A 124564-nucleotide genomic window follows, 5' to 3' on the forward strand; every position below is an offset into this window, starting at 1 on the left:
TTTAATGCAGGTCAGGACAGGTCTACATGACTGAAGGCTCAGACTGTGTGTGCAAACAGAATAGACCCATAAAATTGGATTGAGCATTGTTTGACATATAATATTAATTCAGCAGTGTAGTTCTCTGCTGGGGCATGACTGACATTTATGAACATCGCTCTGGGGCATTTTATCACTCTAGGAAGTGATATAAAAAATATTGCCGCTCACTCTCCGCCCTCCCAGTCTGATTGTGACACCAATCATACACCTCTGCAGGAAGAGTTTAGACCTCTGAGAACTGCTGCAGGGCAAGAAATGTGACAATGATGTACTGTATGTCTTAATCCCTACAAAATAATGAGAAACAAGTCTGTGTAAAATTGAATGCAAGCCAATATAACCGCCCCGCCTTAAATCCTGCCTTTACAAAGATAATAATGTTCAGTTTTGATTGACCGTAGTCCGCCATGTTGATCCCCTTTTTACGTTTTTCTTCTCCATCTGCAGAAGAGGTTGATGACAGTGGTGAGTGTGAACCAAAACTGTGAAGTTGCGGTCCAGGTCGAAAGCAAAACAGTGAGCCAAAGTAGCTAAACTGCTCCACAGAGGAGAGAAAAGCTGCAGAGTCGGTCATTTCAGGTTCACAATTGTCACTCCAGGCTACACCTTCTCTCTTACACATACTAATTTTTATCTACAGAGGAGATAAAAAACCTTGATCTATTGGTGTTGGTAAGATTGTTCAGTTGCATCAGTAAACTATAGGTGTGCACTGAGTAGAGTGCAGATCTCTGCCATGTGTTCCTGGGGCATGTGAGTTGGGAACACCAAGCGTGCAGCATGTATGCATGAGAGTATAGTGCAGTCAGACTATATGGAGACACTGAAACTCACACACATCTTTGGAGGCTTCCACACTCCATGCTCGGCAACTTCTTGCCCCGCTATTAGTTATAACCTTATTTTTGTGGGTAGTTTGGGAGAAACGCTGTCTTTATTTAACCATATGTTCATTATTGAGGTTTGTAGTTTGTTGTTGAACTACACTACAATATATTGAGAGGTGTTTCTAATGTTCAACAACCACTAACTATGCTCCTAACATAGCTCCTTAGGGGTAGACTATGTGTATTAGAATGCATTAGATTGTATATGAAAAAAGAAAGACCATTTTAATCAACCAGGCTACACTAGATGTCTCTTTTCTTCTTGCATTTGTTGGTATTTAACAGCAAATACTTTAACAGCAACAAAACAAAAGTGTACATTTAAATTTGGCTAAATAAGGAATATACTTTTCAAATGTTCAAGTCAGCCATTCTTTTTTCTCCGATCCCTGGCCTTTATTTGGCTGAATTTATTTACTTGTATTAAAAAAAGATTTAAATCCCAAAAGTTGTGATTTCCTGGACTCACTGAGGCCGTTTCAAGTTGTTTACGAACACATTTGGTTTTTTGTGCTTGAAGAGACCCATGGTAATGGTAATGCCTTTGATTTGGTCCCCTCTGGGGACAGTAGCGTATCTGATTCAGAGTGGCGAGGGTATGTTAGAGGGTTCCAGTCCCTGTTTAGAGTCAGACATCCTGTCTGTTCAACCCTCTCCCTGCCAAACTCATTAAGAAACTCCCTTCTAATATTAGGACCTCCTCATCTCAAAATAAATTCCTCTCTCCTCTGGAGCTGTGCCCTTTGTTATTTGATCTCAATAAAACATTCAGTACAATATTCAATATACTTTTGAACTTTCAAAAGTGAATGTTTGTGTTTGTTGTGTCCATTCAGAACAGCTATAAACATGTTTGCCATCTGACGTGGTTGCAGTTGTAGAATCCAGCTCATCAATCTAGCATGACCTGACTATTAGAACTGTGAATACATTTTCACTTCCCAATATCAGAATAGATCCCTAAGGGGGCCTCGAAGCAATGAACCCACAGAGAACATCCGCCTCTGCAGTTCCCCTCAGCACTGCAGAGCGTTTCAGTCTCTTTCTGCTTGTTGTTTGGTTCACTCTCACTGCTCTTATTAGATACAGCAGGCAGCTGTTTTCAACAAAAAAAGCTCTGAAAACACACAGTACACTACCTGCTCAGCACCAAACAGCAGACAGACCAAGTTAGCGATTAGCTGGTGCACATAGTGGAGCATTTAGGAGCTTAAGAGACAGATATTTCCCTCGAGAGTTGGTGGAGAGCAAAACGGAGATAAAAGGAGAGTGAATATTGGGCTTATATTCATCAGATTACACAAGTCCAAATGGATGATGTGCTAATTTGTTAACTTAAAAGTCCTGTGTGTAGCCTTTAGGAACATCTATTAATGTAAGAAATGTAATATAATATCCATAGGTATGTATTCATTAGTGTATAATTACCTGAAAGTAAGAATTGCTGTTTACAATGAGCCTTTTTTATCTACAGAGGGAGCGGATCCTCTTCCCGTAGTCCGCCATGTTGAACACTATTTCATGTTTGTCTTCTCCATCTGCAAAAGAGGTTGATGACAGTGGTGAGAGTGAACCAAAACAGTGAAGTTGCGGTCGAGCCGAAACCAAAACAGTGAGCTGTAGAAGCTTGACTGCTCCACAGAGTCGGTGATTTCTGGTTCACAATTGCCACTACAGACGACACACGTACTGATTTAAATTGTGAATCACTTACAGTCAACATACAGTCATAAATGTGCTCAAGAATGATGAGGCTGATGTGTTGAGTAATATGTGAGATTGGAGACAGACACACACACGCCTGGCAGAGATCAAAATCTTGGGTTTAATCAGACATTTAATCATTTAGCTCTTGCATCAAAGACATATTTGACTCTGAAACTCACATAGATCTTTGGAGCCTCCCACGCTCTCTCTTTGCTCTGCAACTTACAATATTACAATATTAGTTATAACCTGCTTTCTGTGGGTAGCTTGGGAGAAATTTCTCAACTTTTCCAGATTGTTTGTCTGTCTCTGGTAAGTCTTGTGAGAATAGTTTGAGCTAAAGAGTTACATAAATGAATAACTGTGACCCTGGATGGAGCTGAACTGCAAAATCAAGAGCATAAAATCTTGACAGACACCCTTTGTTGTTACACACTGAAACATACTTGTTGCTTGCTTCTGGATAATTTGAATGTAGGCCAGTATAAAGCCAATATAACCAGTTAACTGTTTCTGACGTCATACAGTAATCTGTGTAAAAAGGTTAAATATTCTTTCTTTACAGCTTTGTCTTAAGACGGACTGCCTGTACGCCACAGGAAATGTTATTAGCGAGGAAATCAGTGCAACGCTAAATGAAACCTTCCATGTAACATCTGATTACCATAGTTCTGAATGACTTTGGTTTAAAGCCTAAATCAGTCAATATATTTTCACTGTGCCGTTTCTCGGATAATGCAAGGCCGTGCTGTGTTTGTATCCATGCTTTGCCAAATATCTACGGATTGAAAGCGTAACAAAAAGGAACATGTGCTCTGGAGGCTAAGCTTACTTCGTTTGATTACCTGATCCTTGATTGAACCCTAAAATGGGTAATGTGAGTGGGAGGCTTTTCGGTACAGCTCCTCTGGGAACATTGGACCATGTTCTCGTCAACAAGTAGCAGCATGAGTCATCCATTAAAGACAAGTGCTTCCTGCGATCTGAGGGAGAGTCTAAAATAGACTGTGTCATTACAGATGTTAGCTTCATTCAAGGCTTTTAATGCAAGCTTTTAAAATTAATGCTTCAGTGCCAGCTCAGATGGTAAAACCCTAGCACCACCTAAACATACATATCTGCCATCTATTAGTTTTCTTTTTCTAAAAGAACAATGGTTATAATGTCCCTGCATGCAGTTTGTGTATATTGAGGATGTCTCAGTGTCCAGATATAATCAAGCTTAGAATGAAGGGGCTGAAATTCATTTTAAGAGAAGGCAAATAAACCTCTGGCCTCTGCTCCTGCAGTCCATCTGTCCCATATAAAATCACCACATTTTCTGCTCTCCAATAATAGCTCAGTTGCATTAAATATTTAGATATGCTTCCAGCAAATTTGGGTTGTACAGCGCTCTAAAGCGTGACCTTGAAATTGTTTTGTTCCTGGTGTTACATGCTAATTTACCATAATGCTTAGTCATCAGTTCACCATCCAATTGTCCTCTTGAAGGATAGCAAAAGTAACTTCTTGTTTAGTGGGTGGAAACAGAAACAGTATCATGTAATCTATTTATTTTTATTAGTTGGTTTATTTAGTGCTTTGTTAAAACATGAGCTGAGTGTGCGTTGGAGTTAGCCAGAAGCTATTTTTCATCTGTAGTCCCTGGACAGATGTTACAAAGTCACCCTAAAAACAGACAAAGTTATTAAGATCATTTATAAGCACGCAGAATTATATTAAAAAGAAATGAGACCATTAAAGCTAATAGAAACATCATTCTGGACACCCTTATACTATATTAGGTACTAATGCAAAAGCACATACAAAACAATAAACTGGGGGGAGGATTCATGTTAGCAGTAATATAGATTAAATAAGACAACATTGTTGTATTTTTAGACACTAACTTAAAACATGCAAAGCAGCACAGACATAAAAAGCATGCACAGTACACATCACGAGAGAACAATCTGCATTCATTTCACTTTTTGTTGAGGATATCTAACATGTATTATTGCAGCTTTCAGAGGCATGGTGTGCTGCCCTGGTTTGTCTCATTTTGCTTTGCAGGACTTGAGCATGCACCTCGTGGTCTAGCATTGCTTTTTCAGGTTGTGTCCGGTTGAATTATTGAGCTATTGACCCCCACCAACCACCAGACGCTTCCTTGGAGGACGGCTGCAATATGTGGCACCAGCGGTTAGTTTCCTTACTTCTTGAATAAGGTTCTCTCCTATTGAATGAATGGATGAATCATGGGGCTCCGTGTGAATTACCATTTGTCCGGCTCTTGCTTGTGACCAGCTTTGCCTTTGGTGGTTTATAAGCACGGTGGCTGCAGTGTGTTTCCAGGACTGCACTACACATTTGAACACATATTCCTCACAAAGATCTTTGTACCTTTGTCTGTCACACTGAGCCACATGTAATGAGAGAGTGAACACGTCTCCACCAAGCTGATTATTGCACAAGCCTATAATCTGTGAACATCTGCAGCTTGACTAGTCTGTCGCCACTGGTCCCCTCAGCGTGAAAAGTCTGCCATTAGCAGATTTGTCTACTCTCGCTTTAGAGAATTACCTCAATTTGGACTCAAACATGGTCTTGCTCAATTTCAGAACACAGACGCAGTCAAACAGAAAGCCGTATTGATCTGAACTCAGAGTAACCTGTGCTAGTGTGTCTTGGATGCAAGAATAATGCTTAGCGTACAAGAACTTAAATTATACACATTGTCAATGTCCACTGCATCATTGCACAAATATATATTGCACTTTTTACTCCACTGTAATTTATCTGACAGCTGTATCAGAATCAGAATCAGAATCAGAAATACTTTAATAATCCCCAGGGGGGAAATTACTTTACAGAATAAACTTTTAAATAAAAAACATTAGATGACTTTATCAACCCCCTCCAGGATTTCACAGCCTAACATGTCCTTCATAGGAGCTTCTCTAAAAAAAACAAAAGGAAGTTGCTGGACAAAGTGAAAACTGCAGAAATAGTTGTGTTTTGTTTTGGTTTAATTCATTAAAAATCAACTTGTTCAAATGAGAACAAAATCACTAGTGGTCTGGTGACATAAGGCCCAACATTTTGTGCCGGGGGAATGCTATGATTGGTCAAATTTGGGGAAAAGTTAGACAAAATTGCCAGGTTGTTTAGAATTTTACGGGGATTGGTTGAATTTGGGACTGGTTTATAAAACATGATGTGTTATAGTATATAAAGTAATTATTATTCGCTGCACCTCAACCTAAATGCTGCTTAGACACTAATGTAAGTCCAACACAGTCCCAGTCCAATAATACAGTATTTAATAATGCACTGCACAGGGACCAGTTTTCTGTATAATGAGTGCTTTTACATTGCAGCTAATACTTTTATTTAACTAAAATCTTGAAAGCTGGAATTTGACTTCTAATAAAATATTTTTACATTGTGCTATAGCAACTTTTATTTAAGCAAATGATCTGAATATTTCTTCCGCCACCACCAAAACATGTTGCAAAAAGTGACTGAGGCAAAAAAAAGAGGACTATTTGTTTGAGTTTTAATCAATATATAATCCGACACGACCAAACCTCCACCAGGTTGGATTGAATGTGTGATTATGCAATTACACCACAATATATAATACAAACACCTGCTTAAACACAAATGTGACGGTAAACCATGTAAAGGTGTTTAATTTGCAGTATTTTTCTACAGGTTTCCATTCAACAGTGGCTCATTGTTGTCTTGATTCTACATCCCGTGTTTGCAGCTGTAAGCTACGTGTTCCTGTAACTGTTACGACTGTGCCAAGCTGGCAGACCAAGTGAGGCAAATCCAGTCTATCCCAATTATACAGTGGAGCGCTTTACTGCACTTACTGAAGTAAGTGCATTACCCACTAATCAGTGCCTGGCGGTACTTGTTAGTGCATGACCTTCCCTCATATTCATGCCAAGGTAAGTGCTTCGTGCAAATTAGCTCTAATTTCCTCATCGCAGTGAATTCTCTTATTCATATGCAAAGTAGTGTTTACCGTTCTGGTTTCTCTCTCCAGCAAGCAGCATTAGCATAAATGCTGCTGTAAAGCAAACATGTATGAATAAGTTTAAGTTTCTCAGTGAAACACAATGTAAGTGTCCTTGAGTGGCAACCTCCGTGGCTGGCAAACATGGAAAGTAACAAAAACTGCAGTTCCTCTAACGGCCACTTGAGGCAGGCTCTCCATAAGGCCTCATATTAAAATGCCCAACTTTACAGCAGAAATACAGCCTGGTACAAAACACGGTTTCTGTCTCTAGAGCTACATTTCCCATTCGTGACGACTGTACAGGAGGGGAATTTTTATACAGCTCACCCATTAAAATTATATTAAGGCTTAAAGTTATAACACAGTTATAGCTATGCTACCAGCAAGAAAACCTGACATACTGAAACAACCAGCAGCCACCTTCATGTTGGTACAAAGTTCTGTCTGCAACAATAAAGGAATAGTTCGTCATTTTGGGAAATACTTGTTCGCTTTGTTCCCCAGAATTAGATAGAAGACTGACACCACTCTCATATGTGTATGAGACAATTAGCTTAGCTTAGCGTAGAGACTGTAAACAGTACGAAACACCTAGCTCTGTCCAAAGATAAAAAAATCTGCCTTTCTGTAAGGACCAATAAAGATCACCAGTTCACACATTGTATCTCATCTGTTCAATAAAAAAATCTGAAGTGTAAAATAAGACGGATAAAATGTAACTTAATCAGATTAAGAGTTGCTGGTAAAAATCCTTTTTAACCTTTAGACATAGCCACGCTTGCTGTTCCCCCATTTTCCAGCCTTTTTTCTAAACTACGCTGTTTATCTGCTGGCTGTAGATACGATTGTCCTTTTATCTAAATCTCTTATTTTTACTCTTAAGGTACATCTTAAATTTACATGCACATATTTCTGTTGTGTCCTCTATAAAGTATCTCTGTCACAGAACAATTGAACTAAGATTATAACACATTTTAGTCTGGTTACATAGAGTGTAGTACTCTGCAGTAAACATAATGTATATCAGGTCACCCCTGTGCTTGTTATCCTTGATGTTTCTTATAATTGTAGAAAATAAAATCAGAAATCACTGTGGTTTAAGTGTGTTTTTTGCTACAAATCATTACCCATACTGACAAACTAGTTCCCATCCTTTTGCATACAGTATAGCAGCACTAACCTCACCAGAAACCTACAGCTTTAAATGCTCCTTGTCCAGCAGACCCCTCTAATAATTTATTGTGCCTGCTTCATGGCATCAGTTGTGTTCTCATTTTTCCGCTCACAGTCTAAAGACATCCAGGGAAACTTTTTAAACAGCAAAAAAAGTTGTCTTAATGTGGATCATATAGCAATCCAGTAACCTTTAGGCAACCCCTGAACAGTTTCATGAAGGATTTTGGAAACCACCCAGGGCAAAATGTCTTTTTTGATTCTAGTTATGTGGGACAACCTCAATCCTGCACTTATGTTAATCCATCCGCTGCAGTACCATGCAGTTGGTGCCTGTGACACAGGACTGAACCAGAGCAGATTTGCAGTGATCTACAAACCCGGATGGCATACACAGACTCTGAGCCAGGGCCTCTTACGCAAGTTCAGCCAGCTGTGGCTGTTTTGGGCTGTGCATGCAGGGAATGTGTTTACATAACGCTCATTTGGGCTTTTTTCAGGTCTTAAAGAAAGTTGAAAGCATGCAGTTTAGGATTATTTATATTTATTAACTTTTTTTTCACTATAACTCTGTTTTTGAGGCACGAAGAACTTTTGAAATCTCACTGTACTTATAACACACAGGCTTTATCCTTCGCTAAATTAAGAGTGTACCCACTTCTCCAGGCACCGCTGCACCACTGACCTTAACCATGTGTTTACTATTGTAACCATGATCACGAAGGTCCCTGTTGTATCGTTTTCATGGACAAACAGCTTATTTTGTGGACTTTGTGCGGCAATGCATTCTGGTTCTTGTAGGATTTTCCCCTTTAGAGTGATAGGGAATACTGCACCCATACCGGGTCTGAGCTCATGTAGTCGTACTTCCTACTCCGACGCCGCTCCCAATACAACTTTACAGCAAGAGTGACGTGACCTCTGGTTAGTGGAGCAGGTAGGCGCAGGAGAAGTCAGCAGTTTGGAAATATTTTAAGCAACTTTTACAACATTAGCAACATTTAATTTGTTAGAGTCATAAAGTGAGGAACATCTGAAGAAATTAAAACAAGTTTTTTAAAGTCATTGTTAGAACTGTAAGGGAATTATTCAGTACTCATATCAGTGCTCGGTATCGGCAAGTATGTGGTCTGAAAAAAAGGTATAGATGCATTCCTAATCACAGGGCACAAATTAAATTGATAATCAATCAAATAAATACAACTTTCTACTACATAGAGGGCCATGTTTAAAGAAATGGCCACTCTTAAAGCAATGAAATTACATTTATTGTGTAAGCAGAATTGTAATGTTCTCAAGTGACATACAAGTATCTCAAAATTGTAATGTACATTATCTAAAGTAAAGTCTAACCTACAATAGACAGCACAGGTCCACCAACCTCTCCGGTATGGTACATAATATACAGTATGTCCTACTACTCGTCTCTCAGAGTTTCAGGTACTGCTTTCATTTGACTGTAATGCGTCTCTCCCAGCATGAGCCAGAATGGTGGCTCAGACTCCAGTCCCGTTTTCCTGAGGGCAGAGAATCAGCGCCTGATCTGTGCTAAGCCCTGGAGCTTAAATCCCTCTCAGACGCTCATTAGTGGCCCGGTGTGGGACCACACCAGGGTTATGTCACTCTCCTGAGCCCAGAACCCAGCCCTGGTGTCTGACAGAGGGATCTTCTCCTCCTCCCCCATCCTCTTCATCCTCTTTCATTTCTTCTTTAACCACTGTCTCTCAGCCTCTGACACCTTTTGACCTCTCACACTGCTCATCCCCTCCATGTGTCCCTATAAATATGACAGCAAAAGGACAGAACTGAGAGAGAAGAGGGACAATCATTTAGCTGTATATTGAGTGGCCTTCTTTACTCACAATGAGAAGCAATTTTATGTTCACCTTGTACATTGCTCCCACATAAATACAGCTCCTGAAAGCCTATTCAACATGAAAATATACATTTATATTAGCCTGTATCTCATTTGTCATTCATTCTGACTTAAAAGATCTTTCTAGCATACAGTTCTGGATACATGCTGAGAAAAGTACACTTTTATTGCAAATATATGACTGCATTATGGCATTTTAAGCACCTCTTAATGCTTATTATTATTGCAAATGCAACAAAGAGCCCCCTCAAGCCACATTGAGGTCATTTAAAGTTTGGAGATGCTTGGCCCCGAAAAAACTTGGGAAAACAAAAAGGGTTCTGTGGTCAGCTGAGCTAGGAATATGACTTGGCGGCCAATTGTGAAATTTGTATTTTGCTATACATATCATCCATTAGTTATACTTGCTTATCCTTGAGGGTCACAGGGGGGCTGAAGCAATCCCAGCTGACACTGGCCCGAGAGGCGGGGGTTGCCAGTAAATCACAGGGCTGACACAAAGAGGCGGACAAGCATTCATGCACACACTCCCACCTATGGGCAATTTAGTGTCGCCAATCAACCTAACCTGCATGTCCTTGGACACATAAACTTCCCACAGGGAGGCCCCTCCAGGTTGGAACCCAGAGGTGACCATATTTCCATATTTCTCTCTGCAATTTCAACTCATTGTAGTGATTTGTTACCCAACGGCATGTTTAAAATGATTGCCTCTCTTCTTGCCATTTCAAATGATGTCCTGACACTGAATTATGTAAAAGGCAAAGTTCACACCTTATGATGAATGACTAACAGAAATAAGGCAGCAAGTGATGATTGACAGAGTTCGGGTATAACTGTTGGTTATCTGAGAGCCATATGTTCGCCAAGTCTTATGTTTTTTGCTTTACTGATTGCTTATAAAGGCTGACCAAAGAAAACTACAGTGTATGTGAGTCCCATTTGAAAGTGAAATATGGTGTTCCCGGGGGAAGGATATGAATCATTTTGTCAAGTTTCATGAGAGTTCATTCTTGACCAAGAGAATAGTAGTTTGGCAAAATAACCTTAAAGCTGCAATAATAAATACTACAGTTAACAATGGATTCATGTGTAAGGGGGAAGGTGTCGCTTGGTGTGGTGAACCCACAGAAATCACAAACTCTGCACTTCCTCTCACCTCAATGGAGCATCATTGTTTTGGTTTCAGCTGCCATCGACTTGCTTTGCAGCCTGCAGCAGACATCTTGCAAAAGGGGGCCCGCAGCCATAAGCTAATGCTATTGGCATGGAAAAGTTTGACTTACCCGAATCTTCCCTTGAACATGCATTGTGGGTAATGTAGGCGGCAAGTTTTAACGAGGAAAATGAATGCGAGGAATAAAAAAGATGATACCTCTGCTGCATTGATTTTGATCTTTTTAAAAACTGTCCATCATGAGTCTGGTAACGTTTTAGGAGTGCAATGCTAAATAAATGGAGATTTTTTTAAGACTTTTAAGAGTTTTGGGAATGACCAACAGTAACAATAAAAAAGTAAAGTTAGCTTAATGTGTTTGAATGGATTTCACAGAGCTCTGACACTGTGGCGTTAAACGCTTCCAAAAGCAACAGGGCGGGTCATTTGGATTTGTCTCTTCCTTATTTCCTGCAGCACCTTGAGGCCACACTTGAGCCCGAGCTAACAGCGTCGTCATCTGTCTCTTTATAGACTAAACTGAAGTCATGATATAATAATAACTAAACTAGTGACACGAGTACATTCACGACGCATATACACTTACAATGTGCAATCAATGCAAAGGAGCGTTTGATGACCCAGCATCATTCAGTTTCTTTGTACACCCGCCATTTAGCAGCCTTGCACAAAAACCACAATATCATCCAGTCATACATCATCCTTTCATTTCACTGTAACTATACAGGCCTTCAAGGTTTTAATCAGCGTGCTCTCTGTATTTTGCCACACATGGAGTCTGCTCAGTTGTGCTCTGAGGAAGCTTTTCAGAATCTATTTCAAACTGAGCATTTCATCACCGCCGCATGAGTTTCGGTTATAATTGAGTGTTTATTTATTTTATTGTTGCAACACAAGCATTTCCATGAATTTCTGAAAATAATATTCTTTTATTGGTATTCCAGGCTTGTTCACAATCTCAATATTGTGTACTTTAGCAATCACTCGTCCACAGTAAACCAGCTGCCACCCGCCCGCCCACACAAACTTTTCCTTGTGTCTACATTGCATCATTTGTAGGACTTTATCAACACAACAAAATATGTACAATGGTGAATGTGTCACATGATGTACAGGTTGGGTACAGGGCATTCAAGTTTAAACTGTTGCGTAATCATCGAGGATGTTTTCACTGCTGTTCCATTTCTACTACGATTAGGATCAAAAACAGTTGGAATACTTTAATTCTATCTCCAGGGTTACATGTCTTACTGCAGCTTCATTGAGCAAAAGTGGAAAACTGTCTTGCAGGAAAGGAAAAGTAACCACAGGAAGAGAAGAAAACCAGGAGAAATGTGGCATTTTCTGACACAGAATCAGTCGTTTCTTTAAATATTTCTAGCACGAGAGAGAAGCTTCTCCTCGTTTCTCCGTGTGTGCGTGATGGGCCAGTGGCTGAGGACTAAAACTCGGCCAGAAGCCATTACTTGCAACACGAGATATGAGAGCTGGGCTGGAGTTTTTGGCTTCCCCCCAAGTCACAGAATGTACTTGAACAAATTCCAGCAGCAAAAGTTAATACAGGCCAGAGTGGATTTATCTATCTGTGTCTCAGATTGCCTGTGTCTGCAGGAACAAGCAGTCTTCCCACAACTGTTTTCAACGCCTCTACTTCTTTATTTATAAGACTCACTTTTCTCTTTGTGTCGTCTTAATGACCACACACTCGTTAAAAGCACATATATTAGGAAAATGTTATGTTTTAAGAGATTTTACCACAGCTACAGTGCATACTTTAAACACATTGTATGTTCATTTGTTTGAGAATGTTATTTATGTTTTATTTTTAGCCACCATGACTCTATGGTTGGCAATGCTGGTCAGTCGGTTGGTCGGTCCAGCACTTTGGTCCAGAATGAAATGCAATATCTTAAAAACTATTTGGTGGATTGCCATGCCATTTTGTACACATATTCATGGTTCCCAGAGGAAGAAGCCTGCTGACTTTGTTGATCTCCTGACTTTTCCTCTGGCACCGCCACGCAGTTGGCATCTTTACTTTACGTGAATTCTTGGATGGATTGCCATGAAATTTGGCACAGACAGTCATGTTGCCCAGAGGATGAATCCTAATTACTTTTGTGATCCCCTCTTTTTCCTATTGTGCCACCAGCATTTCAAACTTGTAACTTATCCAGTAAACGATGATGAACTTGGCGATCCTTTAACTTTTTCTATTATCCCACCTTTACTTTAAAGGTCCAGTGTGTAACATTTAAGAGGATCTATTGGCAGAAATGAAATATGATACTGATAGGTGTGTTATTTCTTAAGTTTTCACAGCCCCATAGTTTCTTTTACATTTCGGGAAGTAGTACGAGTAGTATTCAGTTCCCCGCTAGACGCCACTAAATCCTACACACATCTGTGGTTTAAAGGGAAATAGCTTCACAATTGTCTGTACCAAAATCTACAAATTGCCATTAAGATTGGTTCAGACATTAATTGTTTTCAGAGGATGAATCCTGGCTGCTTTTAGTGATTCTCTGACCTCTCATCTAGCGCCACCATCAGGTCAAAATCTCTTATTAGCTGCTGTGCTTAATAAGTACAGCCTCACAGCACCCCTAGTGTGGCTGTGTAGTTGTCTCTACAGTGCACATGTGTATTTGTGTGTACACATATGCACTCCCCCCCTTTTAACTACACACCCTATATCGATAACAATACACACAGTTGGTCACGTCATTAGTATTGATCAGGCTTTCTAAAATGGATTACAAACCAGGCAGCCTCCCCTCTCTGGAAGCAGCCAGATGGACAAAGAAGATACATTTTATTATCCTGACAATCCAGCAAACAGAATACTATTTGTTTTATTATTAAGTGGAATTACAAGGGAATGATTGAAGAAGGACACTTTGCACGTGCCATGTTTTATATACCAAAGACAGCCTGTCAGAGGAAGGCAGAGAGGGGCCGGTTGGTATTTTGATATACAATACATATATCGGGAACAGGATTAACATATTGTACATTGCAGCGTTGAAGACAGAGGCCTACAGCTGCGATGAAACATGAGAGGCATTTCTTTTTGCGGGGAGGAAATTGCTCCCTGCTGGAAAACAACTCAAAGTTGAAGCTCACAGCCAATTAATGATAATAAATGAGTAACCACAATGTTCTTTCTTTGCCTGCGTTGGTTTCCTGCTGCTGTAACAACCCCCCCTCTCTCCACACAGTTAACCCCATTCCCAAACCCTAAGAGGATTTTTTTCCCCCCATTCAGTCCACTATTCAGCAGTTTTGCTTCGTAATCAGTCTGCAGGGATGCTGATCCATCTGTATCATTAATAATGTAATCACATGTGAAATGACAGTTACTGAGCATGAACAGGGACTTATCCTCGGTGGGAGGATAAAGGCCTACTGTGGATTTCTCTGAGGATCATCTGATCAAACTAAGAGATTTGTTTCAACATAAAGCACCTGTATCATCATTCATACATGTATTATGACATGAAGTCTACCCATGCTGCGTGTTACAGTTTGCAGTCAGTAATCTGTATAAAAGTGACACTAAATATGCAGCTTTATCAGATTCATTTTAATCTCGAGAGGACTTCCGTACACTACACCACATTAGTCCTCTGTATATGTACTGAAAAGACGTTGCACAACAGAAAACCCGCACTGATCAGTTACTGCCGGAGCAAACAGATGGAAGGACACTGCCCCCTGTTGGTACTACACTGCACACCATGGTCTCTTTGTGCATCACTGTATGTAAACTGACATTTGGAAGACAAGAGGATGGCTCTTTTTTGTACTTCACTTCCACAGGTGCAAAATCAATTTGATATAACTTTAAGATACGTTGTCTGCTAGGAATCTCAGACTGGCTCAGACTTCAGTGGAATATCAAACCTTACACCTAAAGACTATAGCAGAGGCTTTCAAAGTGGGAGGCGGGCCACCCCAGGGGGGCTCCAAGCAGATTTAAGGGAGACTCAGTGATTGGAAGTGGGAAAAATATATTAGTTATTACATTAGTTATCAGAAAAGATTAAAGAGATAGTTGAGTGATACAGTTTTAGGAGTAGTTCTTCCTATTTTCCCAGAGTCGGACACTAATAAATGCCAGAGGACAGACTGGTTTTAGTTATGTCAAAAAGAAATATTAGGCTATCTTGGCTCCATTGTTGAGTGTCTACTGGGTCAAATAACATAATTATGAACTGAATGCGGGTGAAAGGGCATCTTTTTCCAAACTTTGTCTGAGGGGATGCCCACAGTCTCAGACTTGGAAAAACCCTTGTGATACTGAAGCTTGGGGACAATGGGACTGTTATTAATTCAATCATTTTTAGGGTTCCTGGGAATCAACATCACTGAGAACCTGTCATGGTCATCTCCAACTGTATTACTCTTAAGAAAGCAGAATTCCCGTTCCATGTTCTTGTTAACTTTTACAGAGGAGCCACTGAAAGCATCCTGACTGGGGATGTGCATGGCCCAGGACAGGACTCTGTACCACAGCCACAGCTGGTTCAACCTGCTGCCATCTGGAAAGAGGTACAGCAGCTTCTGCTACCATAAAGCTTCTTCCCTCAGGCTGTGAGACTTCTTAATTCATCCTCAGCACTCCATTATGTAAAACAGGTTTTTATTTTTTATCATTATCTATATATGATATACATTATATATATATATATATATATATATATATATATATATATATATATACACACACATTTATATATAAGAGTATGCAACCCTGCGTTATGAATGACAAATAACCTTGTATCCTTGTAAGTCTTTGGGTGATGCTTTATTTTACAGGTATGTAATGTAAGTAAGTAGTAATTTCCCTGGAAGTTTCCTGAGAAGAATATAAGCAAAAGAGGAATGACAAAACTGCTCCATTTGCCAGGTTGGATTCCCCTTGAAATCAATGAAATAAGGTGATTTTTGTCGACAAGGTTCGTTTCCTTTTAGGGAATTTATGAAAATGTGTTATTGAGAAATTATGGACTTATGGAAAATAATTTATATTCTCAGCAATTTAATGACAACACTGTCAATCTATACAGACCACACTGTGTATCAAAAGAGGAATGAAAGGGTTCATTTATAATTCCATTTTATTTTCAGTATTACGCAACATTAGAAGTATAAATATCTGTTTTAATATACAACATCTATGACATCCATAGAGCTTTCCTTGGGCAAAATACAAAACTGAAAACACTTTTATTGCACATATTCTAAAAGACAAACCATTTTTTAAGCAAGTTCATCTAAGACTAGTTTTGCACAGAGGAAGAAAAAAAACAAAAACTGAAAAGACAAGCAGACAAAGAAGAACCTGACATGAAAAGACATTGATTACTGCACAGACAAATGTTCTTATTAAACATCCTGGTGGCAAGGGAGCAAAGTCTCACACTACTATAAACAACATCTGTGACACAGAACAGATTTGGCAAATCAACAATATACAAAATATACATCCATGATGCTTTGTAAACAAACATTGAATGTGCTTTGAGGATTTAAATGTCAGTCGTCACACGAAAGAAAAAAAAAAAAACATGTTCAATTGTTCGAATAAAATTCAGTGATTCATTTAAATCTGAAGTCAGGGCATGTGGGGGAATTCAGAAACCATCTTCAGTTCTAATTCTACTCTTCTTCTCACTGTTTGAACTGAATATTGGCAAACATTAAGGTGCATTTGTTCTCTCGCAATACATTAGCGATACATTTACAATATCTAATGCGAGTAAACATCAGATTCTTTTAACATTAAAATCTCTGCAATCAATCTCATGTGTTTCAGTTTCATTCTCAGATACAGTATGCCGTTTAGATAAACTATATTCTGTGTCATGTTAAATGAAGTCTTTTCTTTTATGACTCGTCAACATAGAGTATATGTAGTAGACAGGATTTTCACATAGCCAGCACAACGGAGCGAATACTGCATTACATACTTAGTGTCCTAGGCTACTTTCTGTTTGTCCTTTAGGGTTTGCAATTTAAAGGCATCTACAGTATATAAACACGTTTGTGTGTGTGTGTGTGTGTGTGTGTGTGTGTGTGAGTGTGAGAGTGTGTGAGTAAATTGCAGAAAGTGAATGCTGATATATGACAGCCTATATGTATAGTACCAAGTATTTGCACATTAACATCAAATGTATGTTGTGGACGCGAACTATGCTATGCAAATAATCAGGATTCCACATAGAAAATCTGCAGCTTTGAGTCAGCTGTTGCTCGTTATGAAGAGTCCTTTAAGATCCAAACACTCACACGTGACTTGAACGACACTGAGACCGAAGCCTGACATCGAAATCCTTCGAAACCCTGACAGTAACGCATGTCTGTGGAGTTGCATGTGATTCACTGTCCGCGTCCTGCTCATGCGATTGACCTCGTGACCCTCTGCACAGACACGGACGTAGCCGGGAGAGGATGCCCAAAAGCCTTCAGAAATCTACCGCAGTAATTACTGGCTGAACAGAACTGCTGGTTCGTCTCATTAATCAAACACAGTATTTCATAATTTACACAATCATCACTCTTCAAACCGTAGTCAGCCAGCGAACACATCATCGACAATAAAGACATTCTTGGGAGACGCTGACAGCCCCTCACAGTTTTGTTATATAATGCTACATTTTTAGAAATAGCCCAGTTACCCCCTCATGCCTTTTCTTTTCTTCAAGTTAATTTTGTGAAAACATGTGAAAGGTCACGAAGAAGAGGACGCCTTTTTCGACGGGATACATCACGGTAGCTTACTTCAGACCACAGAGTTATCGAGCAGAACGTGATACTCTAATATTGAGCATACAAACAAACAAAATCTATACATATAATACAAACGACAATCATGTAAGCCCATGTATCCCAGTTTTACAGTGTTATCATTTTTACACCCTATTGCATAAAAATCAAAAATATATGTACAGATGTCAGAGGAATGTGAACAAACACCACACCTTGCTAAGAACAGCAAGTTTTATTTCCCATAATCCTAAAGCCCCTTCCCTTAATCTATGATTTCTAGAACCGTGAGATGATTCCATTTTTTTTTTTTTGTTGCTGTTGTAAAGTTTTAATTGAAACGCACAGGACACAGTGCGTTCCTTCTGTGTACCACTGCACAAAACCCAACATAAAAAAAGAATCTGATTATAGTGAAGAGAAACAATCGTGATACAGCCGTTCAAACTGCTGAGCAACGAATCGTGTGGTCTACTGCATTAAAAGACATCAGGTCCTCCGAGTCTATAAGTAAGAGTGCAATTCAAAATCTTTTATGGCACTGACTCTACAGTACATTACAACCTTTGTAAGGCTACTTACCCTATTGATCCCCCCCCCGACATACTGATTGCACAAAAGCGATACACAGAAACTTCCACACATTCACTTTAAAAGAAAAAACACTAACTTCAGAAAATACCAGAAATGATCAGCAAATGATTGCCTACATTCAGACCTAGAAACATGTACGTGTTGTCATATGTCAACTTATTTACCACACACACAAACAAACAAACACACACACATACGCACACACCTCTCTATCAGCATGTAACAGCTTGCCCGGTCCTCAAACAAAAACAAAAAAAAGAAGGCATGATGATGTTTGCACAAACCTTTTCTAACATTTTATTACATTTGGATTCTCTGAAGCGATGATGTCGGCTGTTATTTTTTTACTTTTTGTTACCAGAACTGCGTGGTGACTCCTTCTGCTGCTTGCTCCTGCCAGTGTCTTTGTCTGAACTGTCTTTCGGCGCAGAAGGAGCAGCTCTGGATGCGTCTCTTTTCGTGTTCTTCTGTGCAGACGTGACCTCTTGAACAGTTTCTTTTTTCTTCCTCTCAGCCGGCTCCTTCTTGCTGGAGGACAGCAGTTTGTCAGGGGTGGTGTTTCTGGTATCGGGGCCCTTGTGACTGTCCGGTTTGAGCGTTTCAGACTTGGGGCTTTCCTTGGATACCTTGACTAGAGTCTCTTGGGGTGCACAGCTGGAGGTTCTGCCACCACCGCTTGAATGAGTTTCCTTTTTCGCAGCGGGTTTCGGCAGCACCGGGGCTTGATCGGGCTGTGAGGGAACATCTGACGGCAGCTGATGTTGAGGTGCAGTAAGAGGTGAAGCAGTGTGTTTTGGTTTGGAGTCATGGTGGTTTTTAATGACTGGGGCTTGGTTTTTGGGAGAGGGGTCTTTATGTTTGGCATCAGGACTTTGTTTAGTAACTGGTGCTGGAGCTACAGAAGTCTTCAGGGTTGACGATGAAGAGACGGTTTTAGGAGGGAGAGATTTGGTGCTTTCTTTCACTATGTGAGCTGAGGTTGCTACAGAGCTTTTGGGCTGGGTCTCTCTTTGCTTCACATCAGCGAGAGTGGGAGAGTGCGTCAGCTGCACCGGCTCCTCCCGCTTTACGTCGGCGGATGGCAATGAGGCGTCTTTCCGTTTGGAGTCATGGGTTACTTGAATGTTTGAAGTTGAGAGCGTAGATTCTTTAGACAGATCTCTCTGTTTTGAATTTGGACTGGCCTTAAGTACTGGGACAGGAAGAGATGTACTGTGAGATTTCACTTCAAGTGTTTTTGTCTCCTTCTCTGTCTTCACAGCGGTGTGTGCTACAGGTTGTGGGTCAGGCCTCGACTTGCTTTTGGGACTCAGAACATTGTCATTTGCAGTTGCTGAAGCTGAACCTTTCTGTTTTGCTGAAGGAACCACAGCGTTTTCTTTCACACTGATAACAGGGTCTTCTTTTTTAGAGGTGCGATATTCTGAATCAGGTGGTTTGTGTTGTGCTTTTTCAGCTGGATTGTTTTTTGATAGCTGCTCTGAATCTTTCACATTCTTAATCTTTGGTGATATGGGATCCTCTTTTTTTTGCAGCGATATGCTACTACTCTCTATTGCACCAACAGACACAGTTTTATCCTTTTTATTTACACTCAGTGGGACTTCTGTAACGTTATTTAACAAGGTGACAGGTTTTAGTGTAGACACTTCTCTCTTCTGCTCCACTTTTGCAGCTGTGACACATGTGTTAACTTCCTTCTTAGAGCCTGAGCTGCCTGCATCAGCAAGCACTTTCACAGCTGATCGGTTAGATTGTAAACTGTCCTTATTAACAGATCTTTCTGAGCAGTCCTGACCAGCGGATTTTAAACTGCAGGTTTTATATTCATGTGCAGAAGCAGATGCTGATGTTTTGATAGAAACCTGCGGTTCCGTATTTGAAGAACAGATGTTCGCCGGCTGCTGTTTTGAAAGCACATTCTCTGGAGCGCGTACAGATGCAGAGTTGTTCTGTACCTTAGAAACAGAGGTCATGTTTGAGTTCTGTGCAGTAGCTGTGTTTTTCTCACAGCTCTGACGCTGACCTGTATCCAAACCACAGTTTATATTCTGCCTCAGTGACACGGGTAATGGCCCACTGGCAGCTGGAGCCGGAGTCTCCACAGTTTTTATGTCTACCTCCAGCTTTGCTGCAGTCAAAGAGACTACTGTCTTGGAGCTGTCAGCATTTTGTGATGTAGCGTGTGGTGTGACTTCCTGCTGCTCCACTTCATCCTCCTGATCTTCGTTGCTGACTTCCCGTATGGAGGGTGTTTTTCCACAGGAGGAGAAGTGGGAGCTGTGTCGAGGGGCTCTATGTTCATGAGCCAGTGAAGGACTGGCTTTCATGCCAGTCCTGCTTTCTTGCTTAACAGCAAAGGTTGAGGCCTCCACTTTGCTGGTTTGAGCCTTTAATGATTCACCATGTCTATCCTGCGTTTTCTCACCACTAGTGCTGATTTTCACCTCTGTGGCAGCATTATTTGATTGGTCTTTGGAGGCAACTATGCTGTTTAGAGAAGAAATAGCTTCAGGGCTCGCGGAACAAGTCAGGGGGCTCTTCATCTTGTCTGTGGTTTTCAGTTGGGGGATGGTTATCTGTCTCTCAGTAGGGGTCTGGAGCCAAATTGGAGGACTCACAGAGACAGTGTCGCTTGTGTTCTCTGCCATCTTAGATAAACAGGTTTCTGTTTTGGAGACTCTGGGCCCTGAGAGCAGACCAATATCCAGAGTTCCCTCCAGAGGTCTGAGAGAGGAGACATGACGTCCTTCCAGTTTATATTCAGATGACGTCTTTCGAAGTGAAGACTCTGCAGAAGAGATGAGCTGCAGTTTTTCCACAGCGCTCCCTTCTCTGCCGGAGAAAAGCTTGGGGGCCAGACCTTCGGGGCTGGAGTGAACACTTCCCAGTCCTGCCTTCATGTGGTCATGAGACATGGCCGTGTCCAGCTGGAGGCTCTTAGACCTGGTGGAGCCAAAGTGCAGGTTCTCGTGGATGCCGGAAGAGCACCGACACATGCAGTCTTCTCGTTCTTCAAATGACAGCCGCTTCCTGGTGAACTCAATGTTGGGAGCTTTGAAGTCCAATCTGTCTGGCTTCATGTTATCTTTACCCTGTCTGGAGTGCTGCCACTCTGGGTGACTAGAGCAGAGAGTTGATCTGAGTCCCCCCTCACTTTCCCCGCTGCCACCAGGCGTTTCAGCGATGCCCTCAGAGACACGTGTGGTGAGTTTCTTATACAGCACATCTTTAAGGGTTGTGCTGGCAGCTTTGGCCTCCAGAGGGCCAGAGTCTGGGCTGCTTTTGTTTTGGCTTCTGGCCAGAAAACTGTCATCCCTGTCATCAGCACACAGGGAGGATGAATCAGGTTCACGCAGGGCATCTTGCTTCTGTAGAGACTCCCTCCTCTCTGACCAGTCCTGTCTCTTCACAACCATCTTGGACTTCAGCTTTTCCTTGTCGAGCTCCTCAACAGACTCCTGCCGGCCCATCTTGCGACCGACGGGTCGCTTTAAGCAGCCCTGTTCAACAGGCCGTACACGGGTGATTGACGGGGGCTCGCAGGCCATTTCTTCCACACTCTGCAAGACGGTGTAATCCCCAGTCCTCAGTTCCTCATCCTGCACCTCCTCTTGGGTCACTTCCAGGCTGTGTTTTCTGGGACACAGGTGCTTCTTATCTCCTGTGTAAGAGGGGGAAAGCTTCTCCTCAGACTGGACACGTTTCAGGAGGGGTGAGCGAGGTGGCTCAGCACTTTTGGGGCGCACAATATGACGTACAATTGTTGGTGGGGAATGTATCTTGGCTGGGAAGGCTTGTGTCGTCTTGGAAATGGCAACAGAGTGGCCACTAAGAAGGGGAGAGGGTGAGCGCTGGGGAGATGTTGGCTGGGGGGTAGGTGAAGGTGTGCGAGCCAAAGGAGAAAGGGGAATGCTACCGGCAGACTTGCGCCTCCCTTGACGAAGCCTTTGACCTGGCAGCTTGGGGCCGAGGCCGTGGAGAGTGCTGGGACGGATGTGGCCTGAGCCTGCGGGGGAGTTTGGAGCACTGGAGCTGGGGGAGCTACTCTGGGAGGAGTTGCCACCTGGAAGTTAAAAGGACAGAGAAAAATATTTAAAATATAGTACATGAAATGAAAATAAACAGTAAAATGTCTGACCAACAATTGAGCTATCATCAAAATGAGTTAAAATCTCCACCTGACTGGGTGAAATCTGGTGTGGGGCGGAAGGCGGCGGTAGGGGAACGAGGGGAGAGACTGTGGGTAGGGGAGCCAGGGAGACTCTCACCAGATGACAGGGAGTGGTTCAGAGAGGAGAAACTGCGGCTTGTATGCAGGAGAGGAGAGGGCTGCATGGCAAAACGCCTGAAAAGGGAGCGTCGCCTGGAAAAAAGCAAAGTGAGACAAAGAAAAAAGAAATCAGTCCAGACTCCACTGAAATACTCCGTTTTTAGAAGCATTTATAAAAACAATCACCGCTACAGACAATAATTACTAAAAAAGATAGTAGATAGTACAACTGTGTAATATAAATTACCTTTAATTATTCAAAACTACAAAGGCAGGAACTGAAAATGTGGGTCTTTACCACAGTTAACATGTTCCTTATATTTTGTTTTTGTATGTATTTTTTACTCTATCACTTACACAAAAAAAGCAAACAGAAAAGTAAAAAAAATCTTTAAAAAGAAAAATAGAAGGTAAGCACATAAAGAGTGGATTTAGATTAATTCATGGGCCTAAGACTAATAAGAAGGTTGCATTTTGCATTTCTGTATTATCACATTATTTTGCAAATTTCCACAATAAATGTTTTTAGATGCAAAGTAACCCATTGATCCTGCAGACTAATCACTCCCATATGTTCAAATATTCCCCGTGTGTTAGCTATCTGCCCCCTAGAGGCCGATAGGAAACATAGTATAATGTCTACACGCTTGAAATCAGATGATTCACTCACCTCTTTTTCTGCAGCTTTACTGAACTGTGCACAGTAGTCAGTTTAACACAAATTACACAAATAATCAGCATTTCAAACAGAACAATGCTCACAGTTGTTTTCTGCTTTGTGTCAGTTCTTACAGTCATAAGTAAGAGCACAGGAACTCTTACCTCTGGCTCCATACTGTCCAGACTGACTGAACTGCTCCACAGTTGTGCCATTTTCGCACTTTTATCACTTTCTTATCATTTTCCACAATATATGGTGTGCAGCAAACAAACACATACATATATTTAGGACATTGAGGATTAAATCCACACCCTCTCATACAATTTTAAACATGGAAAAGAAGAAAAAAATCCTTTACTGAGTGAATGAAATAAAACGTTTAGAAGACGGTTTGTACCTTTCTGGTGTCCTCTCCTTCTTGGGCTTTTTGGCACATCTGACCATCTTGCTCCTGTAGCTGTTCCTCCTCGCTGGACCAGTTTTTATTGAAGTATTTTCAAAGGGGGTTGTGGAGATGGCCACTTTGCTACCACTCTGAAAAGGAAGGACAAAACTTTTAGAGGACATCTTTTATCCAGAATAATGTTTCTCCTACATTCCTACTTAATTTGCACTCAGGAGTAGATCAGTGTTAAGATTCTGTGTGGTATACTAGCCTAATATGTTTTGCTTCAGTTTAATATATTTTTGATATACTTTTGTGTATGCATTTTTTGCACAACCTAACTGGAGCACATCTGGACATTGTTAACAGAGTTACTGATCGGGCAGTCAGGCTTACAGTATCTGAAATGGAAACATCGACTCAGCAGGTTTACCTCACAAGAATTTGATTAGCTGTTTTTTTTGTTGATAATTGGTCCTCAAGTTAATTTATGTTTGGTAATTCAATTAATCTTTAATATATTACAAAATTACATTTTCCAAACACCATGAAGAATATCATTATGAACCTGAGCTGTTGTACATTTTGAAAAGAAAAATCATTAAAAACTGAAGCGCTGCAGTTTAAAGATAAACGCACACTCTCATTTACCTTGAGCAGGAGCTCCACCACTTCAGTGTGGACCAGACCGTGAACTGCTTCTCCATTCACATGAGTGATGAGGTCTCCAGCTTTGAGTCCTGCTTTATGTGCAGGTCCACCTTCTTCTACGTTCTGATTACCAGACAGAAAAGACGTTTATTATTATCATCATCATCTATTTTTTTCTTTTCAGCCTGTTAGAAGTTTTAAGAGTGCTTTCACACCTGTCAGTTGAATTATTTGGTAACAAACTAAGAGCTGTAAACATTAAGTCGTATGGACTGACGGGTGACTAATTGATTGTACAGTTTTGGCACCTGTCATCCTACATTAAGCAAATGCACCAGAAAAAAAAAGAACACAAAAGAGGCGTTTTCTGTCATACTATTACAGGAACAGTCACTGTGCGGTTGTTGCATTTCACTCACTTTTAATTCGGGAACTTCTAAAATGAACAGAGTAGGACACAAGCTCAACACACCTCTGTTTTAACTCCTTTTCACTTTCTGAATGATTACAATCCCCCAAACTCTCATGTAATTGCATACAAAACAACGTTGTACAAACATAAGCTGTACATGGATGAATTAAGCTTTTGCATCACCTATCACCTATCTACGATTGTAAAACCCTGTGGTTGGTCTGCCCCTTGAGAGACCCTCCCATTTAATTTGGTCTCTGTTTGGTAGTCTAGTCCACTGGTTTCCAACCTGGGAGTTTCCAACAATTTCTCCTTTGATTTTTCTCAGCATTTCATTCATTTCTGTGAGAAATCTAAGCACATTTTTTATTAAATTATTATTCAAAATGTAAATGGTGAAGACCCGATCACAAGCTATATTTACAGAGCCTTCAACTCTCTGCTAAACAGCCTCGGTGGCTTCATTATCAGTTGTTCTGTTATTGTTAAGCATTAAATATGACACCAAATATCCATAAATTATGTCTCTTAGTCAGGGGTTGTATGTTTACTCAATGATAGAAAAGAAGTCCCTTAAGGAAAAAGGTTGACTGACAGCTTTCACACCGTCCCAAATGAACCCAACTAAAAGAGCAAATGAACCAGTTTGTTTGAACGACACCAAACAGATTAAGTGTGAAAGCACCCTTACAGTTTATTGATTACACTTGAGTCCTTACCCAGACCATGTGGTAGACAGTGTAGATGTCACCATCACAAGCGTACACCCGGATTGCCCTCAGCGTGAAGCCAAACTTCTTCCCTGAGCTGTGGATGATGACAGGCTGCCGCGGGTTGGCGTTGCAGAGGGAGGAGTCTCTGCTTGGAGAGGAGTCTCTTGAGGAAGGGTCTGAGGAGAGGGAGTAGGGAGACAGGGGGCTGGCCAGTGGAGACACCCCGAAGATATCTGGAAAAATAAGAGATAATCACCACCTGAGCAGACTCTTATTTAATCAATCAGACTCTGACTGGCCCTGGAGTGAGTAGTGAGGTGCTGCTATAAAGCTCATGAGCCTGGTTCATTCTGCTCCTGCTGTGGGTGAAACTAATGGGATTTTCTCTCCCAGCAGTGAAGACCTCTTGCTCCTGCCCTGCCTGCTTACTTTCCTTGTTAGCGCCTTGTACTCGGCTACTTGCCCGCAGCCACTCTGTAAAATGGAACTCACAGCAGGTGTCATGCTGGGCCAATTTCGCACAGATCCATAGTGTGCTTTCATCTCTTTCACATTATTTGCCCAAAGTCTGTTGCTCTTCTTGGGATTCTTGACACGTTATTGCTCTGGCATGCTTCAACCTTCAACAAAGTGCTTGAGATTGCATTTTTCAGTCAGCGTTTGCATTTCTTTCTGCATGTGTTCTTCGACTTACCCCCAGGGATCATAAGGGACAGGGCGCCAGTTGAGACCGACTTTGGGACTTTTGCCACAGCTCCGGTCTTCTCCATGGCACTCTCAGGCCGCAGAGAGTTGGTCTGAGGGCCCTGGTCTGCGGATGTGTGACTGGTACTGTCAGGGCTCTCCAACCCCTCACCTCTGGGTGTCAATTGGTCCAGATGTTCTGAGAAACTTCCTAATCATTACAAAAGATGGAGCATAGATTTAGGCACACAACTATACTTTTCATGTCGCAGTGGTTGCGGCTGTGGAAGCATCCTGATGTATAAATGACTTTCACTTATTAAATGTATCACTTACAGATATACTTTTTACATTCCTAATACAAAAATTTTATATTTTGAGAAATATGATTGTTTGCTTTCTTGCCAAGAGTTAGATGAGACAAATGGTTATGTAGAAAAAAACGGTGCTTCAGGGATGATATTTTAATAAAATGTAAAGCTTTACAGGCATTGTTTGCTTTGACTGTGGGCAGCATTGTTTTAAGGGTTAGTCTTGGCGTCCATTGACTTATGAATGTGGAGCTTACCAAAGAGGCAGAAGTTTGATGGAATCATCATCATCACCATCAGACTACAGCTTAATATTTACCATGGGGATATAATCTTCTCATCTAACTCTCAGCAAGAAAGTGAATAAGCCTCAAACTTTAAATAGTGGTTAGTGGGCTTGTAGCCTGACTAAAAAATATTCAAAATACAACAGTAACAGACTGAGCTAAAAACAAGAAAGAACACTCCAAAAAATTATTTCCAAACATCATCAAGACAGATTAAAGTAAAATTAAACTACTGCCAGCTGCCAGAGTGTTTTGTTGGTGTAGGATGGATACTGTAGTTTCATTGTTTCAGGGAGCTTACAACTGATTGATTTCTGAAAATGAAAACCAAGCACTTGTATTATACATTTGTTTACTATGCAGTTCCTATTTCGTACCAGAGAGCGTGGCTCCACTGTGGGTGCTGCCTGGAGTGGTAGCGTCAGGCTCATCCTGCGGGAGCTCTCCGATTGAGAAGGAGGTCTTGCTGGGGTCACCGAGGCCTGAGGTCTCGTCTCCTTCACTCTCTGCTGAGATGGCAAACTTTGGTAACAAGTTGGGGCGAGGGCCCTGATTCACACTGTCTGTGTCTATCGAGTGGGACAGCGATGGCCTGGTTGAAGGAGAGAACAGATTCTCATGAAATGTACAGATTCATTCAATTTTGGTGGTGACTATTACCATTTAATGCTACTTCATTCATTTGACTAATTTTGTAGAGAAATATTGCACTTTTAACTCCACTATATTTGACAGCTATAGTTACTACTTTTAAACTGTATTATATATACTATATACCTTTATACCTGTTTAAGATCAAACCAAACAAACTAATGTTTTGGCTTGTGACCCCTGAACAAAAAATATGTGTGTAGTTGGGGCCCTTTATCACATTTCAGATGTCTATTAGTCGTTAGTAGATTCAGTAAAAGTAAAACTAAACTTCTCCTGAGATGGTATGGCCCCCAGAATTAAAATTATTTATTACTCTACAAAAAAACAAACATAGGAGAAAGGGTCTAAAGTCTGTGTAGCAGAACTTAGTTTTTGGAGAGGCCCGACTACATACCTAACTTTATGACCAGCTATAACATTAAAAGGCAATCTAATAATGTCACAATCAGGTGACAAAACCTCTGTAAGTAGATTTGAATGCAGCACTGTATTATCTCTACATTAAGATTATTGGTACTTTGACTCAAGTAAATTATCTAAACCACCACTGAATTTGTAGTATAAAAAAAGATTACATTTCTTTTGCAGTTTCTGTCTGTAAATAAAAAGGTCTTTTCATCTTGTGTTTAATACTCTAATGTTCTGAACTGTATATTTGATCTACTGCTACATACTGTATTATTTTTATGAGCACAGGTTTAATGAACTCAAGTTGTAATTCCGATTCAAGGATGGAGGCAAACATACATTTCAGCAAAGTCTGGCGTCCAGCTGAGAGAGTCAACAGTCAGTGGGCTCTCACTCTTCTTCCCCTCCGTCTCTCCCTTCTCCTCCAGGTGCCCACGGGACAAATCCAGGCTGCTGTAAACCTGACAACCACACAGAAACAATGATTCACTTCAGTGCATGCAGGCTATAAATGCAAAGTTATGTTTCATATGCAGATGTTTCAAAACAAACACTCTCAGGCTCAGAATAAGCTACAAAGATTGATCAATACATGTAAAGTATTCTATAGCAAGGCACAAGTCATTGTGACCTCAAAAGGTACACACCCGGGTTTTTAACATCTACAATTAAGAGACAGAGCAGAAACACTGCAGTCTAAGCTAATGCAGACTTCATCAAGTCTTACAAGGATGGAGTTTAGGTGCAGCTGAGGAAAAGGTTCAGTGTCAGCTCAACACTTGCTCTGAGACGCCCTGCTGCTTTCTGAGACGCTGTATTGCTTTGTTTTTGATGTGAGAAGGGAGCATACTGCAATGCAGCACAACAATGACTCCCAGCTTGTATGACTGTATTGTGTGTATTGTGTTCCACATCTGATTTGCAAGCGGAAAATATATGCAAAGCCGAAATCTACGTTTAATACTGTAGGGGTAAAGGGAGAGCAGTGAAGGGATGTACATTTCCATATATAAATACCAACTGCTCATGTTTTCTTTCCCATGAGAAAAGGAGCAGGACAGATGAGGGCATCAACTCATTTACATTACTAACATGTCTGGCAGTAATGATGATGCATGTGTTAGTGTTAGTTCTAAATTTACTGGGGGAGGTTAAGGACACACCTTAGAGAATCTGTGAGAACAGGACGAGAACTGCCGCAGCTCCACATTGAAGTCTTCATCATTCGTATCCTCTTCCTCTGTCTCCAGGTGATGGTATCTCTCAGAGCGGGCTGGGGATGATGAGAGGTTTAGATTTCAGTTGTTTTTTTTTTTTTTTTATTGGTTAATGTAACATTCATATTTACTTATGTTATGGCCAACTGTTTTAATTATTTTATTTCTGAGAAATCATGTTTTGGTAGACGAGCCATGATACCATAATACCCATGAGCCTCGGCTGCTGCTGCTATGGAGACCAATCAGAGGAAATATTTTTGTCTATACAAAACAAGGCATTGCTGAATTCATCCAAAATTGACCCAGTGAATTAATTTAACCTTGGTATTCAGTTTTTTGAACACAGACATTTTTAGCTTTCTCCCACCCAAGGCTCCCGCACTTTCTTAAACATCAAATTCAAGGACCTTTCAAGGACTTTCCAGGTCCAATATCCTCAAATTCAAAGACCCAACCAAGCATAGTTTGAGACAAGGATCAACATTAATTACTGTTACAGTACTGAGAACTTTCATAATGAGAACTAGCAGGCTTTACAGAAGCTCATACACAGTTAAATAGAGAGAGAGAGGCTGGAATGTATGAACACTTATTATGTGAAATGTTCTATGAGGAGTTTTTGGTTATGAAACAGTCTCAGTTTAATACTGGTGCCTCTATATGACCTACATAAACAAACAACACCATCAGTGAGAAGCGAGAAACAAGGTGACAGAAACAGTACTCCCTTTGTCCACAGGGGGCGCCAGAATCAAAACAAAATCAAAGTTCCTTGCAGCTGCTTTAAGTAAAAAACAAGAACAAAAAAAACAAAAATTCTTCCACAAAACATATATATTCATGCACTTTCAATGACCCGTGTCTATTTATGTCAATTTTCAAAAACATTCAAGGCCTTGATTTTATTCCCTCAAACTTTCAAAGATTTCAAAGACCTGTGGGAACCATGACACCTTTAGTGGAACAGGTAACAGAATTTCAAAGTTCTGTGATTGGACTTTTATTGCCAAACTGCACCTTGGGAGTCTTAGTTAAAGTCTATGTTGAAGTTTTTATGTGCACACACACTTGTACCTTTAACTTTTTAATAAAAGAACCAGATATTTTCTAACACAGTTTTTATATATTATATTTTGCACTGATGATTCAAACTGGGAGAGTTTTGTGCTGATCCAGGCTGTAAAAATCCCCCATGTGACACAAATTAATAAAACTTTTGCTTCCAGAACCAGGTGCCTCTAAAATATCTCCTCCTGCTTTGCAACTGTAGATACTGAAGAAAACTTCTAAACATGATAATAATGCGGCGAGATTGTAAGTTATCAGGAGTGCGTCTTTTCTATGATTTCCAAGCAGGTCTATGGACACGTGTACATTGTTAAAAACCCTGACTGAAAGAATCTGGAGTGTTGCCCCTTTTGGTTTCCTGTTTTTTACTGCGTTACATAACTCAATAACTCACTGTCAAAGTAACTGGTGTCATCTTCGGACTCCAGCTGAGGAATAAACTCAGCCTTTTGCCTCAGCAGGCTGTTCCAGTCCAGGTTGTGGAAAAACTGATGCTGCTTCACTTCAGCAGCTCCACCTGCAGATGGAATAAACATAAATGAAGAACTAGTTTGAATAAAATTTCAGGACAAATGTGAAAACTGCTTGTGAAGAAAACACCGGACGGTGACGACGAACGTCTCAATTAGACACAGGAGGTAAAGAAACGCTTACGCTAGGTTTCCCTTTTCCCTTTTGGCTGCCGGCCAAACCGATATCATGACCATAAATTATGCAGTACAATTTCCTGCCTGTGACCTTTCGTGGAGTAGCAGGAGCCTTTGTGAATGGCAGCCTGGCGAGGGGAGATCTAGATGAACAAGGAGGTCCAGCTGTCCCCGGACTGAACCAGCAACATGCACCTCCCTCTGATTAAAAAGGTCTTTTGTCCCAGGTCATGGTCTACTTTCACAGTCCACACTGCCTGATCATGCATGGAACTAGATTCATGGACTAGCAAGGAAATAATTGCAATTGATCAAAGTGAAAAGGTGAGGAGGCCACAGGATGAACGGCTCTGCTGTTGGATGACCTCAATTTCTTCCCCGGTGACTTGGAATAATGAGCGGTGCTGAGGTGGCATTAGCAGTCACATGAGAATTTATGGGGGGCCTGCTGTGTTTGTGTAGTCCTAACCGAGTTACAGGCTGCGCCACAGTGTCTTTGCTCTTTGTGTCTGTACCTGTGCCCATCCTTTCCAGAGGATTCTGTCTGAGCAGCAAGGTGATGAGCTCCTGAGAGTCAGGAGGTGGGGCATCCTCTCCCTCAGGCCAGTTGATCTCATCTGGAAACACACAATACATCAGTTTTTAATCAAAAATACTCAACAGACAACCATGAAGCTCTATTACTAGAATATTAGTAAGTTCTGGTTTTGGAGTTGGAAAACATTAGGCTTTGCAAGCATGAAAGATTACAAAAACAGGATTACCTGAACTACTCTCTCAGAGAGAAATGTACTGTGTAACACACTCAACACAATGTATGTATATAATATGTAACCTGAGATTTACTTTTCACTTGTTTTTAGTCGTCGTTCACTATTCAGAAAAAGATACGTGACCATAGGAAGTGAATTTTTGCACTGTTGTTGGATGTTGGATTTTTTACTGTTTTGTTTTTAAACCTATTGTTTTTTTCTTTTATCTGAAGCTTAATGCTGCTGCCTTGTAATAGAGATCTCAATGGGAATATTCCTGATAAAATCTAAAGCCTAAATCTAAAATAAAGGTCAAATCAAATAAAAAGATTTGTTTTTAAACAACGTAATCATAACAAGGAGTAAAAAACAAACCAGAACCATGAGATTAACATGAGAAGTTGCTTTAATGCCCTGATAGTTCAGAGTGCAAAATGATTATATTTGCTGTTTTCATTTAGTGATCTGATCAGAGGCACAGATTTTAATAAGGTGGTGGAAAGTTTCGCACAGAAACTGATGAGGAAGAATCAGTTTTAAGGTAAGATAGCTCACAATGTTACTATGTGTTAGCAGCTGTTGAATAAATACTGCAAATGTTTGTCAGGCTCTGTAAACAAGTCTGGTGGTTTGACGTGAGTGTCGTTTCAGTATGTGACTTTGTGACTGCTGATAGAGATGCAGACTGATGGCTTCAGAAGGGAAAAAAAGGCATCATCTACGCTAAAGACGAAAATCACACAGTCGTGCTGAGTCTCTTTCATGATCCTGTCTGGCTCATACTTAATATTTTAATGACAAACAGCAGGATTTTCAGACTCAAAAACATGTTTTTCTTCTTGCTCCTACAGTTGGAGGTTTGAGCTTCACTGTGCAGAATGATGTCTGTGCAGAGTTTGACATTAGAAGGATGTTTTCACATTTATCTGCTGAAGGTGGAAAGTTTCTCTGTGCTCATTGAAAATCTGACCTTCAGACCTCCAGATGATTATATTAATAACTTGTGCGGCAGGTAAATTTCATATATCCTTACTTTTTTCTTTTAAATACTAACGGCGTCTGCATTTTTAACCCATGCTGTCTCGGTTTGCATTACCACTGCTACTAGTATGGGCTGATTTTTGTGTCAGTAGAAACTGAATCATTTAGAACTGAATCTGAATTGCTCAACTTGAATAACTGCATTGAAAAAAATGAATTTGAATTGCATAATTTGAATTTGTATTGTTTAACTTGAATAACTATTGAAAAACTGAATAGCATAATCTGAATTTGAAATTATTAGTTTGAAACTGAATTCCAATAAACTTGAAACTGAATATAACATTATGAATCTGAATTCACTTGCAACTGAAACTGTATTTGAGCATCACTAAAAATTCTACTTTTTATGTACTTTCACGTTCAGTTCTCTCAATTCAAATTCAGTTCTCTAAATTCAATTTCAATCCACAAGATTCACTTTTAAGGGTCAAGGTCGTTCAGTAAGAGCAATCGAGTGCAGATGCACAGAGCTCCTTTTTGGCCAAGCAGCACGATTGTTTTTGACCATTTCCTGGACCTGTAGCAGAGATGTAACGTTAGACACCAGTGGGGGGGGCAGCAACGCACTGAACAGTGCCGAGTTAGTCGGAGAAAAAAGAAGTCGTCACATTAGCTTGTAGGGATTGATTGATGTGAAGACCCATACCATGTGCCGTGAACTGAAGGGAATGCATTTTCGACAGGATTAACGGAAGCCCACTCAGGCTAAAGTGTTACTATAAAGCCTAGATAGCTTGGTTAACTAGGTGCATCCGTAATTCATGTTAAACTGTGATTTTAATTAGGACGCTATTTTTGGCTAGCGTAAAACATGCTTAAAACAAAATGTACTAACCGGAAAAAATTAACGGCCGACTCCTAATACGTTTTTTCTATGTCGGGGCTCAAATTTACAGTGCAGTAGATAGAGTCACTCTAGCTTGATTGACAGGTCGCCACAGACTTGTCAATCACAAGGTAGCCCCGCCCTAAAGCATACCCTGCTTTATCGTCTATACAGTTTCAGTTGCAAGTGAATTCAGATTCATAATATTATATTCAGTTTCAAGTTTATTGGAATTCAGTTTCAAACTAATAAATTCAAATTATGCTATTCAGATTCAGTTTTTTAATGCAATTATTCAAGTTGAGCAATTCAGATTCAGTTCTAAATGATTCAAATTCAATTTCTACTGACACAATAATCAGCCCATATACTAGCTGCTTTTTCTCACTAGATTTCCATTTGTCACATTAGCTAACTAGAGCTGACAACAAAATTTGTTGTGCAGTAAAAATGCAGGAGTCACATAGAAATGTACTTCTAAACAATAATTTTGCTGGTTTTCAGCACGGTGTTGTTTTCTAAATGGTACCGTGACATTGTGGCAATGACTTTTCAACCTTTGTGCACATCTTTGAAACCTGAACAATGAAATTATTTTTACAAGCATGTCAGAATCTTTTCCATCCTATAATTGAATTGGAGATTTCGACCTGCACTAGGGACTACTTTCACCTCACTGTGACCCACTAAGGCCGATATTTGCAATTAATCTCTGGAGCTCTTGTTTTATAATAGCTTCACCAAAGTCAGACAAAACAAAGTTGGTTTTAAGACGTAAGCATAATGTTAAACAAGACAATTTACATGTGCTCTAGCTTTTCAGTAAAAAACCCTCATGGATAAGCAATGAAAAGGGGAGCAAAGCCTGTCTGTGCCATGCTGATTGTCTGCTCTGTGCACAGTTTGTCCCCCATTTTAATCAAATTTGGGAGGGGGGATATGAATATGTATGTGCGGCCCGAGGCCACGGTGGCATGCATTCAGTGTGTTCAGGCCCCTTTAATTAACAGTCACTCTCAGAGGCTTGGTACAGTTTGATTGAGAGCATACCAAATCAGCCATGGCATGCCATTCATTTTCACGCCACAGACAGAGGCCAGCAATTCCAAATAACACAATTCATCTAAGCCACTACGCTGACAAGATAAAAGCTCTTGTTTTAGATTAGGATTTTCACCGTGCTGGTGTCACCATGAGATTACAAGAGAACAAAGTCACATCATCATAATATTAAAACTTCACCTGTGGTCTAAAGTCAAGCAGAACCCACTAACTGCCATCTGTTTGGCTACTGGCCCACAGGGAAATCTCTCAATAAATTGAGAAATATGCATACCAACTAATTCCATGTGGTCACTATTTAAATGTTTAATTCATATTTGAATGAGGTTTGGGAATTTCTCCTGATGTGCTCGACAGAATCTACACGGCAGATGCTGCGAGACTTTGCTTAAATTACCTCTAGTCGCAGAAAACGTGTTTAGTAAAATTGAAAAAAAAAGTTAATAGCTTTTGTAATTAACATATTTGCAAAAAACAAGATTTGCATGCTATGTGCTGTAATAAATATACAACATGTACTGGTTGAGAAAAATAAAAAACTGAATTTACAAACTTAAATTACAAAGGAAATCTGTTAACGTCCAAAGCTAGCTCCCCTCACGGTTAGATAAAATTCATGCAGCTGCGTTCATGATACAATGTTTTAAACAAAATGTGATTAAAGACAAACTATAAGGTAAAAAGATTCCTTTATTTCTCAGACAAAAATCAGCGTAATAATTTATTTTTCTAATTATTTTTTATTTCTGAGTTTGGATACAAACAAAAGCACATTTCCTTTACTTTGTAAAAGTTATAGACGTTTTGATACAATAATTAATATCCCCATTCATCGCACCGATTTGAATCTTCACATATTTGTAAGTGTCTTGCGATATGTCTTTACATTCATAGTTGTAATTTAAGCAATTTAGAAACAATTGGAGGGAATATTTATTGTAATGTAATAAGTCAAAATGTGTATATTTATATTATATTTGTAATATTTGGGAGTAGATGACTGTGATTGTTGCTTCTTAGTAACTGTGCTTCTTCGTACTCTTGTATCTTATCTGGGTGCATTCAAGCAAGCGGTGGGTGGAGCCACACAGTTTTTTGACCTCTCTTTTTCTCGTGAACAATTCTTGCTTGAATTAAATTCAACAATTAGATTGAGGAAATGGACAACTGTTCTTTAATTGTTCTCTCCTCTCATTTATTCTTGCGTCAAAGTAAACACTTTACAAGGGGTCCTGTGGATTTTTTTAATGTGGATTAGGAGGGGGGGAATCGTTAAGAGTGTCAAGCTAAGGCTTCATTCATTGGAAACTTTACATTTTTACATCATCTGAGAAGAAAGGGAGGTGTCACTGACCACTGATGACCTGACCGAACAGCTCCTCTGGTGTGTCTCCAAAAAAAGGCACACAGCCGACAAGGAACTCGTACAGGATGATGCCCATAGCCCACCAGTCCACCGGCTTCCCATAGCCTTGTCTCAGGATCACCTCCGGTGCAATGTACTCTGGGGTTCCACACACCTGAACAAAACAAAATCAAATAAATATTCCAAACATGAGGTGGTTTGTGGAAAATGTATTATTAAAACTGTCCATAATGATAGTTGCATAGGATTTACCTGCTTATCAGAGAACTCCCTGGCATCTTTCTCTATATGGCCCTCGTACAGGTTAGTGGTCATGTTCATCAGCCCGACTTTCGACAACCCAAAATCTGTCAGCTTAATGTGTCCCATTGACGTAACCAGCAGACTGTGAGGAAGAGGGATGTGGAAAGGAAAGGAGGACAGGAGGAAGAGAACGGAAAAAATTACAATAAATTGTGAAAATGAAAAATAAAACCCTCATTTTTGTAACAGTCAGCAAATCCTTTAGGCAGTTAAACTTCCAGACAGTAAGTACTTATACTTCAAGCATCAGCAGTAGCAATTGTTCTATTATGAAATACTGACAGTGGTGGAGGAAGTATTAGATTCTTAACTTCATTAGCGGTTGGGCATTACTATCAGCCTATGTTGGCCTATCACAGACATAGCAGTACTGCATTGGTATCAGTGTATATGTTATGAAAGCTGTTTTTTCCAGAATATAATCCAGAAAAAAAACCACTTATAATATATTGTAATATATTGGTGTCACTTCGACATTTATCTAGCAGAGTGAGCTGTGATTTTCAATACTGTGGCAAACAGCACAGAAAAAGAGAGAAGCAGCCGCTCTCATGTCAGTAAGAATTGGTTGACAATGTATATGTTTAATTGTTTAACATATAACATAACATATATTAACTCAAATATACTTTAATAAAGTTATTTGTGTAAGAAGGCAACCTTCTGAGTGCCATTGTATAGTAATAATCCAAACAGAAAAGGTCTATTTTAATTCCAGCTCAAAAATTCACTGCATCGTCCTTCATATTGGAGAATTTGTTCGCTCTAAAATCGCTGTCTGTCTCAAAAATCCCATAATGGTCAAACTCTAAATAATAGTAATACCACAATGTAAAAAGTACTCTATTACAAGGAAAACTCAACTCAAAGACTCAAATTTAAACTTAAGTAGCAGTAAATACTGAGAAATCAAATGTAAAATAACTAATAATGCAAAATGTCTTATTTTTCTGTACGTTATATTATTGTATTATGATCATTGATATATTAACATCCAGCAACGTCTGAGGGAAATATCTAGCAGCTAAATGCTTCATTATGTTCACCAGCTAGTCTCTAACTGTCTGCTGTTTGGTGCAGAGCAGGTACTGTACTGTCAGTTTTTAGAGCTTTTTTCGCTGAAAACAGCTGCCTGCTGTGCCTGAAGATGACTCTATGTGAGAGGTGAGAGTGAACAAAAACAGTCATTTTGCACACCAGGAAACCAAAACAATGAGGTAAAAATGCTCCATATAGCTGTAGGGAACTGCAGAGTCGGTGATAACTCCCAGTGGGTTCATCTATGTGAGCTACCATTGTTAAAAATACTGATCACAGCTGCTTTAAAATGTTTGAGGTCTCACTTGTCTGGTTTGAGGTCCCTGTGGACGATGCCATAGTTGTGGAGATACTCCAGAGCGAGTACTGTCTCTGCAAAGTACATCCTGGCCATATCCACAGGCAGAGGACCCATGTTCTTCAAAAGGGTGGCACAGTCTCCACCTGTAAAGGTCAATGGAGTAACAGAGTTACAGATGTGCTTGAGAGAACACACAGGAGTTATTGTTCACAGTGTACTGCTTTCAGCTGCAGCACTACGCACTAAAACCCCCAGCTGCTGACCTTCAACGTATTCCATGACCATGCACAGGTGCCGCCGCGTCTCAAAGGAGCAGTACATGGACACCACAAAAGGGTTCTCAGCGAAGGTGAGGATGTCTCTTTCCACAAAGGCCTGCTGTATCTGATTCCTCAAAATCAGGTTCTGCTTGTTGATCTTTTTCATGGCAAAACGCTGCTTCGTTTCCTTGTGCCGAACAAGATAAACAGCTCTGTGGAATAAACAGTTGACCATTAAGATGGAGAAAGAAGAGATTAAAACAGCTCCACTTGGAAGAACAAGTTGTCAAATTTGGGGTTAATCAGATCTGTGTTACTGTCAGTTGTTATTAACGTCTAATGCGGGGGTCTTCAACCTTTTTAAGAATGAGGGCTACCTAAAGGGAGGAAATTGTCAGAAGTGCTACCCTGTATACTTGACGAACATCCTTGTTCAATTGAATTGGAAGTTATGCAAATCGGCAGAATATGGATGTAATAAAGGTAGTCTGAATATACTTTTTTAATTCATAAAAACATATCAGTAATGTATTTAAATGTTTTGACACAATGAAACCTCGTAGGCTCCTTGTGAGCAACCAGGTGCACCACGTTAGAGACCCCTGCTCTTGTGGAAACTGAGGAAAAAAGGCTCCTTGTTGGGGGCTTTAACAAACCATCTAACATTAGAGATTAGATAAGCTGGTATATAATAAGATGCCCTTACCCATAGGCACCATTGCTGATGAGTTTTGTCATCTCAAAGTCCAATTCACAGGGTTTACGCCGGGACCGCAAGGCTGTGCTGAGGCTCTGAGACTGAGGGCAAGAAGAGAGACAAATACTAAAACAAATCAAAAAGATAAAATCTCTACTCCGCTGGCAGCACACCTGACGTAAAGATGGAGTAGATCAATACAATAATCAATTTCTCAGTGCTTACAGAGTCATCTGTTTCTGGGGTTTCTGCAATCCCGCTGTCACAGCTGGTCAGCTGAGCTATTTCTAGAGAAAACAGACAAAATAAAGAAAAAATAAGCAGTTTAATATAAAATAAATGTTGTTAACGTGTTATTAAGTTCATGTGAAGCCTGTGAACATGTTCTGCAGTGCAGTTTTTGAAACAAAGGTAACCTAATTGCTGACAAATCAGGACATATAAACAAAACAAAAACAGCAGACTTTTGCCTTTATTCACCTATTAGACTGGAGGTGCTGACTCCAAGATAATCTGAATTGAAAATAAATGGGGTGGAAATCAGATGTGGCAACACAAACACATGTCTAACACCCATTTTGAAAATCACTACTCCAGAACAAGTGCTCATTATAAACCACCTTGCATCTTTAACGTTTTTCTGTGTGTGAGTGTTTATGTGCAACCATGCCAAAGTCCATGTGTGTAATTTCACAGGGGTGTGTTTGTCTTGTCCCTAGAGAGCCTGTAAACACATTTCCACTGCTATTTAACATCTGTCCTTCCTTGTAGGTTTGCTTCAGGCACACAAGGCACTGGGTAAACGAAACACAGGAGACACTCGGGGGAAATGAATGGAGAGATTGGCTGATGAGCCAGCCTGCGTGGATCTCTGTAAGGTCTTTGGGGAGGCCATTCTTTTCTAATTAGTCATAATGAATGTTGTTTGTTACTGAATCCGGAGAGACAGAGGGTCATTAGAAAGACAGTCTGTTCAGTACAGGACATTAGTCAAGAGTATCTTTGTCTTTTAGTTCCCTCCACAGCTTAATTCTTTCACTCATTTACAGCCATGTATTCAATTTGGTCATATTTACCACATCACAGCCATATTATCGAAGAAGCAGGAACTGTAATACTCACTGGAATTATATAAGAAACTAGGTAATGACGCATTAATAGTGGAATAACTTAACTTTCCCCCATATTTTATAATTCATTTCAATCTGCTACTGTATGTCATTTGGATGTCTTGCTGGAGAGTGCTAGTAGTGCTGTTTTATGTGTTTTATGATGACCATAAATGGTGTCCTTCCTGTACCTTCCAGAGGATCTCTTGTGAGTCCCAGCTGGCTGATGATGTAACGAGGGATGTCCGTTTTGATGCCCTGGCCCTCTTTAGCGTGTCCTTCAGCAGCCTCCAAAAGGTGATAAAATTCCTCTGGGTCAAACTCCTGGAGACAGAGCGGGTGAAACAGATTAGTGTATGACGGTATGAGCTGTGTTTAAGAAGACGATGCACTTTTTAAATGGAGGAAAACAATAAATCAGTGTTTTTTTGTAGTAGGATTTGTTGTTTTTGTGGTTTGTCTCACAATATCTCTTTGTGCAGTTCTACACTTTGATGAATGGTGAGTTCATGAGAATTGCACGATGTCTATATATGGGATCAAGGGCCAGCTCTACTCAAGGTAGAGACATATACATTCTCAGTGCAGAACTCCTAAGTTGATTTGGCAAAGTTGTTAACCTATTTACTCATCCAGGAGTTACAGAACATTATCATTCATTTGGAGACCATATTTCTGGTCACCTAATGGATATAAGTCCAATAATCACGCTCGTTTAGCTCTAGCTTTGGTCTCTACCATCATGGGGGAAATATCTGGTTATCTAGATGCTAAATGTTCCACTTTGTGCACCAGCTAATCGTTAACTGTGCCTGTCCTATTCTACTGAGTACAAGAAGATGGGAATTATATTACAAAATCAAATAAAAATAAAAAATTTGTGGCCTACTAATAATCGCAAAGATATACAAACAGTGATATGAAACGTACCAGACATTCCAGCAGTCGAGCAGGACGAGCTATGATGATGAGTATCTTCTTCACTAGCTCTCTGATGAAGTTCACCTCCTCGCTCTCTGATCTCTCTGTGGACTACACAGCAGCCAAAAAGAACAGACATAAGATCTCAGTTTTTCACATTAACATGGAGGGGTCAAAGTCAGGTATAGTAAAAAGACTGTGATCTTTGAAAAACCCATAATAACAACACTTATTGTTCTGAAGGTATTTTCAGAATCCTTTAAGACTCGTGACCATCTGGATAAAAAAAACATTCCCTGTTGCACAATAAAACAAGATTTTAATTTATTTTTCTGGTTTCCAGAGTTGCACCACTTTTTTCCTAATCCAAACAAAGACGGTAGCAGAAATTACATAATGCTCTTGCTTAATTTGAATGTGAACCAAAATTAAATTATATTGTACAGTGTAAAACATTTTTAAAATCAATATTATGTTATAATGTGTACATATTGTACATTGTGCTATAATGTACAATAAGTTTACTGTAATTACAAGATATTTTTCATATAATAACAAGATAGTTATTATAACATACACACCTATGTAGTTCATGAAACTTTTCACATTCTAACCAGATAAATAGTGGAACACGTGTAATAACAGGAAAATATTTCGTATTTTGCTCATGTAATCAAAAAACGACTTTCTGGCTACTTGGATAAGGAGATACAGTTGCAACTTCAGAGACCTTTTTTATCAATAATATCGACAGAGATTCTTTCATCCAGATGCTCGGGGCAGCTGTGGCTCAGGTGGTAGAGCGGGTTGTCTAGTAATCGGAGGGTCGTTAATACGATTCCTGCCCCCCAGTATCAATATGCAGGGGGGCAGTAGACTGAACCCCAAATTGCTGATGTGAGTGTGTGTGTGTGTGTTTGAGCTTAGTGTCATTGTATGAATGTGTTGTAAAGTGGTCGAAAAACCAGAAAAGCGCTGTATAAATACAAGACCATTTACCATTTACTTAGAATTCTTTAAGAATTCTGGAAATACCGTCAGAGCAGTGGTGAGAGTTTTAAACGACCTTCTGAGTTTTACTTTTTCAAATATGGCCACATAGTTAGTTTTCAGTAAATCAGATACTTCGCTCTACTCCAATGTAATTTAACTCGTGAGGAGCACAAACTGGGGTTCTTGCTGTAAATATCTAAAACGGCACATCATTAACAGAACATTTTCACGCGGAGATTTATTAGTGTATCTGAAGACGTCCTCACCTCCTGAACGAGCCTCTCCAGCTTGTCAGTGAGCTCGCAGAAGTAGCTGGAGGTGATGAGTCCTAGCCGGCTCTTCTCCAGACAGTCACGGGCCAGTTCAATTATCTGGTGGTGGGCAAAGCCGAGCACACCATCTGCCAAAGGGAGGACGCTCTCTGGAGAGTTGCTGCGGATGATGTCCTGGATCCTTTCCTCCATCTGAGCTGTGGCCTGCAGAAAGAAGAGAAGGTGTCTGTTTGGTGATGCATAAGATAATTAATGGCCAGACACGGCTGTAGAACACTTATTATGCACCCTTACCTTAGGAAACCGCTCCTTGTAGACGTGATTCATCATAATAATCTCATGGTCGTAACATGATGGAGATCTTCCAGGGCTGTAAAAAATAAATTGGACTCAGATCAGCGCATTAGTGGTATGCAGTGCCACTTGAAGATAATGTTTAATTGCAGAGGTAAACCAGTACCTGAGACTGCGTGAGCGTGGTCGCATGGCCGTCGCTCTGCGGCATTCATCCCCAGAGATGCTCTCAGTGCAGAAGTGCTTGGAGAGGAAATGCAGTTCATCAGGCGTAGGCTGGAAGGGCAGCTGGTGCAGCTTCTCCTGTGATGAACAGGATGACTGGAAATGAAACACATATATATTCAACATGAAAAGAAAAAAAAAGAGACAGCATTTTTTTTGTGGATAAAAAAAAACAAACAAAAAAAAAAAACCAGACAATCCTATGTTTAGGTTTTCTAAAGTACCTTCCACATTTTGAGGGACCGTGACTGGTACTTTCCTCATATATGTACCTAACTCAGAGATATATAGCTACAGCCAGGAGATGGTTAGCTTAGCTTAGCTTAGCATAAAGACTTGAAGCCGGGAGAGCCAGCTAGCCTACTTTAATAGATGTTAATTAGTCAGTTTTAGAGGTGCTGGTAGGCTGACTTTGTTACCTTTGGACACAGCCAGGTTAGCTGTTTCCACCTCTTTCCGGTCTTTATGCTAAGCTAAGTTAATCAGAGGCTGACAGGAGCTTCATTTTTACTGTACATACCTGAGAGTGGTATCAATCTTCTCATCTACCCCTTAGCAAAAAGCAAATAAGTGTATTTCCCAAATAACCATGAGTACTGTGGACTAGTAACACATGAGGCAGGGTTACAGCTCTGACAAATTACACAGAAGAATAAATCATTTCAAAAAACTTCTGATAATAGACTAATATTTGCAATGCTTTCATAGTTTATTATAAACTCAAACTGCTGCACTGAGTAACTCAACTATGGGCCTGACCTGTAACTGACTTGACTCATGACTGATGTTTCAGAGCAACAAGGACATGCTTCCTGCGATAGATGGTGTGAATAGCAGGAAATGTACTAGATGACCAAATACCACACAACACACAAACACAACATCAATACAGGCAACGTCTAATCCCATTGACACAGTAATTCCTGTAAATGTTAAGTGTGTTTGCTTCCTATAAAGAATTTTGCTGATACTTCTGAATACAATGATTTTCTGTCAGAGTGAAAGTGATAAAGATGTAAACAGAGGAACTAGACACAAAGTTGTGTCAAAGAACAAATCTTTTGCCTCTCACAATAAGTCAGACACATGAGTAAACAGAGCCACCATGACAAATACTGAATCCCACATTTAAGCCTTTTAAACTTCCATCACTCATTTGTTTTTCACGGTGACTTAAACCTTTTTTTGACCAACTTTCCGTCATCTCGTAGCATTTTGAATTTTTGAGTTTAATTAGATCTGAAAGGTTAATTGTTTTTAAATCGAGATCCCAATTTTAAGAGCTGTAATTGTAATTATGAATTACATAATTTCTTAATAACCTGTAGCAACTGAAAGTTTAAGCTGGTAGCCTTTGATGTCTGCAGTTATAGTGACAACTGTTTGATGATAAATACTCTACTGCTCTGTTGTTGCCTGGTTAGTATATAGTATATAAAACCAAACTTATATCTGTGAGCTAAACTGGTCAAATATTGTAGAGGGAAGTTTATTTATATGTTGACTTTTCTCTGACTGGTTTGAAAAAGAACCCTGGCAGGACGTCAAGAACAAGCATTATTTTATCCATATATTACATATATATATATATATATATATATATATATATATATATATATATATGTATGTGAACGTAGATGAGTTTGGTGTTATTTCTTCCTCAAATTGTTTAACCCTACTTTTAACTAGTCATGTTGATATCTTCTGCAAATGATAAGGTTGACCTGTTACAATCCGTGACGCCAGCTGTGTCAGACTGGGTGAATGCATGATGCTTACAGAGACAGTGGAGCTGGGAGTGTTGGTTCCATATCCAGAGGAGGGAAGGGAGGCCAACGACCAGCGGCGACCATCAGTCCTGTCACACAGCAGCAAACACAAACAAAAACGTCACACTTCCAAAGTCCGACACTGAACCCCATAAAGGAACAATGGCTTTAAGTACACATTTCCACTTCTTTACAATGCTAGTCAGTTGAAAGGATTTGTTTTTGTTGAAAGACAAATTCTTCCCTTTGACCAATTCTTCAAAATTGTCTTTAGAAACATGAAGTATGCTTAATTCCCATGTTTGTATTTAAAACATGTAAATTAACTGGATGAATGGTGACCTTTCTCTGGTATTGTTCAAAATGATTATATTAGTTACATTACACAGGAAAACAGTAGGAACAACAACAAAGCAACTCAACGTAGAACTGAAACTAGATGCCACAAGGATGTAAAAGACAAGACAAACTAATGAAAGGGGAGTTTGAACTATAAAATGTACTTGGGACAAATGTGGGGTTACGAAAAGTCAATGACAAATGGAAACCTAACATGAAATTACCTGTCTGCTCTGTGGCAATGACTGTGGATTATAATAAAAATACACAATTACATGATATCGTGTTGAGAAATGGTATAAAATAAATACAGTAAAAAGCATAAATTTACTCTACAAGAAAATATCAATGTCTACTGTTGAAAGGCTACAACTCGGAGCTCAGAGTACTCTCATTTTTTGCATCTGACAGAGTCTCCCTCTGGTCTTTACTGGCTGATTTGTTCAGCTGCAAATCAAGTAAATGTCTGTGGTTGTGTATACCTTCGTGCAAAGGAGAAATGAGCAGAGGCACTGGGAGAGAAATTTCTAGGACTGTCTTGTGGGCTTGTTCCTGCAAGAAAAACACAAAGAAACAGAAATAAAGCTAATTGAAAAGGAAAACAACCTGCAAGCAAACAAAATTCAATAAGACTCAATTCCCACTTTCAATTTGCAGCCAAAATAAAGCCTGACAAAGTGCAATCAACCACGGATGACTGCATTATCACAGCCCAGAGTCAACATCCCAAAGACGTTTTAAATGGTGATGTGGCTATATAAACAAAACATACTGATAATCATACTGATAACAATTAGGGATGCAACGATACCACTTTTTTCAAACCGATACGATACCGATACTTGGATCTGAGTACTTGCCGATACCGAGTACCGATGCTGATACTTCTACCACAAAAAAATGGACTAAATTAGGTTTTGACCACAAAATGAATGTTGAGTAACCTAACAAAAACAGAATAGGCTATAACCTATAACTTTCCTTAAATGGAAAGTTATAGGTTCATTCTACCTTCAAAGATAAAAATCAGAGGAAACGTTTATTCCAGATCAGCAAATCTTAGTTCGAGTCAAATAATTAGTGGTTACAGAAAGTTGCAACTAACAATTATTTTTTTAAATGTATTATTTATTTATTTTGCAGATTAATGGAAAATGTTTATTTGCCCAACCAGCACCCTCACACCCAAATATATTCACATAAAACAAAGAAAAGTAGCAAACCTCACAATTCAGAGGCATATTTGGCATATTTATAGGATTAATGCATCTCATCTAGATTTAAGACTGTCTCGTGAAGACCTCAAAGCTGCGATATTAACCATCAGTGCACTGAAACAGTTACTGTTTGATATCTCACAGCAATCCACACTACGGTGCAATGGCTTTATCAAAGCTAGAAACAACGTCAGCAACCAGGCAAACTAAATACACCCACAGCTCATTCCAAAGTATCATCTTCATCAACATTCACAGAATGGACATTATTGTGGAAATCTTCCAGACAGCCTATTTAATGTCAAATGTCATCTCTATCCTCCTATCTCTTAACCTACACCTTCCACTTGCCAGTAATAGTAAAACAGTATGCGTTGAGTGTCAGACGCCTGCCTGATGGCAGTGTGTGGCGTAGTTTAATACTCTTTCCCCACTGATCTTACATGGTTAAACGTCTGAGGGCAAATGTGATAGCTTTAAGCCTCAACAAGCCTGACAGCCACATGACTTATCAAAACTGCCTTGATGTTGCTTTAAAAACTAAAGTACCAGAGAGACAAGGCAGGTCTTTTATGTAGATTTTGTAGATTTTTCGTTGAGCTGCTCACATCACCCGAAGAGCTCACTGCACACTTTACAAGTCAGAATATAACATCAGACAGACAGACCTCCATGAGACTTCACATGTAGGAACACACACATGCATACTGTGCAAGTAAGACTGTTAATATAACAACAAGAATAAGGTCAGGAAATTGTGGTGACTAGTTATCAAAGTATAAATCAGTTGAATGTTTACAGGGAGGGGCCACAGCATAGAGGAAAAAAAGGTGGGGTTTAAGCCTAGATTTGAAAATCCAAGCAGAGCTCGCTTGACAAATTTGGGTAAGAAGTTTATTTCTAAGAAAGAGAACTTGGAATCAAAAGATGAAATAAATCTAGGAACTGTTAAATAATCATCATCAAGAGACCATAAAGGACATTATGGAGGATACAGAGTAAAAAGTAATAAGAGCCAATCCATTTAAAACCTTGTCAGAAAGAGGTGTTGCACTGGTCAATGTCAAGACATCAGGACTAGTGATATATGATAAAATGTCTTCGATCTTTTAAGGCCAAATGAAGAGGTTGTGGGTGCTGGTAGTAGGGGTGCTGAATGGGCTGCAGCAACCCTCTAAAATCTGGCATAATTAAACCAATTGTTCATAAAAATGTGTAAACTTATAAAGACTTTGTCCTTTTTTACTGTGATTTACATGTATACAGTGGTATTTGTGGCAGAAAAGAGGATTTATATAAATTGTTGTTAAAAACTATTAAACAAGTTAAACATTATCTTGGACATTCAAAATAATGCAAAACCATAAACTCTGGTTGTTATGAAAGTACGTACACAGATTCTGGTGTCTGAACTGGATAGAAATGGGTGTATCTTGACTATATACAAGGGTTGCAAATAACAATTATTTTCATTATCGATGAATCTGTTGATCTCTATCCCATAATTAATTAGCTTTTCGGTCCATAAAATGTCAGATTATCTATAAAACGCACCCTATGCCAATGAGTAAAAGCAAACACGAAATAGCAGAAAATAATGTTTTCTAGACTAATAACGGCACTTTATGGTTTGAAGAGGATCACTTGCACATAAAGAGAGAAGTATCTACACAATTTTATGTCCTCCAATAAACATACAGGACTCCCTCTCTACCTACATCAGTAATGTCTACATACTGTATTACTGCTAATTATAGAAGCTTTGGGCCACTGAACACACACATTATACTGTCTGAAAGGCACCAATTAGCTGTTCCACACTCGTAATGTAAAAACAAACCTATGGTCCAGCATTAATCAGACATAATTACATCCCTCACTAAAGGAGGGACCAAACAGTTAATTAACCAGAATCTACGATGCCACCACCTCCTGTGATGACGAAGACAGCCCTTTTCCATAGTGGGGAACAATGATAGAGTGTACTGAATCTTGTTAGTGACGAATGTCACCTATTTAATTGCACAGGAATCTTAATCACAGCCAATTAGAGATGATAACCTCTTCCTTTGGGAGTTAAGACTGCACCTAACTACTGATAGTCCATAACATTGTCTGAGAAAGAACAACATGACGTATGCTTCAAGCTAATGTTTCCAAAATGATTCATAATGTGCTTCCAATGACATACAGAGCTGTGACCAGGATTCAGAAGAAAAACACCACATTTATGTAGAAATTACTGTACGTCACCAGTTATATGACTGCTGTAAAGGGAACTGAAAGGATGTTTTTCTTACCTTTGGTACCAATATTACGACTAAGCCACTGTCTTAGGTCATCCAACAGCCGAATACATTCATTAGCAAGAACACTGTGGCTTTCTGAGTCCATCTTAAACACTGTATTAAAATGCAGACCAAACACCGAGTTATGGCTTTTGCTGACCAATGCCAGGAAATAAAACGCCCTGTGGTAAATGAGGCCTCCCCTCCCTCTGCTCCTGTGCATTTCCTCTCCGCAGGCCACCACTTCCTCACCCAGCACAATCACTGCCCTTCAACACTGTACAGTTCAATTCTCACCAAACACCACAGAACTGACCTGACAGAGATTACTACTGTAAGGATAATAAAAATTTTATGACTACTTTTTAGTGCCTTGCTTTCTCTCATCGCTTTCTGTGCCAGACAAGCCTCTGCATCCTACTCGATGCTGTTAAGGTCAGTCAACAATATTCAACGTGTACATTAACTGTACTTTGATCATTTCTATATCATATGAGGATGCCAGATATGTCCTGACGTTTGGTTTAAAGCCATGGACAGGGAAACAGAGGAGGATTATACATCTACTTAAGCATTTTCCTGTGCTGTTTTCCAAACTTTTTTTGCATTACACAATGGACTGCTTTCCTGTGAGAGAACACTGTGACTTAATGGCTCCACCTTTGTGCACCAATGGGTATATTTCTAACACAGGGGTGAGGAAACACTGTGTGCATTCACATTGATGGACCTGTAATGAATATACACTTACCTGTGAGAGATGAGAGAGGGGAGTGAGGTCGGGGTAAACCTGAAGACTGACCGCTTCCTATCAGGCTTTTTCTGTTGCTGGTTCTGCAGCTGTGAAATCACAGCAAAGTCAAATATTAGTGAGGACACAGCACAGATAAATCACACATTTTCTTATTGACAACAGGTAAAATCTCAACACATGTGCCAATATAATTATTTGACCTTTAGAATATGTTACAATTAGTCAATTGTATTTTGAGTTGCACTTTGTCAGTTTTGTCTTTCTTGTATTTTCTTTTGTTTAATTGTTTCTTGTCAAGTTTTGTAAAAGGAAGAAAAGGAACTCAATAGGCTCAAAAGTTATTTACTGCCGACACCTACAGAAACCTTTTCTGTAAGTGAACTAATGGGAACCAGCAATGTGTCGAATATCTGTGGAAGCAAAAAAGGCTGTAATAATTAGAATTTTATAAGCAACTTTAACCACAACTGAACACTTAATGTTGAAACTTAAATACCACTGATTTTTATAGCACTGAAATATTTTACTTTGAAAATCCTCAATCTGAATTTATATGGTTTGAATCCCCCCTAAAAGAAAAGTTGATAAATTGAAAAACTTACTACAAGGAGGTTTTAACTGGTTATGAAACACTCTCAATTTAGCACTGATGCTGCTATATGACCTACATAAACAAGAAAATTGGGCATTTCTATGTAGTTATTCCTAAAGCCTGACACTGGGTAGGATTTCCATGAATCAGACGAAACGAGGTGATGGAAACACTATCGCTTTTGTCTTCAGGGACCGCCAGAATCAACATAAAATTCAAGTTCCTTTTAGGGGCTTTAATATGCTTTTAAACCATTCCAGAGCCCCCTCTAGCACCACCACATCTTTACATATATAACTGCAGTTATTACACGTATTTCTGACCCAACACTCTCTATTACATTGCCAAAACATGGTCTCAATAATAATAATAGTCACAATATACTTGAGGGTATGTTTACAGTTCTGGAGACAGTAAATATTGGTGTATACAGCACCATACAAACAAGAGACAGAAGATCTTGGTTCAGTAAGCAAAAAGCAGGTCCTGTGTACAGCATTCAGAATGCTTTTAGGTCTGTTGATCATGTTAATACAGGACTGTGACTCATTAGGAGCCACTGTGATCAACAACATGTGACTCAGAAAAGTAGCCCAGTTTTTAACCTTGAGGGGAAAAAAATGAACTAATTTTAATGTAAAAGCTGCTTCAGTGTTCAATGTACCGATTAGCCTTGGATTTATACTTTTAAATTAGAGGCTGTCAGTGGAAACACATAATGCCTGAAGAACATGAATTCACTTCAAGGTCAGAGACTCAATGACATCCTGTTACATAACCTCCTCAGAGGACTGAACCATTTCCAACAGAATTTTAAAGATGTTATTCAATAATAATTTAAATCCTGTGCATAATACACACAGCACAAAACAGATTTATTCTCCAGTTTCTCTCACTGTTTGAATATTGAAGCTTGTTTGGGCTGTACTCCTGGATTTTATTGCAGTTTTTAGTACCATACAATAGTGTCTTTTATTGCCAAGCTTAAATGTTTTTCACCTTTAGCTCTTGCTTTGATGAAGAGTTATCTCTCTGGCAGAACACAGCAACTATTTCTCAATGGCAGTTTTTCTGACTTTGTTCTGTGCTTCACCAACATCACTAGAGCTGAGAGATCACCTACATGTTGAGCAGCATACCAGCACTAAACGAGTGAAAATTAACAAATGAGTCACCAAAGCTAAATGTATTGTATTTGGTAGTATTCTTGCCATGAAGACCACATTACATGATTGATCACATTGTTTTCATAATGGGATGGGGCCTTGTTGCATTTTCTGTTATGACTGATGCTGTTCTGATTAGTTATTGTGTGTAAGATGCACAAAGATTATATAATGGCCAACTGTGGAGGCTAAATTAAAATGAATTTGTAAAATGAAGTAAAGTGTGATGTGGAATAATATACCCTACATCTTTTGTGATAAACTAGTATATAATGTATATGGCTATAATACATGTCAAGTGAACCATGATTGATGAGAACTGTTCTTTATACAGCTTCTTCTGCCACCAACATCAGGCAGATAAAAAGCAGATTTTCTATCAAAGAGTCACTGATGAATCTCACAGAAATGTTACATTAGCTATAGCTGTTTTTGGATGTTTTTATTTTATTTTTGTGGCAATTTATTTAAAAAAAGTTGCCTTTTTTTTTCATTGTAAGCTTATATTGTCTGTCTTCTCATATGTATTCATGTCATGTCATTTCACTTGCATGTTTTCTGATCTTTATATTTAGTTTAGCCTTTTCTGGTTGAATTGATACTGTTACGACCTCAGATGTAACAGCCATGGGTAAGAGGAGCAACAAATAATAATTAACCCAGGGTTAAAGAAAGACTTTTTGCTTGCCTTTTATTGTGAATGTTTTTTGTGTGGATCCCAGGAAGACTAGCAACCACTTTGTCTATGCCAATGGGGATCCAAATAAAGAATAAAGAAGCTATAAAGGCAAAAGATCTTTTATGAAAAGCAAAAACAGTGCTGCGTGACTACAGGGTAGAGTCCTATACAGTATATAGTGATTGAGATACAGAACAACTATTCATTTAGGAGAGACAAAGTGAATGCATTGATCGCACCGAACGATCAAATGCACATGAGCTTCTGCTCTACATGCGGCCTTCATCTCTTTGTCAACACTGCTGAAGAGCAGCTCGTACAGGTGCCACTGCAGAATCCTCACAGCTTCAATGTCACATCAGCAATAGTAGAGTGATATACAAGGGGTCTATGGATGACCTCTGTGCCTATGTTGGTGTTGATTACCTACAGGTAATTTCCCACAGATTTTGATGCATCGATTTAACAATGACACTAGAAATATCAGTGGACAGAGGAAGAAGCCAAGCTACCACGTAATGGCTGAGCAATCAGCTACATGCTAACGTCTAATGAGAAGATAAATAGATGAACAAGTGTGCAGAAGCTAAAAATGAACCATGATTATAAATATGAGGATGTTTGATGATGCTTAAAGTTGCAAAGAAAATGTCTGTGTATTTGGATATTGAAGAAGGCAATGATCTTCAAGCATCAAGGTGAGTAATTTATGAATATAAAGTTCTATGTGATGTAACCTATGAAAGAGAAAGATGATTTGACCTGCAAGATATTAGTCTCCCAGCTATGATAAATGTGCATTTACTTTGAATCAATACTCATGTATTATCTAATGTTGCTCACTGAAGCAAAAACCTCCAACAGTGAAAAACCTTTTGAGCAAATTAGTTGATTTCTCTCAGTTTGAGCGAAGAGCCTTTGAATCAAACCTTCATGAATCATGTTGCCTTAATCTGAATGAATTTGGAGTTTAAATATACAGAAACTAACTCAATTAAAATATATAGCAAGGCAAACTTAATGCAGAATCAATATTATGTTATCATCATCATCATCATCGTGGCTTTTCAATTAACTGAGAAGGTTTTCTAAATTGTATTATCTTTATTAGTTTTGGCACAGAAACATTTCAGTAGTTACTAAGAAAATTCTCTCACTCTGCCCTCAGCTGCCTCAGGGTCTCTATGCAGGTTGTTGTCCAGTATCTTCCTCTGTAAAACAACAACAAACTGTAGGCTCTAATCTCATCTCTCTCTCTCTCTCTCTCTCTCTCTCTCTCTCATCTAAGATTTCTGGGACTGTCACACCCCCCTTAACCACCTCCCATATTAGTCATGGAGCACTCTGCTTTAACAAGACATAATTTAGTGTCTAACTTCATGCAAACCATTCTCTCTCTATTTCTATGGCACAGATCTGATTCCATGTTGTTGAAGCTGTGCTAATAATATTTTCCAGTTGTTCCTTTAATACCACTGACATTGCTAAACTTGTCATCTTTTTGTCTGCTGAGCAGGATTTGAAGCGCTGCAGTGTCGTTTTTTGAATTTTTTGTGAATGAAAGTTGCCCCCAAACGGCGCAGAACAGGTTTTAGGGACATGGATTATGCTAATGATGAAATCTCACTCATTAACAGGTGACATTCATCCGGCTGAAATGAGTCATTTACCAGAAGTTTGTCCAGTTAAGACTGGTAAATCCAACTCTACTACAAGCAGCTTGTAATTCTGCAGTCATGTTACTGCCCCCTTGTTGTGCCAAAATCTAAATTCCTCTCCCTAAATCGGAGGGGAAACCCTATTTTGACTAAAATCCCATTCATCCTCATTTACTCAAGTGGTTTCTAGGGCTAACCCCGGCAATCAAAAGTGTGGACACATGCCATGAATCATTTATCGTGAACGGGAGGGAGTGAATAATATCTGGTACACAGGTGCTCAGTCAAAGAGGATCAGATTTAACGAGATCTATTTATACCCTCTCACTTTGGATTAAGCCAAGAGAATGCCACACTGCTGCCCAATCAACCCTCTTGTAGCTTCACCCCCTCACGACCCTTCCTACTGTTTGTACCATTAGAACCTATTTGAGGGTTGAGTGCCACTCATGGAGACATTATAATGACTGCTTCTGGATTACTTTCCAAAAAAAAAAACCTCCACAGGTTACAATGACATCTTGACCATCTTCATCACGTTTGATGCTAAGCTGAGTTTTGGTAGAAGCACCTCTGTGGCCAGAAAGGCTGAGTGAGGGGGGAAAAAAAACGTGTCGGTATAGTGAAGCTTTAAAGGAGGGATAAAGAAGCCCTGGGAGAAGATGATAGGGAGAAAGTAGGCCAGTGTTGTATGCTGTATTGCAGATGTGTGAGATTTCCTGGAACTGATCCATATGAGATTTACCAGACTCGGTTATATGCAAAATCCTCAACCACATCGAACCATTGTCGTATTACACATAAAATCTCCACAAGCGCAGCTAAAGATCTCTTTTTCAATGGCTAAAAATACTCTGCAAAAAGGTGTTTATCAAAGTTAGAAATACTTCACATATCATGGTTAAAATATTTAACAGTGCTAATTTTACTTTTACCATTTATTTCATATTTTAAATTGACCTACATTATGCTTTATCATTACAAAGTAATCTGAATCTGTCAAAATTTATTTCTTAGATTTCAGCTTGCTTGCTTATTTTAGGTACCGGAAGAGGCAAAAATAGACAAAAGCCTTTGATTTACACTCCAGATAAATCTGAAATCTCTGATCCTGACCCACGTCAACAAAAAGTCATGATTAATATTTTTTACTGCCGGGAGTTTTGCTCTCTTGTCAGAGCTGTCAGGTGAGCTGACAAAGCGCAATGCCACATAAATTGCGGCTCCTCGCTGACAAACCCAAACTCAAAGTCAGACATATGACACACACTGCTCTATTAATAGTATTTAAAAACTTGCTGCTTAGGTAAAGGCAACGCAGCTCCTTTTTCTAGCCACTGAAGACACATTTTCTATATCTGAAGACAGTACAGTATTACACAGATTTACAGAGACTCAGCTTTGACAAATCTCTTTTGTCCAAAGTTGGCAGGAGATTATATTTTTCCGTCTTGCAGTTCCTAAAATGTTCACAAATTAGTTTACTACATCTCTATTTTGACTCCTTGCAAACAGATGTGTCAGCAGCCTTATTGCTGAATTTACAGTGTCTTGTTAAGGGTAACAGTTGGTGCCATGATCATGAGCTTACATCAAAATATTTGGATAATAACTAAAAGCAGGACTGTGAAAAAGACAATTTCATTTAAGGAATCAATGGTCATTCATAATGTTGCTTTCCATCTGTTTTCAATAATTGCATTAAGCTTTTATCAGACCAACTTTACAGTCAATCATCAAGCAACACACAGCATAAAGACATGGCTGTGATATCTGAAGTTTGTTTCAAGTTTTAATATCCACTAAATCTGACAGTGGTTTTTCAAATGAAAAAATATGCACGGATGCAAAATGTCCCAAAACAGCCAGTATTTCATGTTAAGCTGTTTTGCACAATAAAATGGGTCAGGACAGGGATTAAAAATGAATATCAGTTATATGGGCTTCACCAAACCATATACAAATACCGGGATTAGCTATAAACCAGTGTCTACACACTCCGAATCACATAAACCAATGACACAATTTTAATTTGCTGATGTTAGGAGTGTTTAAAAAGTCAAATGAAATATTTAGTATAATATGAAACATCAAAGCAGTATTTCGTCAAAAAGAACAATTTCCTGGAGGTGGACAGCAACGACAACAATCAGTCACAAATAATAATAATAAAAACAATCAGTATTTCCATTTTCCAACTGTTAATTAACAGGGATCGGAGTTAAGAAAGGAACATAAGACTGCCTCAACAACAACCATTCAATTAGCATTTGACTCACAAAGCAAATAATACACAATAGGCAAGAAGGGAACACCCAGCTTTGTATTCAGGTTGGCCTCATAAAACAGCTCGGCTGACCTACTGTAAATACAAAGAAAAACATCTCTCCTTCCAATAGGTCCATAAACTATACATGTACACATATACATCCAGTTACCCTTTTGGTAGGAAAACAAGCTTTTAGCTCAGGACAGACTCATTTATGAATCCGACTGCAATCTGTAGCCTGTCTGTAAAGCGGCATATCATACTGCAGAAAAGAAAATACTGCAATACTTGACACTGTCTTAAAGGTTACCTTTTGGACCGGCGCAAGCGGGCTCCACTGAAGAAATGAGGCATGTTAAAGTTGGACAGTACTGTCCACAGACTAGAGTCTGACATTGTGTCCAAGTCATGCCAGAGATGGAGATGTAAAGGTGGCTTTTGAAGCCCTGGTGATGAGAAGCGACGGCTTTCAGGGTTCAAGAGGATGCGACCCCCAGAGCAGTCCTGACAAGTACTCCTACAACAGCTCTCCTTAGGTCCAAACTTCCTCTGCGCAGGCACATCTGCAGCCAGCTGCGGCATAAACACACTGGCAGAGAGGACACGTTGTCCTCCTCTGTCCTCAAATAAAAAAGTAATCCAGGGAGGATCCTGAGAGGCACACAGTGTGTGATCCAGGTCAGGTGTTGACAGCCTCCACTGTTGCAGGGATACGACACCTAATACCAGCTGACTTTTTGTTTTAGCGTCTCACTGTGACTGAGTACTGTATCCCAAACACTCACCCTGCTCCCTTCGCTCAACATGCTTCATATCATGTAACAGGCATCTACCACTTCACATCCTGTGAAGGGGGGGGTTGTGAGACAGGGGGGTGCTGCATCGGTCGCAGATGCTGCTGTGCACTCGCAGCTCTCACAAACTGGCACCCCTCCAAAAGTTTGGTGGGTCAGTGTATTAAGCAGGACATATTTGAAATGGAAATTCTGTGCTATTGCATGGATTTCTTCTGCTACTGCACAGACTCTTCCCTCAGCTGTTTCCTGCATAAACAGACCTACCCCATTCATTTGTTGAGAGCCTCACCTTAACTTTGTCACCTTTGATCTTTGCAGATAAGCAGTCGAACACAATGACTACTGAAAAACATGCAGATCCAAAGTTTACAAATATCCAAATATTGATTAACAAATTATTATATACTTTTTAACTTTAATTGCAATATAACAGATCTTTTAGCGAAAGAAAGGAAAACTAAGCTGGAAGAGCTGTGAACACACACGTACATAAAAACTGGTGTTTCGTCAGTTCAATGATGAATTTGATTTTCGAGTCCTGCATGTATGTGTGAGGGTTTAGGGTTAAGCTGATCTTAACAGCCTTCAGGGAGCGACATATTCAGACAAATGCTCTGGAGTAGCTGAACAAAATAATATACTGAACCATATGAACCGTTACGAGCCTCTCACAAAGAATCCAACCATAGGACCAAGCTATTGATTACTTCAATCCAATGACTATTCTATACAGGAAAGAGCAAAGTTCAGACCTACAAACAGACACTTGGCTGCCATTATAGAACTCAAGCTGCAATAAGAGCGCTTCTGTTAGTGTGTGTGCATCGTCTGAGGTTGCTGTAATCACATGATTGATGGGGTAAAGTATATGTTTCACTTTCACAATCCAGGTTTAAAACATTCATCAGGTTTTGGACTGTTTGTGCAACGAAACAACCTCTTCTGTGATGGACATTTTATGCACCAAAACCAGACTATTCACTCAATAATTGAGAAAATGATTATCAAATTAACTGATAATAATCGTTAGTTGCAGCCCTACTCTGAATACATGAATATACCCTTGTATTATGCAGCTAGGTTGCCTTCTTGGCATGTCTGGAATAACAAATACTAAAACATTCTAATTGTTTGGTGTTCACCTTCTTGTATATTAAGTTATAATGAACTACAATACAACGATTAGTTGATTAATCGTTAAGCTGTCAACAATTAAATTCAACAACAACTACTAGTAAAAATAGTAGTTTTTATTTAAAACCAAACATCTTTCGCAGAGCTTTAAGCCTCAGTAATTTCATGACACTCACTTCTAAGAACAATTACATAAGATGCCTGCATTACATCCTCAGAAGCACCTAGGCGAGGCCATGTTTTTATGTATTCGCAGGGATCAAGTCAAACAGACGACATGACTCCCTAGCAGCACATCTGTAGTCAGATTGTGTTATAGTACTGGAAACACAGAACAGGAGAGCAAAAACAAGTGGTTCAAAGACTGGCTGAGAGTTTCTCTCAGGAAGTGCACAGTCAGACCTGAGGACCATCAGGATGCTGCAGATTAGTCCAATCACTTGCCAAGTGCATTGCCTGGAAGGTATTCAAAAGCTCAGGAGGACCGACAGAGAGCGACAAAGGAGGAATATGACTGGCACATCACCACAGGTTCTACTTACATGTGCCTCTTCTGTAATAAAGTGTTATCAGAAGCCATTTTTGTCAGTATAAAGTGTGTGTGTGTATGCATTCCCTCGGAGTGCCTCAGCCTGTCTCCCTACAGGCCAGCGTGACAGCCTTCACTCTAATTATGGCTCTGCTCTGTTTCTGCGCTCCAGATAGGAAACGATGGTTCAGATGGTTCAAAGTCAAACTTGCATAGAGCAGCATGAATAGGGAGGTCAACGGGAACACTGACATCACAAGCAGAACATTTGGGTTACTGTCCATTTACTGACTTATAGCTTGGGTCTGGTTGCTGGCTGGAAAATAAATGACATCTATTTTGCTTGAGTAAGATATGAAGATACAGTATATAACGCATGTATATAACATTTCTATGTGCAAAGATGTATTGGCAGTCTCGAGAACTGTTAGTGCTTTCATGTAATCAGAAACCCCCTGCTATGACACAGAGGACAAAATGTAAGTCTTCGCAGCAAAGCAATTAGCACAAGCACCAATGTGTTATCATTCATAAATCCTTGGAAAGGTCAGCATATTTTATGAAATCACTGTCTACCCTGATGAGTGATATGATATAAACAAGCCAAAAATTATCACTTCTACTGGTGTTACATTTAGCAGGTTTTCCAGGACATTTCCTTGCTTTATGGGCAGTTGACCAATAAAAAGCTACCCTGCGGCGCTGTCTTGTAAACAAACAAAGATTCTGTTTATATTGACTGTTTCATATCCTGTGTATGGTGAAGGTCTGACAAACATGATGAATGCACAATCTTCCTCATAAAACATACGCAACAAACATGCTTTAATTGTGAAAAGTTTACATCCATTTAAACTAGCTTCTTCTTCCTTGAATTAGTTGCCAATTTCCAAGTTTCCTGGTTCATTGTTGCCAGGGCATGCATGATGTAAACAAAGCCACTCATGACAACATTGCTCCATAGCAATCCCAGACTAGTTCCTCAAATAACATGAACCATCAAATGCAAGCAGCTACATGTTTAACAGTTCAGCTATACGGGCGGAATTTCTCATACTGAAGTTGCAGCATATCCCTCAAAGAAATTACAAATAAATAAACTGGCCATTTTAAAATTAACGTTAGCCCTATTTTAAAAACACCATCCTGCTCATTTGAATAATGACAGTCTGTCAACACGAAAAACATTGGTTCCCAAAAAAAGTTGAACTTGGCTTAACCATCCAAAAAGCTTTTGTGTTTCTCACCAAAGATAAGTGATGTAAAATCCTGTGTCTAAGTGTTATAAATGCTGTGCAGAGTCAATGGGCTGTTGGTTACTCCCTTGATTTGGGGCTCCTACTATAGCTACATCTGAAAATTAGTGAGCCACCTATTTACTGAATTCACAAGAAAAATAATACACATGTAATCTATAAATAATGACCTAATGTACAAGCATTACACAAAAAACCTGAAAACAATAGAATGCAATCACTGCAAATACTGACCACAGAGTTGAATCACAGCAGAAAGACAGCCTCAGCAGTTTCATGCTCACTTGTGCACATCAAGGTTTGTATGAGCACCTGTTTTAACACCTGCTTTGGTAAAATCTATGTCCCTGGGATGTTAAAATACTGCAATGTCACACTAACTATGCCACCAACTTCTTTATCCAACATCAATCAGTCACGAACACCCTTTCCCTCATATGTAGATTAGGTTGGTGCAAGTGTGGCTGTCTAATGGCCCGGTAGATGCAGCTGGTCCTACACTGCAGTATATTAATGGTGTTGGATAATGTCCTCTAGAAATACAAGTTAGAGGTCACTGTATCAGTCTTTGAACATATGAACTGGGCCTCATCTTGGGTCATGATACAAAGCACTGCAACACCAACTCAGTGTATTGGTACATGATGGAATAAAAACTGAAATTATCAATAAAGAAATAAAACAAACGTTCTTGTATGGAGCTGACTCACTTAAATGCCTGCGCCTCTTGACTCTCTGTGAAAGCTGAGCAGAACAAGAGGAGACCAGAGGTGACGTGGGTGGGTGTTTCGTGCTATTCATTGATACAGAAAATGCTTCAAAACAGAGTTTTGAATGAGCTGGAACAAAAATTCCAAGTTTCATTCCAGCTTTTGGCAAAATCTGCGTCACAAGCAGCCTGAATGGAGCCAGCAGAACCTGACAGAAACCATAGACAGACACTGTCTATTTTTATCAGTAAAACATATAGACATTTCTTGTGCAGTGAATCTTTCCATTTCCATTCTGTTTTTTCCTTTAAGGCTTAAACAATTGAGTCCCACTTGGACTGTGTTTAAAATAAGCTGCTGTGGAAGGATAAGGTCCTTAAAACTTGAGTTAACCATGAAGTTGGATACATAGCAGAACACAACATTTTAATATGAGGACAATAAGCAGTCCACCGTAAACAGTGAAGATATCCACCTTTAAATATAACCATTGCCACTTCCTTTAATCTTACAGATTATATTTGTGCATAACCAGAATCTGTCACAAGGTAGAGACGAAACAGACAAGACTTTTTGTCAGGTTCTTGGCCACCTTTTTATCCATTTGTTCAACCAACCAGTAATTACATAATCGACACAGAGCAACAACAAGATGGCTCCAACCTGAACGACCCATTTGAAAGTGAAACCTCAAATGAGGCTCGTCCATGATGAAAAGACAGACTCGGAGCTTCTCGAGGGGTGAAATGTGGAGTTCGAGGAGAGGACACGTTATCTCAAACATCACTGATGCACATTAACCCGCAAGAAATAATCTCTTCAGTGACACGAGAATAAAAGTCTTGATGTTCTTAATAAATCCGAAACTCTTCTAGCACACACAGACTTTTAAATACTATTCATAAACTAGTTGAGATATAAGCAATATAAGCTTGGATGGGAAACCATTACTGAGAAAACTAGCTTTTACTGTTTGGAACACTCTTCATTTCTAAATGAATCAATCCAGACGGGATTCAGACAGATTGAGTCCATTCTTCACTTTGATGTATTGCAAATGCCTCAAATCCTACTTAGCACATGAAAGAGGAGCATAAACCTCAGAACAGAGAGGGGTAAGATGGGGGAAGGGGTGACACTATCAACATTATATAAGCACTATGTCCTCCTCATGCAATGTCATTTCAATGGCAGATGATTTTAGGAGGGCAGACTGTGTACCCACTCCCAGCCGTGTGATGCATGAATACAAGACTGACTCAAACATGTCTTAACAGGCTTTTCAAAACAAAATAGCCACGGATGAAGAGCTCTCGCTTACCTCCAAAAATGAAAAGCGTGCAGCGGGCTGCACGGACTGCAGGGACTAGTGGGAGTAGGGCTCAAGCTTCGGGGAGTGAGGCTGTAAGTTAAATGGACTGTAGTGAATAGTTGTCTTTTATCACACACATGACAGAACCCCCCCCATATAACCCCCCCTCCCCCTGACAGCTCTGACATGTGCCCAGATGCAGACAGCAGCATCATGAAGAGTAATGACCCCTGTTAGATGGACCAAAATTGTGTTTAAATAGCAGGTTCCCAAGGAATTTGTCTGGTTCTGTATTGAGGACATTGTTTCAATTCAGATCAAAGTCAAAGAAGCAAACAAAGACTTTTGAAAGCTACAGATCAATAAGGGACAGTTATAGATAAACCTAATTTCACAGTCTTTACTGAATTCTTGTGATATAGGTTAGAAATAAAGTCTCCTGTTATTCAAATGATGCAGAAAGACTTTCACTTTAACTATGTGATGTCATGGATTGAGCTCCATTTAAACTGAGCAGTGGCACTGCAGAGCATTAGGTCATATAGAGGTGAGTAACTTTCACTGCAGTGGCAGTCCAAAGTACAGTTTTTAAAGGAGAAGTCTGGTGTTTTTTTTTTTTTCAAATATTTCTTTTTATTTTGCCATAAAAAGACCAAACCAACAACGAATTGATCCGACTAACAAGTACGGTATGCATAGCCTGATAGATCTTGTCCCTCTGTTCAATAGAAACATTAACTGAACCACACTGTTACACTGAGAGACTTGTTTCTTCAGCAAGATGAACATGAGCACTGTAGTTTATTTTCTGCTGCAGTAAATACTCACAAGCACACCAAATGTGTATTAATCCACTGATTAAAACAGTACCCAACCCGTTAGAACATTTGCTAATAACTGCAGTGGCCAGCTGCAAAGTGAAAGTATGTACTGTATTCATAACCCATTTTTAAAGATTTACATCCTCAGAAGGAACCAATGGGCTTGGGGTTGAGAGCAACAGACTCGGCTCGGGAAGTCAGAAAGTACTGAGAGATGAACAATGTTGGTTTTGGTAAATTTATGGCATTTGTTGACAGAAAAATATAGAATATCTCCAGACTTACAGGAGGAGTATATAAACTATAATCAGTTGCTACAGTTCCCTCAAGAATGGTGATTTTGATAATAGAGCAGTCGTCATTAGCCATGAAAATAGGGTACATGTGAAATATACCTCTAGATCTATAGTTTGTAAATGAACATCAACACAATGATGAATTAATTATTTTGTTTTTTTGGAGTGTTTTTCATTGTGTCTCAAAAAATCTGCATAGAAACAAAGCAAATTTAGCATACCTCATCATTCCAATTATGCACTGTAAATTGAGAACCATAACAAATACCTTGTTGACCTAAATAAAAAAAATTAGTAAGTCACAGAAATGACTGTGGCTTTGATAAGAGGGGAAACCTGCCATGTAAACACACAGCCGTCAGTGATTCACTGCTTCTGCCGTATTGATCGCATCCAACAATCATAGGTGTGTTATGAGTATACGTGTGTTTCCTGCGTATGCACTGTGTGAGTGTATGTGTGGTACGCCAGCAAATAAAGCATGTTGTGCTGTTGCGGCACTCCTTTGCGTGACACGTTATCTGTCTGTCTATCACACACACACACACACACGTGCATGAAAACACAAATGCGTGAGCACACACAGACACACAAGCACAAGAAAGACCGCTGTTGCCTAGATGTGAAGGATTTGACATTAGACTTCCTGCTGCAGATGCTGCTGCTAATGCTAACGCTGCACAGAGCTTAAAGCAACAGTGAAAGACAGCAACAAATATGACACAGAGACGGATGAAGCTACAAACTGCTGAGGAGCTGGATAACGGAGGAAAATACTCACTCTAGTGTCAGCCCTGGAATTCTCAGCCTCTCCCGCTGGGCTTTCATGGCTGAACTGTGCTCGTTTGCTCTATTGTGGTCATGATATGCATTCACACTGCCTGCCTCCCGCCCCCCCCTGCACTGACAAAGAGCCAAACCCAGCCACCACAGTGCGATGAGACGGATTGGTTTTCTCTCCCCCCACAAAAAGGGAGGGGGTAAAAAAGGGGGGCTTCGGTTCTTGTTTTGGTCTTTCCACGTTCCACCTTGAAGCTGTCAAATGAGATCCTCAGTCGCCTGCGGAGGGCATGGAGGCAGGACAATACCCCTTCTTCCCTCCCCTAATACACGCCCCCTGCTCCTTCACAAACGCATGCACATTTGTGTGTCCCCCCCAGCTCCTCCCCCCACCACCACAATTCCCCCACCAGCTGGTGACTTGCTACATAGCAAAAATGAAAGCAATAAATTAAATCTACATTTTGCCTGCTCCTCTAACTAACATGCAGTCACCTTGACAGATGCTAACACAAGGCACACACTATACGATGCAATGTCACCACAACCACGCGGATGATGTCATCTTTGAAAGAAAAACATAATGCACCACCACCTGCCAATCCACATCAGTCAGTGTACGGCAAGACAGAGTGCACTCACACCTGACTTCCAATCCCACAATAAAGAAAAATTTTAAATCTAGCATTGTAATTTGTTCATAACATCTAACCTGGCAGGCACATAGAAGCATGAATTGAGTGCTTGTGCTTAAATAAGAGAGATATGAGTGTTGGGTGTGACTGTCACAATGTGAAATCCTAAGTAATAAAGCATGATGACGCACTACAGTGTCCTAGCTCCTGCAGGGATTTAAAAGACCCTAGAGGCTACTGCTTATCATTAGTAAAATCACCCATGATGCATTTTATCCACACTTATTGTTGCTGGCAGGAAATTGTCCAAGGATGAACTACTGCATGACAAAAGAGGTGCCTTTTTTCAGATAATTTGACAACACACTGTACAAAATTACACTACTAAAAATGTGTTTCTAATGTGTCAGCTGCAGTAGCACGAGAAGTATAGAAAGCAAACTAGACAGACACTCAGCCGATGCCTCATCCAGTATACGAATGAATTCTTTATTACTATGAGCATGTTTGAGGAGAAAACAGCCACTGCAGATGACACCAAACACTGCATTAACCACAGAGCTAGTAGTTGAGGCAGGCAGGAAGTAGAGCGTAAGAAAGATGGGAAGTTGTATCTAGATTAAAGCAGGTCAAAAGTTGGCTACAAACTTAGAGGAAACAATATTGCCCGATACGCTCTACTGGCATTTTGATGCTTTCATTTCTTTTTATCTAATACATTTTCCAGCTTACAGCGTGGGTTCAATAAGCTCATCATTGTTCATGGACATTAATGTAGGAAAATTAAATACATTTTAGCAATCCTAGCAAACCTAGCTAATTCTTACAGTGTATAGAGCCTGTGTTTGTCAAAAACCGAAACCTTCTGAGCTGTGACTTCCTGTCAGTAAACACTACTGGCCCTTTCTTCTGAGACACAACTCCAGTGTTTTCATGGTGCAGGGGCAATGCCCCCTGCCCTAAAATGTGTCTTGGAAGATGCAGTGGAGTGAAGAGGACTCAAAAAGAGACATATAGTATAAATATAATGATGATGATGATGATGTATCTAGAAGTATACATGTACAAACAGCAGTAACACTTTGATTGTACATTCCACTAATTCATAAATACTATTAATTCTAATTGCCATTAACATTATAAACGAGTAGTGTGGGACTTTTACTGTCTCTACTTAAAAGGAATACTTTGACATTTTGGGTAATTCACGTATTTGTTTTCAGTCTGAGAGTTAGATGAGAAGATCGATCCCACGCTTCTCATCTCTCAACTCTCAGCAAGAAAGCATATTTACCAAAATATCAAACTATTCCTTTAATATTGGATGTTAATATTAAAGCCTAAATATGTTTTTTGTACAACTGAATAAAAATCAATTTAACATATTTGATATGTTTAGGTAAGTCTGCCCCAGCCTGTCTAAACTTTCCATTAAACTGTCTGTCATTCTTCATTAACCAAATTAAACTTCCCAAATTAAATATATAACTACATCAGTTATTACTTTTCAGAAAAGCTGAAGAAAAGGGGCAAAAGCCTCTCTTTTCAACATCGGAATATTAAGGAGAAGCAATCTCAACTCCAGCTCACTACACACAACATCTCACCATCAGGAGTAAGTTAGTGAGGAACGTTCAGCATGTTATAATCCAGTCTGCTCAGCAGTCCATAAAAAATATTACATTTTAAAATGTATAAAGCCAAGACCATCACCAGGATTAGCTTAAAAGCTTAAATAAATCATAATAAAAGACCAGCACACAAGGTACATCAGCTGTGAGCAGGTGTGTGTACTCTTTGAGATAAGCACATCCTTTCCTAGTTAAAGAGAAATTAGTTAATGAATTAGAACCAGGTTAGCACTTACAGAAAGCAGAGTATGAAATGTATGAACTATATGTCATACAATATATTCAGCTAAGCAAATGAAGCTGGACTGAATTCATTCATTTGTCAAAGTGTTTTTTTGTGTAATTTTTGGCTTTTAGTGAAGGTAGGTGACTCACCAAGGTTTTCATAATAATATATGCCAGCTACTGTACCTGGGGTGAGAAAAACTTTCACTGACTCACAGCACAGTGTGCAGAGGAGCTTCTATTGTTCAGCTTGAATTCATTTGAACTCAGTTCTACCTTGATACAAATGAAGTAGACCCACATTAGTCTCTGCAGCTGAAGGCTGACTGCTTTTGAGTTACACAAAAAGTGGTTCAGAAATACATACACCACCAAATACCATCTTCTTAGTGATCCCTTGGTTTGGAATTAGTATTAAAATAAACCTTTATTTACACATTTTAATTAATGCCACAGCTCTTCTTCTAAAGCTGCTCCGTGGTGGCAATTTCTTGTAACTTCTTGTGACCATGTTGTTTAATTGAGGTCACACCCACAGACACTCACATTATAATACCCTGTTGGTGTGTCTTAGAACAAAGCTGTCTCATTATGAAAGCAGTCAAATGCTCAAATCCTCTGTTTGGCAACTTAAAAACTTATTATAAAAAAAACAGTTATATTCTGGCTCTATAATGACACAGCCAATCCCTTTTAGGAGGAACAGAATAATGGCAAATAATGCCAAATAAGAGTCTATTAAAGCTGCATTAAGTGACTTTTGGCAATTTGGTTGTAGTGCAACTAGATGTAAACAAAACATTGACTTATGACACAGAAAAGATGTTAGCAAACATTAATCCATACCACAGATTAGGAGCAACATTAGCATTCATTTGAGGTCATGTTTGTGTCTATTTGACGAATATAAGTCGAACATTCACTCTTCTTTTAGCTCTGTTTAGGTTTGTACTTGTACTCCAGTAACAAGCGACACTACTCACGTAACATAGTCATTTATTCCATTGTTTATATAAATAATATCGATTAGTGCAGCTTTGAAGTTGAAATACATAACTGATGACTGAGGTGTTGAAGGACAATGTGGTACAAAAGTCTGCCAAATCAGCAGTGCCACCTAGCAAAGTGTAACACTACTGTGCCTATGCTTATCTTTCAATGTATACAACATCATTCAAACCAGTTTTTAAGAAAGAGATTCCAAATATTTACCAAAGCTGTTGCTAAACCCGACCTCTACCAAAAGTTATACTTTCAATCTATGCTGTATTACTTCAATAAATTAACATTTACAATAGACACACATAGAAATAAGGTACTATATCGGAGTAGATTAGGGAGTGTTTGCAGGAGCAAAGTAACACATGGCAAATGGAGCAAGAGTTGTGTTAGGGGAGTACTGGAAGAGGCAGGTCTTCAAGTCATTTCTAAAGGCAGAGAAGGATTCTGCTGATGAGTAAGGAAACTCGTTTCACCACCAAGGCAGCACACAGGAGTTCGGTTTGAAATTTCCTACCATCACAGTAACAGCAGGACTAGTCATCATTCATTATCTGATCAAGTCAGCAGCAACATATACTGTAAACAACCAGAACTAGCATATATTTCATGCAAGATACAGTTGATATAAAAACCTCAGGGAGGACTCCAACTCTAAAGCTACAACTCAAAGATCTCAGTACACGGTTAACCTCTAACTTCATCTGCAGTGATCAAGTTCATGAAGTATGACTGACAACATCTGTTAAATTGAATATCACCATAAAAAGACCATGTAACATAATCTGCAGTCAACAGTTCCTCTTTGATATCCTGTTGCATGGCAGACAGCTGATTTAGTTGGGCAGCACAACAGCTTTGGTCCTTCAGAACCTGCAACAGGCTGTGTTTTTGTGCAGATGGTCAGAAACAGGAATAGGATCCAATATAATCAAATGAGTGCGCCTTGAAGTGCCAACACATACAAATGATTGATTTTCAGTAATTTTATTGGACCCAGCAAAAGACTTCCAGTTATTAAGGTCAACCTATAAATAGGTTCCAGTAATCGCTCAACTAGAATGACCCATGTTGAAAACAACTTCACATATGACCTAAAAAAAAAAAAAAAAAAAAAAAAAAGGTACAATCCATCTCTCTTGTGACCGTGGAAAAGGTATTAGAGTAATAAATGCCCAGGATGTAAAGAGTTTATGGAAGAGGGTAACCTTGGTAATTAACCGGTATTGACAGCAGCCAGCATGTTAATGACATCAAATGTTCAGTAGATGGCTCTGTGTCACAGGAAAACCTCTGTGAGATTTCAGTGCTCTCCATTTGACAAACTGAGCCAACAGGGATACAATTCAAAAAGTTAAGTTCCTTTTTTCATGCACTTTTTTTTAATTGTGATTAGAGTCTGGCAGTCCCAGATTATGCATGTTTATCATGAACATTGTTTGCATGTTACCAACTTCAGCTTTTTCCTACTCATCAATATCAACATTTCACCTAAACCCAAAAATAAGGCACATAAGTGACACAGCAGTCAGAGATTACAGAACACCAATCAAGAGAAGTACATATATCTATCTCACAAAATATTGGACATACTAATGTGTTACTCCATCCTCACTTTTCAGATGACAAATACAATTTTTATTAGCAATTTAAATAAACTGAAGTTATGATGAATTTGAATCAACTTTGTCATATCCAAACACCATTACTATGGTTACCAAAGTCCACAGAGGCTCCAGCACTCTAAATATAAACCGGTGCGGTTGGTGATCTCACAGCAGCGTGTTAGTAATGGCTCACCTCTATTACAGTAGGTGCCCCCTCTGGTGAGGTGACAGCGAGAGCAACAAGGTGTCATGGGTAAATCTTTCTCCACCACCACCAAACTAAACCAAAATCAATATCTGGAAAGTCTATTATGCCTTCATCTGGGTTAAAAACTGTATTTCATCTGGTATATCAATGACTCTGTACTATCTTTAATAACCTACTAAACAGACCAAGCAAGCATATGGACAGTTTAATTCACTGTACACATCCTCTCATTCTAATGACCAGATAGACCATTAAAAGAATAGTAGTGATTGACGTATTTCACCATGAAATCCAAACTGATAGTGGAATGAAAGTGAATTCATCCACGTTTTGATCCTGACAGAAACTTCAAACATAAAGTAGATCATATTTATCAAGAAATATTTGAAGAATTGACATTTTTCTGGTGTCCAACACTGAACCACGTTGAGCAAACACCTCAAGATGACCTGTAATAAAAGTGTGGGAAAACAATGCAAATCTGTGGAAGAAGTTTCACTCTAAAACAGCTATATAGCTCAAACTGTAAGCAAAATGAACCCCAGGCAAACAGGTGGAAACTGGAGAAATATCCTGGATATGTCCAGTCCAAGGTACATTTTGGAGAGACATATTTGAATTATTTGAATAAGTACTGGGTTTAAAGCTCCCTAGAGACCTGCTGTTTGCCATCTTTGGGGCATCTCCAGAGAAAATGGGAGACAATATAAAGATATATTCATTGCACTTGCTGCCGGCAGCTGCCACAACACTGAACCAAGAACGAACCTCCAACCAATGACAAGCAATAATCAGTAATTAAAAGGAAGAAGTAACTTTTAGGTTGAGATTACAGAACGCACCATTCACAGAGAGCAGTCGGTTTGGTTGAAAGCAACACAAGAAGTTGGCTCAAAGTTTGTACTTGTTTATGTATTGTATCCCTTCTTTACTTATTTTATTTGATCATTTATCTCCAGGAGGAAAAAAATGGACGATTACGTCAATATTGAAAACTTAAAAACACAGTATGATTACTAACTCAAACTCAAACTGTATTTTGCTTATTGGGAAGCTGATTTACATCAATTTACACTTACACTGACTGAACACAGTCACCGAGAGTACACTGATTGATAAAATGTGACCGAGAAACTGCAGAATATGTGAAACCCGTAAGAACAACAAGAACCTGTCCGTTCTAATGTGCAGTGCCATCCACATTAGTTGTGTGACTATTTTAGTAAATCCCTGTAAAATGAGTTTATAATGCAGGTTAATGTCACACAATCTATGTAGCTGATTCATTCTCATAGAAATCTGAAAATCTAATATCATGATAATGATTTCAATTATATCATACAGTCCTACTATGTAATGCTGTGCTCAGCATATAGAAGTAACTTTTAACTTTACACATAAACTTAAGCTTATTATAGTATCTGCACTCACAATGTAATAGACAGTGTGACAAATGGAGGTTAAGGTTTATTACATGGTATTCCTGATAACCAACTTCTCAACCCACTGAACTGAACAGATATTTGGGTACTTACAAACTGCCTCTTCTCGGTAGACTCAGCTCTTTCTGTAAATGAAAAGAGAAGAGTTATTAGTACAAAAATGTAAAACTTTAGTATAAACTTTAAAAGACTCGTCCGTTACTGTATGGGACACCTCTAAACACGAAAAAAGGTTATCTATATTTATGCAAAGCAGATGAATTTTGACAGATTCATGAAACTAGATCGGAAGATGCCCTCAGATTTGTGTGTTTTCATAAATGACAAGCTAAGCAGCAAGAATACTCATTGGATTATACAAAAGTGCAGTATAATTGTAGTATAGCCTCAGAAACACAGTCAAAATAGTCACTGATGAACACTAAGACAACACTGGCAGCCTGCTATTCTGCTGCAGCAGCAGCCGCTTTTTTGCCTCGCAAACAGCCACCATATGGAAAGAGATCACAGAGCAGGTGTGAAACTGTTACATCCCATCCCAGAGAAATGGGCAAGAAAGCATCTGGATTTTACTTTTTGTTCAATTTACATCACAGCTGAATCAAGTGCACATGAAGGCCATGAAGGACACCGCTCTTACAAACCCATTTCCTGTCGTGTACACTAGACTCTCAAGTAAGAGGCATCACACGCTCAGAAATATTGTGGGAGTTAAGTCTTGATTTTTGGAACACATATCTGTGGTCAAAAAACACGATACTGTGTATACAGTACAGTATGTTATTGAACAGTAGAAGGCAGAGTTACACAGAGGTCAGGGTTCAATAGCCCAGAAAAAGGGCCAACAATACAGTCATTGATTTCTTGAGGGATTATGCCTTCTTACAGGCTGGTTACTTAAAGGATAATACAGCTGGCAAATATTTGCAATATTGCAAAGTCCTTGCAGTCATTACCCAACTTTGACTCAACTTGTGTATACAGTCAATGTATACAGTCTTCGATCCCAAAAACTATTTCTGTATGTACTGTATAATGGGGGTAATATGGGTTAAATGTGAACCTGTGACTCTGAACTGGGGCCAATGTAGGACAATACTAACATCCAGGTAAACTGTTTGAGATATCTCAGGCACAAGTATGTCATGATATAAGAACATTTATCTTTATTTATTACTATTACTGTCATTTATTGTACTCAGGGTTGGCAGGGTTACTTTAAAAATTTAATCCGATACAATTACTAATTACCTGTTAAAAAATTTAGTCAGTGACCTATTCCAAGTATCATAAAATTAAACTAACGTGACCTGATTATGTTCATTACTTTCCGTTACTCCTCTTTGTTTTCAATTGACTGTGTATCATCTTATTGAGTTTTCATTGTAAATAACTTGCAATGTTCTTGCAATTATACTGTTATAAAAACAGTATTCGTGTTTCTACAGTGCAGTTGTATTGTGACAAGAAAGTACAACAGGTTAGAGTTCAGAACATCTTATTGGCAGTTATTTTGGCCCAATACAAAACCACAATGTCTTTGAGTCCTTGTATGATTTTAAAATGATCTTACTTGCTTTAAAAACATCATGTTCCAGCCTATTTGTCTGACATGCTTTGAACCTGAAAGACCCCTCACCTCACCTCTGGCACAAATCTATTAGTTGTTCCAAAATGCAGGATGAGGAAGCTTTTAGTTTTTCTGCTCTAAGCTGATGGAAAAGCTCCTCTGTTGATATCTTTGATCTTAAAACCAACCTTTTTTTGAGCCTGGCTTTTGATAAAAAAAAATGTTTTCATTTTATTCTAATTATTTTTAATTATTATTGTATTCGATGTATTTAATTGTTAATTGATTTACTGTTATATATGCATGTACTGTTGTACTATTATGAACTTATCTGTAAAGCACTCTGAATACTACACAAACACATTTTGAACTCATTCGATTTTCTATTGAGTGACCCACAAGTTATTGAGTTCAAAACTGTTGCATAACGAGTGGGCCATGGGCTTGTTCAGTAGGTTTAACAAGCAAAGTAGTGTCTGTAAAAATATTAAGGTTAGGCTGTTGACATAAACAAACTAATGAAAACTGCATGCATACAACATGCTGTTTGTTATTCCTTGTAATGATGCCTCTTCTTAAACCTGGTATTTTATCTATTCTATTTTGTTGACTGGACACAATTTTAGAAAACCATACCATTGAACTTGTGCTCTTACCATTGGTGACTACCTACATAAACAGAGAGAACTTAGCAAGTGTTTTTGTGAGGTGGCAGAAGGGACTCAACGGAACACCTTGAAATATGTTGCTCAGCTACTTCACAGAACTGAAATAACAAATTTCATTAAAAGACATATTTCTCTGACAGCTGCCAGGAACGAATAAGTAAAATACATCAGAGCACAAATGATGCTGCTGCAGCCTCTGCTGACGTGTCCGTGCCACATGGAAAGCCATGCAAGCCATGGACTAACGTGAGCCACAGTGACAGACGAGCACACTGTGTACACATCACTATATCCGTCTTAGACTTAACACAGCTGCATGTTTAATTACAGTAGTTTCTTTTAAAGAAGCAGGTTGTTTTATCACTCATTTATATCAGCAGTGTGAAGACAAAGACAAAGTTCTACAGCTCGGATTATTTCAAATCTCTCCCTCCTGGACCTGTCCTCTTGCTGTAAAAGAGCACTGACAAATAACCAGGCTTTGGATCGGTTTTGTTTTGGGACTACAAATCCCAGTGATTTGATCATTAGACATTTCATTATCTTATAACAACCTGATAAGGGTGAGGTCCTTTGTCTCAAACAGTGTAGGACATTGAGTTGATGTGTATTGGCTGCTCCAGTCAGCAGAAAAACTGCTAAGCCCCACTCTCCCTTTGCTATCAATTAGGGCTTAATGTCTGGCTTCCCCTGCTGCCTACAGAAGACCAAGGGCAGACAGCTTCCTTGGGAGACATGACCGCAGCTCACACAACACTAATTACCAGCAGGGAATGACTTACACTGATGGGATATCCACCAATCACAGTGCACCAAATAACAGTGTCTAAAATAACAATTTGAGAGGAAAAACACGATGATAATAAACCAATTTATTGAAAAATGCATGTATTCATGTGAAATCAATTCATGCCTCAGTAAAATATTTACATAAAGTGAAATAAATGTCTTGTAATGAGTTGCTTATTTATGCTTTTGATGCTTGATGCTTTTGACAGCTTTCTGAGTAAGCATAGCTTGGGTAGAAGAAGAGGTCTTTTACTGACAGCAAGTGTATTGAAAGTGTGTGACTTGGTTTTAATGAAAAAGAGTGGTGAGACGCATCAAAAACACACAAACTCTTGTTTGATTTTCTTTTTCTTGTATAAATAAAGCAGCTCTGATTGGACATACATTAGAAAACCAAATGAATGCACTTATTCCAGCAACACAACACCACGAAAAATTCTATTTCAAAAGATTATGCAAAACCAAGATACACTGAGCTTATATGGCGATAACTCTAGCTAACAACATTATAGCCCACTACCATACTTGCCAAACAAATCCTCAAACTCATTAAAGTTATCATCCATTTTTGATACTATACATAATCAGCATTTTTTCAGCAATAGCCATTCAATAAATTCAATTAAATTACATTTTGTGATTACTTCTCTATATTGTAGTTTTCATTGTAACTGGAGGGGTCTACCATTCCCACGTGGAATTCTAATTGCATCACATTCACAAAGGACTCACAGAAAACATGAACACATGTAATTCAGCATCACTGTTTGTAATTCTATCTCACTGTTCACTTCTAACACTGCACCAAAGTCCTAAAAAATTACTGCTAATGCAAACTGCACATTCCCTACTGCTGCTAGTTCACATTAAAAGCATTCTACTGCAGAAAGACACCATAAACGCAATGTTTGTCACCAAGGTTAGCACTAACAGCGATTGTTCATCAAAAATGCATCTAAAAAACAAGACCTGGACATTTTCCAGCACACAACCAGCTCCACAGCAAAGTAACCACCTACTCACACATGAAATCATGTTGTGGTTCCTCATGGCATGATGGAAAAATGACAACTATTGAAGGATTCATTTATTCAAACAAGAGTTTGTCACTCTAAAAAGACACACTATTTGCTCTTGTTTTGTTTTTCTGGCAAAACAGCTGCTCATGGACCGTTTGCCTCTTGGAAATCTGGGACCTGTGGTATTAAACCACACTTGCTGTTACCACCAGTAACCACAGATGTCAAAATAAAATAAACCAGGACAGAAATCTTAAGGATTATAATCTAAAGGAGGATTTAAAGGATTGTTCTGTGGTTAACCTCGGTAACATTAGCAGACACCATGGAAACATTTTCCTTTTCGCCCTTCATTGGTCAGTGGTCTTCACCTCTTGCTTCATTATCCCTCACAAACATTTCTCTTGATGTGCTAAGAGTCAGAGTGGAGGCTGAGCTGTGTGCCAGTGTCATGGTCAAACAATGTTTCTGACTCACTCGGCTGCAATATCAACAGCACCAAGACTCAGACAGACAGGAGAAATTAATTCATGACAGACCGTCTTGGCACAAGTACGTGCAGTACTTTTTTTAAAGCACACCTTGCGTGTAAAGTTACAAAAATACTTTCACTTATATAGATCTTAGATCAGTGAATTTTCCACTTTACAGTCACTTTACTGATAGAAATACATGCTGTGTAATACATAACTTCTTTTCACTTACATTTTATAAATATTGTTTCTTCAGCATATTCTCAAGTAATTCTAACTAATATTGTCATTGCATTGATCTTTTTCAATTCAAGCCATTGTTTAAAGATTATGTTTTACAGATTATATCTAGCAAACTTTGAGGTTTGAAACCTTTGTACAAATGAATAAACTCAACTTAGAAGTCTTAAATTTGAATTTCTTTCAGATTTGAAAGAGTGAAGCAACAACCCTAATGTGTGTTTTCAGTCAGAATAAGGCTTCATATAAATACAAGTATTTCCATTTACGTTTACGATCCATAAGAGGTTGAAAAGCTGTCAAATAGGCAATACAAACTGGGAGTAATTGCACGAAAACCTTTCATCTTTGAAAGTTGTCCGTCAGGAAAACAAACCGGTAATGAAAGTAAACCTTGTACGTTTAATAATTTGTTTATCCAGTAATCTTCTTGGTGCTCGGGAGATAACAATTCTGACATGATGAACCTGAGATGGTTTATTGTCCCACAGGGTAAATGTCAATTAATGACTTCTAGCAACAACATTTCATCTCTAAGACACCACATCAAAGCTGTGGGGTTGCTCTTGTAAAAAAGGCCTGTGTGTAATGGTTCATTAATAATTCCCTTTGATTTATTTAGGATTTTCCTACATCTCAAGATCAAAAGTGTACTTTTTCACTGTGGTTTCCTGCTGGCTGGCAGGAAAATCCCTAGGCTCATATTAAGTCATATAATGTCATCAGATCAACACCTTGAGTGACATCAGAGTGAAGGAAGTTCAATCCCCCTAATCTTTCTTATTGCATCTGCATGCTAGTTGAGTTTATCTGTAATTATCAAGCATCCTACAGCAATCACTTAAGATCGTTGACCAGATCTACTTGACTACCTTGTAATCAAAGGCTGCACTGATTCAGTATTGGCAACCCCCATCCGACACTCAGCAAATTGCTGCCTTGGGCTACATGTAATTCTGACAATGAACAACAAACTGACAAATGTAGGCGCAAAAATCTAAAGACAAATGTTTAATGTTTTGTCTCTACACTGCTATTAGGAAACCAGTAATAACTGCTCATAGACCAACGAAGGTAAGCTGTCATTTTCAATGACTAGTTTGGAGCCCAGTTGTCAGGAGAAAGTGGCAGGATGCACTTTCTTTATTCTTGAAAACAAAAAAAGAAAACAACAAGAGTCTACAATCATGCTGGCAGCTCCATGACGCTGTACTTGGGCACAGTGGTGCTTAGAGCTAAATGTTAACGTCAGTGTGTTGCTGCTACCATGCTGATGTCAGGCAGGTATAATCTTTATCAGGTTCACCATCTTAGCTTTGCATGTTTGCATGTTAACATTTGCCAATAAGCACTAAACACAAAGTACGCCTGAGGCTGACGGAAAATGTCCATGATGGTAAAATACTGACTTGATGATGGCGCTGGATGAAAAGTTAAGAGATCACCAAAGTTGTTACAATTTATCTTTATCTTTTCTTTGTGGCAATCCGTATACTAGTTGGTAAGACATTTCACTCAAAACCACAAATGTGAACCTCATGGTTGCGCTACAGGATAAGATTGCTAAGCCGTCATTTGTATGTGTCAAAGTATTTTGCATGACTTCAAGTTCATCTAATACGTCTGTCGCTTGTGTGTGACGTTCGGATACACCTGAGCTTTTAGGAAAGACGGAAGAAGCTCTATATTGTTTTCCCTCTTTACCAAATCATCACTTCTGCCGTTTTGCACATCATCTGTTTTTGTTTCCTTTAGCATTATGGGTATTTGCTGTGGTTGAGTAAATACAGCAACTGTACTGAAGTCAAATGCAGGATCAACTGTAACAACTGTGTAACATTTGTTTGAGAAAGTACTTCCTATCGCCTAGTAGGATTTGCATTTTCATGAAAATTATAGGAACCACCCCTGCTTGATTCTAGGTTTAATATGACTTTTTGAACATTAATTAGATGTTTTTGTTTTACATTAATAATTAAGTCTATTGGTTCTAAGAAAAACCATGGGAATAACAAAAGGGTGCTGATTAAAGACTTCACTCAGAATAAAATCTTAGCCTTTATCTAACCTAAATGCTGCTTCAAAGTCAGAGAGCTCAAGTGTACCTGGAGATTAGGCAAGGTCAAATAGATCAATAAAACTGGTTATCTGCTCCCAGCACGTGTAGCAAAGGAAGTAGACAGACTATACATACAAAATGGATTGAAGATAGTCTCAAAGTGCATACATTGACTTTGAGTAGCAAACAGTGTTGACATTTATAAACAGTCAATGACCTGAATTTTGATCATACATAAACTATGTATAAGCAGCTGAGTTTTATTAACCATGACAACTACATCAGTAAACTCAAACCTACTGTCTGAAGTAATATCTTCCACGATTATGCCCAGCTCGATCTGAAAGATATTGATTTCTCCACCAGCAGGGGGAGATTCGACAGCAAAGCACACAGACACTGTTAGAGAGCTTTGCTGATTAAATCTGTTGGCATCCTCATACTTCTCCTTGTAGCAGGATGTTAGGTGTCATAAAAGCTTAATCCAAATGCGTCGTCCAATGTTGTAAATGGAAAACAATTAATTTCAAGACTGACAATGAGCACAAGGTTCTGATAATTTGATGTTCTCTTTTTTTTAATGAGGAGATCCCTACAATGTCAAGATAATAGGACCTTAAAGCCAGAATAAATTAATAAAGATATTTACAAATGTTGCCAGTTTAGTTAGAAGTTTTGTCAGAAAATGTTCCAAATTCTCTTAATATCAGAAATGTCTGGTTTTGTTTTTTTTTCTTTATTTTTAAGGCTAAAAAAATTTAAAAAAATTCAGGCTCCATAAAACCAGCAGCATATTGACAAAACTCTTCTCATGAATAGATGAGAATTGCTTGAGATGCGGGCGTGATCCAAGCATGCACAGCAATGTCTTGGTCCGGTCCACAGCTGGAGGATTTTTGGACAGTTATTGATCCTGACGCTCTGTCGGCTGTATTTGGGGCCTTGCCTAAGAAGCTGTGGTCTTTTCTACTGCTCGCTCAAAATTCTCTGATTCTCCCCCAAAGACCTCAGCACCATTGCAAAAACGCTGACTGGAAGATGTAATGGTATACCTCAAACTCAAACAGCTACATCTACCCTTCGATAATCCAGAAAATGTCATAGGAGCTGTCAAACTTTTCTGCTCTATTCTAAAAAAATTTAAAAATCGACACAAATCGACAATTTTTACTCAATTCAGATATTTGAAGAATCCCCCAATGTGGCAGCAATGTCTGAGATTTTAAACTTGATATGTTTCCATTCTGAACTGGAGAACAAGAATGCTGTAAAACACAACCTACAAACTGCAAAGTTTTCCAGTGTATTACAGTGGAGGTGGTCGACCTCGCCTGAAATAAAAAGTGCCTCCATTAACATCAGGACAAACGATTACACTTACATGAAATAGTTTCTCTTCAGGAAAAGCAAGCAGAACTACTAATTAACAGTGTGCAGAAAGTAAATTGTTCACGAGATGAGACATTTGTCAGATTCAGCTCACAATATTGGATGAAACAAGAAAACCATACCAGTTTTAACAAGTGGGAAAAGCCAGGGCAAGACGGAACAGGTTTCTTATTTTAAGTCAGCGTTGACTGACGCTTCCGGCAGTTAAAATAACAAATCTTACCGGCAGTAGATCAGCTATACATGGCTATCCTATACAACTCAAGAGGACCACCAGAGTGGCGAAGAATCTCCCAGTTAAACATTTATGCATATCACATTACAGATGTAAAAGTGAGTAGGATTCACCCGTTTGTATCTTAGCTGCTCATCTCATTTTCAGCTTGTAGCTACAGGTTGTGTATCTTAATTAGGCTGTCACCAAAGAATGTAGTGTTTTAGTGTAGGCGATTACAGACCTCAACTAAATCTCAAAGTTTCAGTTATTTGTAATTTAGTTTTAAATACTTACATTTACCACACGCAAATACTGGCCAATTGGTAATCAATTTAAAAAGAAAATGCAGGATTTCACAGCTTTAATCGCCAACTGTGCCCATTAAAAGTTGACATACATTACGCCTAATCACATGAGCTTCTGTTTTTGCCTAAACGTGTCGCTTAATAGGGTTGGATTTGACAACACATATGTTCATCTGTGTTAACACATTTAATTGATGTTGCATTGTCTTTTGTTTGATTACTGGTTGTTAATGAAGTTCTGTATGTCAGAATGCCTAATGTATACTGCATATTACATACATTATGCATATTAGTAACTTGCATTTGCATCTTAGTGATGTCTTCACTCTGACTGCTGTCTGTTCAAGTTTGACAGGAGCAAATGCAAATGACAGAAGTGATGTACAAACTCAGACGACAGAAGGGATGAACAGCTGGAGATGACAGAGGACTGGAAACTACTAAAGACGTCCCTCCAGTTTGAACAGAAGGTACTGTAAGGACACCAGAGAGATGCACCACACCAGAGAAAGGTAAAACTGTGTAGTCACTAACAACTGGTGCCACAAGTCGAATAAGAGCAAGGAATTTGGATAGGAAGACAATAAAAACCTATAATTTACTAGGAAGAATGTTCTCCTTGGTAAATTACAGTATACCTATTGATAATGCTATTGCAAGAATGTGGCACATTTAACATTTAACACTGTGTAACAAACTGAGAAATAATAGATCAAATACAGATTAATAAACAGTCTTTACACAACTTTTATCTACTGGAAGAGCAAACAAGAGGTAGGCCGTGGGATCCACACCAGAGGCTGCTATAGCACCCAAGCACTTAAAAGCAATCATCCATTTATTTAAATTACATAAATGCTAAATTTGTTGAAATGTTCGCATCTGTTCTTTTGCAAATGTGAAACAAAACACACCCCCCCAAACAAAAAAAATCCCACATGAAATATATTTTAGTAAATCATCTATGTGTTTGGCTACTCTACCTGACCTCCTCCACAGCATGAGTTTAGTGCTGCTGGAGCTGAAAGAAACTGACCATCCTGCACAAGGACACTTCAACAGAGAGGCTGCTTACACCTTACTGCTAAAGAAAAGGCTGTCCTTTTCACATCCCCCCCCCAGATAAGAGCTTTTCTTTGGTGCTTCAATAAAGTAGTGGTTTCTGTCATCAAATTAGCACAAAAAACAGTATTTCAATGACTGCCTCTCTCATGGGAATATCATTTTTTACCTACTGTTATGTTAAAATGAACTGAATTTATGGGTCAGCCCTTAAAAAAGTGCTAAAAATTGTGTGAGTAGATGGCCTTTCTGGTGCTGCACTGTCATGTCAGCCAGGCTGTATGTCACTAGCTGGCTCACACCGCTTCACACGAATGGCTCTTTGGAGGCACACAATGTCACTGCACTCATCTGGATAGCTACCTTTTATTATGAGGCGGTGTTAGATGTCAGAAGTACAGTAAAGCTCATGATGCAGTGCAGTAGCTTCTGACAGGCTGCTCCTAATTAAGATGAAGGGCACGCATAGCTGCTATAGCAATCATTAAAATCTATACAAATCCTACAAATTTTATGTTATGAGGGAACATGGTGGCTATACACTCTCAAATCCAGACTACAAACCGAGCAAGACTAGAGACAAAAAAGCTTAACTAAAGGAAATCATCTTATGTGAGACATGAGTGTCAGAGGTGCTTGTTACACTGAAAGTAAAATACCTTCATACATGGCACTATGATTGCAGATACCTTGCTATAGATACACTTATATAGCAAGCAAGCATATATATTAGGATGATTTTTTTACATTTTTTAAATAAGAAATTGACAGTCCAACATTAACAATTACAAATATCATTGTGGTCGGCCAAACCTGCATAACACACAAACATACAAGTATACTGCAAACATGGAAGCACTCTCTTGTAGGAATTAAGGTAATTACTTTTATAGAGAAAGCAATTACTGTAGTGCATTGCATCGCCTTGCCAATTCCTCTACTCATTCTTATTTACCACAACTACAAAATAAAAGTAAATCGACATCTTATACATATAACTTCACCTCATCTCAAATCATTAAGCTTCTTTATTTGTCTACTGACAAGTAAACACGCTACTCACAATGCTGACAGACATTCATACTGAACAACACACTTTAGCAAAGCAATTTATTTAGAGAACTCATTAATGGTTCTGATACTGGGAAACAATAATTCTCCTGCGTATTGTTGGTTAGTCTGCGGTTGTTTTCAACAAGTCTAAAAATAAATTCTGCACACTGTCACATTCATTAGGCATCAACATGAACACTAAAGCTTTCTCTTCTTGTTCTTCATGATGGAAGATCAAGTCAACGTTTTGACGTTTTCTTGCTTAAGCTTACCAAATCCGTTGTCACACACACCACTTTTCTGGTACCAGTGCATGAAATCCTTTGTTAATTATTTTGGATATTTTTGTCTATGTTGCTGCTTCGTTTTACTGGATCCCATTCAACAAAATGGAACCTAAATCAATAACGCAGAAAAGTAAACACACTGGGAAGATAAATATTTGAGGATGCTGCGATATGCCATTAAAGTAATAGTTCTACATTGTGCGAAATATTCTTATTCACTTTCTGTTAGACAGAGAAGAAACTGTAACGTCAGTCTTTTCATTTTTACCATTTGTGTTGAAATTTTGATTACACAAACAAGATTTAACATGTTAATTAGTGAGCTTTGGAGGTGCTGGCAGATGGATTTTATTAGCTTTGGACAGGGCCAGGCTAACGGTTTCCCCTTACTTCCAGTCTTTATGCCAAGCTAAGCTAACCTGCTGTTTTGAATTTAGCTTCATATCTTACAGATAAGAGAAGGATAAGAATTTTCTCATCTAACCCTCTACAAGAAAGTATGGAAGCATATTGCATTCCCTTGAGTAATTTATTTTTTTGAATAATTTTTTCTGTTTTTCTGACTCATTTTTTCCCCCTGTTTTTCGGAGTAATTATTGTTCTGTTTTTCGTGGTAATTTTCCCCCTGGTTTTCGGAGTCATTTTTTTCTGAATTAACGAGATACTTAGAACTCCCGCGATATTGCTATGTCTAGCAGATCTGAATGGGCTTTCCTTCTGAACAACCGCAAAGTCCTCAGGTGCCTGCATAGAGTCGACAAACTAATGATAATACCATCTATATGACTTAAAGACAGGACTATCTCCCAGTGTCTGAAACCCAGATCAAAGTATACCTTGGTTGAACTAAACAAGCCGGTTATGTTTGTTTTCGTTAAAACGAGCTCTCAATAAAGTAATGAATGCGTCTATTGTTTCAAAAGTCAGTCCGAAAAACAGATTAAAAAATGAATTATTCAGAAAATCAGAAAAATAATTTCTCCGAAAAACCAACCATAAAAATACATTTTCAAGTGAATGCAATACTCTTCCGTAAGAAAGCACATTTTCCAAAATGTCAAACTATTGCTTTAATAGATGAATAAATAAACAGTAAGGTCTTAAGAATATTAACACTTCAATAGAACACACAGTCCTGATTATTTTTTTATTAACTGGACTATTTTCAAGACCATAAACTTTGACTGAGACTAAGTTGTGAAATAGGTCTATGAGATGTTGCTCCTTTAGCCAAATTTAAACTTTTAAAAGAATATTAATCTTATACCATTATAACATAAAGGGAGGCAGGAAGCTACTGACTGAACTAATGTAATGTTGAAAGATGTAACAATTTCCCCTTGAGGCCAGAAGCACTGACACCCTCTGTACTGTAAATAGTCCAGTTCTCACTCAACATAAACAAGGTCTGACTGGAATGATGTCATCCCTTCCTGGTCTTAGAATGAATGGGAAATTGTGGAGCTGAACCAGCTATATTCATTTGCCTGACAAACTAACTTCCGTGTTTCCTTTTGAATGTGAAAGTTAGAGCCACAGGAGTGACCGTTGTGTTTGGTTTAGCTGATGCATGTTAGTGCACATAAAGGAGTCTTGTGAGGAAGAAAGAGACCAAGGGAGGAGGAGGTTGTGTCCAACAAAGGAATAGAGAGATTAGGGCAACTGTGCACAAAATTACTATTTGGAAGCTTTTGATAAACGCAATTACAAAAAAAAAAAAAATGTTATTGGTTTCTCCAGAGAAATCCATTAAGAGCATAAAAAAAAAATTCAAACAGCGTATATTAAAAGTCAGCAATTCAGCTGTCTAATTTTCAGAAAGATTCATAATCACAGAGGAACACATTTACACTAAATTTGAGCACATGAAAGTCTAATGTTGCCAGCTACATTCTAAAAATTTGCTCAGCAGCTAAATAAATAAAACATTACACAGGAAAAATTAGCTCCCAAACAAGCAAAACTCACCTTTGTTTATTATGAAATACATGTTGGTGCATTAAAGCAGTTTCATTGGTTTCATTCATGAGCCATAGTACAGCCTAATTAAAACAAATGGGACATACAATGGATCACAGGGAGTTTGTCATTCAAAACACATGCAGTAGTTCGAGCTGAATTTAAAAAAGGCTTCCTTTTAAACACGTTTATCAATTACTCTGTAAGTGGCCCCAACTAGAGCAAGCAAAATTATAAGTCCAATTTACGCTTTACTGTAGCAGCTACTGCAGAGTTTGTGAACTCGGCTGGAAAAAATGATTAATGTCTGAAAAGTCTTGGATTAATAATTACATGAAATATGGTGTAAAATACAAGAAATGTCCTCTTTCAGAACACTCTGTCCTCCCTTTCCACCTGAATTTATCTCTCATGTTGTGGCAGAGAGATAGCAGTAATAATTTGATTAAGTATGTCATTTGTTAGGACTGTTGTCCTGAACTCCGCTTACACCTCAATTAGGATTTCTGACAGAAAGGCGAAAGCCTCACTGTACACTCCATTATCATAAAAAGTCAATAAAGCACAAGAAAGCCCTTCACACAACATAATCAATCCAGCTCCATGAGTACACATCTTTCATCCCCCCTGCCCGCAGCTAACACAAATGAAATGTGACAAATGATTTGAGGCTGTTTAGAAAGTAGCAGTGTTTGGACACAAACTATTATTTACAAATTTGTAAGAACAAACAAAATAGTGAAGATTAAAACATTTGAAGTCTGTTTTCAGTCAACTGTTAGTGATTATCCTAATTATCCTCTTTAGTACATCCACTGAAATGTCTCCAGTTCTGCCAAGAGATTTTCTCACATGCAGGACACAAGCACTCATCGACAGCAGAGCCAAAACGTTGCCCACTCTGTGCTGCCAAGTGTGAACACAAAAAGGTCTCAAAGTCCTAACTGTGGTCTGTTAAAAGAGCAATACAGGAGCCTCACAAGCCATGCATGCATACAGTACAAAGTCACCCTGCAGCTCAAACCCACACAGACTCCAGCTCCATACATAGGCTACATTTGCTTGCCTACCTGTAGCCCTCGTCTCCTCAAAATGCTCGACTCGTCCATGGTACAGAGCCCCGACTTATCATGCCTCCCTACCGGTGCGAAGCCACGCTTGCACTGCCTGAGCGCCAGCCTACTGCTCCCTCCCTCCCTCCCTCAGGCTAAATCTGATCTTAGCAGCTGCTAAACACTTCCATCAGAACTTATCTGATTGGAGGGGGGCAGTCAGCTGACACCTCTTGTTCCTCTCCTCTGTAACTTCAGGAGTGAAGAAGAGAGATGGGGAGAGAGAGAGATGGGGAGAGAGAGAGAGAGAGAGAGAGAGAGAGAGAGAGAGAGAGAGAGAGAGAGAGAGAGAGAGAAAGATAGGCAGTTCTAATTTAGCGTAGCAACGGGTGAGGGTGAGTAGGGGGGGTGGAGGGGGTGCAGGGACAAGTGGGAGCCCCAAGACTCATTTCTCTGAGCAGCCACGCTTTTTGGGCACCCTAGGTGACCATGAAAATGAGAGGATATCCTTCCCAGCATTGTTCTGCTCCAACCTCAACAATGAATCTGGCATCCTGTCTGCAGCAGGCAGGCTAACCGACCTCACTGGTCTTATTGCACTCACATAAGCCTGAAGGTTGAACCGGTGAAGGAAACATGATGGCTGCAGCTAGCAATAAATGTAAGAAGAGGAGTGGAGTAGAAAGAGTGTATTATATGGAAGATGAAGGAAATAATAGCAGAGTAAAAATTGTTGCTGCCCAAGACCTTTCAAACCTGCTGTGAAAATGCCACGCAAACCGCTGTGGGTCAATCTGTAGATAGGAGACGCTTCCTTCATTCCAAACAACCACATACTGAATCATTATCATGCTGAAATCAGCCGCACGTCCCTGCACAACCTGTTCTGTACACAACATGAATATCCTGTGTCAATTTCCAACAATTTCATGCGCTCTAAACAGAGATGAGTTTTGAGGCAGTCAGCAAGTGACCACAGATCTTCACACTCACTAACTCAATGTCCCCACACCCTCCTGAATTATTAGCATTTGGAAAATAAGTTGTTTCCAGTGCCATGCTGCCAATTCTATCCTGCAATTTCGCATTCTGTTTCAGTCTCTGTTTTTCTTTGCGCCCCCCTCCCTTTCTCTTTTTTTCCACCCTCTCTTACTCATTTCCATTCACTGTGCTACTGCTCTGTGAATATTAAGTGGGCCCCTTCCATTCTCCTCATCTCCAGCCAAGCTCAAATGATTTCTCTTAGAGAGTATGGGCTGGAATGACAGCTACTCACTACTATCGCTGGTGGAGGAGGTGCACGGGACTGTCAGACAGGTGACCACTACATCAACTTTCCCCATTTTGAAACCTGTACAACAGAAAGCTGATTGAGTGTTGCAGGGGCTGGGCAGACAGTCATTTGTGCTGCTGTGCTGATAAGAACGTGGAGAGTAGAAAGCCCAGGTCTGCTCTCGGGTAATCAGGGTGTTTTTGAATAAACCCCTTAAAACCTCAGAGGACAAGGATTACAGTAGTCAACTTTTTCAGCTTGAACAATGCCCTCCAGATTACCTGAGGGAATTAAAGAATCCTGTTCTGTTCAGCTGACTAGTCTCGAGTCATTGCTCAGTCTTTGGCTGCTTAAAAAGGAACAATTAAGAAAATTCCATATTGGACTAAAAATGAAGATGAGAAGCTGTAGGAACACAGGGGAGGGTTCATTTGTCCTATTTAATACAGGAAGTCTCTATTTCTCTATTGTACACGGTGGCTGTAATAACCACTACAGCCACTACATTAGTGCTGAAACAATTAATCAATTAGCTGACTGAAAATTCATCATCATCAATTTTGAAAATCAAATAATCGTGTAAGTCATTTACCAAGGAGAGTGCAGCCATCACAGCAGTCTCTCTTCTCCTGTACTGTGAGCTAAATGCTAACATGCTCAAAATTACAACTAACATGCTGAAATTAAGCGGGTATAATTTCACCTAGTTCAATTACAATTAGGTGTGTTAGCATGCTAACATTTGCTGATTAGGAATAAGTACAGCTGAGGCTGATGGGAATGTCATTAATGTTACCCTACTTAGTGATAGGTGCAAACAATTTGACCTGTTGCTAGCACTAGAGGAAACATCAGGGCATCAAGTCATTAGGATTTAACTGTGAATGTCTGTCAAACTTTTCATAGCAATTCATCCAATATTTGTTGAGATATTTCAGTCTTACCCTGGACCAAAGTGGTGGACAGACTGACAGATAGACAGACTGACATTTCCATCCCTAGAGCCACACCACTACCGAGGCTAAAAATATCAAATATTTGTTAGCTCAAGCTTCTCAAATGAGAGAATTTGCTACTGTTCTCTGTTTTATATGATTATAAATGTATTATCTTTGGATTTTGCACTATTGGTTGCATAAAAAAAAGTTTTTTCCAAAAACCTTGTTATCTAAAGTTATGAAAAGAAATTTAATTATTCAAATGTATTATTTTCCGGCATTTTATAGACTGAACTTAGAGACTTGGACCTAGACTTATTTTGTTATTTGTCCATTTGAAAAATGTACTTACTAATAAAAATTGGGAATGTTTTTGTTTTTAAATAGAAAAATAACTCAAAGAAAAGCTGCTTTGAGTTGAGTTTCAGGGCAGCTTTGAGGGCAGACAGTTTCTGCCAGTGGCCTTGGAGCACAGCCACAGAACAGCCTCTGGGAAAAGTCCAGGGGTTGTCTGTGACTCATTTCCTCCTGGCAGGTGGGCAGCTGAGGTTGTTTCCTTGCCTTTGGAGAAAAAAGGGAGCGCTGGCACTGAAAGCATGCAGAGAGTGCTGATCGAGTGACCCACAGCCTCTGCTCTGCCTGAGCTTATCAGACCAAGAGGCAACCTGCAGATGTAAGGCAAGCAGAGGAGAGACATTGGCCTGTGAAGAGAGCGGTAAGAAAAGGAAAAGTCAATTCCCTTCGTACAAAGCAGTGCAAAGAATCCATCTGTCCAAAGCCAAAGGAAAGGGGAGAATATCCAGTCATGATAAAACCCTGTAGAGCCAACCTCCCAATGGATGAGGCAAGTCTTTAACCTTGACAACAAGCACAAAGATAGTAACCAAGAAGAACCAACAGTTGCAATGCATCACTCTCAATTCCCCTCTGGTTGTTCAATTTTGAATAAATTGGAATAGCCATGTAAATGTATGCATTCATAAAATGAAAATATGTCAGCTTGAGTCCACTTCGAAAATCCAATAGGCTTTCTTCTCAATTCATTTTCCTCAGTTTCAAAGAAACACAAAATCACACTGTGCATGAAATACAGTCGCATTTGAATCTCTGAACAGAGAAAATTGTATCTCAAACAGAGCGGATGACAGGGGTTGAATGTCTCAACTGCAACTACTTTATCTAGAGTGACAGTTTCATTTATATCCCACCCATATGTTTACAGTAACGTACTGCATGGTTGGTAATTTTAGGGTTGTGTGAGGCAAATATATTCCCAAAGCTATTCTGTGGAACATAAGAAGCCAGGTGAAAGCAAATAGGAAGATGAAAGTACCTCACATGACGGTAAATGTTTTTATGCAGTAAGGTAGTATTACTATTCCTCAATGCTGGTGAAATACCAACACACAATCTCTAAATAATATGTAGTTTGGTTATAAATTTAGTTGGAAGGCTGATTCAGCTTTAAACTTTTATTTTTCCTGTTTGTAGGTTTGTGCATTGTGTGTGGGTGTGTGTGCGTGTGTTTAACTGGTTTACAATCAGAAGGCAGATAAGATGAATTACTCTTTCCCTTATTGCAAACCTCTGACAGATCTGCTGCTTAAGTAATTAAAATAAATAGCCAACAGTACTATATATTGTATACACACACAGACACACACACAGACACACACGCAGCAAGTTAAAGTGTGTGGGATTTAGTGGCATCTAGTGGTGAGATTGCAAATTGCAACCAACTGAAATCCCTTTACTAAACCAAGCGAGTAGGAAAAACTATGGTGGCCACGAAATTCACAGAAAACACGAACAGCACCTTAACTAGAGTCAGTGTTTGGTTTGTCTGTTCTGGGCTTCTATAGAAACATGGTGGTTCAACATGGTGAATCCGTAGAAGAAGTCTCTCTGTACATCAAAACATCTCAGTCTAAGGTAACGTAAATACAATTATAATTTTCAGGCGACTATACAACAATGAAAACATAACTATGAATATTAATTGCCATCTCCTCTTACATTTTACACATTGGACCAACAATGCAATACACAAACTGAAGCTCAAATCATGCAGCCACAAAACAAAGAGGGACCACAGACAAAAAGATCAATAAGGTTCATCTGAGTAACTTATTTTCCACTCTCTTGTTTTTATGTGGCTGCCCAGGCTGGATGATAGTATTTTTACATTAGAGATGGGCTGATATTAAAACACAACACAGGTTGTTCAGTGTTGACATAAAAATCTATGGTATTTGTTAAAAACATTATGCGTACAAACATAAGGTCTTGTGGTATCTGGTCAGAAAAACCCGTAAGCTGCAGTTCCTTCCTGTGCAACAACAAACTGCTCCAACAACAATGATATCAGTGAAGGACATCGCTGACTACAATTATGAGGGAGAATGAGAGTCCACAAAGGCACAACATCAGGATTATGACAGTCTTATCTCCATATCACACCAGAGGTGAAGTATTGATTTTCTGCCAAAGAGCATCACAGTCAAGAGAGATGTGCCACGCTTGTCAAGAGCCATGCACACCCAGGGGCATGATGGGAGAGCATAAAGGAGGAAAAAAGGCAAACAGCAATAACAGGAGTCCTGTGAGGCAAAAGGGGGCAAAACCTGGTGGACAAAACCAAATGAGTCAAACAAGTTTTGTCTGTATATTACATTGTTCAGTCTTATTGATAATAGTCATATAACTACTAAACAATATCAAGAGGTGCACATCCTCATAATGATAATAATATGGGTTTGAATGTACAGAAATATTTTGGGATGTCACAGATGTTTAAAGTGAACTAGAGCTGAAACAAATAGAAGATTTATTGTGAAATATTTTGATAATTGACAATTCTTTAAGTTATTTTGAAGCAAGTCTCAAACATTTACTGTTTCTAGCTTCTTAAATGTCTTTTTGTATCACTGTAAAATGAATATTTTTGGGACTTTTGGCCTGCTAGTTGTAAAAAATAATTGGCAGAATCAGCCACACTAAGGCTAATGGAGATCATGACATTTAATAGACTAAATGAGTAATTAAGTGGGGAAATAATCAGCAGATAATTAATTGATAATGACAATAATCAGTAGTTGCAGCCCTGGACTTCACTAACTCAACAGACAACTGTAAAGGTGTGAAGTAAAAACATACATTACTTGTATGCAGAAGTGGTCCCTGACTGTGTTTTTTTTCCTACAAGAAACCCAAACTAATAAAGAACCAATAGTATTCTAACCTAATATCTTAATTCCACCTTAATAAAAACACACAACAGGTGTTCAGACCAACAGGTGAAACTACAAGTAAGGACTAAATTAAACTAATATCACGTAAATGGATTAAAGAGCAGTCCAGTGGAAATTCATAGAGCTGCCATAAAAATGTATCTGCAGCTATCCGGATAATCGACTCAAGTGTCATTTTCAAGCAACAATGCTCTGAAATGTGAAAATGTGCTGATTTTATAGTGAATAAAGTATTTCTCTCTTCTCAAAACAAGACATTCAGTAACATAAACTTGGGCTCTAGGATCTCATCATGTCTTCTGATGGTTTACAGAACCTAACTGATTCACTGATAACAAAAATAATTGCTAGTTGCAGCCCTAGAAGAGTCTTCAAAAACTCAGCACACAGAGAACACTTACGGTCATGGTCACAGCAGCTCATGCAGCTATTGTATCATTCAGGTTTTGAATAAAATATATTTGACTGAAAAAGAGTACCCAGAGATTTTAACTAAAGAAAAACTTTGGCTTTTTAGTAACTCTGGGGAACAGTGAAGCGATATAAAGTGAATAATACCCCATTACATAATCGATTTAAGTGTAATTTAAGCTCAAATTTAGTTCCTGGAAACCCTTGAAATTAATGTTTCCACAATATTATCAATTTTGTAGTATTTCTAGTAATAGAACGCAGCCTGACCCTAAACCAACCACATTTCAAATTGAAAGAACAGTAATCAAATCCAATTAAATCAGCCAATTAAATCTCTTCAGAAATGGATATATCTGCCAGATCTGACTGTGGTTAGAACTGAAAACAATCTAATGCTCAACACTCTAGATGATGCATCCAAGTCTGTATGCTGGCAGCCCTCCATTCATTCATTGTCACCAAGGACAGGGACTAATGTGCTTCCCAGTCATATAACCATCATATGACAAATGCCACTCTGCAGCCTGTATAACTGATAAGCCTCATCTTTGCTAGTTTCAAGTACACTGAAGATGTTGTTTGAGTCCCATTTATATGCCCTCCAAAAACAGAAAACGACTCACAATCACCAACATTTTGTAATTGAAAGTTAAAAATCTATGAGGAAAACTAAGAAAAGCACCTTCCATTTAGAGTCTAGAAACTGAGGTGTTTGTCTCTTTGATTTCTCTCCCAAGGTCAACCAATTCACCATCTTTTCTAAGCTTGTTCTGAAGGCAAGATATACAGTGGCTGTAGATGAACCCCTGCGGTGCCACTGCAGCCGACTCCAAAAGATACCGTTAAGATGTAGCAACACATCAGCCATTCAGCTTGTGTCGACACATGACAATATCAGAGCAGCGGTCACCAGTATCTAATTTTCTCATAGTGCCAACCACAGAGCCACTGGGGGCATGCAAACAGTGTTAGGAATAAGGATGAGACAACATTTGAGCTGCATACCACTGAAGCATAAAGATGATCTACTATGATATTTGAATGCATACTGTATGCATTCAAATATCTGCAGGGAAGAGTGTGGGAAGATGTTAAAGCACAAAGAAAGAATCTAGAAAAAAATTATCAGCTTTAAAGAGGCTATGGTGTGGGCAATCATTAGTTTCAACCAGTCCTTTCACCTGAAGAAACTCAATCAATAGGGCCGTTATCAAATGAGCAGTTTAAATTGTCTTCAAATGACTTTTCCATTTTACTTCAAAAGGAATGAGCTCATTTTAATGTTGTGAAAGGCTGCTGCACCTTTTGCATCATCGTAATGCAAGAATCACAATATTTATTCAATACAGATTGTCTTGGTAAACCAATTTATGAATGGAATTAATTTGTAATTCATCCAATAAAAACCACAGCATCACATTAGTACGCAGTTACAGTTTTGAGCAAATTACTTTTTATAATGCCATCACAGAAGCCTTTAGGGAAAACTGTAGCAAATAGACTGCTGGACTCGCCCTTAGTAGAGCTGAAGGTGATGAGTTTCAGTGATCAACGGTGGTCAGTGAAGGCGTCCCTAAACACTCACAATGAATTCTATCACGTGGAATGATCGGCTGCAGTAATCACTCTGATTTTTTTTATTTTTCCATGACAACTAATTTCTGGAGGCGGAAGGGTTCAGTATGGCACGTAGTGCAGGGGGAATGCAATCCACCATGACCATGCATTGTACCCCAGTGCCCTTCCTTAGCAACAAGCCCAATTTCAGCTATTCTATTCGCGGTCCCATTTGCTGAATGAAGTCTGATGAAAAAATTGCGTGTCAGGCTCCTGGGTCCCCATGACCTTACAGCCTTACCTAGGAGGCGAGTCCTTTCCATTAACTTTGGACTGATTCAAGGCTCACAAAGTACACTTACAACAAACACTCCTAATGCTCAACAGGACCTGATACTTGTAATACAGGAAAAGTCTTAATAGAGCCATGCAAGTGGGATAGAATGTTTATTCATTCCTGGGTAGGTGGAGGAATTGCATGTGGCTGGAGACCCTCCATCTCTCCTGCTGTGGTGTCCATGAGCAAGATACTCAATCCCTACCAGCTCATGGATTGCTGCAGCGTTGCTAATCTCATGCTCTAACCTCCCTGTGATGGTTGGCAAGTAAAATAAATGCCCATGGGGGATTAGTAAAGCATTATTCTAAAAACATAAATATCCTAAAGTACTGGCAATGTCAAAGATGTCTCGTTCAGGTCGTCAAGTGCTAAAACTTAAACTGAATCAACAAATAGACTGGAGGACTTATCCACTGGAGGACAATTATGTTACAGGAAATCATTTATTCATTCACTCTGCAGGGCACAATAACCAAAGGGATTAATTTATGGCTGTTACAAACACAAGGATACATGCGTTTTACTTCTAAATACTGAAAATGCACTAGCGCCCCCCAGTGTACAGAAGTATTTCAGATATTTTGCACTAAAAAACAAACCAGATGCACAGATGAAATCACCTGAGATGCCTTCAGTTATTATTTAAGTCTTTACCTTAATGAATTTTAAGCTAATTAATGTCAACGCTGTCTCAAAATCAGTCATCAGGATCACATACTGTGTTAGAGGAATTATGTTATTAGTGTAAACAGGGTGGCCGTGATGTCATCTGAGATATAGTTAGACCCCCTCCGGTTCGGGTTACAGTGTCTTTTCCACTCAGATCACTAATGGTGTAAGTGTCAGTTACCAAAATATTCTGTCACAGTTACACCCACACACAAGCACAAATACACACATTTATGCACACACAAATGCATTTTATTACATTAACCTTTTCTCCAATAGATACCGAGCACACGCTGGGAATGACTCATAGCTTAACGGCATTGGATTAGCCTCTGATGGGGTATCTCGTGATCTTGTTGTCTCAGGGGTGAGATACAATCAAAAGCAGAGTATCTGTCATCTGAAGGAACAGAGTGGGACCACGCTGAAGGTCACCTCTGTCTGCATGACTTCATTCGGTTCAAACTAAGCATGCACTTTCTGTTCCATTCTTTATTTTCTTAATACTTTTTAATTTGAAGCATTTAGACTTACATGCATGCTTAAACAGGCATCCAACGATATTATAGGGCTGCAAATAATCATTTTACAGATTAATTGATTAGTTTGGTCCATAAAATGATAAAAAATGTTTATCACTGTTTCCCAAAGTCCAGAACCCAAAGAGATATTCAGTTTACGGTCATAGAGTGACTAAAGAAACCAGAAAATATTCATGCTTGAGAGGCTTAAAACCAGAGAATTTGGACATTCTTCTTAAAAAATGACTCAAAAACGATTATTGATGATCAAAATAGTTAGATTAATGCAATAGCCGACAACTAATCGATTAATTAACTAATGGTTGCAGCTCTACAATCACCGTAGCCTCTCTGAATCCATTTAATTATCCTTGATAAATGTGAACACTGATGCTGTGTGGCTTGTCATGTTTTGTATCCATAGAAATAAATGGATTTATAAAGTACTTTTCAAAACAATGCAGCAAAGTGCTTCATAAACCTGCAGCAGTGACAGATAAGAGCCATTAACGAAACATACAGGTCGTTCATTAAAGCAGATGTCAGCTACATTACACAGAACAGTATATCGGTAAAAACAAATTACAGGTGTGTTTGATCTTATTTCACTATTTATAGGCAGAGATAAGAGAATCTTAGTGATGCTGGAACATGACAACGTTGTTATGTTTGGTATGTATTGTATATGGAATATCATTTGGACGTAGCTAACTAAAAGCATTAGAGATTTCTCTATACACTGAACAAAACTTATACAATAGAAATGTTTGGTTATAGTTTGTTTATCTACATTTAATCTACTAATATAGAAAATGTCTCAGAACTGAATAGAAGTGGCAGACAGATAAAAGGTTTGCAGACGTCTTGTTGCTAAACTGTGCCTCCATATCACTGATTTAGTCAAAAATTCAGTCTCTAGTATAACTTTATTCCGCTGCAATTAGCTGTTTTTGATGTAGTAAATTCTACACATTTTAATGATAAATTTGATGATTTTGTTTGTCTTGGAGTTTGTCTTTAGGCTCACACACTTGTTTAGCTTGAATCTATATTCCACTATTAGGAATTTGATTATATTAATGTCTATAGCCTCAATTTCTTTCAGTTTGCTTAAGGAATCTTAGTGCATTAATACATACATTTTTCTGTCGAACAAAAGACAAAATTTAGATCCACAGAATTTGTAAATGAATGAACTTTTTCAGTACTTTACATTATGTTTCTGTAAAAAAATATACAGTATATTTTAAGTAGAACTCAAGCAGTTATAACAGGGCTATCCACTGAAAAGAATATGTATGTATATATGTATGTATGTGCTTAATATCATTATGCTTATTTGTTTTAATTCTGCTACCAGGACTATCATATCTGTGGCAACCATCTTTATAACTATTTCAGAATATCCTCTTAGAAATTATTTTTGTCCATCATGGATATTATTTGTTTACACATTGTGGTTATAGGCAAATTATGTTTTTGGAAACATCCCCTATTACCAAACATAACTGGTTCAGTGAAATGACACAGAGCAGCTTTTATTTTGACCAAAGGATGAGGTAATGGAAGCCTTCTGCCTAGATCAGGATGCAGAATATCATGGCGGGGTCATGGTTTGGGAAGTACTCACCGGGCTGGAGGTGAGGGAGGGGTCTGACTTTCCCAGGTTCAGGGAACGCATACGGATCAGGTTAGAGATCTCAGTTGCCGGCTGCAATGCTGTCTGCGTCTGCTGGTGGTTGGTGGGTAGCAGAAGGTACTTTCCTGCAGTGCAACAAGAGGACGAGGTTCAGTTTATGTTTCACGTTGTTGACAGATTCTCCATAAAGTGATTTCCCCGCCTCAACTGCTCATGTGGTTTAATTATTTCACAAAAAAGAAAATATTTTAAAAAATACAAATTTGTGTAGCAGAACTTTACTTTTCTTATTTTGTCTCCTATTAATCACCTCATGACCCCTCAGATTTAAGTTGTGACCCTTTGAAGCGGCCTGACCCTTAGGTTGGAAACCACCAAACTAAAAGACCTGATATGTGCAACAGTTCAAACTAGCTGCACATTGAGTAAAATGTTGCTTACACATGCATCAGTGTTAATGTAATGTATGTGATACACAGCAATATATTTTATTCAAAGTTATTCATAAGGAGTGCCTTTACTTTGCATACTTTCAGTACATTTTGCTTTATAATACTTTTTTGAATGACTTTCACTTGCAGTGGAGTATTTTTATATTACATTAATGTATTGGTATTTTTACTTACTGAATACTGTTTTCAACACTGTGCTGTAGTCAACAAGCTTTGTTGTAGTGCTGTAAATTCAAACTACTGACCCCTGACCTGTAATAAGAGGGAGTAAATGAGGATTACAGGTCAAATGACATACCAGTGTCATAAGATAATCCTAGCTGTCTGCTCTTGTTAGGAGTTTAAAGCTGAAGCCCCTGGTTCTGTGCAGCAAGATGTCAAAGGGTTAAATTAGGCCAGAGGGGGAACAAGCCCATTAAAAGATCACTGACAATCCCAGCATTACGTAATCAAAGCACCAGCACCAGCAAAGTCTGATGAAAGTAAGTCAATGGATCTGCCTACAAGTTGTAATAACAACAGGAGAATCCACATTCAGCTCCCAGGACTCGCAGCTAGATGGCACTAACTGCCGCTTTCTGTCATTCATCCACTTTCATCTGCCCTCTTTAATCCTAAAATCTCAGCACACCAAGGCAAGACAAGGATTAAAACGTAACATAAGCAGCCTCAGTATCTGAATGAGCAGATCTTTTTGCACCGCTGGCACTCCGCGGTTCGAAAAATAATTCTTAGAAGTGTTGTCATCTTTTATCAACATGTGTATATTTCCATTTCCTGTTCAAGTAAACACTCGAGGAGACAGACAGAGTAGAGGATTAACAATCTTGGCACAGTGAAGGAAGGGAAGATTAGTACTGTGCTCAAAACATAAAGGGGATATCTCATGTTCATATGGCCTAAAGCAGGTATTTTCTTTAAACTGCAGAAGGCCGGTTTGTAAATTCACTCTCCTGCTAAAGGACATATTTCAAATACTATTGCTGACTATTGAGACATGCAAGTAAATTTGCACCTAATTTTTTCCCAAAACAAAGAGCAAGTCTGAGAGTAACGTAAAATGGATGGTGTTAACAAAGGTAATATGCTTCGATTCAACTACAGTTCTTCTTATTCCTTATTCCTCTTATTTTGTGGTTTGTACATTTTAATATTCCAGCATGTCCCCATCTGTAACGCAACAGTGCTGAGAAATCTTTTGGGTACTTCCCATGAAAAGATTAAGGGGCCCAAATAAAAGGAAGCAGCTTCATAAATGTATGGCAGCCACCAGTGACTCATTTGCCTAGTGATATAATATTCTCAATCTCAGGCCTGTAACAAAAACTTACTAATGTTATTATTAATGTGAAAAATAATGCAATTTCATATTTGTGTAGGATTTAGTGGCATCAAGCAGTGTAGTTGCAGATTACGACCCCCTCAGCTCACCCTCCCATCCACTATGGTGGTCATATCTAGAGCCAGAAGAGGACCTGCTTCCTCTGTAGATAAAAACATCATTATAATGTAATAAAAACACAATTCTTACTTTCAGGTGATTATACACTAATGAAAACATAAATATGCATATTATATTCCATTTCAACCAATAGATCCTCCTAAATGTTACACACTGGACCTTTAACACTGCCCCTGTTAATTTTAGCCATAAGTCGTGTCTTCTTTCCTGCAGATGACACACATTACAAAGTAATGTGCAATAAAATCTTTTCAAGAGAATCTAAAACACTGATGACAAACGCTGTTTTTCTTGCAATTTTCTCTTCAATTGCGGACAAAACAGCCCAGTTAGTAAAATCAAGAGAACTGAAGAGAGACCAAACAGGATAAGGAGGGAAAATTGAGGTCCTTCCTTCCTTACCGGCAAATGTTTTCCTCACTAGAGTCCATCACATCCCGGCATAAAGGAAATCTCTCTTCAGCCGCTAGTCAACACTTATAGAAAGGGAGGGATCAGGGGATATGGGTAGACGGTTCAGCTGGGGTTTTTTTTTTTTTTTTTTTTTTACATTCTGCGTAGGTATTTGCAAGGTCAGACCACTCTGTTCCCAACCTTGTGCAGATGCCCTTGTTTCAAGCCCATCTCTCCTGCATGAATCATGATGTGAAATATAAACGAACAAATCAAAAGTCTCTGCACACACTGTCACTGTTCTACTGGGCTCCATTCAGCTGGACATTTTACATAAAAGGTATCTCAGGCAAGGCCATCTATGCTCACTGTTATACTCCCCAAAGACTAAACAGGGCTCTTGCTTTTCCAGGCAAGTTCATTAACTCAGGGTTGTAAACCTAGAACACTATAGTTTGTCACATTATCATTCTCTCACAAAGAGAAACACAACTCCTCGTTCCTCAGGGGGATTAAAACATAAGTGCTCTTTTATTAAAATGATCAGAGGCTTACAGAGGTTTTTTATATTCCAACAGAAAGATTTGAGACACAATTTCAAAGGAATGGCACTTGATGTCCTAGGCACATTTGTACCTTTCTGGCACATCAGTGAATTTATAGGCAGATACATAGATGTGTCTTTAAGCTTAATAATTTTATAATAAATTACTGTCTGTTATTTATAACCTTAAAAAACATTTTGCCTGACTAAAACCATGTTTAAACCATTCAATGGCAGTTGAACAGTATGTGCTCTCAGGTTCTGTGCAAGCACAAACTAGCTATACTGCAACAACAAATTAAGTTAAAATCATGTCAAGGAAGAAAACCCAATATCTATCAAACCCTATCTTAAATTAGAAACAAAGACTTTAACAGAACAGTCAAGTTAATGGAAGTTGACTTGCGTCAGGTTAATGTTTGTTTATCCATCTTGTTTTTATGTAGACCCATTAGGAAAGGGTAATGCATTCATTCAAAGCTGCACCTGATGAAAACACAATCTTTCATTGACTGTGAAAAGGTCAACATTTTAATCAGTGAGGTGAAAGTCCTCCATATATATCTCACGAGGAAAACTAAGCTGCTCAAAGACAATCAGCCTGGGGTCTTCCAGTTTTCTAAAAGGAAGCAAACAAGGCTGCAGTCAAAAAAGAAGAGCCGCATTTCTGTCTTTGTTCAGAGATAAGAATTTATCTATGCATCATGTGAGCAGGACACCCACTCCCCTATCCAGAGGCAGAATGAAACTATACACTTAACTGTTATACTCTCTTCTCTTGTTCTATGCGTATCTCTTGGAAACTGCATATAAACTGTATGTGCAGTATGTTCTTGAGAAATCATATAGTAATTCCAACATGAAATACTAAATCTGGTCAAGTAGTTTGTATTCTCCAAGTCTGCTGCAGGATTTGCTACTGACCTACAAACTTAAATCACAAATCCTCACACACTGAATTTTACAATTCCAAGGGGATCACTCTCTGCTGACTTTACACATTCTCCACCCCAGCAGCATTTCACATTTCATTACAGGAGAGCACACACAAAATTCAGTCCTATTAACAGTAAATAAAGTAAGTAATAAGCTTGTTAGCTTATGCATTCTTTCTTATTTCCTGAGACTACATGTGGTTATAGAAATTTAAAACCTAAACTAAATTTTCAATCACATTTCACCCTGCAGTCCACACCCAGTGAATAGCTGAGAGGACTCTATAAAGTGCAAAGGGCATGAGCAGAGGGAAAAAACAACCTCCACACTCCTATAACTGCCTTTCACATTTGATTCAAATACTGCTAAATCCTCATTGGTGCTCTAAAATATGTGATGTCATCGTTTTCCAATGGTTTCACGCCCTCCACTGACAAAACGGTGTGAGAAGACAAGAAATCTCTCGTGTGAAATAATCAAAACTGTTCCCAATTTTGGCACAAAAGTGTGTGTCCCTGTATTACCCCATCGTTTATGGTGAGAAGCCAATAGTGAAAATGTGGATGTCAAATGTTGGATGGAAATAATTCTGATCTTGAAATGATACCTTGATGCTTTACAGGTCTGGAGGGCAGCCAGTTTGGGGACATTTGGGTCACATCTCTGACGTTTATTGGCTTTATCAAACTTAAACTCTGATACACTTTTGAATGATGTCCTGCCAAGTGTGACTTTGTCATTGCTGCATTCCTGTGAGCAATCCTCTTCCCAGAGCCAGTTTAAAGGGACAGATGGTGTGTGCTTATCACTACTTGCTGCAACTGAAAACATTCTTACATTTGAAGTGGCGTTTCTATTTCAGAGCATGTCCTTGGGAATTATTTTCTCCACAAACGTAGGAAATACTGAAAACTGTTCACAGCAGGGTCTGTTGGATTATCCTGATTATTCGGAGTAACCAATGCAGCTTGAAATACATTTTTCACTGCTCTGAACTCCACAAATGAAATCACCCCCATTGTACTGGGATGGTGGCAAAAGTCTGTGAGATCTGAAAAAACAAAAACAGAAAATATCTCCATGGCTGGATATCACTGAATGTGAAATGTAAAACATGTTTTTGATTTGTGAGAAATGACTCTTCAGACACATTAAGGGGTATTAATTCCCCATTAAGGGGTATCCATTTATTCTAAAAGTGATAGATGGTCATTGGTTTGTGGCCATTAACGTGATAAGGATTAACATAAACCATTTTTCTCCCTTGGGCGTCGACCACTACAATAAATCTTCAAGCTTTGGGAAAAAGTGAAGGTGAAGGTGAGGGAGTTTCAGGAGGGAGGGGAAAATGATGAAGTGACCTGATGAGGGACTTTTGGAGAGTGGATATGGTATTAATGTATGGTTACCTACAGTAGCCGTGTTTCCATCCAAATGTCTCACAAATCTTTTTGTTTCCATCAGAGGTTTATAATATGATACTTTAAAATATATGAATGGAAACACGGCTACTGAGATTAGTACAGTAATGACAAATAAGTACAAAGCAGGTTAACACAGTTAACCCATGCACTGTCCTCCCAAGTTGTATAAAAGACTAAACTGATCCCATTTTACATAAATCTAATCAAGCATGGTAACTGTGGCCAATTAAGACCACATATATTGAAGCGCTTATTTTATACATATAAAATGTGTGTGCCAAGTTTGAAGATTGATTTACAATTGCATGGGAAATTAAGAACACATGGATCTTGAAAAAGGACAGCTGTTATAGTAGCAACTTTCCAAACCCCAAAGGAAAACATACAAATAAACACGGTGGTGTGGCATCATTTATAAATGCATCACTCTGGCAAAACCAGCCCAAATACTTGAGAGAACCGAAAAAATGGGAAGAACACACATGCAATTATTACCTGTGAGACCACCCCCTAGGCTCCTTCTTCGGACATATTTTCCATCGTCACTGAGATGTCGCCTAAATTTGAGAGCAGGATTCAATCCATGAGTCAGCTCGGGGTTACTGGACTTCCTGAGGGATGTGGAGGGAGGGTAGAGGATGTTGTCCAACTAGAGGAAAACCGAGAAAAACAATCAGAAGGTTAGAAAATCCTATTATAACCATTTAAGGATGGGGTCCACATATTCCAAAAATAAATAGTTTCTTCTTTCTTGCTTTGTTTTTGGAAACCTGTATGCTGCAAACCAATGTACCACCACTAAAAACAAAAAAGGACTGGGAAGCCAGTTGTTAACACGGTTAATGTTATAGTTTTTCAGGCATATAGTACACACTTAAGTTACAATTATGAATAATGAAAAACAATACGTTGTGTATTTTGGAACGCCAAGCGTTTTGTCTTTGTCTTGTCTAGTTACTTTTGGCATTCTCAGACACAATGTCATCACAGTATTTGAGGAAATTACACACTTCTCTCACACTCTCTTTTCTGGGAGTCCAAAGTGATTTCATACAGCCTGGTCAGTCATGGCAATGGAAAACATTTATACTTTAAAAAAAACATGTTTACCAGTGATCAGAAATAAATGTGAAACCAGCACCTTGTGTTCATTCAAGCCATTTTAGACTGGTCCACAGTAGAGTATTATAGTGGTTCCTGTTTGTACTGTCTGCTGTTTCACATTAAAAGCTGTCAAATGGTGAACCAGCACGGTGCTTTTATTGTGAAGACGTTATAGGAAATCCATGTATTATCTTTATCCACTTACTGCAGTGGGCTGGAGCCAATCCCAGCTGACATTGGGCGAGGGGCCCTGGACAGGTTGCCAGTTCATCACAGTGCTGACGCACAGATTCAAACAACCATTCACACTCACATTCACTATGGGCAATTTAGAGTCATCAATTAACCCATTGACCTGCATGTTTTTGGAATGTGGGAGGAAGCTGGAGCACCCAGAGGAAACCCACAATGACACTGGGTAAACATGCAAACCCCAGCAGGCGGTCTGGTTCGAACGCAGAAGGCCACAGTGCTAACTAATGCAATGTGCTGCCCAGTTCTAGAAAAGGACAAGTGTTTATCACAGAGTTAGTGGAGCTCCATTAACTGTTCTTCAATAGAAACCGGTCTAATCAACTGTATATGGACATATCCTGTTATATTTGGTCAGGAGATCAGTATTAAATACTGCAGGGAGGAACAGTACAAACAGAAACAGCTACAGTGAGCTGAGAAGGGCTTTAGGGAATGGGCTTGTACTATGGTTTGTAACTAGCACACCTCCAGCACGCCATCAAGGTAAACAACTTTACCTTCCTGTGCAGTGTATCAAAAAAACACTCAATTCATGCCAGCATGGCATGAATTCTTCCAGAACGCAAACACTGTCTGATGGGGTGAAGTGAGGTGAGAGCTGCGGATTCTCTGTCGTCCATATTTGATTTGAAAAAGGTCTTTATTTGCACAGAATTCACACCTAATTAGTCTGACTAATTTCGTAAGAGCGTAAGGTTTATGCAATTAAGTCTATCTGAAGTCCGACTATTAGTTTGATCTAAGTCAGTAGAGTTTATCTTTATTAAAAAATTGAGGGAAACAAATTCATAAGAGCAATTTGTGACAGGCATGATGTACATTATGATGAGAAATAAACCTGCCAATCTATAAAGCACAGACAACCCTTAAGGGGAGGATTCTCCAGTTTTCTAGGAAGGGGATTTCCAGGGTGTTCTCCAAATAATGTTCAGCTCATAGCACAAAATACATTTCAGTTTTTCATTCCAAGACTCCACACCCATGGCTGTTTCGAGATCTAAGACACAGGCATCCCGAACTCAAAAACATATATCCATACAATTCTAGTGAGAAAAGTAAATTAAGAACAGAACTGTCTACATCATGGAAAGTAGATGGTCACACAATGCAAACAGACTACATTACACAGGACAACAGGTTGCACCAGACTATTCTCAGGAGATAATGACCTTGCAAGAAGCTCAGACCACATAACAATGCCCGGTGGCGAGGAAGAGGCCCTCCCTGAGAATACAAAGTTATACATGGCTCAGAGTATTCTGTGGAAGGAAATACCCTCTGCTTTTCTATGGGATGATTCATGATCTCATAGCTATTAAGGACAACTGAGACCAATTCTTTGTAGGGTGGCCTGACCTCTCAGTGATTGCAGAAATGTAGAGCAAGAGTGATGCAGCATAAACCCAGGACAAACAGCAATGCTCTTCTAAATGTTTCTGCTGAAATCATTATCATGGTCCCACCTATAGATGGAACTGTATGCAGTAAAGTTGATCTTTAGTCATCAGTTCTGAAAACAATAACTTGAAAACTAATAGTCATGTTGCAATTGATTGTTTGCAGCTCTGCCTTAAGCACACACAGATACTGTAGCATAAAGATCTCATTACCCCTGACACGCCAGGGGTCTGCAACAGCGTTGTTCATCGTTTGTGTGAAATATACATTATAAAGACTGGAGTTAACATGTGTTTGTATTAACTGCAAGAAGACATATTATTACTGAGCGTATATACAATCCTCTGTCTGAAGCGTAGCAGTGGTACTGACACACACACACGAGGAGAGGAAAAGAAACAGGGCACTAGCATTAGCAGGATGGTGGAGCATGCATTATCTCTTAGCTATGTCTAAACACAGACATCAACTGTATTTACATTGAGGTGGCACATACACCACAGGACATGGTCACATTTCATGTAGAATGGACAGTTTAAATGTACCCTGTGTCCACAGAAGACATTTGTTTTATTATATAACCTCATGCTCTGCTGAGAGTACAATAATAAAAGAGGACCGAATAAAAAAGGTTCCATCTGTGCAGATCATTGTAATAGACGATCAGGCCAAGCAGAAAAATGTTGAAAGTGAGAAGGAAGTGAACTTTTCAAACGTCATTTCCTCAGTAGTTCAAATAGAGGAATTTATGCATTGCAAAATGCCCTTGCAACAGAGTTTGTTAAAACAGTATTGTATTACAATGAATTAATTGTCTTACCACAATTCAGCCTTTCTTGGACGCTGTAGCCAGTATGGTTAGATTCAATAAATACAAGCTGAGTCACACACCCACTCCTTAATATTTAGCCAATAATCACTGTTGAGGATGAGATGTAGAGCTGTGATAGCCAAATGTTCATGTGTCTCTTTTGTTTCAAATTTTGAGAGAATTGAACAAACCTCTTCATCACTGTTTAACCAGTATGAATAAAAGACTCAATTTACTAATTCCGTACTGAATATTATGGGATTCAATGACTGTTATGTTGTGCAAATGCTTGCAGCTGATCTGTTTTGCAACCAATGGTTTCCTGTCTTATTGCTCTTCCAAAAAACAGCAGAGGTTCAGTCATATCATCAGCTCAGGATTGTGTTGCACCAGCTGTACACATAAATCCATCACTAAGTTTATATGTCCTTTCTAAGTTCTCAGAAAGCAGTAGCTATATCAAAGTGATTTATTCCCACGAACGACTGTAGTTCTGCATTTAGCTCCAGTCGGGAGATGTGTGCGAGCAGTGAGTTGGATACACACCACACGCTTTTTTAGTGTAATAAATAAACAAATCTGCCACAATCATATAAACACAAGCAAAATAGCAGTCACAAATGCATCTTTTGCAAACCTGCGCTGTGTTGAGCGTGCACTGTGCTACTGGGATAGCTTACTGATCGAGAGTCTGGCAGTTCTCACTCGTTCTTCGGCTCATGGGGTGTGTGCAGAATGAATGAGTTAACTTCCGGCTCAGAGAATCTCTCCTGGCTCTTATGCACAACTGCACATGCAACATACAGAAGCAGGATTTTCGATTCACTTCCGTTTGCGTATCGAATCCTCGTTCAGTCGTTCCTCTTTAAGAGTCATTTAAAAAGTTAATTTGCAAATTTAACATCAATATCAGTAATGTGTAACTTGAGTGTTAGGAAACATTCGCAAAAACAACTACGTAAACCTTCCTGTTTACATATATACACTCAGTTTAGAATGATAAGGTAGCGTTTTATGCCAATAATAGGGCCACAACTAATGATTATTTTTGCTATTGACTTATTTGGTCAATTAAAAAAAGTTCAAAAATGCCCATCACAACTGCTCAAAGCCCAAGTCAATATATTCAAATGTCTCGTTTTGTATTTAAGTTAATCATCATATAAAGACCACCACTAATGTGATTTTTTAAATTTTCAAATTAGTTGCAAATTAACTTTCTGTCGATCAATTAGATTGAGTAATCAACAATTTTTTTTCAGCTCTAACTAATGATGCCAATGTTATTATCATGGTTTGAGGTGAATAGTATTATTGGTGTTTTAAAATGTACTAATGGTTTTAAACAACTTTAATTTACATAATTTGGATCAAACCAGGTCAGATGAGTCGACCATATCTCACAACAGGTCAGATACTAGCAAGCTAACATTAGTTTTGTCAGTTGGTTCAGGTAGCAAACAACAGCTACACTTGGCTGTAATATTTGTAGATATTGAGTAATAGTTCATATCTGAACTAGTTTGTGTGTTGCAACCCAAATTATTTCAGTGACGTGTGAATCTCCACTTAAAGACTCGCTAAACAAAGTCTGAACTCTCACGAACCACTGGTGCATCTGTCCCCAGGTGTTTAAAGGCAAATACATTCAGATTAACCACAATAAAATAAGGAATGGACAGGCGGTTATGTCACTTTAGAGCAAACAGATAATAACCAAGCAATGCCTTCGTAAGCAGCTTAGAGTTATACTGTGAAACAATCAGGGGTGAACTCCCGCATCAGCCAGTTGCATTGTTTAAAGCCAGAAGCATCTGGCAAAGTTCTCAGAACAGGTCACTATGACCTTAACGTTTCAACACCACGGACAGTAACGATACACGGTGCATGTACGATGACCTGATGGAGGTCTGTAGCTCTATTCAATGACTGTGTTAGCTGCCTTTTACAAACGTACTGCATTTCTCAACATATTTCAGCTTCCGTTGCCTTTCATCATATTTCCTTCAAGGCTGTTCAGAGAGAACTTATTTGCAATATTTTCACTATTGGCCTTTTGTGTTTGGATACATGTAACAATGACATAACACAACAGAAGCAAAGTTTCTCTTTTGTTTTGTTAGGTTGTTTCACAGGGAGAAGATTTAATATCACCGGAAGATGACTTTCAACTTATAGAAGGAAGTAAGATAATCAGTATCTTGCTATCTGAGCACTGGGTCAAAGTCTGAAGTTTAGAGGCGTGCAATATATTTTGATCTGACATTTGCTTTTCACTCGACTATGCAAACATGAAAAATCAATTAATCAATATTTTAAAAAGTGAGAAATAGGGCTACTTCAGGAGAAGTACGTGCTACAGAGCACGCTTTTTCCATCCACTGGCAGAGACCATTCAGCTTATTCTTACTGCCTGCTTAGAATAACTACTAAGGCAGCATCGAGTACAATCTGACAATGTTAAACCCAACACATAATAAACAAACTTAACTGTATAAGCCTTGTAATCCTTGTAACCTTTTGCCTCCACCATCCTGACTCGGTTGATGCACCAAACAGAAATTTGAGCCAGGGAAAACTGAGGAGGCCTGCCAAAGCTGGCCAAAGTTTCATCTGATTGTTGGGTCGGCTGAGCTTATCAGCCAATTATAAATGATCATCTGGATAATCAGTAAACCCATATTTCCTGCTCCATGCATCTGAATTTAACTGACTTGTAAGACGGCTGACACTGAGCTCTGTTATTAAAGGATATCAGTCAAATTTCTGCTGGTCCAAAAACATCTGCATTGATTTTAAGAGTGGGTGTCAGCCCTTTAAATGCCTCTTTGATTACATGTAAAGCATTGCAGTAAGCCAATTTAAATTTGCTCTCTGTGTGCACAGCGGGTAGAACACACGTTGCAGTTTTGGCAGCAGCCAGTGCCCTTTCACCTACCATTCCTCTCTCCCTGCAGCAGTTAGCCACACACAGCTCCTGAAAGCCAGATCAAACCTGACCTGCCCCTCCTTCCTCCATCCTCTTTCCACCATCAGCTTCACACAAAGTGGACAGTACCAACAATCCTTTGTTGTCAAAGCAAAGAACAGACAGCAAACAAGTGAAACAAAGGTGGTGGACTGCACAACACGCAATGTCGGTTGTGTTTACCAGCTGAGAGATGAGGCAACCTGACCTGTATGGAATGTGTGGCAAACAGAGACTTTATTTCTATATTAGTGTGTTGTTACACCATTATACTTCCTATTGAGAATACTGACTCTAATGTCTAATGCAAGCAATCCCCTGTACATTGATTGTACGTAAGATATCACAATCTGGCATCCTGATACCCCTGTGGTCTATAATACTGTGTTAACCACAATATCCGTTTAGCTTGAAGCTAAACACCCCCCTACTTTTAATATTTCCTGTCACTCAAAAATACAATGAAACTAAATAAAAAGCAAACACATTATACTAATCACTAATGCACTAAATGTGCAATACTCAAACTTTAAAATCGTGGCATGGCATAGCAAACTTGGTTGCAAACAGTTACCTATTTACACATCCAGCAGTTAGGGAGTAACATTTACTTGGAGTCGTGTTTCTGGACACCTGTAATTTCAGTGCAGTCTTCACTCTCCTTTAGCTTTGTTTATAGTTTTTACCAACTCCTGCTGGAAACATCTTTCTCTTTAGCTGCTAAATGCTCCACTATGTTCAACAGCTGGTCTCTAGAAGTGTATGTCTGCTGTTTGGTCCTGAGCAGGTAGTGTACAGTGGGGGGTTTTGCGCTGAACACAGCTGCCTGCTGCAGTCGAAAACAACACTATGATAGTGGTGAGAGGGAACCAAAACAGTAAAGCTGAGGGCCAGACAGCTAAACAATAAACTGAAACTCCCTATAAAGCTCAGTAAAGCCGTATAGTAGCATTAATAATCACTTACTTCAGATAACTTTAAGCTGCCAGTGAAATTTCCAAAGATGCAATAAAAAGCTGTTATTAAAGAACCAGTGGAAATAAGGAAAAGAGCCAAGCACATGAAAAAAAAGCAAATGAATGTGCAAGAGAAAGTATGAGAAAACAAATAAATCAGAAAAAAAGCAAATATACTATCTGCCAACAGTCAGCACATCATTAAGGCTGTAATGCACAGAGGGAACGGTGCCAGCACACTGTGGATTAGACTGATGCTGGTGCAAAAAGCACAGCAAACACTCAGTAGAGGATTTAGTTCTACTGTCGACCTTTACCAGTCAAGACTAAAAACATTTGGAGGCGGGGGAAAGCCACTCATATACAGAGAAGAGACGCTTTTTCTATACCGGTCCGGTACATACACAAGCATACACAGCTACCAAAACAGAGGACACAGCAGCAGGAAGAATTGTATATCCTACACAGGCAAACGCAAAGATGAAAGAGCAGAAAAAGCAAAGCACAGGGACATTGTCCACAAGGTCAAGTAATAAATACTCCAATAGTCAGAGCCAAAGAAAACTCTGTGGTATTTACATACTTGTATGTGGCCTATGCTGCTGGACCACTAGGATGGGCTATGAAAACAACATAAGTGCAAGCACATAAAGAGAAATTTCAATGTTTCCGCTGCCACTTCTGTAAACAATATATTATGGCACCCCTCACTAACTAGCATGGATCTGCATTACAAAGGTTAAGAGAGTTGAATCATGATTTCCACATTAAAAAAATAAATCCAAAGCAGTTGTACAAAGGGAGAATTAGCAAACATATTCACACCCTAGGATATTAATTCCCTTTGAAGGATTTGTGGGGAAGTGTTGTTCATTCATCATTTTACTGAGATGGATGAAAGGAACCTTTTACAAGTGGTAACACATTGTTATTAGTGTCTTTCATTGGTTGCTAAGACACAATGAGCAAGCATTTACTGTAAAAAACAGGAAGAGAGATCCCATACATCAAGAGGCATTACACCTTACCTCTTTCCAGTGACTGCTGTCCTTTGTTTTACTCATCGCTCTCCCTGCCATTGTTTCTCTAGCCTTTACAAATTCACTTACTGTAAAATTCTAACAAGTTTGCAGAGATTAATCTATTAATACCCCAACCCTTAAACTAATCTGAGCACAGCTGCTCGATTCTTCTCATTTCAAGCCGACGGCCATCAAAATTAAAGCTGTTGCTGGCTACTACCACGAGTTGGTTGAAAACTGCAGCTGCTTTTTTTAATGCTTCAAGCGGACTCATTTTAAAACAAGAATGTTGTAAAAGGGGTCTTAAGTATGCACTGGATGCTACATATTTGATATTCTGCAAAAAGACCAAAGCTCCAAAAATAGCATCCTCACCAGCTGATGTTGGATGTGAATGTGATGTGTTCTTGTGTCACAGTGTAGAGCTAGTTGGTCCTAGTATTGCAAGTATGATGAATAAAAAGATCCAACTTATTTCGTTCTAACATAATCTCTGTTTGGCTGCTTAGCTTACATACTTGTTTGTATTTTTCAAACTGTATTTCACACACGAGGTGCGTTTGGCAAATGTACAGTTACTCTAGTATTGAGTTTGTCTGGACTTGATGGAGTGTAAACCTCCCTAAATCCAATAACTATCAGAGCAATCAGAGTTGAGGTGAATTCAGGACTGGCTTCCACCTACTACACAGTGGATGTGCTAATGTGAACAGGGCTTTTTTTTTTTTTTTTATGTAAACACATAACCCCGCTGTTCGGAGGAGGGAATTAGCAGACTAACAGTCAGTTAGTTGAAGAAAGGCATAAGAGCAGGATAAACACTGACTTTTTTAGTAGCCTGCATGACTCCTGAAACAAACACATGGTGTGATTATATAAAGCCGTGGTCATTTCATGCAGCGCTTACATCTTTGTGAACTGTGCTCAGTGAACTCTCGAGATGTTCATCACTGTTTTTCTCAGGGTCAATTGCAGTAGAGCAAACTATGTTCTGGTCGACCTCATCACCCAACATCTGTCTACTTCAACTCTCCCCGAATTCCAGTCTGGCCTGGTCTCCCTTCCCTCGCTCTCTGCACTGAGGATCTCAATGTTTACTCATGAGGAAAACAGAACTCTTTAAAGTCTCACGGCTCAAATCTAAATAGCTCTCTAATCAGAACTCTCCACAGGCTACTCCGCATTTCAGTCACCCAATAAAGACTGTTTTTTTCCCCTTACATTGACACTGTCCCCTCATTTGCTCAAGAAAATCTTCAGCTTCGAGTATTTGAACTCTGTGTGCTGTCACGGGGGAATTCAGTTTCCTGTGTTGAAATGATCTAATGTTGAGAAAATACAACAGTTCTTTACAATTCCATACAATTGACCATGGTGAGTTTTAAGGTCTTCAGCGTGTAAAGAATTAAACCATGGATTATTTCTTCCACTGAGGAAGTCATGTTTTCCTGCATATTAGCACATTGCCTCAGAAACTTAATGTATGCATTCCATAAAATCTGGTGATCTGATGGGCCGTAGGGCGGGGAACAACCGATTACATTTTGGTCATGATGAGCATCTGGGATTTCCGCCCTGAAAAAATACTAGAAGTCGTGTCTGTCCTAAGTGAGTCTCTAAAAGAGCTGTGTGAAAGCGCGATCACTAGGATTGTTTTTGTGTCTCTGATTCAACCATGATACTGAGACAAACAGGGTTTTTTTCCTTCACAGCAATCTGATTTGAGCTGAACTAGTGCAAACAACAGCTTATTCAGATCCAGATTCAGCCGAGAATCTTTTTTATTTCTGCAATATCGGTAACGAGAACATTTTCAAGAATGATCTTGTTGTTTTGCTTGCAATTGGTATACTATTTGTTTGCCTTAATACTCTACTCTTCTTATCTTGCACTGCTTAAATTTGATCTAGATTATGGTACCTTTACTGCAGTCTGTATTTTAATTACAGTCCTACAGTTTTAACACTTAATAAATGAATTATAACATACTACAGTGTGATTGCAAGCAGATATAAACTTATCCTCTTCTGACAGCACAAACAAATGTGCTCATAATGTGCCATAGATAAAAGAATCTATGGTGACATATGTAAGTAAGCATGTAAGTATGTTCATTCAGAAGGACTTGAAACACAAAAACCAAGTATGATTTTAAAAAATACATTACAGAATATATTACAGGAAGTTCATATAGTCCCATTTTCCTGATATAATCAGCAGCACCAACTGTTGGAGTCTCTTACCTTCCTTCCCTCCGATGATGTGCACTGACCCGGAGGTAAATTCCGACCTAGAGACATTTTGTTTAGGTACCAACAGATTTAAGCTCCTGTATCACTTCGAACGTTCAGTGATCACAGACAGTGTTGAGTAAACCCAGACGCGCATGCATACAAAGGACAGGAAGGAAGAGTCAAAAATCAAAGATGGATACTGCAAAGACAGTCCAACGTAGGAGTGAAAAGAGTCTTAACCAGATTGTGTTAATCCTCTTAGCCACAAAGCATACAGTGACACTGGATGTCCCTCTAATCACCCTGACTGGCTGCCTGCTTAAATAAATGGCTGCTTATTTAGGGGCACGCCACAGGAACAGAACCATTGTACAGAGAAGGAGTTAAACATTGTCAAACAGAAGCAAATATTTATACATAAGTGAGCACTGATGCAATGTGCGACAGTTGCCCTTCCAACTTTGGGGGACAGGGTTTGATAGAATAAACCAAAAGGATTATGTCAGACTGAGGCGGATAGTAGAAAGGAGATAAGGACTGTCATCAGCTTGATTTGATGCTTTAGAATTAGGGATTCAATAAGGAAACTGACAAATCACCAAGTTCCCATTGTGTGCTACACAGACCCTACCTCAATGCCGGATGAAATGAACACTGACATCATTGTGAACCACCTTGTGAGTCAATGTTTTCTTGTATTATACACAGCACTGCCACACCCAGCAGCAAGCACATCTCATCCTCGGTAGTTTGCTTTAGGCTATTAAATACTACTTGTCTATTCTTGTCCCCAAAAAACTCTAAATGTCTTTTAAAAAACTCCACTCCAAGCATCTAAACATCATTAACTAGACATTAACAGCTTATTGAAGCATTTTACCAAAGCAAACTATACATTACTAAACTGAAATGAATATGCATTTCCTGACTTCCAGTCAGGCATCAGTTTCAGTAGTGTATAAAAAATAAACTCCAGACTTAAAACCTGCTGTTGGTTAAAGATACTTGTTGCAGCACAACACAGCTGAGAACAGAGAATGACTTGTAGGGAAAAATGCTCTATCAATATATTAACACTTCTGTGTCTGGCACAGCCCTACAGTGTTAGTAGTCAGGTCTATTGCATAACATGAACAAACACAGCCAAGATCAATGGCCACATTTAACCCCAAAACTGTTTACAATGTTCAGTGAGGCACTTTGGTACAGCGCAGAACTGGTCTGATCCAAAAGGGATAATCTTCTCTATTAGTATACACTTCCATATAGTTGGGGGACCCTACTCCATATACCCTGGATCCTGTACTTCCCACAATGCAACCTATTAGACCCTCCCTGATTGAGAAATTCCCACATCTTTTTTGGATTTGTATGCCTTTATTTGTGAGTGACAAAGTAGTAGTAGTTTGAAGATTGACAGGTAATGGGCTCCACCACATGCGCCATTGGACACATCACACCTCCAGTGTGCAACAGGGTTTTCTGTTACAAATCTGAAGTCTCAAGCCCGAGCAGATTTTGGAAAGCTCCTCCAGAGCGACACACAACATTATATAACTGGTGGAGTGCCCGTTTAACAACACTACTACTACTACTGCTACTACTACTAGCACACAAGGACAAACACATTTGTTCTTCAGACCAAGAAGAAGCCTTCAAGAATATAGTAGAAAATGTCATTCAACAGTGCACTAAATAGCATTCTCCACTTCAATTGTGTAAGACGTAGCGGACGTTAGATATTTCAATGATGAGGATTCAACTATTGGCCAGCTGCTGCCTTGAAACCAATTGGAGAAAAAATTACATCCCTTCAAGCTGCCAGATTCATTCCAACAATGACACATATTGTTTGGTGGTGATGCTCTGGAACAAATCTGTTGTGCTCTACAGAGCAGGCGTTTGAGCGCATGCAACAGAACAGATCAATGCTTTTACACTTCAAGTCTATTTTCTTCTGTTTTACACGTGTAATGTTTGTGATTGTTTATTGGGCTTTGTGTGCTGTCAAAATAAGAGTGACCTACAGAAGAAGGCTGGACAGAAATGTATTTGTTGATACCAATACCAGTGAAATTCCACGATTTCTCAAAACCAAAGGTAAAACACACACACACACACACACACACACACACACACACACACACACACACACACACACACACACACACACACACACACACACACACACACACACACACACACACACACACACACACACACACACACACACACACACACACACACACACACACACACACACACACACGCCCCACCCCACCTCTTTCTGTTTCTCTCTTTCTGTGTATCTGTTGACTTTCTTCAGCAGGCTGTTTAATAAAGTAGACCCTAATAACACATCTCACGTAGGGGATTTTTTCACCTGCAATTCTGTTTTACCAACAGCAGGTGAGCGGCGTGTGGAGCTAACTCGTTGGTAATGACGTACCCTATCAAAATGATGGAAACCAACTGAATGACACTGGCACCATGCTGATGTGTTGCTCACTCTTGCTTTATCTGGTCTGTGCTTGTAAAATATCCATCGTGTCTGTGCCAGAGAGTGTCTGTCTCTGTGTCTCTGCAAGAACTGAATCTCAGACACCTATCGAGTACTGTCACGTTTACAGAACTTTGGCACAGACTTGGTACCGAAGTACCAGTTCTCAGGACAAACTGTTCACATTACTTATCTAACAATACAAAATGCAAAGGCACTCAATTTACAATGATTTAAACAGCTGAAAAGCAGCAAATTATCCCATTTCTGAAACTACCTGTGAGGCAGCCTGATTAAGTTCCTGCCGATCAATCATTTCAACTAGCAGGAATGTTGTAGAAATGAGCAGCACTGTATGCAGAAAGAATGAGCACCAACTGTGTTCTCACTGAGCACAAAGTTACAGAAAGGTTATGGTATTGGGGGTTATGGTGGTGTGGTTAAGTGCATGAAAGGTTAATCAAAAATGACTTCCATGCTTGCCTGTACTTCTGCCAGCCCCCATTTATTTCATAAAAACAATTTATCTTTATAATTACAGACAATTTTAAACTAACAAATCTCTCTGCAGAAGCTGTTCTTGTATGCTAAACATAGCCAGACCCAATGAACATGTCTTCCATGTGATAAATGAGTGTCCTGCTACCCTAAACAGAGCTGCTTCAATTCAACAAAACTTTCTAGTTGTTTTAATCCTCCAGTTAATGCAATTTGCTGAGTGCCAAGTGTCACACATGGTTAGTTCCCGTTTGAACAAACTCATTATTCACTGCAGAGGAGTGTGCCAGTGTGTTCAAAGCAAACTACTCACTGGGGAAGTGCTGAGGAAGATATTTCATTTCAGTAGAGTCATTTTCTGGTTAGTTTTTTTGTTTTTTATCTCTTTATGTGGGTTGTTTGTTTTTACAGCCTTATGACATTATTGATTTTGCTTTTAGGGAAGTAATTTGTTACTTGGCAGGTGCAATCCTGTTGTAAATGATCTGACTGTTCCATACAGTACATCATTCAGTGTAATACACACGCATGGACAAACATAGGGTTGAATCTATCGGTTGACAGCAGCTGCCTGCTGGGTGTCGGATAAAGATGAATGGATGTAAAGTCAGTGTATTACGGAAATGAGATAAAGGATAGGAAAAAGGGGTTAAAAGCAAAGACACCTTTAAAAGGTGTTTAAACACAACACTGCATATGATAACATTTTAAGTCAAACTTGTTAGCAAACAGTTGCTTATTTACACATTCAGCAGTTACGGAGCAACATTATCATTTATTTGGAGTTGTGTTTGTGTCCACCTGATGAATGTGAATCCAATATTTACTCTTTAGCTCTGTGTTTGGTCTGTACCAGGTCCTGATGGAAATATCTGGCTCTTTAGCTGCTAAATGTTCTGCTATGTTTACCAGCTAGTCTCTAGCTGTGTCTGTATGCTGTTTGGTGCTGAGCAGGTAGTGGTTTTTTTCTGACAACAGTTGCCTGCTTGAAGACAACGCTACGAGAGTGGTGAATGTGTACCAAAACAGTAAAGTTGCAGACCGGACAGTTGCAACAATGAGCAAAACCTGCTGTAAAGTAGAGAGGAGCTACAGACTCAGGTTATAAATCTCTGTAGGTTCATCCCTACAGACAACCCCTCTGTCACATTGTAATCTGATGCATCATTCCTATAACAACATAGAGCATGGCTGCTTTAAGATCACTATGCTGAAAAACTAACTATAACTGTGGTCACATGAGCTGTGCATGACGCAATGCATTTTCCATCTAATCCCACCACTGAGGTAGCCATGTAGTTTACATTGGTGCTCACTTTGTGTACTGAAGATAATCCACCTAATTGTCAAGTAACTACTAAAAAAACATCTGCAGTCATTATCAAGACTTAAAGAGTAAACCTGGCTTTACAGAAGAATAGGAAACGGTATTTTCTTGAGAATAATAGTCATTTTTGTTGCAAGATATTCACCTGATAACCAGCCCACTTAAGGTTTTTAGTACTTATCAGAACGTATTGGGAACGGCATTAATTCCAGTATGAGATTCAGGGCTGAAATACACAAGATAGGACAAACGTTTAGTGATCCTCTGTGGGAAATGCATTTGTTGTTGCAGCAGCATGTATATAAATACATCAAAACCAAATAGGAAGTGGCTGGATTAAGCACAACACAACTGACAATTCCCATACTGTGTTTACACAACATGAGAGGTAGAGATGAGAAAGTATGGAACACAGGATTTATGATTATGAGGGGATATAAAAGCAGCAGGGCATATGTATGAACCACACCAACAGAAACTGATGTTGTAGTGTGTGTGTATATACAACAAGCTGGTTTCTGAAGGACAGCCTGCAGAACAGACACAAAATATATTTAATGACACTGAAATATAATGAGTTAAATATTAGGGCTGCAACTAATGATTATTTCCATATATATTTATCAATTAATCTGCTGATTATAAGCTTTTCTGACCATTTTCTGACATTTTATGGACCCTGCGATTAGTTCCTTTATTGAGAAAACAAACCATAGATTCATGAATAATGAGAATATTCATACTATAAAGTGTCAGAAAACAAAGAGAATGCTGGTCATAGTTTCCTAAAGCCCAAGTAGGTATAGGAAAAACAGGTTCAACTGCTCCTGACACTAATCTCAAACTTGTAGTGGCCCATAATTAACAGCAGCAGTTCACAATGTTCTTGGGCCAAAATCCATTTTAGAAATCAGGACTGTATGCTACCTTTTTTAATCTATTTCTGTTATTTTATCTTGTGCATGTAAGAAAGGATGATGTGTGGGATAATCTCATCCTGAGTGCAGATAATGTTCTCTGTCACTGCCCACGACACCGTACTGATTTAGATTTTCTGGGACGGACAAAGATGCAGGGACACTGAGATTTTCTGAAGATAAAACATCAAACAAACATTAGAGAAAGCTCCATGAAGCTCCACAGTAGTAACTATCTCACTCCTTGAAACACTGCACGGGGCTAAATCGGGAAAGGTGACGTCATGCGAGTTCTCAGAAGACTTTCCTTCTTTAACTTCATAGCAGCAAGACATAGGTCAAAGTTCAGAGGGTTCCCCGATTAACCCAATAGAATTACCACTGGAAGGCTGATCTACATTAGCAGTTCATTTGACTGTTTTGGCCAGTTACATGTCTATTTAGTTCAGTATGACAGGTCACATTACATGTCCTCTTCTGTGGCCGGGGGGGGGGAGGTCACTGGTTTTAAACTGACACTTCAAAACGGGATCATGGGAAAAGGACACAGCGTTCATCCAACACATGCTTCTAACATCTTGCTTTTAACGACTTAGTTTTTAGTAAAATGATTTTTCTATTTATATTACATTTGCTGTCCAAAAGTTCAAAACTGCATTGTACTTCATGGTCCAATATACAGTCTGTATTTTAATAGTGGAGTTCACATTGAGAGAGAATGAAATAAGAGACCATTCTTAGTCTGTGCCCTTCATCTGTGGTATCTCAGCTCTATTAAGCTAATGGACTGTCAAACTGTTATTCAGCCAAACCAAATTAGTTTAGCACCAGTGTTAGCAAACATGACACCACCCCGGGGGTATGTTCCAGGGGATGTTAGTGCACGCTCGAGAGTCTAATATGCTTACAAACACCGATTTAACAGTCATAACGTGGAGAAACGAAGAACTGACTGTTCAGTTATATCAGTTATATTCCATTTCTGCAGGTCTGTGTATTTCCATTTCCCATGACAAAGCAATTGTTCATTTTTCTTGATTCATTATGGAGGGATGTGTCATGCTAAAAAGTACAGATCACCGACCTGTCGCTGTACTCCCTTGGGACATTGAATCCAAATAATTATGAAGCAAGAAAGTGTGAAGAAAAAGATGCATAATCTTGCACAATTTTCTGTATCCCCCCCCCGCTCATACTGGAGTGTATAAGGGACGACAGCCAGCCACACCTACAGCCTGAAGTCATGTTGCACGATATTATGATTTAGAAAAGCTTTATTAGGTCAGGCTAGTGCTTGAAAAATCCCGAACACACCCTTGAACACATCAGACTGCATTGTGCTCATCAGAGCCAGTCCAACCAGTCTGCAGAAGCATCCACGTAAAGTGTCAATTAAAAGGCTGAGACATGAATTTTGTCTTCCCCATTTTCCCCATCTGTTTCCTGAATAAACACCACAATAACGCTCGTCGGCTAGCCCCAGCTTGTGCCCCTCATGAATCGCACGTTACTTTCAACTCACAGAGCTAAACATCAGATTTTATGAAAAATGAATACCTGCCGATCTTTGAGCCAGAAGGTCGTATAACATCTTACTGCTTTTATAAAAGGATTTTCATAATCCTTAAAGATTATTTTAACCCTGCAAAAATATAAAAGATTTTTCACCCTTTCCTCAAGTTGTGACTGTTTCATAATCCAGGTAGTCGGATTACATGTCCTTGCTCTTTTTGTAAAACACATGCAAATATTAACATGTTATTTTGCTGTAAAATATAAAAGAATTGAAAGTTTATTAGGAATCTTAAAGCTACAGCCCTGCAATAAATCAAAGGGAAGATGTATTGCAGGGCTGCATTAGTTTAAGTTGGGTTTTAATTTGTTTTCATTTGGTAAAAACAAAATCATATCGGTCATTTCCGGCTACCATCTTTGTTTGGATTGGGAAAAAAGGTTAAAAATCTAGTTTTTTTAATGCAGCAGATGGAATATTCTTTCATCCAGATGGTTAGAATAGTATTTATAGATGGTGCAAACACAGCAGTGAGGTGTTATTAAACGGCTTTCTGGATTCTGAGAATCAGATGCTCTGTGACTTGAATGTAACAAGGCACAAACTGGGGTTAGAGGTAGGGAAACAAAAAAAAAAAAACTCATGTAAAAGCAGTGCTCCAAATTGGCAAACACCCACCAGACTTTGACTGAATGAGACAGGACTCAAACAGTAAACAGTGCAGGAGTTCACACACTGCACTGAAAGACTGATGACTTATATAAATGAAGTCAGAGAAGCACACAGCATGAATTAGACTTCATGAAAAGAGCAGCCAGCCAAGCACTGAGCTCAAACTCTGAGCTAACTCAAGTGGTTGCTTACACATATTCTGACAGCAGGAGCAAAAACCAATGAGTTTCCTCTGCGTCAGGTGTATTAAAGCGGATTAACACGCCTCTTTAAGCAGGCTACTTTGTATCCAACATGAGCAAAACTAAAAAATGTTTTGAGCCTCCAAAAACGTGCTCAGATACTTTGTGTGTTTACCTTTTCGTCTTCGTCTTCATCACTTTCTCCATCCCCTGGTGGCTCCTTCTCGTACTCCGTGCTTCTGCCGTCGTTGCCGCCTTCCAGGTCCGAGTTGAGACCCTCATCTCCATCTCCGGGAACTTTGACGTGCAGCACAGCCGTCATTTCTTCCTCCTCTCCCTCGGACAAGGTGTGCGAACCCGACGACGACTGACTTCCACACGCCGAAAAATGCTTGTCCTCCATTTTTTATTATAATTTTAAACTAATATCTAATATTTCCCAACGCATTCAGACAAACATAACAAGACGCAGCCATTAATTAACCCGCGAGCGCACCTGTCCGCCGAGCTCATGCTCCTTATGAGTCGCGAGCCCATAAAAGGATACCACTTCTGTGGGACCGAGTAAAAACAAAGTCACGACCCTGTCCAAAAGTCCGTGTTATTAAAATATCTACCGACCCTCCTTGTTCACAGCATCAAGGTTGAACCGCCCCCCGTCCCTCCTCTCCTGTGCAGGTGTCCTCTTCAGGTAAAAGTTGCCTCTGTTTGGATGTTCTGTGTCGGTCATTACTTTCCCAGCAGCGTGAGTCCATGCTGTCACCCACTTCACGAGTGCTGCTGCAGCCCAAAATAAACCCCGCCCACAACGTGCTTGGTGGGAGGACCAATCAGATCACTGCTCCTGCCAAAACACCTTCAGTCATGTCAGGAGGGGGTTCAAACAATTAGATTAAAAAACTATTAAAAAAACGTTTGTGTTTAGTTTTTTTGAGGCCTGATTTAATTAACACATAACCAGGATACTCTGTGTATTATGCAACTGTACACTTCCATTATATCTCAGAGACATCTTTGGTTAGGATTATAATCTTTCACTGGCTTCCTGTCCAGTTAAAATCTCCAAATTTGGTGATTCAGAATTTTTGTTTTTGTTTTGAAGTGTTCCTTTAACAGTTCAGAGAATTGTCCTACTTCTTCAACTAAATAAATTATTTAAAAACCCTCTTGGATTAGCTGGATATTACATTGTCACAAAAGCTGGAAACGTGGCTGTTTTTGAGTTCAGTCTAGAGTTCATGAAAAGTTGACTTCTTAGAGATACGTGGTTCTCGCAGGACGGTGGTACTACAAACTCATGGTGATCTTATATAATATGGTGCATTGCTGTAGATATAAAGTAGTTACAATGAGCTCAGCCATAAACATCTACAGCAGTAAAATGCAACACTAATATTAATCCAAAATTATAATATAATAGTAATGCACTGCACAATCAATACTTTAACCTTCGATACTTTAAGTAAATTTTGATTTCAAGTAAAAGATCTAAATGCTTCTTCCACCACATGTTTGTGTGTATGTGAACACACTCACCCAGTGCTGTTCTGAAGGGATTTCCAGAGGTCTTCTAACAATGTAGATAAATAAATATTCTGTCTGTTGCACAGTAAAAAAGACTTTAACCCATTAACCCAAGATGTGACTGTATTTCCTATCCAGATAGCCAGAAAAGACATACCTGTATGTCCTTGCTCTGCTTGTAAAAAGTTATTATGAATGAAAATATAAAATATTGGAAAGGAACATCAATGTGCTGTACACCAATATAACTTATAATAAGTGTTTAAAGTGTTTAATTTTGGGTCACACTGTACTTATGCCGTTTCCAATCTCCATCTTTGTATGGATTAGAGAAAAAAGGCACAACTTGGGAAAAATCTTGTTTTTCATGCAGCTGACAGAGCATTTTTTCATCCAGACGATAAGATAGGAGAAGATAATAAATAGTGCTGAAAATCAAAGTCCAGAACTTTGATAACTCAGTAATATAAACCTCTGTTCTGAATATTAATGAATATTTTAACTTTTGATGCAACAAACTGTTAATCCTGTTCCTTTCATTTGCAGAATTGCTGTTACGCTGCCGATGTACATCAGCGTAAAAAAACCAACTTTATTAATATATAAAAACAAATAGAAAACATTTAAAAGCCTCATTTTGACATTGAATGTCTTATGAATTAAAAAGATACGTTTATGATCATGTATTATAAAAATCCTCAGACTAGCATGAAGTTCTACATAGACAAGTCTTTTCTTACTCATGACTGATGTGCCTTTGAGCAAGGGCTCTGACAGCTCCCAGGAAGCAGCTCTGTGGACGAAGTGCAAAGACTTATGGGCAACTTCCAGGAATGAATGTGTAGAATTGCATGAATGTGAGACAGAAAAGTGTCTACAGGTGCAGGACTAACAAATAATCTGATAGGCCGGAGATATATCCAGCAGTATAAATTGTTCTCTGACCTATTCACTGACACGCTTGTCTTTCATTGCTCTAATGTGAGAGGTATGCTTGTGTGGGATGGTTTATTTATCTCCTTAATGTTCAACATCTGCTTATTCACATATTCTCCACTCACAGTCAGCCTGTTGATAAAGTTATCTATGGCTTTGTTTCTTAGAAATGTCTTTCTTCCCTCTGCAACCATGAAAATTGAGACAAAGATATTTCCCAGAATAGCAATTGCTGTTTACACGGATTACACAGTTTTATCTTCTAAGAAAGTATTTGTCCTAACTTGGTTGTGCTCCAGGTACCATCCCACATGTAGCAGCAGCAGATCAGGAGCAGGGCTCAGGCTCTCAGAGGGCCCACCAGAGGGCCCACTTGCACAAATGTCTGTAATTCCTGTAAAATGACAAAAATGATATTATACTTGATGAGAAATGCAATCTAACATGCCCTAATGGTAAACATAGCAGGGCATTTAGTCATGGCTTATATGGAGAAAGAGGGGAGCCACAACCAAGAGGGAATGCTTTACGACATAGATCATAATTCATGTTAGATTGATTTCTTTCTCTAAGGTCATAAACACATTAAAATGCAACACACACACACCACACACACACACACACACACACACACACACACACACACACACACACACACACACACACATTAACAAGAGAAAAATGCTATTTGTTGCTTTCATCCCTTCATTTATCTTCATTAAACCAAATTGGAAACCAATCTGCAAGAGTTCCCAGACCATCGAATGTATCATTATTGACTTTTGTTGGCACAGTACCACACCCATGTATGAGTAGCTACACCCAGTGAGCATCTTTTTGGTTTGCTCAAAATTCCTACTACATTAATCATACATCACTCAGCTGATAGATTAGTGCTCTTGAGCAAGGACATAATTCTCACCAGGGTTTTGTTTTAGTCACTAAAATCTCTCTTCTTCATCTTCTGACTGTCCAGCCCCCAAAAAGCAGTTGAGTTCTTCACTGCCATTTGTTTGCCCTGGGTTTTGCCTCTCAGGCTTCACATAGGTTGACCTACATTATTAGTGTAGGTTGCTACAATTAAACATCAATTAGAGATGATTTACATTTTATTATTTATTATTTAACGGGGCACATTAATAAACATGGCCACAAACTCTAAAATGAGAATATAAGGCAGTACAAGAGACACTTCCCTTTGTAGTAAAGATATACAAATACAACACTATCAAATATTTATTAAGTAAACAAAACATATTATTTTGGTTAATGCACTATACATTTTTTATTTTATTTATAAGCACCTTTAAAGTCAGCCTAAGAATCGTTACAAAACCTAAATTCATGAAAAAAACATGTCATATTCATCCAGAATAAGTTAACAGTCAACAGCGCATACTACCCTAGCCTCATGTTAGACCTGAACTTCACATGTGGTGAACCTAAAAAAGCTTCCTCCTTTATAATCTTTATCTTCCACATCAGTCAAGGTACACTGAGCTCCATAGAGTAAACACGCTACAGAGTGTCGAGCCATTGTACCAGCCAGTTCTTGACCTAGTGCTGACTAGCTGACGCCTCAACAGCTGAGAAAGTGTTGACATTCAGATAGCTAGGTTGCATGTCTGCTCACCATATCAACACTCAAACGCTCAATATTGCCCCTGGCAACATCTGACCCTGTTTTTCTGCTTCTTAACACATAAATAAAACCATTGGGATCCTTGGTGAACTGAGATATGGAGATGATAGTGCAAATTATGTAATTATATAGACGTTGGTGATCCCCTGACTTCTCCTCTAGCTCCACCTTGAGGTGGACATTTGTGGTTTGAGTGAAACAGCTATTGCTTGAAGTTGTGTCTGTAAGAAGTTTAGATCCTAACATGAGTCAAATAAAGTGTATCTATCAATCTATATTTAGACACTTTACTACCAGCTACCATTTCATTATACAAGCCTGTTTTGTGTATATATGAATTATATATAAACTCATCCATTCTCTGGTGTATAAGCATAAGCCTCTGGAAGTTTTAAAAAGCTCAAGTCATACACCAAGTACTTCTCCATGCTGTATTATATGTAATGTCACATGTTCATAGTGAAATAACATAGAATGATCTGCTGCAACCACACCTGTAGACTGCACAGGCATGGGGCCCAGCAGCCCAGCTTAGAGGTGTTGTTAATAGCCATAATTACTCATGAATATTTATAATTACTGAATGACAGAAGATTATTCTCCATCACTGAAACTTGAACACACACACTGTGCTCGGTTGAATGAACTCCCACTGAGCTCATTTATCCACTGAAAATAACTTTTGGAACACATTTGATCATCTACAGTTAAACCTTTAACACCTGTTAGGGCTGCCTTTTGAGACATCACTCATTTCCCATTAAAAATACAGCAGTGTGCATTGCCATTGTTATTTAAACCTCTCTCTGTAGTTCACCGGTCGGTCCACGCTGCCTGAATCCCTTCGCTCTCAGTGGATGTCTTCCAGACTAATATATGGCAGTGAAAACAGTGCTTGCGTGCTGACTTTTAAAGGCTAAAACTGCTTGGTGCAAATGTCATTTGGCCAGTGTGATGCCCAGGGGTCACCTCTCCTTTCCCCTCCTGCCTTTTTTCTCTTAGGTACAAAAATCATCTTTTCAAATGGCAAATCAAACCATGTTTTATTCACATTGTAAATTACACTAAAATGACCAAACACAGGATAAATGAAGACAATGCCTCTCCACCCCAGCAGCAGATTTCTTTTAATCATTCAAACCTTTCTCGCTTTAGTGAGAGAAACTCAGATCATCCTACATATTTTTGCTTTACATGGACTTTAAATTATCTTAATTTGTGGTATTTCCAAGCAAATACTGACTGACGTTTGTGATTGTGATTAAATCAGCGTATATATCTGCCACCCCTTAAAGTCTCCATGCCACCCTCTGGCCAACCCAGGAATATTTCTACTTATCTTGTTATATTTAAAATTTTCGTTCTTTTTTCCTTCGTTATTTCAACGTAAATCTTCTTAAATTCAAACTGTAATGTCACTCACAGATTTTCATTTTACACCATTATTATTATTATTTTTACTAATAATCTGCCTGCTTCAGTTACATTAACTAACTCTAATACTATCTTGATCAACATTTCTTCTTTTTTTCTTCTTTTTTTCCAGACAACCACTAACATTTTTCCTCCAGTTGTCTTACAGCTATTAGTCACAAGGAGCATCAATAAACTTTAGATATGAGTTGTTCTTCCTGGTATGACTGGCATGGTTTCTGTTAAGATGTGTTTATGAATATATCTCTTACTAAATGTTATGTCTTTATGGATTTGAATGCTTATGTTGAAATATACTGAGATACAATGATCTTTGTAGCTTTTCGTGATACTCACTGTGTGTCCCCATGCAGCATCTGTCTCTCTCATAGTGTGTCAGTAAGTCTACACACAGACTCTCCACAGGAGGGTACTGTTTGCTGATGTTGATGAATAAAGGTTACAGAGTGCAGCTGACATCATGATAATGTGTTGCTGCTATTGAAAATGAAACATGTACACTATCCTCAGCTGTTATTGTTTTAACAGCCTGCAACAAGCACCCCATTTTTTTCTTTAGAAGCCTAATTATGCCTCATTTTGAACTCCTACAGCCCTGATCCTGGTCTCCACCACCAGGGGGCTCTTTGCAGTTTCCTGTCAAAAGGTCCGTATTAATCTGCTGCAAACTGGGGGTGTGGATGACCCTGGGGAAAAATATGGTGTTAAAGTAAGTTGAAGAAATGGAATTTATTATTATTTAAAAATGAATGAGTAAGAGTTTGCCGACGCTACTGTGCTGACCTTTATTTCACAAAAATTCAACATGTATTATTCAACATACATACGTTTTTTTAATCTAATTTAAAATGATGTTTTTTAAAAATGTTGCTGTACATGTTGCCTATATGGATGGAATAAAATGAACAAGAACATTTCAAAATGGCACTTCATTTCAAAAAGGTTGCTGACACCTGCAATGGGGGGCGGATCAAGAGAAATATTCAAGGCAGCATGGCATTTGCTTGGAAAATCCCCCAAATGCTGATATTTGCAACTGATTAGAAATCTATAAATTGTTTTGATTCCAAATCTTCAGACCAAATACATATCTTTTTTTACATCGACCTTAAGCCTGTCACTCAGTCTAAAATAAGGCCATAACGAATCATGAAACCACATGTGCTAATGTCTGGGTTTTCATTAACACTTTATTTGAATCTAAATTAATGTGTTTAATTAGACAGGAAATGACGCCATACCTGGAGTTGCACGGCATTTTTTTAGGCCTCCACTGTACATCTGCCTTTGAAAGGATTCAACAAAAACCTTGTGTACCTGTAAAAGTGGTGTATGTGGTAACAATATTGTTAAATTTCTTATATGATGGCATTTAATAACTTTCAGAATTACCTGCTTTGAACCTTTTCAGGTTTATAAATTTCACAATCTGGGTTTAATTGCGCAGATGCATCTACAAAGCAGAATAATCAATCAATCATCTTACAGTAAACATAGAACAAACGATGAATGCCTGTTTAGAAATGATTA

The 124564-nt window shown here is 39.0% G+C and overlaps 1 protein-coding gene across 15 annotated transcripts; it reads right to left on the reverse strand.

The window, feature by feature from the left end:
* Positions 1 to 15976: 15976 nt before the first annotated feature.
* Positions 15977 to 118263, reverse strand: mast4 (microtubule associated serine/threonine kinase family member 4). Of its 15 annotated transcripts, none has more exons than XM_051412098.1 (31): positions 117674 to 118263; positions 99637 to 99790; positions 93922 to 94055; positions 69280 to 69311; positions 60552 to 60632; positions 48438 to 48526; positions 44664 to 44733; positions 44406 to 44426; positions 43853 to 43931; positions 42015 to 42151; positions 41849 to 41924; positions 41549 to 41758; positions 40299 to 40400; positions 39560 to 39692; positions 38485 to 38546; positions 38269 to 38360; positions 37566 to 37774; positions 37307 to 37445; positions 35913 to 36045; positions 35649 to 35814; positions 31126 to 31227; positions 30358 to 30480; positions 28839 to 28948; positions 28015 to 28136; positions 26991 to 27205; positions 26026 to 26226; positions 25338 to 25564; positions 24207 to 24329; positions 23568 to 23704; positions 22418 to 22602; positions 15977 to 22302 (listed from the first exon to the last, which is right to left on the reverse strand). In XM_051412098.1, exons 1-31 carry the CDS (start codon positions 117899 to 117901, stop codon positions 18581 to 18583), a joined length of 7614 nt encoding a protein of 2537 aa, XP_051268058.1. In that variant the 5' UTR covers positions 117902 to 118263; the 3' UTR covers positions 15977 to 18580. The 15 variants fall into 15 exon arrangements, with proteins under 15 accessions (XP_051268058.1, XP_051268062.1, XP_051268057.1 ...); XM_051412102.1 differs by having other exon boundaries at positions 22508 to 22602; positions 42015 to 42169; XM_051412097.1 differs by having other exon boundaries at positions 42015 to 42169.
* Between the last annotated feature and the right edge of the window lie 6301 nt (positions 118264 to 124564).

The sequence above is a fragment of the Dicentrarchus labrax genome, unplaced genomic scaffold (assembly GCF_905237075.1).
Source record: "Dicentrarchus labrax unplaced genomic scaffold, dlabrax2021, whole genome shotgun sequence".
Taxonomy (NCBI): Eukaryota; Metazoa; Chordata; class Actinopteri; family Moronidae; genus Dicentrarchus; species Dicentrarchus labrax.

What these genes read in the sequence shown, in the direction of transcription:
- mast4 (XM_051412097.1), bottom strand. Translation starts at nt 117,901, where the DNA reads ATGGAGGACAAGCATTTTTCGGCGTGTGGAAGTCAGTCGTCGTCGGGT. An exon ending in CATTGCCACAGAGCAGACAG is followed by an intron (nt 43,932 to 44,405) that starts GTAATTTCATGT and finishes GCTGTGTGACAG; the next exon opens with GACTGATGGTCGCCGCTGGT. An exon ending in GGGAGTTCTCTGATAAGCAG is followed by an intron (nt 35,815 to 35,912) that starts GTAAATCCTATG and finishes TGTTTTGTTCAG; the next exon opens with GTGTGTGGAACCCCAGAGTA.